The 144,179-nt window shown below is 38.7% G+C and overlaps 3 protein-coding genes across 4 annotated transcripts; 2 read left to right on the forward strand and 1 right to left on the reverse strand.

Annotated features, from left to right (window-relative positions):
* Window positions 1-20,164: 20,164 nt before the first annotated feature.
* On the reverse strand, window positions 20,165-30,404 carry cyldl (cylindromatosis (turban tumor syndrome), like). Of its 2 annotated transcripts, none has more exons than XM_036561798.1 (15): window positions 30,160-30,404; window positions 29,431-29,875; window positions 29,068-29,343; window positions 28,885-28,966; window positions 28,479-28,660; window positions 28,167-28,311; window positions 27,940-28,081; window positions 26,327-26,437; window positions 26,060-26,151; window positions 24,973-25,036; window positions 24,681-24,816; window positions 23,861-23,969; window positions 23,643-23,761; window positions 22,528-22,750; window positions 20,165-21,715 (listed from the first exon to the last, which is right to left on the reverse strand). In XM_036561798.1, the coding sequence occupies exons 2-15, from the start codon at window positions 29,857-29,859 to the stop codon at window positions 21,531-21,533; spliced, it is 2,295 nt and encodes a 764-aa protein (XP_036417691.1). In that variant the 5' UTR covers window positions 29,860-29,875; window positions 30,160-30,404; the 3' UTR covers window positions 20,165-21,530. The 2 variants fall into 2 exon arrangements, with proteins under 2 accessions (XP_036417691.1, XP_036417692.1); XM_036561799.1 differs by having other exon boundaries at window positions 30,130-30,404.
* Window positions 30,405-30,538: 134 nt separating this feature from the next.
* zc3h3 (zinc finger CCCH-type containing 3) lies at window positions 30,539-119,551 on the forward strand. The gene is made up of 14 exons (XM_036561800.1): window positions 30,539-30,584; window positions 32,941-33,240; window positions 33,515-34,409; window positions 36,347-36,415; window positions 36,531-36,736; window positions 78,878-79,016; window positions 94,502-94,647; window positions 97,903-97,978; window positions 98,644-98,802; window positions 99,162-99,231; window positions 103,148-103,279; window positions 111,358-111,521; window positions 111,712-111,863; window positions 118,712-119,551. The coding sequence occupies exons 1-14, from the start codon at window positions 30,539-30,541 to the stop codon at window positions 118,741-118,743; spliced, it is 2,586 nt and encodes an 861-aa protein (XP_036417693.1). The 3' UTR covers window positions 118,744-119,551.
* A 13,165-nt stretch (window positions 119,552-132,716) lies between these two features.
* On the forward strand, window positions 132,717-134,650 carry mafaa (v-maf avian musculoaponeurotic fibrosarcoma oncogene homolog Aa). The gene has a single exon (XM_036561801.1). It carries the CDS (start codon window positions 133,661-133,663, stop codon window positions 134,648-134,650), a length of 990 nt encoding a protein of 329 aa, XP_036417694.1. The 5' UTR covers window positions 132,717-133,660.
* The last annotated feature ends 9,529 nt before the right edge of the window (window positions 134,651-144,179 follow it).

Consider the following 144,179-nt stretch of genomic DNA (forward strand, 5'->3'; position numbering starts at 1 on the left):
GACTTTGAATGTACCCTGAAAGTCTTCAAGTAAAAAAGTATTGCTATTGCATCAGAATGATGATGAGTTGGCGTATTCTACATTCTGTTGTATATTTTAGTGAAAAATTGGTGTATACATGTATTTTTTTATGTACAGTACTGTGTGAAAGTCAAAGGACACTCTTTCATTTATGTAATTTCTGGTCAAATGGCCATTAAGTACAAATTAATAATAGGCAATTACACACAAGCTTTTAACATTAAGTAGAATATTAAATCTACCTGTACTTTTTGTTCACTCTTTATTTTTCTGCTGCTTTACCTCTTCCATCCTTCCAATCTTAAAACCAGCCAGTTACAGCTGTGTCCTCACAACAAAAGCTGCTCCCAAAGGAGTCCCTGACATTATGTTCCCCTTCAGACAGACACTAATGTTCACACAAGCAGCTACCCAAACACACCTTGCGAATTTCTCTCGCCTGTACCTCTAAAATGGCTAATTTCTGATGATATGAGATAGCCCAACTGCTTAAGACATTTTATAAGATGCAGAGAAAGTGGGACTCCTAACAACCATGCAAAACCCAATAGACCACCAAATATGTGCCCATCAAATAAACAGTACTTAAAGCTTTCATATTTGAGAGAGAGGATAAAATCCACTCTTGTTTCAGATGGTGATTTTACTTACCGAACAATATTGGCTGCTAAAATACTGTATCAACCAAATGCTGTATTCTATCGATGTTCTGGCTGCTACCTCAGTAACTGCTATGCTCATATATGCTAGGCTATCTGCTAATCTGCTAATAGTATGTTACATCCTCCTTTGCTCCACATACTCCACATACGCTCAGTACTGTGTACTGCCTGTGTTCTGTATTTGCTGTAAGTTTTTTGTATTTATTGTACTATATTGTCTGCACTGTGTATATTGTATTGTTTTGCACTTGTGTTCCTGTGTTGCACCATGGTCCTGGAGGAATGTTCTTTCATTTTACTGTGTACTTGTATATAGCTGAAATGAAAATAAAGCCTCTTGAACATGAACTTTATTTGTTTTCGATTGAAGGCATCGTAAATGCTCGGAAATACAAACAAATTGTAATCATGCCTTACCCTCTGGAAAAGTGCGATCGGGAAGAAATTAATTCTATAGCAAGAAAATGACTTCAAGCACACCGCTGATTTTGACAGATTATTCAGACAAAGAAGCTGCTGAATAATGAACTCACCACCCCAGAGCCCATACCTCATCTTCACTGAAGGTGTTTGGGATTACTGTGAGAAGCAGAATGTGAAACTGTGAGAATGCAACCAACTTTTAAGACAGAACTTTGGAGGTGTGGAAAAACATCCCAGCAGATTTCCTTGAAAAACTGAAAGCAAGTCTTCCAAAAAGAACTGAAACTGTAATAAAGGCAAAGAGTGGACAGACTAAATACTGAAAACTTGATATTGCATTTAGTTGTTCTGCTTTTTTGCTAAAAAATGAATAACTTGTTGTTATAACTTGCTGTTAATGGCTATTTTGACTGTGCATTAATAAATGCAAAACTGATGTCTTGCAGAGTACTGTGACAGTGAATTCTGTAAATTTTATCCATTTCAAAAACCTCCTACAAATTGTGCCACTAAAATGATTTAATAAAATATTTTATATGAATTTATCCAACTATGTCTGAGTACAATAAACCATTACTGTCTAAATACAGTGTTAGCACATGCAGTTTACATATAATGTCAAAAAAGACATTGAAAACATAAAAAAACCTTCAGCATCACACACCAAATGTGATATGAAATCAGCGAGTTGGTTCCTATAGCAACGCCATTAGCTCACAATTAAATTAGTATGCTTGTTCAAAGGCCTAGGACAAAACCAGAGAGCAAGATTACTCAAAACACTTGAGCTGAAATCACAAAGCAAAAGCCAGGCCTTCTTCGTTATCCTTTAGAGAGCTGTCAAGGTCAGGGAGAATAAAATGAGCAGGTATGCAGTCTTAGTTGTGTCAAGGAGAATGTTTAGAAGGTTAAGGGGCAAAGATTACAAGCAAAGGGTTCAAGCTAATGAGCAAGGCTCTCTGTGGACATGCACAGCGGATTTGTGTAAATACACACGTGAGCAGTGCTGCTGCAGTGTTCAGTAAGAAAACAGGCTGGTATAATTGAGTGCCTCTCATGTTTGAAATAGGGTTTTGTTTTGTACTGTGTCAAAGTTAATTGAAGGCAATGTGCTGGAGTTAGTAGTACGTGTGACTAAAATAAGGAATACTGATCAAGAGGTCACTATTATGATTCACGGTGTGGATCCTGCCCTGTTTACTTTGTGCAATGTGTGAGTGTGTGTGTGTGAGAGTGGGAGGGTGAATTACGGGAAAAAGGTGTGAATTTCCATATGTGCTCGTGATTCTCCGTCATTATCTGTGTTTGTTTCTCTTTTCCTTGTTGGGAAGACAACTCAGTCGATCAGACACTCTAAATCAAAACACTGATGCTAGCTGGAATCACAAATGAAAATCTTTGAAGTACAAACAAGGTCAAACTACAATGCAATGTGATGTGTGTTTAGTGTGTGGAGAAGCTGAGCTCTTTACCAGAACAGTGTGACTTTTCAAAAGAAAACTAGCTGTTATATGAAGCTTGCAAACAATCGAGGTTATAATAATGAGAAATAATGGTAACACTTTCTATGGGTTATTATGCATTCATTCATATGCATTCAAGGTATAAACATGGCTCTAAATATTTTTAAAAATGCATTACACTGTGAAGCCATGCTTATTATGCATTTGAATTGTTAACATAATGCATTAAAAGTAGTGTTCATAACACGTTTTAAGAACTTGTAACTTGTATTTGTCAGCTTTAAATAGAGTGAGGCATACTGTATTAAAGGCTTCTCCAATATTATGATTGAGACTTCAAGTTGTTCAAGTTGTTGTTTCAAGTATTTACTGAAGGATTCACTAAAACACTGAGTGCGTTTACATGCACTTAATAATCCAATCATAATCGGATTTCTGCAGTTATCTGATTATTCAAATGGTCATGTAAACAGCATACTCCGATTTCTTCAATCAGAATAAGGTCTAGAAGTCTGATTAAGAAAGCCAATAAAGAGAGCTGGATTTTAGCTCAGTAATCAGATTTTTGAGTGCATGTATACTCTTGCTGTGATTTCTTTCTGGTTCCTCAGTCTGTGCATATGTGAACACAGTCTGCAGTAAACACTTTTGGAGCAACGCTAAAACTAACTACATGCTAGACGAAATGAAGGATTTAAATATTCTTCATATTCTAGATGATGTGTATTCATGTTTACAGGTAAAATGGTGTGATGATTAAAAAAAAACAGCATGAAGTTTGAGTTTTACATCAGGTTTATGTCACGTCTTGTTCTGTAAGTTTATTGCCCTTTCTTTCCACATTATCTGATTACTCAAGTGCTTGTACACGTGTTGATTGGAGTACTGACAAAATGTGATTTTCTGCAGTTATTGGATTATTAAGTGCATGTAAATGCACTCACTGTAACATAACAAGCTTCAAATGTCAGATTTTAAACCAGTGGATCATCAGTAGTATTTTACCCAATGGGAAAGTCAGTGTACACCACTGTTAATTTGTCACTAATTTAACACTAGCATAAATTAGCATTGCTGTATTGTAGTGATGTTACAAAGTGAAGGTGTCTAGTGATTAATGGTAGAATCAGTGAGGGAGCAAATTATGGCACTCTACTACTTGCCTCTCACTCTTCATGCCTTCGCTCCACAGTAAATTCATGCTCAGTGTGATGTCAGAGGGACTGGGGCCTGATATGCGATGTAATTTCATTTTTTAAAGTAAGAGTGATACTTGAGGAAAGCGCTTTGTAGTAATAAATCTGGGCTGAATGACTTGTTTGGAATATTTGAATATTTAGGACTTAAGGCCCACTTTGCACTCTGCAAGCTAGGACTGACTTCTTTGGCACTGCCAATATAACATGTTATTAACTCTACTTATAATGCATTATGTTAACAATTCATAATGCATAAGAAACATGGCTATAAAGTGTAAATTATTTGTACAAATATTTCTGGTCATGTTTACAATGCTTTATGAATGCATTATAACATGTTAAAATGTGTTTATAATGCCTAATAAACAGGGCTAAAAAGTGTAATAGATTTTTTATACAAAATTATGTTTATAATGCTTCATAAATGCATTATAACATGTTATAGATGCAGACAAACATGGTATTCATAGAAAGTGTTACCCAAATAGCTTAACAAATTTCTGCATACATAAAGTACATGACAGAGTGGTGACGCACAAAATAGTCTAGAATAATCATCACAGTACTGGCATTTGCATTACTGATATTGCTAATCTAAATGACCTTTTGTGGCCATTTTAATGAATCAAGATAGTCATGCAATCCAACAAATACAAACCTCACTTCCATAAAGAGTTGGGAAAGTATGTGAAATGCTAATAAAAACATACAGCAGTGATGATTAAGTTCTGTTTGACTTGTATTCTACTGAAAACAGTACGACTGCGAGACATTTAATGTTTTCCCTCATCAACTTAACATTCATTTGTGGACTAAAGACAACAACTGATCCAGTTTTGAAAGTGGTATTTTTTTGCTGTTCTTCCATTATGTAAGTCTTAAGCTGCACAACCATAGATGGTCTTTGTCTTCATCTGTCATATTTTGCACTGCATGATGTGGCACATCATGAAGTGCAAAATAGCAGCTAGTGCCTGCACTGTCAGCTGCAGGCACGCTGTGGTGTTGGCGCTGTCATTTTGAAATAAACATGGATGTCCCTGAAAAAGACATCATCTAGAAGGCACTATAGGTTGCTCCAAAATATGTATATGTTTTTCAGTGTTAACGGTGCTTTCACAGATACCATAACAGATCCTGGCTTTTGAACTTTATACTGGTAACAATCTGGATGTTCTTTTCTTCTTTGGCCCGGAGAACACAATGTCCATTATTTCCAAAAAAATGAACTGAAGAATGAATTTTCAATGAACTGTGTATTTTGTGTTTATCAGTTTGGTAAAGCACCAGACTAATGCGAAGGCATCATTTTGCATTTGCAATACAAAGTGCTATATAGAGTTACTACAGGTATCACACATTAGCCTGCTTTCTGGAAGAGGCTTCCAACCAGCTTAGGGCCTCAACATGGAAAATATATAGAAGGAGATGTCATTCACACTAAGTAATAAAGTAAAAGGTTTTACATGTTTTAACAGTTGCACTGCATGTATCTAGATTCTTTCACTGTTCTATCACAGGGTGCAGTGGAATCCAGAAGGGCTTCATATTCTGCAAAAATAGCAAGATAGGTTTTAGTTTTATGAACTGAAGAAACCCAACTGCATCTACCGGCAGTGTGGAGATACATTCTATTTCTGTCTGTTACTTTAATCTGTAGTAATCAGCAGTGCCATGCAAGGCATTAGCAAGTATTAATCTTTCCAGCAGTACACAGCTTTAGTGCAAGTGGTTTATATGCAAGGTGCTTACCTCTTAATCAGACAGGTCTAATCAAATGTAGCAGCTGCAATTACAGTCATAGTTAATGCAGCGTGTCTTGTATTTGCTTGATCTTTGATGATTATCAATAGACTAGATTAATATATTGTCTGTTGTAACAAAATCTTTCATTTCTCAAATGAAAACTTTAAAGGAGAACACTCTTAACTTTTTAATGCGTATTGATGTCATGTTGAATCATTTCTATTGCCCCATACATCATGAAGTGTTCACCGAAAGTATGCTTGTAAATGGTGTTAAAACAAACAAACAAATAAATAAAAACATCATATCAAAGATATACATATGCAGAAATTTTGGTGTCCTTGTCAAATTACACATTTGGTTGTTTTTATAAGTGAAAATGAGCACACAGCCTCTACAGAGAACACAGTTCTGAATGTTTTAATGCACAATTACTGTTTATTTTCTGAAATTATCATATTTAACATACCTTGAATAAAACATAAAATGTGGTTTGTACAAATGTTCTGGTCATTTAATATATTATGCTTTTTTCAGTATGTTTAACTCAGCAAATCAATAAAACATTGGGCACAAATTGCCATATGCCAAATTGCCAAATTGCCATATGTAAGTTTGCTCCCTGTAGAGGATGTTAATAAAACATGTAATTTAACCATGGGGTATTACTCATGTGTTATTTGCATTATTCATATCTTTCTAAGAAAACAATATTATTTACTTACAATACATTTTAAACTTCAATTTATTTAGCTTATCTATGGCTGTCCTTGTATGGAGCTGCTTGTGACAGGTGACTGTTCACTGATTGTGAACATGAGCAGCACAGAGCGAGCACGGTAAGCACCGTAAATTGACAAAGATGCATCTAATCATGCTAATATGAAATTGATGAATAAAGATCCCCGTACTGAAGAAAAGAGAATATCCAACCTCACCTGAATAGACCAGACTCGATCTTCATTTAAAACAGAGTGTCAAGATGAAGACAATGCCAAGACCAGAATAAGCTTTTTTTAGAATATAAAAATTTAAAGGAAGAAAGAGGTAAAAATGAAATTTTATTATACATTCATTTTCAACCATTATGCTTTATATATGAATAATATGATTTCTGTTTAATGTCAATTAGCACATTAAATAACAGACACATACTATCTAAGTCACTTGTCCTCCTCGGTTGTCATTGGTGCTGGAGCCAATCCCAGCGGTCACTGGGCGGAAGTCAGGAAACACCCTGACAGGCCACCAGTCCATCAAAGGGCAGACACGCAGGCATATACATTCACACATAGGGGCAATTTAGCACCTCAAGTTGGCCTGACTGCATGTCTTTGGACTGTGGGAGGAAACCCAGGCAGACATGGGGAGAACATGCACACAGACAGGACCCTGGTTGCCTGGCAGGGGAATCGAACCCGGGCCCTTCTTTCTGTGCTGTTTAGCACAAAATAGTAATAATTATTATTAAATTGGAGTATTATAGTACTGTAATCAACTGGAAGAAAATGATGGTGAGGTTATTCTCTGTTCTGAACCAATAAACATCAGCAAACAAGTAATACTCAGGTTAAGCATTGGGGAAAGGATCATTTAGAGCATGTGTCAGGCCAAAACATTGCAGACTTAAGCACACACTGCCTCATTGAACACATCTGATTCAGCTCTTTAGCTTATTGGCAAGGCCTTCATGAACTAAATTCAGAGCTTTAGATGAAGGTCATTGCTAATCTCTGCAGCGCTTTGACCCAGAACGTCCCCAGTTTGACATGCCTGATGTGGAGTGTTTGACAGTTTTGTTGATATTGAATAGTGATAGAAGAAGTTCAGTGTGAAGTTACATCACATCAGCTGGTCTCAAGAACCATTTCCACTTTACCCCAAGACTGAGACAAGACTCAGACTGTTAACTGGTCTCAAGATTGAGCTGGAATACTACAACACTATATCACAGTTAGGGAGAAGTAATTAGTAATAATGGATTACTTTTTTGAGTAAGTACCCCAACACTGATGAAGAAAAGTTTAGTTTCCTGATTTTTTTTGTTATTTGCCACTGTTTTGATTAAAAAAATTGCTTCCATCTGGCTGTGTTGTAAAGGATGTTTCAAACAGACTTAACATTCATTCAATCACTTACTTCACTTAATTTACAACAGCCTGTCACGTACAATTAGGGTCTAAACCATTTCCTATAAAGCACAGTAATAAAACTATGGTTTATGCATTAATGGACAAAGCAGGCAACTCTGGAGTCATAAATAACTGCTGGAACCCTATAGCGCTTAATGAGTTACTGATTATTAGTTTTAAATGCTGCATGTGAATATTGAAGGGCTGGTAATGGCCTTATCATGGGTGCATGAGGTTAAACACATACTGCTATCTAATATATAGTTCCAAATATAACTTCCTTCTTTTCCTCCTTACTTTAATTTAAGACATGTATATAATGTGCTGCTGGTAAAGTTTTTGTAGGTACACATATGATCAGACTCCATTTTAAAGCTTAAAAAAACAAAATCTGCCACACATTACTAGAAATATTTGAAAAACACCGGTGCGTTCACGTCATCTCTTTGGTCTGTGTATTGAGCTGACTTATGTAAACACTCACTCTGTCAACAAGCTGTCGTTAAGAATGAATTACGAAATGTTACTGTCACATGTTGTGCACTTGAGACCTAGAGACGTCACTGAGCTTCTCCTGGCCATTGCTCTGCAGGATCTAATCATTAGACACACAGCACGTTATTATATTGCACATTGTGAATGACTCTGCACACCGGTGGACACTGATGCCTTATCTGTGTGAAAAGACAGGACAGGGTTATAATAACGTCAGCTCACTCCACAGCCAGCGATTACAAAAAAAAAGCAGCTAAAAGCAGGTCAGTCCCATCTCATTACATCTCTGTATCATCACTAGCAGAAAATCACTGGGTTGTATTTAAAAAAGCTATGTCCTGCTTTTGTCTTATGTGTTATTATCCCCCTGAGGCCCACTTGTGGGTTTATTTACCAAACACATCCACAATTTGTGTTTACATGACCATTTTCCTACCTCTCTTTAATCCGTGAATTAAACAGACTGTTTTTGTTACTGTGTCTTTAAGACTGATATATGTAAATGACCTCTCTTGCGATTGGTTGCCCTGTATTGTGCCTCCATAGTGTTCCATATTCTTTCAACTGCTGTGGGCTGAATAGGCTGATATATATAAATGCATTGGTTAGATGACAACAAAAAAAACATTGAATTTCAAAAGTTGTAGTTTTTGCATCTTATTTCCATAAATGGACTGCATGGACTGGGAAGCGAATGCTATGTTTTGAAACTTGTTTCAATGTTTACATACTATCTCAAACATTTTTTACAAAAAAAAAGCCACTAAAGCCACTAGTTTTCCATGTTGTTGGCCTTTTAAAGGGCCCATATTCAACATTTCATTCTCTGAGGTCCACTTACAGTGTTTGTGTGGTTTTATTTACCAAACAAAGCCATAATTCATTTTTACATGATCATTTTTCAACCTCTTTTTATCCCTTCGAATTAAACAGGCTGTGCCTTTAAGACTGATATATGCAAATGAGCTCTGTTCTGATTGGCTGCCTATGTACTGTGCCTTATTCAAAAAGCAGTACAGGGAAGAATGGATGGAGCTAAACTGCTTTAGTCTAAATAGGCAATAGGTAATCATAAATGTACTGATGCTCATGACATCACAAAAACAGTGAGTGTCAAACAGGGCATTTTTGCATCTTAGTTTCCATATACAGTGCTGTGAAAAAGTATTTGCCCCTCACCAGATTTTTTGTATTTTTGCTAATTTGTCACATTTAAATGTTTTAGATCATCCAACTAACTGTAAGATAAAAACAACATGAGTAAACACAAAATGCAGCTTTAAAAGGATCATTCCATTTGCTGAAGATAAAGATTTATTCAAAACCTATATCACCCATGTGAAAAAGTAATCGCCCCCCAAAGCTAATAACTGGTTGTGCCACCCTTGGCAGTAACAACTAAATGTTTGCGATAACTTGAGATGAGTCTTTCATCGCTGTGGAGCGATTTAGATCTTGCTACAGCATCTCAATAAGATTCAAGCCAGGACTTTGACTCAGCCACTCCAGAACCTTAATTTTGTTTCTTTTAAACCATTTGGAGATGGACTTGCTTGTGTGCTTCAGATCATTGTCCTACTGCAAAACCCAACTGTGCTTGAGCTATAGCTCATGAACAGGCAGACATGAACAAAGCGGCCTAGATCATCACACTACCACAACCATGTTTGACTGTTTGTATGATATTCTTATGGTAGAATGTGGTGTTAGCTTTGTACCACATGTAACGGGACCCATGTCTTCCTCCTTTGATTCATCAGTCCAAGGAATGTTACCTCAAAAGTCTTGGGGGTCATCTAGATGTTTATTGACAAATGCAAGATAAATCTTTGTGTTCTTTTTGGTCAGCCGTGGTTTGCACCTTGCAACTCTCCTATGGATGAACTCTCTGATGTCTTTCTTATTGTGGAATCATGTTCACTGACCTTAACTGAGACAAGTAAGGCCTGAATTTCTTTAGTTTTTCATCTGGGTTCATTTGTGGCCTCCTGCATGAGTCGTTGATGTGTTTTTGGTGAAATTTTGGTAGGCTCGCCACTCCGATGAAGGTTCAGCACTGTTCCAAGTTTTCTCCATTTGTGGATAATGGCTCTCACTGTGGTTAGCTGGAGTCCCAGAGCCTTAGCAATGGCTTTGTAACCCTTTCCAGACTGGTAGATTTCAGTGATTGGTTTCACATCTGTATTTGAATCTCTTTAGAATGTGACATCATGTGCTGCTTTTTGAGACCTTCTATTCTGCGTCACATTGCCAGACAGGTTCTATTTAAGTGATGTTTAAATTTAACAGGTCTGGCAGTGATCATGCCCGAGTGTGGCTAGTGAAATTAAACCAAATAGTCAATTGAATTTGGTTAACTGGTTGATTTAGTGGCTAGATGATCAATGCATTTTTCACACAGGGCCAGATAAGGCTGAATAGTTTTCTTCCTTATAAATGAAATAATTACTTTTCGTTTATTTGTGTTATCTTTGTCTAATATTAAAAGTAGTTTGATTATCTGAAACATTCAAGTATGACAAATATGCAGAAATAGAAGAAATTGGGAAGGGGCAAATAGTTTTTTTCACACCACTGTATGGACTGTAATGTTTTAACACTTGGACAGTGTTTACATAGTACATATTGTTTTAGCCAAAAAAAAAAAAATCCAGGGAACTTGAGTTTTCTGTGTTATTGGTCCTTTAAAGCATGCTTATTTCCCAGATGGATTCTATGGCCATTGCTCTGTGTGCCTAATATCATAGTCTGGAAATTGAGATTGTGGAGTGCATTGTTATTGTTAAGTAAGTTAAGGCAGTTTAACATTTGAAAACAAGGTTTATTGTTGTCTGGTGTATTGGAAATTACATTTGAGATTGTAAACGGTTGTTCTTTAATCTGGTATGTAATATGAGAGGTGAGATGGGAGCAGAAGTGAGGCAAGCATAGTGGCACCACTGCTATTAGTGAGTTTTGCTTTGTGCCCCTGTGGAAAAGGTTTGGTCCTTTTCCAATGTAATTTTATCGTTTTTTCACTCTGTGTGAGGTTGTGTGTGTGTCGTACAGCAATCCAATTAGTGAAGGATAATAGGAGGCAGTGGCCCTTCTAATGTCAGAGTGCGAGGATCACCTCATAAGGGGAGAGGCCACAGATTCCATTATACGTCTGTTTCACATGGAGCTCACACACACACACACACACACAGCCATGGACGTACTACCATTGGAACATGTGTTTAGAAGCACTACAAGGGCATGCACTAAGCATATTTTAATCAGTTCAGAAATTAATATTACGACGTTAACCTGTGCAATCAGTAATTCCCACAGACTTGAAATATACTTTGCTAGTGAGACGGGGGAGACACTGCCTCTAAAGTGTAAATAAGTAAAATTTCATAGTAATAACTTTTTTGCAATTGACTTACAAATACAGACAGTTTTTTTTTAATTAACAAGGCCATATGTTTGTCAGTTACAAACAAATATTAATAACACTAAGACTTTACAGGCTTGATTTATGTCTTCTTTGAGCACTACATTTTGATGAATTTTGAAGTATTTTTCTCTGTGAAACTTTATACTCTCACATAAAAGCAGATGGTCTGAGCTGCTTCCTGCCTCAGTTCTTATCTGGCATTCCATCCTCACTACATTTTACAGGAGGACAGTAGAGAGTGTCCTGACCAGCTGTCTCACTGTGTTGTATGGGAACTGCATCATCTCAGACTGCAGGATCCTACAGCGGATTGTGAGGACAGTTGAGAAGATCATCAGGGTCTCTTTACCCACCATCAACAACTCCTACCACAACCACTGCATTCGCAAGGCCGCCAGCATGAACTCTTTGCCCTGCTCATGAACTCCATACAGCAGAAGGTACCAGAGTATCCCTTCCACCACTACCAGGCTCCACAACAGCTTTTTCCCCAAGGTGGTCAGGTTATTGAATGCACTGATGCCCATAATATACACTTGGACTATTGTAGACCCCTTCCAACATCCATCTTAGACTGGTCACACACACACCTTTACCATGACTGCAAGCCTGCACTTTAAATTCTTTGACTGTTTGAATTTGCTTTGAGACTTTGAGGTCTTTCTGTACAGTTTACAGCAACAATGTTTGCACTAGTTCCTTCATCGCTACCATGCTGTTTGATCCCAACGATATATATATATACACAGATATATATATATATATATATATATATATATATATATATATATATATATATATATATATATTAAATTGATACCCAGTCAAATATACTGTTTTGTTGTCATGTCTAGTATTGTCTTGTGTATTTTTTGCTATCTGGTGTCGACCAGAGTAGGATAGGTTCCCCTTTGGAGTCTTGCTTTTTCTTAAGGTTTCTTCCTCCTGCTCTTAGGGAGTGTTCCCTTGTCACTGTCGACATTGGCTTGCTCATGGGGGCTTGGACCCAGATTTTTCTGTAAAGCTGCTTTGTGACAATGTCTGTTATAAAAAGCACTGTGTAAATAAACTTTGAAACTTTGAACTTTGACCTGACTTATTGTTATTTTTTTGTTACGTGTATTTATTGTCATTTTGCTCTTGTTTCACACTGTAGTGTATTTGCACTCTATGTAGTTTTGTGTAATGTACTGCTGTGGTGTGTTGCACCATGTGGCCTAAAGAACGAATTTCATTCCAGTGTATACAAGTTATATTGAGGAATGACAATAAAGACTACATGGCATGACTTTAAATGACTAAAATCCACTCCTCTAAGATATAGCCATGTCTTATGACTGAAGGTTTAAGCTAGCTTACAGCTGCACTATATAGGATTTGAGACCTCTCTGGTATAAATGTGTAATTGCACACAGCGTATGGAAGAAAATTTTGTAATGTCAGTTGTGCTTCAGCCCCCTTCCCCGAGTGGATCAATCCGATGATTGCGAGCTCTAAACTTGATGAACGTCATGTCTTCCAAGGAAGTGAGTGAAAGATCTACTATTTACATCATATCTTCATCAGTATAATATTGATTTTGTGTTTGCAACCTAAACATCAAGCTGGACCTTGCATGTGACGTTTTTCATATTGCCATATTTTAGTGTTTTTTTCTCCTGACTCAGTAATACTACTTCTTTCAATTTTAACAAAAAAACTTACATAAAGCAGCTTTAAAGATCTAGCATTTTGACAGTACAATATTGAGAGTTTTTTTGTCATGCATATTGTCATATATGTGCACTGTGTGCACAGTGCATATATATGTGTGTGTGTATGTGTGTGTACGTGCATATATATATATATATATATATATATATATATATATATATTAGTGCAGAATTTCCATTTACGTTGCATGTTAAATTTAGCAAATAAACAGTGATTGTGCATTAAAATGTGCAGAATTGTGTTCTCTGTAGAGGATGTGGTAACTCATTTTCACTTACAGAATCAACAAACCATGTAATCTGACCAGGGGTGTTCAAACTTTTGCAAACGATTGTATACTATTTCAGGAACAAATACAGAAAACAGCCATTACTGTTAAAATACTGTCAAAATGCTATAAACACTATAAAATGGTGTAAACACTATAAACGCTGAAACACTATAAAAGAGAGGAAACAGTGAATGACTTGCCTAAGCATAGTCACCATAATCATTTCAGACCAAAAATGGTTTCTAAATAAAGACTGTCCTGGCCTGTCTCTAGCCAAAGCCTTATTTTACACAAATGGTCTCATAACAGCAAAGTGCGCTGCCTTTCTTCCCCATAATGGGCAGAGACACTCTTAAAAATCTTAAATGGATCTAGGTTTAGACACACGGTTCTCAGAAAAGAAAAAAAACAAAAAACAAAAAAAAAAAATTTAATTGGTATGGGACCTTAGGTATCTTTAAACTTTAAAAAAATGTTGACACACATCCCATTTACAAAAACTGTTGGGAACCATAAGTGGTTCTTCTGTGCCATTGCTCCAAAGAACCTTTATTGGCATCTTAATTTTTAAGGGTGAACAGGAACATCTATACTCCTCTCTCCAGTATGCTGTCCTCAGGCATATTCAATGAATTTGAAACTGCATTATGTCCAAGAGCAGCACACTGTGCATCACAATCGCTGCAAGCACGCCAGAGGTCACTCGTTCTGCTGATCACAGGCTCCCGCACATGATGGGCAGACAGATCAAACACGGCCCCATTAAAAGCACATGAAAAATAATTCCACTTCTCAAGGAAGATGAAAGAGAGAAAGCTCTGATAGAAGGAGGGCATGTATCGGTTTGTCTCTCACGTCCCAACAAATGCTGACACTTTGCTGGGAGAAGGCCGGATGTTATGCTAATCGCACACGCTGCCGTGTTTGAGTTGTTAACAAAGTGAGAGATAACATGAGGAGATAGGATTTTCTAGACTGCATGAGCTTCACTTTTTGAAAATAGAGAATAAAAAGAACGGGCCAAGGACACCAAAGTTTCAAACTTAAATAATTGGTATTACTTTGTCCAGTGGTCATGTTCACTCTTATGTTTGGGTAAGGTTGGGTGTTTGGCCTAATTTTGTTTACTAAACCAGGGACCTTGCATTTGAAAGATTAAACTGATGGCGTATGTTGTGGCTTAAATTCATCAATGAGTTTCAGACTCTGAATTACAGTATTGGTTAAAAATGTAGACATACCTGATTCAATGTATGGTTTTGGATGTTAAGCTCCTAACTAACTAACTAACAAACTAACTCACTAACTCACTCACTCATTCACATTTAGCAGGCCGAAACATCTCCACAAAGGGGTGCCATTAGCAGTCAAATGGCTTTTGATGCTTTGCATCAATGATACTGTACTGTTACAATATGTTAGCTTAAAGCCTAAAGAAATAGAAAAAGGTTAAGTTGATGCCTACACATTATTGCTGTCCAAAAAAAAACAAACTTGTATCTCTATTTTTGTTGATTTTGTTGGCAGCTGTCCTTTACATTATGTAAAAATTTCATGACGAACATACCAAAGGACTTAGAATAAAACCTCTTTAACTTACAGTGCTGTGAAATAGTCTTTGTGCAAACCACTGCTGACCAAAAAGAACTCAAAGGCTTGTTTTGCATTTGCCAAAAACACCTAGATGACCCCCAAAACCTTTGGAATAATATTCTGTGGACTGATAAGTCAAAGGTGGAACTTTCTGTTTCAGATGAGTCTCATTACATCTGATGTAAAGCTAACACTGCATTCCACCATAAGAACATCAAACCAACAGTCAAACATGGTGGTGGTAGTGTGATGGTCTGAGGCTCCTTTGCTTCTGCTGGACCTGGACGACTTGTCATAATTGATGGAACCATGAATTCTGTTCCCTATCAGAAAATCCTGAAGGAGAACGTCCTGAAGGAGAACGTCTGCTCAAAAACCCTCTAGTGTAGCTGAATTAAAACAATTCTGCAAAGACGAGTTGGCCAGAATTCCTCCACAGCGATGAAAGACTCATCTCAAGGTATCGCAAACGTTTGATTGCAGTTGTTACTGCCAGGGGTAGCACAATCAGTTATTAGGTTCAGGGGCAATTACTTTTTCTCATGGGTGATGTAGGTTTTGAGTAAATTTTTATCTCAATAAATGGAGTGATCATTTAAAAGCTGCATTTTGTGTTTACTCATGTTGTCTTTATCTTATATTAAAAATAGTTGGATGATCTGAAACATTTACATATAAAAAATTGGCAAAAATAGAAGGAAATGGGTGAGAGGCAAACACTTTTTCACAGCACTGTACATTAAACGTTCAAGACATTTTTGTTTTCTACTGTAAAGTAAATATTTTGGAGATGCTTGTCTGAATTTTCTAGAAAAAAATGTAAGCTTTGGAAAAAAATGTGTGGCTGACACCAAACTTTTCAATGAAACCTACAAAACTTAAAATTAAGCTATTTTCAAATGAAGCACTTAAGACAAGCATCTAAAAATAGACCATCATACTCAACTTCTCACTCTACCACCCCACAGGAAGAAATACACAACAACATCACATCACACAATGTGAGCGTGCTATTTGAGGATAGATTTGTTACAGGATTGGGTTGGATTTATTCCTAGTTTCCCTCCAATGTCTGATTCAGTACTTTCTGCCGAATAAGCTTTGTATTGATACCTGGTTTCAGATGGGTGCCATGTCTTGTTATTTTGTAGTTGTCTTCATCGTTCCTCCACAGTGTGAGAAAAAAGAATAAAAAAATGAGAAAAAACCTTGTGTCTAAACTTTTGACTGGCACCGAACATCATCATTCAGAAATATGAAAGCAGTTGCGTTGTGTTTAGTGCTCAGAATATTCATGGTAATTTTGAGTGTAATTTAAACACCCCCTTTTTGAAGCTAAAGGAAGTAGTTCATTAGGATGTTATTACATTACATATTATATTCTGTAGTCATACTTTACATGAATAATTCATCCGATCTAAGCACATTCTGTGAATCATGGCCAATACGCATTATGCAACAATAATTGAGAGGTAGGCCTTGTTTTTAAACTGTAGAATTAAATTTCCATTTTAACCATAAAATGTTATGTCTACTCTATAGCCATTGCTTAACAGGGCATCTCAGGTCTTGGGTTCAGTTTGAGCAGTTCAGGTAAGCTAAGTTCTGAGAGAAGCAGGTAGATGAACTTCCAGGAATTCTAAACAGTCAGCGGGTCTGTGTGGAATCTGAAATGCGTCAGAGTGCAGTTTTTGGAGGAAAACTGTAACCATAGCAATAGAGGGCAATGAATCATTTCAGGCAGTGGATTGATTGTGGGAATGCTTACACTTGATGTGTCATTTTTGAAGGAGCGTAACACATCAAAACATGTGATTCCTTACTTTGACCTCAGTTTGGAGAAATTTTGCCAGTTTTTTGGTTTCAGAAGGATGCAAATTCAAAAAAGTTTTCCTTTTCCAATGGACACACATATTGCTTACATCAGGGGTGTCCAATCTTATCTGCAAAGGGCCAGTGTGGCTGAAGGTTGTTTAGAATGAAAACCTGCAGCTACACCAGCCCTTTGTGGATAAGATTAGACACCCTTGGCTTGCATGATGTCAATTAAACGGCAATTCCACCCATTTTTTTTAAAAAAGTCTGCATAATTCAGTTGTTGATTTGTAACAAATTCATTTAGAGTGGTTTGATGCAACTTTTCTTTACAGGGGTAGCAATGTCAAAACACAAATATAGCCCTTTTATTTACTATCCAAAAACACAAGAGAACCTACATGTGTTCTGTTTTTACAAGGAATGTTGATAACAATAAAATAGTAGAAAATCTGGAAAAAAAGGTTTTCTATGAATACTATTTTGTCCTGCACGCTTTTAAGGATAAAACAGCATACATTTTAGGCCTAAAGTTTCTCTCTGAAATACTATAAAACAGTGTCACATTCCTAACCATTTAATACCTTTCTGCGAGGGAGCCTTTAAAGGCATTGAACTTTTCAGATGTCTGGTTCCTATCACCACCACTGTGAACAGTTCTGATGTTAAGTTTCTCTAGAATGGAGCATTTCACATCGAACCACTCCGAACGATTTTGTTTACTTCTTAAGCACAAAACATTGAAAAATTAGTGCGCAAAAATGTTAAACCATGAGCAGTTCCAATAGTTTTGAGAATGTTAAAACTACAAAGATTAGCTTTATGCAGGTTTAGGCAATGCCAGGAGTTACATCCAGCCCTTGGATGTTTGTTGTTATGAAGGATTGGCAGTGTTTGCTGGAATAATCAGCAGAAAATAATAGGAAACTGAACTAGTGCTCCATTGGGAGGCCATGAAGACTCATGTATATTTAAGATGATGGCTGTAAAATTGACACTTGACTTATCAGTCGTCTAGAAAGTCATGGTTATTGACAGCATGATTGTTTATGTGATTAATCAGCATAAGAGTATTTTAAAGAAGTGAACTGCTGTGATGCTTTCAAATGTATAATACATACACCGTGATTCCAGATCAAAGGGATCCAGAAAAGGACTTTCGCAACAAGAAATAGTAAAAAGAAAAAGAAAAAAAAAAATCTGTGCACTTCCACATTAGTGTTGGTCCCCACTAATGTGCCACATATTATCATCCCCTCCAGTTTCACCACAGCACGTTTGATGTCAGACTCGTATCCGTTGTTCTTTGATCATCCTGACAGGGTCCGTCCAGCTACAATTTCTTTGCATAGCATCTGTCTGTAATTACTGTTATGTGGGGTCAAAAAGGTCATAACAGTATCTCTTAATGGCTTAATGGAGTCTTGGCAGTTTCCTGGGTAACCTCTCCACACTCCATTGTAAGATAACCCACCGCTGTGGCAACATCCAATATCCCTTTTGCTTAGGGTCATGATAAGCATCTCCCTCATTTCACTGTCTTCTCCTTTCATATGTTCTCCTTTTCTAGCTTCACTATTCTTTCATGTCATCGACATCCACTACTACATATTTCTGAAATGCTTTCTGTGCCGTCTACATATTATATTAGAGGTAAACCTATAAAAACTGCACTAAATGCTGTAAGGCAACAAAATATGCATACTTTTTCATCACATTTTGGGATACAGTCTGAAATCCAGCAGAAAGCAGGTGCATCCATGGATCTTTAAGCACTATTCATGCAAGTTTTGTATGTTCTCAGCAAACCTTGGTAGAAATGCAATGTGTTTCCAAAAGTGGGTTGAGTTAGTGAATTTAGATCCCCATCGCTGTCGGGTGCTCAGTTGTGCACAAATAACTTGTAATCTCCACAGAAAAGTCCTGCTAATAGAATAGGAAGCTTTGGAGCAGCTGCACATGAGCTTAAAATCACCACACCCTATACCAACTGTTGGCTAAAGAGGTACAACTTTATAGCTTTGGGCTGTGGAGCAGCGGAACTGTGTTCTCTGGAGTGATGGTGCACCATCCAATACCTTTGGGATGAGTTATACTGTAGTTTGCGATCCAGAACTAATCAGTACATGACCTCAATAATGTTCTTGCAGTTAAATGCAATCAAACATCACAGCAATGTTCCAACATCTAGTGTGAAGCCTTCGCAGAAGACTAAGACTGTTACTGCAGCCAACACAGTATCTCCAAAATGTCTAAGTTTACAGCAAAGGGCAAAAATGTTCTTTACATTTAATGTACTTAATGTAAAATTGTTTTATTCCAAGCAATTTTGGGGCATTTCTGTTGGTCCAGTTATCACACAACGTAAAGGGTAGCTGGTGTGCTCAAATGATAATAATGAAAACTGACAGCAAAGATACACATACATATATACATACATACATACGAGCTGATTTTAACGCTGATTTCATTAATTGGAAGTCATTTTGTACTCGCTCCATTCAGCTAAACTGCTTTGAGAGCTGCTCAGCTGACAGTGGGGTTTATGGATGAGAGTCAAGCGGAGACAAATTTCCAGTCTATGTTGCAGCATAGGGTATCCCGTGGTCAGTTTTTAGTGGAAAAGGACACTTCTGCATGTGTCAGACGCGTATTCATGCATTCTCTTTGTTCTAGGCCGAGGCAAGAGAGGGGAAAGTATGGATATGAGCAAAGGGGAGGAGAGGCTTACCATGAGATAGAGAGAGTTGAGGTCCCTTTTGGAATAAGATATTCAACTAATCATTAGGTTCAGGAGTGTTTCCGTTTTGATTTACAACTTCTTGGAATGTTCCGGGACATTTTGCAAAAGGATTTTGTTTGATTTTAGCACTGTTTGATTTATATGAACCCCTTTTTATCTAACTGGCATTTCTGATTTATTCCCTGAGAGAAGAACCTTCTCCTTGTGCACATGCGCGAGACGTTTCGTTTATAAAAAATTGACAGAAATATCGAGGACAGTTAGGCAGGCAGAAGTCAGGAAGCAATCTGTCTCCATAACAGAAATGCATAAACATTAGAATCTGGTGTAAATGTTTAAGCTGGACTGTTGCATTTACCATACAACGAATACCTGAAGTGAAGTGTTTGACAGTTTTGTCCCTACTAATCCCTTCCTTATAAATGCCTGGTTACAATAGTCTCAGTTTAGAATTGCAGAAATGAAGATAATGAGTGTAAGACTGTTTAATGGAAAAAGGTAAGCATATAAGAAAGGGATGGGTAGAGAATAATATAAACATATGACAGTTCCTCCAGACCTAAGAAAAATGGTTTGAAGTGGTTCAGATCTGTCTGCCTCCCTCTCTCACACACACAAACACACACATATTCAAAGAGAGGAGGGGGAAAATATAACAATATTTGATTACAGCATTTTTTTTTATTACTTTTTAACATTATCCATGAAATCAATTTCCCTGAGATGTCATCTGATTGTACTGCAAGCACAAAGTAATCAGTAATCAAATCAAAGTAATCAAAGTCCATGTTCCCGCCCGACTCATTCTGTCAGAACACCCACTATTAAATATATCCTCGCTTCCACCAAGAACTTACCATACGAAAGACCCTATATCAGTACTATCCAGACAGAACTATATTTACTCCACAAGAACTTGCTAACCAAAGTATAGCAAAGTAAAGTATCTGCAATTTGTATCCCGATTGCACCACTTCATACCGCAGGTTGTCATCTTGGTTCAAAATAACTGTCTAGACTTAGTGAACCCCATAATCACAAGGGCATAATTAATGTCTAGATTCTGTATGGTTTGCTGTAGAGCAGTGAAACTGCGTTCTCTGGAGTGACGGAGCAACATCACCATGAATTGGAGTGGCACTTGTGATGCAAACAACATCAGCTTCTGATCTCCCTAATGCTTTTGCGGATGAATGTAATCAAATCCTCACACCAACGCTCCAACATCTAGAGTAAAGTCCTCACAATAGAGTAGAGGCTGTGGAGCTTCACTTGGCTTCACATATTGAAGAAATAAGGCAGCAAAGCATCTCTGGAATTATTTGATCTGATAATTAAAAAAAGATTAACTTTTTGTTTTTAAACAGTCTTTCCTCCTTTCCTTGGAGAATGCATCTCCATCTGATTCAGTAATTACATCTACCGGAAATAAGGATCGTGATGGTTAAAAAGCATGGTAAAAGTTCTAACTGAACAATAAAAGATTTGCCCTATTTTTGTAAGTTATTTACAAAGACAGATTCAAGGCAGTATCAGAGTATCAGGTGGTCATCAAGTATACAAAGTGCATTTCCAACTATACCCTGATGTACAATCTAGGACAGCAATGCTGTATGGGAGTGGTTCTCAGTCTGGGTTCTGGAATATCAATAGCCTGCATGTTGTAGTGTTCGCTCTGCTCTGGTAACCAGACATGCTTGTAAAGTAGTTCATTAGATGCATCAGGTGTGTTGAGACCAGGGGAAACTATAACATGCTAGGCAGAGGTATTCTATGTCCAGAATTGAGAACCACTCTTTTATATGACTTGAGTATAAATATTTCATGAATATATCAGCGATAGAGTGCCATGCTGGGGCTCTGGTACATGTACATGTAGCCATCGCAGAAAAGCCGCTTTGCCACACCTTCCATCTCTCGAGGCACCTGCGCGGCCAGCTCAGTAAGAGGCATAGTGAGGTAGCGCACCACTTCTGGGCACTCCTTAACCTGCGGGACATTGTAGCCATCTTGGTCACCTAAGAATGGAATAGAATAATGGAAAAGAACACAGTTACCACAGTCTAAAGACAGAAAAATGCATAAAACCTGGCCTGTGAAAATGTTATGGCACATTTTATGTTTTTTCAAAATTTTAAACTGTGTACTGTTTTGTGCAGAAAAAAAATCAGAACATGCAATATTCAAATCTGTTCCCTGTAGAGGATGTCTTCACTTTAAAAAAAATAAATAAATAAAAGAATAACAATAAATCAACAAACATGTAGTCTGCCAGGGGTGTTCAAACTTTTGCATACACTGTATCTTAGCAGTAAGTTTATTTTTGCCAGTAGAAAAGCACTATAACATTAGAAAAAGTACAAATGAACAAAATACAGTAAAAAGTAACATGAATTTCTTGTTTTAAAAAAAGCAGTTTATATGTTATGAGCTCATTAGCAGAACGAAAGTTTGGTTCCAGCCGTTACATAGATTAATTCAAATCCACCACCAGCACTTGACCTAATTAAGTTAAGCATTGATCAACCATACCGCGTATTGGGTGAGAACTGCAATTAATACTGGGGTGCCACAAGGAAAGTTTTGGAAAGGGTTAAGTAAACACACACATAAAATCACTAACGTATTAATGTTATTTATATTTATACTAATATAAGTGTTTGAACAAATAAACACAGGTAAATAGCTTTTTAATTGTAATTTTCTCAGGTGCCTAAAACTTTCTTTGTACTATAGATGCAGCTTGATGCAACTAGTCCTGACATCCTACCACAAACACCCTACCTGACTCTTGCTTCTGCCTGAAAGCCAAACAATGCACCCTACTCACCCATTCGATCAGCCATGCTATCAAAGAAGATCCAGTCAGCTGCTTTTGGTCCGTGTTTGATGAAGGAAACATAGTGGCTGGTCTCTATGCACAGCACAGCGAACAGCTCCAGTTTTTCTCGTGGGACGTGAGCTGGACCATCAGAACCCCTTCGGTGAAAAAATCCTTCAGGGAGGCCCAGGGCAGTGGGCTTATGGGACTGCCGGCAGGGGTGCAAATGGACCTGAGTGTGATATTCACATGCAACACAAATAAGTTCTTCCAAATTTCTTCCAAATTCAGGCTGTTCTATACTACTTTCCTTCTTCCAGAAAACCTCTGCCCCGTATGCTGCAGACTGGGGTTTAATCCACTGCCTAGGCAAGCACCCTATGCCCTATCAATTAGAGTCCTTGGGCCTAACACTACCTTCTCATGGCTGTGTAAAATGATCAAGCTGTAAGTCGTGCTGGAAAAGTATAAATGTAAATGCAAAAGTATTCCATCTCTCAGAAGTTAAGAGATTTAGGACTTTTATAAAATTACAGGTGACCAAACAATTCAAAGCACAGCGTGTGAAGAGAGATCATTTAAATCAACGAAAGACAGGCATTGATGTCACTTTTTGAAATTATGCAGGATATTTGTGTGGGCCAGCAGGATGGTTGTCGAAAAAGTACATAGCTTACAGTATTATATGTTCTATCAATATGACACCAGTCCTATTGCTTTGTCATTAAAAGCTGAAACAGAGGGCGACTGCCTGAGTGAAAATGCACCATGTGCACACTGAGCTGCGCAAAAAGAGTCTCTGTCAGTGTGCAGCAGCACTTGAAACAGGTAGCTTAACATCTAACTTTGCTACCTCTTATTTATTATGTCTACCTCCTTTTATTATGATGATTATTATAACAATGTTATATACAAATACAACATTGTGTTTTGTGTTTTAATGCTGACATTTAAAACATTATCATGAGAATACAGTAACTAAATACTTTTGTTACCTATTGTTACACATGAAATCTGCAACTTATGTGGTGCCAGCATTGTATGTAGGCTGTAGTGTCTCAATGTTGTGCCCCTCCACTTGTCAGATCAAATTTGCACCCCTGAAGAAAGGTGCGGTAACCAACCTGAGCTGAGCATGTGTCACAGAAAAGTTTGAATCCTGTATTGCTAAAAACTGGATCTCCAAAGCATTCAGTGCACTCCACATTTGCCAGCTGCCCACAGAGCACACACTGCTGAGGACCTGAAACATAAATGAACAAACATGCATACAGGACAGCCACATATTAGAAGGAGCATTGGCATGATTAGATTGCTATTAATGAAATCACAGCAGGTCTACCATTAGACAGAAGAGCAGTGATGTCCAGCTCTAGTGAGGGAATGATTTTTGAAAACATTTTAAACTTCTTCCCAGAGCGAGGCATGGTGAGGATCAGGCAAGAGGGCACCTGGAGTCACAGAAGGATAAAAATAGAAGGTGAAAGGTGGGCGAAGGTTCTTGCTGCAAAGCTCTGTTCGTGAAGTGTAAAGTAATGGTGAGAGGTTGGCAACACTGGGATTTTAGGTTGCCATATATATGTTCTTAAAGAAATGGTTCATGCAAAAGTCAAATTCACATTTTTTAAAATCTTTATTTCAATACAAGTAAATGCAGCATTTTTGTTTTCACTTTCTAATTTATGTAACAATTCACACTGAATTGCATTATTCTTGAAGAAATCAGTCTTTCATTCTTTAAAGCCAGTGTTCCCTTATCCTACATAAACCTTATCACTTAAGGTCATTCAATCTTACCATTGCTAATTTAGTGACAGCCAATTCTGGTGAAATTGAAAATAAAAAAATTTTTAAATTGAACTCTAAACAACATGGAATCACAAACTGTGGATCATGACTTATAAAGTCCCGAACTCCGTCAAGAAATGCTGAAAAAATGTATTCTGGTGTATCTAAGTGTAGTTACTGTAATACTTTAGACTAATATTTCGTACTACTTCAGACTAGTCCTTCTGGCAGCTGCAGTGATTACTTACTGACACTATATACAGATATACAGCGCCATCTACAGGACAAAGATTCACTGCTTTCCAATGACTTTACAACACCTACACAGACAAGCGACACAGTGCAAAATGTTCCACACTTTACATTGGGCTCACCTCTGCCAGTCTGAGGCCACTGTTGTAGAAAGAATGCTCCAGAAGCTGCTGAACCGTTGGTAAAACCAGAGAGGTGTTATAATCCACAAAGATTTGGTAAAAGTAACTACTTTCCACCTTCCCTCCAAATGTCTGCCTGTAAAGATCATGAAGGCAAATTAAGAGAAAGAGTTTTAATATGCAAGTAAACAGAGAGAATACAAAAACAGTTTTTGTTTCAAGTGCAAAAGAAAAGGAAAATACGACAAGAAGACAGACGGACAGACTGACAGTCATGTGATGTCCTACTTACAGTTTGAGGGGCGGCTCTAGTGACAGAATGTCTTGCATGATGAGAGTAAGAAACTCTTCTGGATCTGTGTGCAGGGGCAAGCACACAAGTTATTCTGCTGAGACTTCACCAATGAATGTATATATTTTTTTTCTGCTAAAACTGTTACTTTCTAAAAAGAATGGACCCTTATCTTTGATATTTTATGGTCTTCAATAGTTAATTAATGAAATAAGTAGTTCTTAATAATATGTTATTCTATTCTGAGTACACTGTCTATTTTTGTGGGAATTTTGTGTACTGCTTTTATGTGGGGATGGGGAGAAAATGGTCCACACTGATATATTAACCGAAGAAACAGAAAAAACATACTACAGTATAACAGAGATCATAATGTGTAATGACCAGTCATGGACAGTAACAAAGTACATTTTTTCAACTATCGGTTATTAAAGTAGCATTTCATTAAGTTTATTTACTTCTCACTCCACTACATTTCAATCCTGCTTCTCACTCCACTACTTTCTGCAGCTTGTACTGTTACTTTTTAGTGAGAAGTGGGGGAAAAAAAGCAGGATTTTCTAAAATATCCAGCAGAATATGATGTGCACTCAAAATGAAGTAAACCCATAGGGCATCTTTCACTAAACCACTGCCTTAAATACCAATCATCCAATCCTTGTTTGGTAACTGTAACTAGGCCTGGGCACCTCAAACTTTCAGGATTTTAAAGAAATGTAACTTTTTGTGGGGTATTTTTAAATGGAAAACCCTGTGATATTCTAAGAGTTTGGAGGGGGAAGTGAAAGTCATGAAACAGTAATAATGAAACCTGTTTCTGATTAATGAAACTAAATTTAGTTTTAAACAAACAGTAAAGTTTGCCTATAACTCTTTATATAACCTCTAATTTTAAAACAGTTAAAAGTATCGTTAAAGGCAAGTACTTTAAAGCAAGAATGTGTAGAATGTATAAAAAATGTGTAGAGAACTTTTAAGCTACTTATCAAGTTTTAAAAAGGGTATTTCTACTTTTATTCAAGTGCTGGATTTGTGTAAATCATGCATCATGATTTAAAATTAATGCATCATACGATGCAAATTTTACCTTTCTCATCTGTGGTGTAGCTAGGAGAGTGGCCTCGGTCCTGCAACTGCTGGCGAAGCTTCATCACGCTGTGGTTAGCTACAAAGCCCTCGCTGCAAACGCACACAGATGCAAACTTATCTCCCCAGAAGTAATGATTCTGAATGATTGAATGATTCTGATGTTTCTTTCTTAGTCTCTCTCCCTCATAATGGAATATGAGTAAGTAAATGTACAAGTGTTTAAACATGTATTATGGATTTAAAATGTGATCTGCACAAAATTTACCTGCGCAGAGGACACACAATGTCCCTCCGAAGAGTTCTCTGGATGGATTCTTCATTCTGCTTAGTGCCTTTAAATAGCAAAGAATCCAGTACTGATGAACAGGAAAACAGACTAGAAGAGAGAAAGAGGTTGCAAATAGTAAAGACCAGTACAGAGCTTCCTAAGTACAGATATTGGACATCTAATTGGGTTATTCACTCAGGGCTTTCAGCAAATAGTGTTTAACAGGCCCATATTATGGCAAACCAAATTCTTCTTGCTTTTCTTTAAATAACTGGTTTGATGTAGTACGTAAACATTGTCAAAGCTTCAAAACATATTGTTCAGTCCCCAGTCCTTTTTTCAAAAACTAAGTTGCAAAAACAACAATTCTTCCTTTTTTATGATGTCACAAAAACCAACCTATTTACATATATCCATCTATTTTGACCCCACCCATTAATCTAGTAGTTTCAGTCCAGACTGCTTTTTTGAATTAATACCTTTTAGAAGGGCCAATAACATGGAAAACTGAGGTACAGTGGCTTTTCTTAAAATCAAATTTAATGTATTATATAAGCACTGTCAAATCTTCAACACTCCGCACCGCCAAGTTCATACTTGCCAAGTTTAAGACGTAAAAACAGCGCATTTGACATATATTCATTATGATTATAAATTAATTAATAATCATTCACTAATTTTGTGATGTCGAGAAAATTGACAAATTTACATATTTCTGCCTACTCAGGCTAGAAGTTTAGCCTCGCCAATTCAGGCCAAAAGTAAACGCCTCCACCGCTTTTATGAGAGGCATGATACAGTGCAGCAAATACAGTGCAGTATATCAGTCTTTAAAGGCAAAGTAACAAAGACAAAGGGAGAAAGAGAGGTTGTAAAAAGTAAAAACATTTTGCTTTTTACAATTTTGGCACACAAATGTTAGAAGTTGATCTCAGTGAAAAAATAAAATACACTGAATATATAGGGTGTTGACTATTTTAAATTAATGCACTGGGTATTTGTGCAATAAAATGCAAGTCTATGATCTCATGCATCAAGACTAGTGTATTGAAAATTGGGCTGAATATTGGGGAAAATGCACACAGTAAAAATCAAATGAGTCAAAAATTCACCCATGTATACTATTCTCTCCAATTTTCTCTGTATGAATGGAAATTGTGTGTTTAAAGGGGAATTAAAGCATTCCCTGTAGATCAATATTATTTTTAACTAAATATCAGGTTCCATTAATAGGGCTGCATGACACATAAAACATATATTGGGATTATACTGCCACATATTGAAATTGCTGTATGTCTAGTAATATATTAAAACATTCTGCTGAACTGCTACGATTAAACACTGGCCTGCATTATTTTACATTACCAAGTGCAAATGTTTTGATTTATACACTCACAGAAACTCATCTGGAATATCTGGGGTTGGTCTCAATGCTTACAGTGCAAAAGAAAACGTTTGTTAATTTGTTAAAGGGCTAATTTGCAGCCTTCTGTGGTGTTGAGTAAACAAAGGCCAAGATCACAATAATGATTAAAAAATGATACAGAATGCAGCCCTAAAATAAGATAAAATATGAAAACTAGAAAATTTGTCTGAAGATGAGTTCGAACCTGAAAAGGGCAGAGTCCATGTAGCAGGAGTTACAGTGACCCTGGATACCCTTCATCCTTCCAGTCAGAACCTTTAGCACATCCTCAGATCTAACAGGTGGAACACTGTCCTGCATAGCTGATCCACCCAGCCCATCATGATCTGTAATATAAACACAGGTACACAAAACATCTCTATTACACATAGTATTGCTTATTTAATAAAACTGTATAAGAAAAAAACCTACCAAAATGTCCATTTGATGCCTTGTCACCCAGAAAACGGGCATCAGGCCGGCAAGAGGTGATCTTCACAAACAGGCCACGTTTTGGTGGACATGTGAAAAAGCGATGATTTTTGAATGTACCATCATTTACCCCACAATCCTCTTCCTTAAACAGAGAAAAGTGACAGCACTTTGTCAAGAAAGTATAAGAACTAAGGAGTAAGATCAGTGAAAAATAAACTGTTTGGTACTTTTTTTAAAAAATTAACCCAGGGGATTTCCCAAAATCAACATTTCCCAGAGTTAACAGAAGAGGTCAGTATTGTTCAGTACCAGTTCCAGCCCAGCCATGAGTTCAGGCTTTCCCGGGAGATGGCCTATCCAGCGGACAGTTCCATAGGCGGGTCCTTTGCCCAGATCCACCTCCACCATGGAATTCATGCTTATGTCGGCATTACCACCCAAAGACTTGACTATTTCTGGACTTTCTGAAGTGTCCATTTTTTCTGTTTCATCTTTAGATAAAATATAAACATTACAAACCAGGAGCTGGTAAAGCTGTTTAATTCATGTTTACACTGTATTCGTTTTAATTGTAATACAACAGACACAACGTATGGTGCATTAACTGCAGAGGTCTTTAAAATCATCAAAATAGATTTTTTGAATTTTAAGAAATTCCAGCCTAATCATAAATTAAATCATTTAAAAACAGCTTGTAGCTACAGGTGTCACTCACCTTTGTTTAAATCGTCCTCTTTAAAAACATACTTCAAGGAGACTATTGTCTCCCCTCCGTCCCTCCCATTTTCATCCCTTTCCTGTCGAGACACAGTAACCAAGCTTGAGATTTAACCCTAAAACTGCTCTCAATTTTCCTCCTGTTTTCTGAAGGATAAGAGAAGGAGGCTTAGTGACTTACTGTTGAGATGAGAACCATGCTTTTTTCCTCATCTAGCTCCACAACCATGCCATGGCGACGTTCACTACCAATAAAATAAACTACACGATCTCCAACAGAGAACTTCTCTGCGCTCTCAGGTAGGCCAGACTGAGTTGCATGAGAAAAGCCTGATGGTTTGGTATGTACTGGATTGATTCTGTTAAAGGGGGCAAAAATACCACAATTCTTCTGACATGTAAAATAGGTTTTGAACTGGTATGTTCCATCATTCCGACCTCGCCCCTTGTCTTCTCCCTAAGAAAGGCATTGCAATACTTCAGTAAATTACTCTCGTCATGAAATACTTCACTCATGCACACATAGAACAAACTAACACCCCACCTGTAGCTCAACTCCGAAAAATACACCTCCTATGGGATCTATTATAGGTTCTCTGAGCCTGCCAATGTATCTAACAACTCCTTTGAGCCACTCTCCGTTATACTCCACTCTGACTTCAGAACCTTTAACCAAGACCTCTGCCTGGCCTAAATTCTTTGACTGTGTAAATTCCTCCAGTCTCTCTTTGTGTGTATCAAGAGCCAGCAGAAACTCTGCCTGTTGTTGTGTCAGTGGCTCTAGCACTTCAAATGGCAGGTCACGATCCAATGTAGAACCTATAAGTATCACAGGTAAGGTGTCCCTCTTCAGCCTCTTTGGTTGTGAATATCGATCCTCATTTATGTAACAAATCTGGCCTGCTCTGATACTTCCATGCGAGGCAGGCGTTTCAGTAATCATGAAATAAAGGTTCTTGCTCTTGGGGGCCATTGGTAGAAGCTGATACCTGTAAGAATAAAAACAACTTCTTTAATATGGACGTATACATTGCAGCTGGGCCACATTCTTTTGTTTCCTCTTTCAGCTTACTGCCAGTGTTTGGGAACATGAGCACGGAAGAAAGTGAAAGTATAAAACGGACAAGAGACGTAACGACTATTTGGAACCTGTTAAAGTTATACGGTAAAAGGTACAGTTTGGTAAGCCATTAATAACACATTTAGAGGGAACAGTAAAAAAAAGAAAACACAAATGTCTCACTTTACAGCGCCATACAAGCTCCCAGCTTACTTTCGTTTCGTTGCTCAAATCGTAGGTGTCTTCAAAGAGCCGAGATCTGCGAGATTAAAACTGTCGTATATGACTACATTACAAGTCATTTTTTCAGAACAGCAGAGATTAGAAGAAAACCTACAGGACCCGCGAATATCATGAAAATCTTCTAAAGGAATTTCAGTCCTATTTTCAGCTGATTACTCCAACGAGTTGCGGTCGAATGCCGTGTATGAAGACGGCGGAGCTCTCTGAAATGCAACAATATGTGATATTTATACCATACCGCACACTGTCTGGTTGGGACGAGCTTATGTAGATCATCTTTCCAGCGAGGTGGCGTCATCAGCACGGGCCTTGGGCGCGTTTTGATTACGACTGTGTTTTGGATCTAAACATGGCAGAACGCGAAGCTTTGCAAAGAGAAATCGAGCAGCTTCAAAGTAAGTGGATTCATGTAAGGTAGCTGCTCACAACTTCGCTCTACCTCTGTTTTATGTGTTGTTTGGCTGTCATCAACCCTGTAGACTCACTTTTCCAAATCGACACCGTATATTTACCCTTTTCTTCAGTCTCATCTGTGGTTACGCTTTTATCGTATCGGTTACGTATCCTCTTATAAGCCACTTTTTAAGCTAGCTAGTTAGTTAACCTAGCTAACTAACTTATTTTTATGAGCATGTCTAGTAAAACCTTTACAGAGATTGTCATGAGGATCTTCAGACTTTTGTCGTGCTGGAGATTATATTTCACCATGTTTTCAGAAACACGACTAGGCATTTGACTCTAACGGTTACGCTATATGTGCAAGGAGAACACCCCGTTGTTAAATTCGGATTGAGTTTTGGTCAGTCAGTATCTTGATATGGAATTTATTTACTCTTCTTATTATTATGGGATGTTTAGTGTGGGGAATGTAACAATCCGTCGCGTCAGACATGTAGATGTGTTAACTACTGTGTGTCCAGGTTTCTCTCTCTTTGGGTTAATATAAGAACTAAAACCGTGTCCTCTAGTGAAAAGGAACTGAAACGAGGCGAGAAAGCAAATATGTAACGATATTTTAAGAGGTTTTCATACAGAGTGCCTAAGGCAGAGATGTCCAAACTTTTATCAGCGGGAACCAGAATGGACCCTATCAAAATACCTGAGGGCCAGTCATTCTTTGCCAAAATAGTACACATAAATTATTTGAAATATTATGTATTATTCATAATATGATAAAACAAACATACAGAACAAAATAGAACAAATAATATTTATTGTACAAACTACTGTATTTTTTCTGATAAAAAGCTGCTTTAGTTTTTTTTCTTCTTATCCCTTGAATATTTATTATAATATCCATGCTAGGTTTCATATATATTTTTTCAATATTAAATTTGTTACACTCTCTTGACATATGAGGCACACATTTGTTATGGCTCTTGATAAAAAAAAAAGTATTCAGTCGATCGAATCTGCAGGTTGTCACTGTCAGCTGCACTGTCTGTGTGTAGTCATGACTAAATGTCATTCAGTAATTAATTTGCAGGTTAATTGTAAATGAATTGTGGGTTTACAGTGCTGCTGCCACCTTCAGTTGAAAGAAACACTTGCAATTTATAGGCCAGAAGGCCGATTAAAATCAATCCACGGGCCACATTTGGCCCTGGGGATGGGCTTTGGACAACCCTGGCCTAAGGTAACATGGTGATTATTCTTAATAAGGCATGGCCATTAGTTATTATACTGAGGCCACAATTTACTACATTGAGGCCACAGATTAAGAGAAACTTAACCTGTAGCCTCAGTATACTAATTAGTGGCTTCGTATTTTCATGATATGCAACATATTTATTTTTTCTGGAGTCTGATAAGTTGGAACAGAAGAAAAAGGCCCCAGTATTGCCACTTTTAAAAAATACTGTCAGAAATTTCGAGGAGTTTGATACAGTATCTATCACAATATTTATTTTTTCTAAAAGTTGATAAGTTGGAACAGAACAAACTTTTATTCAAGATAAAGTTAAAGGATGCTAATTATGCCGTCTAGGTTGGTCATGTTGGTAAGCCAGCTTGGTAAAGCTGGTAGACCAGCTTAACCACCAAACTAAGGGGACAACATACTTTAAGATGTACCAGCTTGAGTTGGTTAAGCTGGTAGACCATCACCAAAAGAGCAAAAACATACTTTTATGATGGTCTACTAGCTGAATATCTTGAGTTGGCCAAGGTTTGTTCAGCAGGACAGTCTGTTACTCATTACCAGTAGAATCAATACATAATTCTTGTTTAGATTCAGTGGGGCTAATTTTCCTGGTGTTCAGTGTCCAACTGGAAATTTAGAAAATTAGTCGATAGTATATTGCCTGCCATTGTGTTCTGTGCTCGCTGCCATGAATGTGCACTTGTTCCCAGAAACCTAGTTAGGCCAGCTAGCTAGCAACCCAACAGTTGTGAGCATGTTATTTTTTATGCTTCATTGAATTTGTTCTTTGTTCTGTATATAAGTTTAAATATTTTTTTTCTGGTTGGTTTTTCTAATATCGATTTTGTCAAGTCACTTTGTATCTCTTAGTTGTCTCTCACAGTCAGGATAATTAGCCCTCACATGGATTTCCAATTCATATTGAAACGTAAAATAGTAGAAGCTGAGTATTTCATGGCAGAATTAATTGCATCTTAACTGAACTGTGGTTAAATTGAACCTACAGGCTTAGTCTCTTTTAAATAGAGCATAAACCTGATAGTGAGAGATGTTATTTTTATTTGTCATCTAAATATCCATCATATAACACTCATATTCTGTTCTTGCAGACCTTATTAAGGACCACAAGAGAGTTCATGGTGATGCCCCGTCAAGCTCAGCTCCGTGGTTTTCTTCAAAACATAGGCTGGCTAGAGGTCGAGGGCACAACCCACATTACATTCACTCGTACTCAGGTGAGCACCAGCCTTATGCACCTCATCCTACCAGTCATTGGAGGAAAACCTACTCTCTCAGCAACAAGACCACCAGAGCTCCTGGAAGAGGACCCTCTCAGTTTTCTGAGCCTTATCTGAACAAGACTCAGCATATCAGTTCTGAACCCTCTATTGCTGGCTCACTTGTTGGCAGTAAGGTTTTACTCAAGGGGGCGACACGGGCTGTTAAGGGCAGCGCAGCACCTTTACAGAATATAACTGGAAAGGAATCATTAGTGTCTGATGACAGTGTTCCAGCCACCAGTGCAAATAGGACAGTAGTAAGACCAACAAGGACTAAGACTGAAATTGGAATCAAGTCAAATGCAGACCTTGCAGGGTCTTCTTCATTAACTGATAGTCAACAGAGTAAACCTGAAATGAAGACAGGTTTAAATGCCACATCGAAAAATGCATCAGATATGAGTTGCAACACAGCTACCTCATTTGTTCCCTTCATCTGAGGAGACTCGTGCCTTTAATAAAAAGAATACTTTAGCCCAACTGCAAGCAAAATCACACCTCACCAGCAGCATTTCATCCAATAGGACTGTGATAATGGCAACAGCCTCTAAAGACTTTTCTTCAGGCCAGACAGTCCCTCCTAGGGCATGTTCTAGTCCTGCATTAAACCTTAAGCTTAAATCAGACTCAACAGCACGGGTGCATACGGTTTCCTCTCCCCATAAAAGATCACAGTTTACCTGGGTGAAGAGTCAAGGGACTAAGAACAGCCAGCCCTCTCCAACCTCAGCTTCAGTTTCCACTGCTACTGCTGTGGTGGCCAGCATCAAGCCAGTTCATGGTTCTAACAAGAAGATACAGCGCAAGCCTAGTCTTTCCTCAGGCCCTACTAAGACTTCAAAGTACTCTTGGGTATCATCCTCCTGCTCTACTACAGCAGCTGGCAAAGTAACCCCATCCAAACTGCCAAACAAGCAACTTTCTCCCAAAGCTCTTAAGGTGCCTGGAAAAGCAACAAAGGAGGTACTAGACGGGACCAAAAAACTCGCTTGTACCCCTTCTACACCATCAAAGCGGACTAAAGTTAGTGGAGGTACTTCCACACCTCAAGTCAGCCATGCTAATCGTTATTGTTGGAAGGCCACTGCACAGAGCTCTTCCACGGTTGCGAGTGGGTCCACCCCAAGGTCTTCCCGAAAGGGATCTTTATATCGATGGACTGCTCAGAAAGAGGGAAAAGATTCAGGCCTTGGACCGCATCCATCACGAGCCCAGCAAAACCCTTCCAGCACTCATCTTTCCAATAGTGCATTCAAGCTAAGGAGCAGAACCAAGATCATTAGGAGGTATAGCAACAGGTAGGAATTATAATGAATACTTTTGTCTCTTTACTTGTTTAATACTACTAAACTGATGTATATCACAGTCCTTTGTCCTGATCAAATGAATGTTGGTTATGAGGATGTAACAGCATAAAGCTGTGTGCTGTCACTTTCAGAACTGAAAGTTAGAAGGAGTCTTTGACTGCTCTCTAATGTTCTTTGTTTGCTGGAAACTGTTATAACATTGTTGACACTTTGCTTATGACATTTGCTTTTGTTGTATGTAGTGTAATTTGTAAAATATGACTTAAATTTTATGTGAGTTTATAAGTGTTCTGTTACATTTTAAGTCACATTGCTGAGAAAAAGAAACACACTACCTGTGCATCGCTTCCTGTAACTGCTGAAATAATCATAATTATAAGTCAGTTTTTGCAGGAGTTTTTTGAATCATGCCTTGCGTGTTTCTTTCTCTATGTATAAATGTTACACGCACAAGTTCAAAGAGAAGGTTCAGCTCGATGTTTAGGTCTCAAATGCAAAATCAACAGTATAATCAACAATAGTAGATAATTCACTTACGTCCTCTGAAGACACGTCTTCACCAAGTTTTGTCTGAATTCTCTTTTGAATGCCCTTTCTATGCATGGGCAATCATCACATTCACCCGCTCGGGGAAGGGGTCCGAAGCACAACCAGTGTTACAAAACGTTCTTCTCCACGTTTTTGCCAAAACTGAACTGGTGTGGTTTTAGGGTTTTTTTTTTTACAGGGCCTGTTACGTGTAGCATGCTTGTTTGCTTTTGATATATTGACCAATATTGATCACCCATTTTTTGGTGAGTAACCTTGGGCTTATAATTGACATTATCAAATATTAACATAATTTTAAAGAAGTGCAAGTAGTATGCATGTTATTATTCTTTTCTTCTCTTGATTTTTTATTTTTTTTTTATTCCATTGCTTTAGTATCATTCTAGTAGTAGTATCATAACTAATTCACTACACACATGGACACCTCTTGAAAAGATTATAATGTAGATTTTCTGGCAAAGAAAGCTGTGGAACATGCAGATGAAACAAATAAATTTCGGTACATGAGCTCTGCTCTCCAGTGGAGAGTGAAATAAATGAGCTTGTCTAGAAAAGGGTGTGGGTACGGCAGTTTGTCATTATTGTACTTTCCACCCAAACAAACAAGAAGAACCACTGGATGTTATAAAGTTGCTTGAAAACTAGCCAAAGAGAGATGGAGGTAACCTCCAAAGCATAAGGGGGGAGGAGTGTGTGATAAAAAAAAAACAGACAGTAACTTAAACAAGATGCAAGTAAATAAAAAAATTAAAGTACACAAATCATTTGGAAATCAGAGTGCGGAACCACAGGGCCAAAGTGCAGAAGGGGTAAGTTAGCCAGCTTATTTAGTCTACTTGTACGCGAAGGTTACAGATGGCTAGCTCAGTGTTAATGTTCTATCACACACTGACTAATATTTCCATGTTCAACTTCAGTAAGTGTTCATTTTAACTTAGCTACATATGCACAAAAGTCAGCTGGGTTATGGTAATAGTCACTGGCAGCAGACAAACAAAACAGAAAATTTACAATGGGCTACTACATCCTAGTTCTTTGCATCAATGACACTTTTGTTTTCTGGTCTAAGTTATCAAGCCTCCGAAAAACTAAATATTGAGACTAAAATATCATCATATTGCCCAGCTCCAGTTAAAATAGCAAAAACATGTAAAATGCATCCAGGCTTCAGCTTGAATGAATGAAAATAATGTCAATGTAGAGAATTGATAAAAGAAGTGTAATAGGAGGTTATTGACAGAAAAAAAAACTGTTTTCCTAAAAGAAAATATTTATCTCTGAGAATAGTGCAAATTGGATGAATATGACTGCATGGAAAAAATAACCTGTTATTACTTAGTTACCCTGGTTTACAGTGTTAACCATGTTTACATTCTAAGGCCACAAAATCTGAAGCTGGCTCAACTGCAAGCAGGGCCACAAGATGGCAGCAGACCAAAACCTATCAGGTATTAATCTGCATTTCAGTGAATTCAGCCTTGAGTAGACTGTCTCACTTAGGATCATAATATGCAATACTGTGCCCAAACTCAGTCTTACAAACAGACTTTTCTCTATTCTCAGTAGTCCTGCTCCAGAGAGGAGACCCAGTCTCTGTGTGGTGACTTTGAGGAGTCGGTACTCATTGAGGAGGAAGACACACACTTCTGTCAGGACTCCGACTTGTGCCAAACGAGGCCAGTCCAGAGCTCTCGTCTCCTTCGGCAGACACAAGCTGCGGCGCCTCTCCTCCTCCACCCCCACCACTTCTGCATGGACCTTGAGAACAGGTAGGTCTGTTATAACTCAGGGAAATAAGCACACCAATAGCTGAAGTGAGTAGAAGTAACAGGCCAATAGTAAAATTAATTCACTAAATGAGCAAGTTTTTTTGCTGCCTTCAGGGATTTCACTGAGAAACCAACAGACCTTAGTCAAACGCTCATTAATTCAAGAATATCAAACATTTGTTTAAATTGTTTACGTCAGTTAATTCACCATATTGTGTTGACCTGAAAAATGATTATGGCCCCCTGTGCTCAACCTAATATTGATACCACTGGAAATAAAGAGAAAAATCCAGATCAGTTGCACACAATTTACATTTTGCTAAGGTTTTTTTTCTTTTTCCAAATCTCTGTCCACATTTCAATAGTAATTTTATTCATCACCCTGCTCTGAACTGAACATAGGCCGCTCTGTATCACATACTCTACACAAGAGACTATGGGGTTTACAATCAAATAATCATTACTAGAATTAACAGGAGATAAAAAATATGTATTATAAATCTGTTTATTTCTGTTTAAAACAAAAACAGTTAAGTTAATGAGTTAATTAACAGCATGCTCTGCTGAGGTATGTCATTAGTTTTATTAATTTCCCACACAAAAGCTGTCCGGCTGGACAAAAAAGGCCTGATGGGCCACGATGGCCTGTTTGGATATGATGCTAATGCAAGCTAAAGGTCTTCTTATGCATGAATGTTTGAGCCTGCATAATCATTCTTCCCTTGGCATCTTTACCTAATTGAACAAATTCAGGCTCAAAAGAGGTGGTTCTAATGTATGTACCTTTTAAAGATTTTACATTTTAAGCTTTCAAAATATCGTAGGCATGTCAATAAATAATCGTAAGTGGGCATGTCATTAAATAATCCGCTCATAAATAACATGAAAGGACTGTGATTTTTTTGGGAAAGAAAATTGGAATATGTTTCTTCTTGCTTCTTTTTGTCGGACATGTAACATTACTATAGTATTGCTTTGGCAGTCCTCAGCATTTTGATGTTCTGCACATGCAGGTGGTTGTCCAACATACCCTGGCACAGGCCCAGATCCAGAATCTGTTTTGCTTCTTTCAGTCTCCTGGTAATTCGACGCTTCACCACGAATACAGTTTGACTGACTTGAATGATTTTAGAATGACCTTATTTATGTATTTTCTCGAAGGAGCACTTGCTACTCAAAGACATTTGTTTCTATAGTAAACGAAGCATTTCTGCTTTAGTTTTAATTCAGGCTTTTCCAGTCGTCATCACAGAGTAATTCTTCACTACATATTTCAGTGGTTTCCCAGCTGATGAGTTTAGTCAGGTGTTTTGAGAATAGAGAAGACTCTGAACTCTGCAGTGCATGAGAACTCCAGGTCCAGAACTGTTTGTACACAAGACACAAAAAGGTTGATGATGAAATGGCAGACAGAAACATTTTGTTCTCTGTGTCTGAACATATTAGAGAGATCTGTCCTGGAAAACCAATAGATATACACACTGTTCCGACGCCCTCTGTGACTAATTGGCGTAATGAGCAATTAGCGCAAAACAGTCTGGAAAAGTAATTAATTGTTTGTGTCCCATATGTTAACATGGGAACGTGAGGGTGTGGCCTGCCTTGGGTATATGCATTTGTTATTTGGTCTCTTAGGTCACGTCATGAATTATGACATTAATTTTGTGCTGATTTTAAAATAATCGCTGAAGAAAACTGATTTTCCTTAATGATCAATCTACACTGTGCTTGGAAATAGACAACTTTTATTGACTTGTACCAAGACTTGTCCAGTAGAGGTCAGCATTCCTCCATTACCTGTAGTTATATAGCTCTCGTGCTGGTCGGAGTGTGAGGGTGCTGGCCTGGGGGCAGTGGTGGAGGGGGATTAATTAATTGTCCACTCCGGCCGTGATGGTGTACATGTGCCGATAGTGGGTAATTTGCAGCAATGGTGCGCTGAATGTAGCTACGCTATCAAGCCCTGCCAGCTCTCGCACTCAGTAGATAAAAAGGAGCTAATGCATAATTATCCTTTTGCAAATTGGATTGTTTTAACGAACTGGAGAATATAGGCCTGACTTGATTTAAAGCAATCACTGTTTTTACAGCCCACTCCCTCCTCCCATAGATAGTGAGCAAGCAAGGCGGCCCATCTCGCGGTAATCGCCTGCAGTCTGTTTGACTGCACTTTACACACTCTGACTTGCCACTAAAGGGGCTTCATCTTCCTTTTTCAGACCAATCTGGCTCTTTCTCTTTCAGTCTCTCTTTTAAAACAGGGCTGCGTTATTTTATTCTTATTTGTCTGGTTTATGGTTCCTCAGAGGGGGGAAAAAAAGGAGGTGAATGAGAGGGTAGAGTGAAGGAGTGTGTGAATGACTAAAGGGAGATAGAGGAGGAGAGGGAGTTGGGGGGAGAGTCATATGGACTAGCCAGGGGGACTCTGTGCAGAAGATAAGAGCGGCTAATAAAGACCAAATTGAATTACTAATGACTAGAAAGAGGGCAGCCGTGTTAAAAATGGCGACTAACCGCTTCTCGTCACCGCCACGATCACCGCTGCGTGACATCTCTTAATTTTCTCTCTGATGACTCCCCTCTTCGTCCCCCCACCCCCTCACTCATCTCTCGGCCTTCCTCCCTCTCTGTCCCTGTTTACTGTGGCTAGTTGGTTATCTGGAGGGGGATTTAAAGGGGCATAAACCTAAGTGAGCAGTTAGTGGCGTAATGAATCGCGGGCGAGAGAGAAGTGCCTCGATAATCCCATAAAGTGAATAAACGACAGAAGAGTGCAATAGAGTGGAGATGAGGAGAGGAGAAGGGAGGGACGAGAGCAGAAATGAAGGGGCCTCAAGCCTAGCGACAGACGTTTGGCCCCACAATAGATGCTGCACACACAAAGGAGACCATCTGGGTACTGAGATGAAGCTTATACACTATACACCTTTATTTCCTCATGCAGTGATTTTTACACCCAGCAATTCTGTTTTTGGCTTTGGTCATTTTAGCACTCCATTGTGTTTGTTGTGTTTCCAGTGTTTGCCTAATAACATGTTTACTAAGGCTGGCAAAACTATAACATCACAATACTTGAAGATGTTGTCACAATACATAGTACACTCAGAGAATTGCTAAAAATATGGTAGTGACATAATAGGCAGACATCCAGTCACCTACTTGTTACAGTGCAGTGTTTCCTACAGTTACAGAGACTCTGCCCTGCTGCCCAGTACTCTGTGTGCACTGCCCTTTGGTATATAGTGCAGTTATGTTACAGTTTTTATCTGCTGTCTTCGTTGGACGATTGTTGTTGTTTTTGACAGTTTAGATTTCTGAGTCTTATTGGCTCTGGTAAGTTGTGCTTCAGCTTTGCTTTATTTGGAATGATGAAAAATGCATCTGTTTGCACTCTGGCAGGGGAACAGTGAATCGAAGAGTTTTATGACTGACAGGAGAAAATTAGTTTGGTTGGTTCTGTGTTTGACAGTCTGTCAGCAGCTAACCCAGTGTATAAAACCATAATGACTGGCAAAAGGGGTTAAACACATGTCAAAAACGAAGACCCAAACTAGACACGAACACTGTATTTTAGTTTAATAACCTGGTGACATGACCAAAATACAATTCACTAATATACATAGCCATTTCTTCTGACTGAATTTCATGTTTTCATGAAGATCCTGACTCTTACCTAAGAACAGAATCTATGCACCCTTGAGCACAAAGTTGTGAACAGTTCTGTGTTTTAACAACACATCATGAATCTGACATAGGCTTTTCCTTAGGACCTTTCCTAAGAACAAGTTTAAGAGAAACCTAGAAAGATATTGTGAATGAGGCCCATTGCTGTTTGATAATGTTTTTTAAAATGTGTTGAAAAATGCTTGAGCAGGTGTCCATATACCTGTGTGCACCGTCACAGTATAACGTGTGGGAAACATTTCTATATAGTTTGTGCAGTTGCTATGCACTGTCAGCTGCTGCAGTTATTCATTGTTGTAGACAACACCTATAATAAGTTCAGAAAAGCTTATTGTCATGTTATTTATCATGTTGTCTTCCCATATTATCTACATGTATATTCTCTTGCCTCTTTAGTATTTTGGTAATGTGTACCAGTGATATGAAGCTCGAAACACTTCAAGCACTCTTATTTTTGCCAGACCACTTTGCATTAGGATTGCTGTGTGTGTATGTGGATATATACATGAATGTATGTATGTATGTATGTATGTATGTATCTATGTATGTTTGCAGGTTATCATGTGTGCAGGAGCTTAGCCTCAGGGAGTGATACCATGGCTTTATTTGGTAAGATGTGTGTAGAGTGCCCCCCCCAACCTCTACTGTCCCATCTTATACACACGCACACACACACACACACACACACACAGAGGTCAAGTCAGGTCAGAGTTTTATTACCCTTTCTGCTGTCAGTAGGTGTGTGTGTGTGTGTGTGTGTGTGTGTAAATCACGGCTGTGTGTGTCTGTGAGCTCACAAATATATACACACAGGACATAAATGTTGACCAGCTTGGGTAGCTCTTGAGGGTGAGCAATGTGATTGTGTAAATTACATCACAATATGCTTTTCTGAGAGTACTGTGGATATCATCAGTGCCTAGAGAACACTGTTCAGCTGTATATTTTCACTACAAAGAGAGCATAATTGGATTTAGTGTGGTCCAATGTATAAAACATTGTATTATTGTATGTATTCTTAGTTTTTATAGTAATTTTTTAAAACACAACATTACTGGTTGCTTTGTGTCTATTCCTTCAAACTTCTAACTCAGATGGTGTTTCGTGAAAATATCTTCAAGTATTGTGATCTATTTTTGCTGTATCGCCCACCCCTAGTAGCTCTCCTCTAAAGCACACTTATTACCTCATGGAATCGTGTTACCCCTTGCACCTCCACCCGTGCCTCTCTACAGGGGTCCTATTGCAGCACTGTCATTGATATAATCATTTATTTACCCATAAATCAGTCCCCTGCCATCTCAACGCTCCAATTTCTACTTTTAGGGGATGTTATTACACGTATGCACGTACAGAGTTGACACCCACAAGGCCCTTGGACTGGAAAGGTTTTCTGTCTGTGAGGCTCTAGATCTTTACCCTGTACAGAAGTAGAATGCAGGGAAGTCACTTTGAATCTCTGCTAAACTATAAGCACTCAGGTTTTTAGTATTTTTGTGCTCACACTGCAACAAGTCTAAAACTCTTTGTTTAATATACAGGATGTGCAGAAATCAGCAGCTCTAAGTAGTGGTACAAGTTATTCATTTCATTTTTCAGGAGATATTTCTGAGGAGATTAGATATAAGATAATCCCCTTGCAAAAGATCAATAAGTGAAAATGTTTCAAAACTGGAGTTCAAAAAGAAAATGGAACTCCTAAAAACTGGTAGAGACCTGGTAGACCACCAAAACTGTCACCATCAGATAAACAGCACTTAAAACTTTCATCTGAAAAAAATCAGCAGATGCTTCTGTCCTGTCTTCCAGTGTGAGAAGACAGCTCAATGCTATAGGTCTGGTAGAATGTGTAGCTGCCAAGAAGCCGTTACTGAGGAGAGGAAATAGATAAAAAAGAAGAAAATTTGCAAATCAAACAAAAAAGCTCCTGGTGCAGTGTCTCTGCTTATTGCTGCCACTGCTTCAGAATTTTATGAAGTTGCAATTACAAACCTCTTCAGAGGGCTTTCCATTTGAAATGACAGTTACAGGAAGTGGACGAACGTTGCATGAACAGTCACAGCCGAGTTGAGCCGAAGTGCCGAATGAAATGGTTGGCAGTGGAGCGAACTGTTCGTCTTGGCACGCTATAGTGAACTGGCTAACTTGGCACACTGTGGGGAGGTTGAGTTGACCTTATTTTACAATGTTATTAAGTTCCGTTTTACCTTATGTTGCGCTAGACCACAATAGACTGACCACCCCAGAGTCAAGACTTAAGCATCACTGAATGTGTTTGGGATTACTTGAATCATAAGGCAAAAATGTGACCAATATCTAAGACTGAAAAATATCCCTGTAGATTTCTTTGAAAAACTGAAACCAAGTCTCCTGAAAAGAATGAAGGCTGTAATAAAGGCAAAGTTTGAACACACTAAATACTGAAAAATAATGATATTATATTTAGCTGTTGAGGCGTAGTTTCCTGTTCAGTATATTTTTTCTGTTTGCTTTCCTGATGCTGAAAACTGAATAACTTGTAGTTAATGACTGTTAACTGTCAATTAAACAGATGAGGGTGATCTCTGATTTCCATAAACAATGAAGTGTGAAGAATCTTTACTGTCTTGGTAAAGCCAACGCAACTCAGATATCCAGCTAGAATGGAGTGTGCCGAAGTGTGTGCTTTGGTGTGCTGGCTCTGAAGTCCTTGAAAGCATGTGTTGAGGTTTGAAGTGATCCAGGAGAGCTTCTTAGGTCACGGTTGCTGTAATGCTGAACCTTTGCATCTTGTGCTTTTTAAAAATGACCACCAAAGGCAGAAGGAGGAAGTTTTCTGGCCATTGTATAAACAAATACTTGGTGGTCAGGACACTTTGCATTTGTTTAGTCAACAGTGCCTTTTCTCTTCTGATGAACAAAACATTTTAGTTAACTTTGTGTCTTTGGAGTTCATTCCAGTTGCAGTGATTTCCCTACTATGCTAGTATTTAGAGAATTGTTTTAATGTATCTTTACGTAATCATTCTATTGCAATAGACTGACGACCACCACTGCTGTGAGTCGGCCTACATCGCGAGTACATCCATGCTCTCACATTAGAGGTGGGCAGTATGGCAAAATGTCATCACGATATGTCAAGAAGTTTTTTACGATACGCATTATGTCATAATATTTACGTTTTCTGACAGAAGAAAGTAAGCCCACATTTAAAAAATGCTGTCAAAAACTATGAAATCAGTTATTTGTATTGAACATTTTACATACTGTGCTACACTAAATCCAATTTAACAGGACTAATTATGATCTGTTTGTAATATGTAACATATATAGTTGGTAAGTGGTTTTAAAGTACTGCCGATATCCGCAGTATACTCAGAAAAGCATATTATGACATTGTCATGTACTTTACCATGATCTCTCTCTCTCTCTCTTACTCTCTCTCTCTCTCTTTCTCTCTCTCTCTCTCCCTCTCTCTCTCCCTCTTTCTCTCTCTCTCCTTATGTGGTTGGTTTGTTTGTTTATTTTAGTTTGTTTTTTGGCATCACTGGCTAATTCACACCTCCTTCAATTTCTGCCACTTTTTTTCACACTGTTGTTACTCCCTCTCTTCTGCTGTCTCTTCCCTCATCTGTCTAATTCAGTCCTCCATCCGTACATACGCTGCTGCCTTATCAAGTAAGTAACCCTAGCCAGGCTGTGTAATATATATGTGCCTTTTACGACAAATGCGCGTCCCCAGGCCCAGATTGACATGATCACATAGAGAGAATTTGTTTGCGAGTGTAGGCTGGACAACCCATCAGTGTACGGTTTCTCTCAGCTGCCGCCCCACATCTCTCCATTCTAAATACCATAATACCACACTGCTTTTCCCAACTGCACAAGTCATGCTTATACACACACACCCACACACCACGTGGCCTTCACTTATTATGACTTTAAACATTCTGCTCATTCCACCCCACTTTCTCAGGCCCTCTGTGTCAGACAGGTGGGCTAGCTCTGCTGTCTTCAGGTCTGTGCTCTGTCCACACTTATTTGTTGAAAATATTTTTACTAGTTTTACTTTTGAGGACCACTCCTTCCCTTGTGTACATCCATATTAGTTTTCTTTTTATTAATTGTGCCCCCATGTCAAAGCAGAGTGTTATAATAAAGGATGGCGTCAGACACATAATAATAATAATAATAATAATAATAATAACAATAAAGATATATGTTAAATGCAATAATATTGCAATATAACAACAGGTGAAGGTGTTCTAGTTTGCTACTGTTGGACCAAAAGTATTGATTTATGAGATGAAATGATGTGCTTTTGAATATGATAAAGCACAATTTCCTTGAACAAATTCTATAATTCTAAAATTGCAAATGATGATTGAGGTGGCTCAGGAGTACTTTTATTTACTTGTATTATTGCAATAAATATTTTAAATACTACTACTACTGCTGCTACTACTGCTACTACTACTACTACTAATAGTGTTTATCTACTTGTTTATTTACTTATGCCTACACAAAGCTTTTGGAACCATACATATATGTGTAAGAAGAAGAAGATGATGATGATGATGATGATGATCATGATTCTTCTTCTTCTTCTTCTCTTATTATTATTATTATTATTATTGCAATAAGGGTGAGTTTCCTGGGCAGAGATTACACCTAGCCCTGGACTACACTGCATTCTGAATGGAAATTCTCCGTTGCAAGAAAATGTAGTCCAGGACCACCCTTATTCTGTGACCAGACAACTGACCCTAAATGTTTTGTGATTGTTATTGTTGTTGTTGTTGTTGTTATTATTGTTATTATTATTATTATTATTATTATTATTATTAGTAGTAGTAGTAGTAGTAGTATTAGTATTATCTCTTAATTTTTGGTGACACAACACTAACATTCGACTTGATATAAACATAATGATTTTATATATCATTTTATATTATATGATATACAGTGTAATGATAATATAAAACACTTATATTTAAATAGATATATTACATTACATTAATATATTATTAATGTATTCTGCAAACTCTAGATGACCATGTCAAGCTGTACCAACAGCCTGATTGATTTTATGGTTTGTGTATGGCCAGCATTAAGAGAGAAGCCCCGCTGCTTCTCCAAACTAAACATGTCCTCCTCTATTTAACACATAATTTTACAGGGTCAGTGAAAGATACTGATTGTGTCTTTGAGCTCCTGCAGAGACTCTAAGCCTCCTGCTGGTCCCTCATCAAACTGTCAACTCGCCACAATTAAAAGCTCTCTGTGCCCCTCCTCGCATGACACACACCCAGCCAGTGGGCACATGTGTGTGTCAGCCTCCGTCTTTACGTGTCCACACACACACACACACACACACACACACACACACAAATGCACATATGATAAGTTGTATATTATTGCTGTTGTTTAAGAACCTCTTAACTTCTGATTTTTTTCAGTTTCTTTTTGAAAGCACTAGCTTTCTTTATGTTGTGTTGTGTTTCACAATAAATGGACCAGTAGATTTGAGATTTTATGACTAATATTAGGACTATATTTAGGACTAATATAGTAAGACCATTGCATTAGTTTCAATAAATAGAGTGGGTTTGAAGCGTGTTGTTTGGCTATGTTGTTTGGCTATGTTGTGCATTTTTTGTGAATTGATTCTTATTATGAATGCTGCAGAACATGTAGTTGAAGCATGTATGTGGATGAGGTGTGTGTGCATGCACATGCGTGTGTCCATTTGTTGGCTGTTTGTGCCAGCAGTTGAAGGCTGAGTGTTGAAAAGTGTAACCCATACGCCAGTGCACTGAAATTCTAGCCTGCAGTTACACTCTTTCCTTCCCTGTTTTGGGGGTAAATGTTTTCTCGGTATCACGAAGAGTCTCTGGTGACGCAGAAGTCCGAATAAATCAGCAACCTTAAACAGGAACGGGTTTGTTAATTATTTAAAATACTCATGTCATTTCTCACCTTGAACATATGCTGTATGTGAGGGTGTAACTAGGGCCTATGAAAACCAAAACCATGCCCACACACAGATGTGCTAATTTATCAGTAAGAGTTGGTTATGTTTCAGGTGAAGTAATGGCCTAATTCACAGTACACTGTCTTTATCATTAATTTCTAGATACTCTGATATCAGGAATGGGCATTTTCATTGTTTATTAGTGATCAAATAGTATCAAGTAATTTGATTACTATTTGGCAGTACTGAACCATGACTATTAAAGCTGGGCCTTCAGTTCAGACTACAAATGTTAAAAGTGAGGAACAATGACTCTGTGATAAACCATAATTTCTGGTAGAGCTCTTATGGTATTCTATGTGATCATTTTCTTAACCGTTAGATTAAACAAAAACTTTTGATGAAGACATTCTATGTTTTATATAAAGTTTGTAACAGGCATGTTTTTACCTTATTTGTAGCAGTTTTACATTGACTCTTTCAGTAATGAGCCATGTTATAGACCTGCCTCTGTTGTCCATTTTTAACATCTGACTGAAATGTGTTCGTGAGGCTACCACTCGTCCTACAGTCAGTGACTTCCAGAAGGCCTAGTGACCTTTTTTTCCTCCCAAATTGATCCAAAACATTGGAGTTTGTTTTGTAGGGCGCGTGCGACATGCGTGAAGCATCATGAACACGTTGAGTTCTGCCAGTCACACTGTGCGATGTTCACTCATATTTTCACTTTGCAGGAATTTAAATTTTAACTCTTTTGTTGCACTCTGTTGGACCACAGCCACACCTCTGTGTTGGACAAAATAGATTTTTCCCCGTCGCTGTGGTTCCCCCAACAAATCCGGCCAGTTCTAAAGTGCAGTGCAGGTAAAAATTATACGGTGGCATGGAACGACTTTGTTTGGACTACTCTTTTAATATATCGCTGCTGTCGGAAAACAAAACCTTGTAAATCCAGTTTTTGTCATAATTTGAAAATGCCAGTTGCCCTTTACATTGTGTGTAAATTTCATGATGAATGGACCAACAGAAATGGCCCAGAATTACTTTGTAAAAAAAAAGTCCGGTTCCATTGACTTACATTAAAGGTAAAGTATGTTTTTTCCTTCTCCTGTATGTTCTCATTTTGGAGATATGAGGTTTTGTTACAACAGCAGCGATTTACTACTGGAGAAAGTTGCCAGGTTTGTGGTTTCCACAACAAACCCGGCTGGTTCTAAGATGCAGTGCAGGTAAAAATTCTACAATGGCGTGGAACGTCTTTGTCTGGACTACTTTTTAAATATACTACTGAAGAAAGTTCTATACATATACTTTTACCAAATGAATAACCAGTCGAATCTTTCACTCTGTCATAATTCTTAAAAGAGCACTGTACGTTTGTTTACCCTGGACAGCATTCTGACTTGTGATTGGGCCATTGGAACCAGGAAACTGTTAAGCACAAGCCTAGAATAGTGAAGTGTCTTCGCCAGGATCAGTAAGAATAAACATGATGAGAGGCTGCAGGAGAGAAGTATTAAAACCTGGTTCTGATTGCAGAAGCTACTGGAGTGTTTAGTAGTACTTACACAGTGAAGAATGCTTTTTAGTTGATGCTATTGCAGCTGTAATAATAATAATAATAATAATAATTGCAACAGTAGCAGCAATAATAGGACTAGCAATAACAGTAATACATTTTTTTGTGGTGTTGTGTTATTATTATTATTATTATTATTATTATTATTATTTTCACTTATAACAAGTGATAACATGCTGTTGTCGTCTGAATAGTAGAAAATACCAGGATGTTCATTTGTTTATTTGTTTCATAGTAATGGTCAACATCTGTTTTGACTGAATTGATTGAATTGAATGGACAGAATTGTATAAATGGGGCAGTTTTTTAAATATACTCCTGAGTTTTATGTAAAGTCTGTGGTTCATTTGGTTATTCTGTGACTGTAGTCTGGTTCCTGCATTTGGCACTTAGGGACCGAGTCCCACCATCCCTTCCCCAGCCCCCGCTCATCTCCTTTTTCCCTTCTCCAGTAACCCAAGCCAGGCTTGTCTGTCCTCACAGAGTGAAGTGTTACCATAATAATCACAGCGCTTTGGCATTTGTGTGGGAAGAGTGCTACAGAGCCTCAGGCTTGCCAAGCATGTTAATTATGGCTAGTGTCTATTTGATACAACCACAAAGAATGGTTCCTATTACATATAACCTGCCTCTACCCTAAACTCCTAAATTTAACCAATCATATGCTGTGTTTAGCCTGCTTGTGCTACAGCCAGCCGTGCTGTGCAGAACATGCCACACACAGTGCGCTTTGTTGTCCTGACAGCCATTTACAATTGAATCTTCCTATGTACTTTCTGTGTTTTCAGTAGAAAGGATGGAATGATGGTGAAAGGACTCTTGGAATAGCCTCAGCTCTGGGCAGTTAGGATATTTTAAAGCATTCTGAAAAAGGAACTGTGAATGTAGGAGAGAGAGAGGGGCACATTTTGATTTTTATACTAGATATTTAAAATGTATGAGCTAGATGAAGAATCCTTTACAAGCAACCTAAAGATCTTTACTACTAATGATAATGTAAACTTTGTTTGTGCATCTATTTGTTGATAACTCAGCCGAAAGTAGCTAATCCCATAGGCGAGATCAGTTGTAACATTTGCTAGGAAAATCTCAAAAGTTGACTGAAACACAGTTAATTCAGTTTAATTCTGTTATTTGAAGCAAATGAGCTTTCAACATAAATACATAAAAAATACAGAAAGGTGACAAATAAAGTGAAAAAATGGTCAGACAGGTGTGCTGCATGATCTAATTAAGAAATTAGTATCCTGTCATGTTTTGTGGCATGTATAATAATGTTGAGGAGGCCTAGTTGACCTCAGTTTTGGATAAAGATAGCAAGAGGTGTGTCTTTAAAAGAGAATCCATTACTGGGGCACAGATGGCAGGAGCTTCAGTCACAAAAACTGCTCAGCTAGATAGTATTTCAGCAGAAACAGTGAAGTCTGCATGTAGGTCTGTAGGTAAAAACATGAGTAAATGTGCACATCGTCAAAAGCTACATGTGGTCATTCTTTGCTGTTTGTCTTGCCGCTCCCTCAGCTACAGGTGTAAAACCGTTACTAGTTCTTTACAGTCACTGCCGTCCAAATGGAGATAACTCTTCTATTTCATAAGATCTTTTTGTCTCTCACTTTAACTTAGTTGATCATTTATTCTCTTTTAAACTTTTATGTTCATTTGTGACAATTTTATTATGACCTGTTGAGTGATATGTGTAGCATGACATATGATGACTCTTATCAGTTTGAATAGTTATTGATAGTCTGACTGTAAGACTGTTTATTATGTTCATTGCTTCAGGCACCACTTGAGGGAAAGATGTAAACTCAGCACACTTGACTAGTAGAGAAGTGTGGAATGAAAATGGCAAAATAAGACAGTTTGATTAATCTGATATTCGTTTATAATTTTGGCTTTGGTGGCTGCTGCATCTTGTTGTATTGAGTGGCTATATCACTCAGTGGTTTCAACAAATTACTGTCACTGGTGGTTTGTGGTGTATGCTATTTTTGTTTTCTCTGGCCTCTAGTTAACTCATTAATTATGACCAGCATTGCTAATTGTGACCTCTGAGACAAATTAAGTTGTCCAATTCCCAGGCATGATATTTGTCTTGTTTGTGACTGAGGAGGCTTTGTCAAACCACATTAGAGGGGATGTTGCTAAAGTCTTAAAGTGGTGGCAGGTCTGGTGCAGAGTCAAGTGGGGCTTGAGAGAATAAGACAATACTGGAGATATACTGTGAGATTGTGTTAATGTTTCTGAATTTTACTGAAGATCTACTAGCAGAGAAAATGTCTCAGATAAATATATTAGATTTTTGGCAGTTAGAGATATATATTTTCAATTCTTGGCAATTACACAAACATACTTTAGACCCTCTACAGAATTTCCATTATTTGGCATTGAATGACCCTGTTAAAAGTGACTCAGACCCATCCTTACAAAACACTGCTTTGCTTCCCTAACTCATGATACTTCACTGGGGTTATTTCTTGCAGGACTTGAACTTGAAGCCTTAGTATAGTGATGGGTGAAAGGGGAAAAGCAAAATGAGAAGTGGCAGTGCCAAATACAGTCACAGTGGTTAGGGTCAGTCCTCTCTGTTATGAAACTTCAGTTATTTATGCCCCTCGTGCTAGTGTTTCAGTGGTTAGGAGGTCAACTTGTTTAGAGTAAACAATGCAACCTCTTGACCAAGTGTGTCCTAGAGTTTCTTTGAATTCCTGCTCGCATGTTCAACAGCAGGTAGCCTATTTCTGGTAATTGTGACTGACCAAAGACACATGTTTAGATTGATTGTTTTGAAATCAGCAGAATATTCATAGACATACATAAAAATGATGGAGTAATTTGATACACCTTGGATTTTGGTAGTAATTTGAAATAAATCAGCTTGACATGTAAAGCAAGCTGTTGGTGCTATAGCTTAACCTCAGTCCTACCCATATGGACCTGGACCAGCTACAGTGACCAGAGAGTGGGGTCATAGATATTTTTGTCTCTATTTCCCCCTTCCTCCCTCCCTCTTTTCTGTGAGTGATGAAATTCTCCTAATTAACTGGCTGGGTGTTGCTGTCCGCAGGCCAGAGAGGCCATCCCGGGGCCAGAGTGCCCAGCTTCCACCCCCACTCCCCACCCCCCCCGCCCCATACATCCATCTTACAGCCCACCGGCCGTTCCACCTGGCCCTTGGCCCACAACATGGGGGTGGACAGGGGAAACCCGACCCCCCATCACTCGCAGCTTTCCATTTCACTTGAACTGGCCCAGACACTCGAGCTGGTGCTCTATTCTGGGACTGGGGAGTGAGCCAGCATTGCTTGATTTCCTTCATGTTATATCTCCATCCAGCCCCATTTCGTTCACCGTATATTTCTAGCCATTCCCCCTTTATATTTTCTCTCCATCTGTATCTACTCTTGTGCTTTTAAGCTTTTTCTCTCCTGTCCAATGACGTTCATGATTTTCCTCCTCCCTTGCTGTTGTGCTGCCTTCCCCTTGGGAGCAGTTAAGTTTGCTTGGGCCCCTTGTGGGCTACACACTATCCACCTCTGAGCCTCTAGCCATGATCGGCATGCCAGCCCCCCAGCTGAGTGCCCCAATGTCCGTGTAAGTCCCATAAAACACACACTTAGACACACACACACACACATACACAGACTGCTTGGCCAACTATCCCATCCATCACCACAGGTGCCTGTCCAAATTTAAAACCACAAGAACGGTATGTGTGTGTGGCTCTGGGAAATGTGTCCCAGATTGTTTAACACACAAGCCGGTTAGACTGATGGACAGATGATAGCTGTACACCATGACTGCCCCGTCATGGCAGTGAAAGTCTTCCAACTTTCTCTGCTTCACTTTTTCACTGTCAGGACTGAACAAATATTTATTTTTAGTGGTTGAGCAATGCACAAAACCTTTGATATTTAATTGACATTATAGAAATTGTTTCTGCTTATACGGCAGTCAAGATATCAACACTGAACCAACTTAAACCAACTTTAGAGTTTTCGGACTGACAGTGAGAGGTGTCCTTGTTTATAGCTTTTTGATTGGATGTAAAGTTTCCATCTAGCAACCTTTTAAATTCTGATTTTATCATGTAGGAATATATGGCAGAATGCTCAAAAAATGGCTGTGGAAAAAAGATACTAGTACTGTAATACAAGTACACTTTAGCAACTACCTGGAAAACCCCCATGAGAGATACCATAATATCCTCTTAGAAATACCCTGACAGTCATCTCCAATACCATAGCAATCCACTAGCAAACCTCATCAACACCCTGAGATACCAAAGCAACAGCATATTGCCTTAGCACCCACCTTTAATATCACAGAAGCCACATAGCAACACGTTAGCAACCATCTGCAATAATGTACGAACCGCTTAGCAACATCCTACCAACTACTAAAGATACTGTAGCATGTTTGAGAAATGTTTGTCACGTTAGTTTTGGGTTCTGTGTTCCCTGGCAGTTATTCACTCAGTTTGTTTTGCAGTGGACTCTTATTGCGGAGAGCAGGGCTAAGTACCACCCAGGTGCTGTGTGTGTGTGTGGTTGTGCGTGAGTTGAGAGAGACAAGAGACGTAAGCCAAGTCATAGAGCAAACTCTTATGTATGGAGTGCTTATGGCACACAACAGCTGGAGAATAAAGCACCACCATGTGCAAAAGCTGTGTCTCTTTTAATAGTGGTTCACACTACAGTACCATAGCAACTAGTAACTCGCAACACCTTAGCAATCACCTGGGACAACGTAGGAAGTGCCTAGCCACACCCTAGCAATCATCTGAAACACAGCAGCAAATACCTAGTGACTACCAAAAACCTTGCAACCACCTAATGACTGCCTAAAATACTAGCAACCTTAATTACATGTAGCAACACCCTAACAATACAAAGGAATTGCTTAAGTTGTGCAGTCAATTTTCATTTTCTTCAGGAAATGCTCTTTTCTAGTTTTAAATAATACTATACAACATAACAGTATATTACTCATTTGATCGCTTTCCTTGTCCAGTACTTCTCTTCCACTAAAACTGATTCCTTCATGTGTGTTTCTGTGCGTTTGTATTTGGCGCATGTGTTTCAGCTTGCGTTTAATTACGGATTACTGTTTATGTTGGTCTTCCAGCCTGCTCTGTTTGCAGAGGACTTTAAGATAACTGTTAATTCCACTCTTGGCATATTGATTAGCTGTGCTGGGTGAGTATGGTTTTATAGGCCCCACTCAGCCTGAATAATTAATGCTTAACGTATTTAATTAGTGAGATTTCCTCTGAACAGGCAAAGAGTAATTGAGTCCCAACCAGAGGAAGGGGCAAATCAACTTCAGTGTTTGTCAGATGGTGGTGTAACGCTGTGTGTGTGTGTGTGTGTGTGTGTGTGTGTGTGTGTGTGTGTGTGTGTGTGTGCACGCTTCAGTTGACTCATGTAGATTACCTCTACCCTGGAGCAGTTGGTACTTAGAAGTGGGTACCTATCTTGGCAGTGTGGCATGAGTTGATACATACTGTTTGCATTACAAGTTCTGAAGCTGCCTCCAGCTTATCGGGTCACACTGCTAGGCAAGGGTCCTAATTCTATTTCTGTACCTATATCAGTACACCTAGACCTACATACACTCTCTCTCTCTATCTCTCTCTCTCTCTCTCTGTCAGGCTCTCTCTCATTCTCTTTCTCATATTGACACAGAGACTAGGTCAGGGAATCCGGTCAAAACAGTAGCCTATTAAAGTGCTTGCTAGCGTTTTGTTGAAAATTCTCTTTTGAAAAGAAGAGCACAATAATTTTGGAACTGCAGCACTACATTACCCACCAAAATGTCTAACTCCCTGTCACCAGCTGAAGTCCCACAAGCAAGTCCTTTTTTCTTCCATCCTGAAGTGAAGCTGAAAACTGCTATGATTTCAGGAACAAGCTGGATTAATTTTATTTCTCTTACAGGTGTCAGCCTGTATTTTCTTAGTTCTCTGCTCTTGGTCTGTTGCTGCTCAGTCCCTGCAGAGGGAGCCCTTTACATGGGGTCAGTCAGTGGGGGAACTTTTCAGTGTTCTTACACCTAAAGTACATACGCTGTGCTGTTTAGTACATATGCTGTGCTGTGATGTTCATTATCTCCATTAGCCTCTTGCACTCAACATTGGCTTCATTAGGAATGCGCAACTGTCACATTTGTCTTACCTGTAGAGTTCATTTGTAACCTAGATTAACCTGACAAAATTCTGTTTGAACTCAACTTCAGGCTGATGAAATTCTGTCTGAACCCAACTTATATTTTGGCATGTGAAAGCATAAGTCTAGTGGATATCTGATATTTCTTGCTATGAGGTTGTTGTAATAATAAAATAAGATTATTTAACTTCTTTGTAGACATTTTTTAGCTGTTTGTCATTTTATTTACTGGAATTGTCATATTGTATTAGCAGACTCTTGTCCTTGTTTTAAGTATTATTTAAACAAGCAAAATTTCTTTAAACAAGCATAAATATCTGCATGTCTTGAAAAGACATCAAATTAATCAATTGAAATTGCCAATAAAATAAAAACATCTAGAAAAATCTATATTTTACTGGATAATCTAGAATAATCTATAGAAATTTTTAAAAATCTCATAATGAGAAATATTACAACCCCAAATCAGAAAAAGCTGGGACGGTGTGTTAAAATAAAACAGTGAATTATTTTTGACATGTATTACATTGAAAATAATACAGCAGCACGTTCTTGTTTACATTTTTGTCTCATGAATTTTATTGTCTCAAAGTAAACAGTTATTTCAATCTTGATTCTTGCAACATATTTCAAAACAGTTGGGACAGTAAAGGATTTACCACTTTATAATGTTGCCATTCCTTTTAAGAACACTTAAAAGATGTTTAGGGACTGAAAACACCATGTGGTAATGCGTTTCAGGTGTACTTTTTTCCATTCTTCCTGCAAACAAGTTTTAAGGTGTGCAAAAGTATGGGGTCTTTTGTTGTCTCATTTTGCATTTTAAAGTGCCCCTCACATTCTCTACTGGGGAGAGGTCGGGACTGCAGACAGTGCAGTCCAGCACCTGCACCCTCTTCTTCTGCAGCAATGCCTTTGTAATCTATGCAAAATGTGTTTTTTAAATTGTACATGCATGGGCATTCCTGATGAAGATGTTAAGTCGTAGACAGCATATTGTCGCTGTGCAATGAAAAACATTTTTTACGCAGTGTGAAAATTTTGTGATAAATAGACCAATAAAAATAGAGCAAAATTGATTAGAAAAAAAATCTCTTCCCGTTGACTTACATTAAAACTAAAGAGCGTTTTTGCCCTCTCCTGTAAAGTTACTATTTTGGAGATGTTTTTCTTTGGACAGCGACGATATGTTGCTCCAAAATCTCTATGTACTTTGTGGCATGAATTGTGCCACCACAGAAGTGAAAGTTACCATGCCATAATAGTCCCTGGTATTTGGAAGTGTTGCTTTTAACAGTCTGGATGGTCCTTTTTCTCTTTGGTCTGCACATGGTGTCTGTTTCTTCCAAAAAAGACCTGAAATACTGATTCATCTTTCCACAATGCACGTTTCCACTGTGTGATGGTCCATCCCAGATGCCTCCGAGCCCAGAGAAAGTCAACAGTGCTTCTGGACACGGGTAACATAAGGCTTCTTTTGGGCACAGTGAAGTTTTAACTGGCATTTGTGGATGTAACCACATATTGTAGTGTAGTGTAGTGACAAAGGTTTGCCAAAGTAATCCTGAGTTTATTGCTTATAGATGAATGACAGTTCTTGATGCAGTGCTGTCTGAGAGAGAGCACAATTAATCAGCGATCCTTGGCCCATCTTCACTCCTAAACAACTAGGCCTTTCTTGGATGCTGCTTTTTGTACCAGATCATGATTACAGTCACCTGTTGGCATTACCTGTTCCAAATCACATGATTATTTATTTATTTTACTTCATTACTATAGCCCTAAATTGTCCCCGTCCCATCCTTTTTTGAGATGTTACAGGCCTGAATAATAGAAATAGATGTATATTTACATATAAAATGAACTTTAGCAGACAAAACGTGAAATCTTGTGTTCATACTGTGCAATGACATACAAGCTAAAGTAACTTTTAGAAATCATTACTTTTTTATTTGTATTTTCCATACTGTACCAACAGTATTTGTTTGATGTGAGGTTGTAGACATATTGAGTATAATTAAGATGTTTTCACTTGCCAAGATATACATTTTGACTTCAGCTCCACACAATTCTGTCTGAACTTTCGGTTTTCTGACAGAATTCTATGTAGTTATGTCAGAATTCTGTCTGAATCCGATGGTAGTCCCGACAAAATTCTGTCTGAACTCAGTTGCAGCTTGAGAACATTCTCTCTGAACATGACCTCAGGCCCACAAGAGAAAATGATCTGATCTCAAGTGTAGCCTGACAGAATTCTGTATGCACTCTACCTCAGCCACACAAAGTTCTGTCTGAACTTGCTGGCTATCTGACAGAATTTTGTCTTAACTCTTCTGTAGCCTCACAAAATTCTATCTGAATTCTACTGGAGCCAAACAGAACTTTTGGGGGCTCCAGTAGAATTCAGATAGGACTCATTGGTTTTCTGACAGAATTCTCTCTGAACTTGAAGCAGCTCCAAAAATTTATGCCTGTATCCGACAGTAGCCTGACAAAATTCTATCTGATCCCGACTGTAATCTGACAGAATTCTGTCTGAATTCGACTGCAGTCTGATAAAATTCTTTGCCTCTGTCCTCATGGACCACATGTGACTCTAGTATGTCAGATTAAAAAATGTTTAAGGTAGAAGAAGTATGAAGGAAAACTGGGGTACGTGCACGCCAGAGTTCATTATAAGTTGGGCTGTGAGGAACTCAAAGTGAAATGAATCTGACTTTAATTGTGAACAGTCAGATTTGGACATTTCAAGCTCTAGCTGATTAGTTGGATCAAGTGTAGTGGATTAGGCTAGTAATTTCATTCTGCAAGGTGGTACAACACCAGGAGGAGGAATGTTGACCACTGCATTAGAGCTACTAGCTGTCTAAAGTTTTGTATTTTTAACTCCGTTTAATAGAAATGCAACCAGCATAGTATCTTGATGTAAGAAGTGATTGCTAAGTTTATTATTTATTTATTTAATCACAAGTGTAGATTAGTGCTGTACAGTGCCGGTTGCTGGTGCCCTCTCTGCTGCTTACGTGCTTGGCCAAAAGATGTCCCAGGAAATGAGGACGCTCTCTTGTAGCTTGAGGCGGAGAGCAGCATCTCTGCTTTCATATCAGTTTCATACCCAGGGCTGTTTTCAACTCTCTATGATGGAGTAAGAAGCTACTTTGCGTGTTGAACTGTAATCACAGGCCAGTGTAACAGTGCTGGAATGTCTGAGGGTATATTTAAATGTCAGCAGTAGTCTCTCTCTCCCTCCTTCTCCGGCACCCTTCCCCGTCCCTGTGGGGGAGTCTGGAGAAAGCTACCTTATGTGCCAGGGTTGTCACCTGCCAGTTGCCCTCTTTCCTCTGCTACTCTGATACTGGAGTGCCAAGAAGCACTCTCACACCATCTAGAAAAATGAGTGTCAGTAATGTGGGAAAGCCTTTACTGAGACCTGTTGTCAGATGCAGACATACAGCTTAAGGTGAGGAACTGGTATGCCATTTTGGAGCACATTGTCGATTCTATTTCTTTTCTTGTTGGGCTTGAACTTGAAGCCTTAATAAAATGATAGGGGAAAGGTTTAACACTGTTTTTTTTTTTTCTCTTCTGACTTTGTGGTCTGTAATTGGTGTCTTACATTTTGGTGTGTAAGAAGGTGAGACAAACAGAAACACAGCAGAAATAAACTAGGGATGGGATGGTTTTAATAACACAACTGTGTATAAATCACAATGATGATAAAACTGTTTAAATGTGATGAATTCTTATAACTGTTTACAATTCACTGCCTTAATTATAATTGCCATGCCTCTTACCAAGGCCAATAATTTATAATTATAATTGCCTTACCAATCTTATCAAAACATTCCTTCCTCTGTCAAGTGAAAGACAAACTTCCAGAGGGCTCCTCAAAACAAACCTGCAGTGAGAACAGCACTACAAGTAATTTAATCAGGATTATTAGGCTAAGAAATTGTGGTAAATTATGAGAAATGCATAGCACATGTTAGTCTGTTTCTATTAACAGACAGAATCATACTGGCTCTAAGAGTCTGCTAAAGTATGCTAAAAGTCATTTTAATATGACATCTAACAATAAAGTTACAGAAAGATGTTAAGTTAGCTAACTAGCTTTTCATAACTTAGCTGCTGACAGTGAGCTTGATGAATCAGGACTGCTTGCATTTACTGTTAAAACATTCTGTTTAGAGATAAATGTAAAAATGAATGCCATTCCTTGTATTGTTTCATTAAATTTTGCTGAAAGACTGTGACTGAAAGACAGTGAGTCCTCCTTAGCTTCTCAGCATCTAACATTGCTTTGAATAGCTCTGGTGTGGCTCATGGTATGGCATATCTGATGGGGTAGTTCCTCTCCTCCTTATTAGACATGAAAACTCACTGCTGTAATGTCCAGTGACTAACTGATTTCCCTGGTTTGATTAATATAAACATCCACAATCTATTTTTTGTTCATTTTAAATTGGCCTACATTTATTGTTTGTCTCCATTTTGTATGTCTGTACTGCACATCTTTCAAGCCAGTTTATTTTTGAATGAAAAATATTTTAAACATTCTTATCTGTGTGATTTTGAATTGTAGTTTGTGTTATTGAGCTTTTTAGTCTGTCAGCACAAGTGCTGCGGATGCTACTATGTAACCTGTGTTGAAAGTTTGACCATCATAGCCCCTCTTTCTATGGTTTTTGTTGCTATTGTAAACAGTCAGTTACCACCTTACTACTAAAGATCACGGTAGAAGCAAATAGCCTAATGCTACAGTCTCTCTGCAAAGTATGTCCCAGGACAACGGCAACCATATGCATTGCTAGAGAACTTCTCAAACCATGGTTTTGCCTGTCTGAGTAGATGAAGCCCAAAATGTGATTGTATTTTGTTTTATAAAAAACGAGGACATGTTTGTTGAGAGAGTGCCCAGTCTGAGCTTGAAGAAAGGAAGTTGAAGCAAAGAGAGGAATCACTTCAAATTTATTCAGCCATCTATGTAAACACCACCTTTCACTATTAATATAATACATGCAATACAAAATATAATACAAAATTTCAATCTGTATTGTTTTTAAACATTTTCAGCACATTTTAACATACTTGTGATACGTCTTTCCCCAACCCCACTGTGGCCCACCCAAATGCAATAGGTGCAGGCGAGGAATAGAGAGTGGAGAGGGAGAGAGAGAGGACAGTATTGATCAGGGCCAGTTCATTTTCTGCTGTCCCTGGTGAGCTGGTCTGTAGGAAATAGCTAGTTTGTCTCCTGTCACAGTGACTTCAGAGTTCTGGTGAGGAGAAAAGCCTCTGGAGCTGTTGAGAACAGAGGCTACACTTAAATATCCACCCCAGTAGGCCACAGCTGAGACATGACGATGCATCAGGAAGCGTTTTTTTTTTTTTGTAGTCCTGAGCCCTAATATATAAGAGTTAACTTCTTACTTTAATATTAAAATTGGAGATTACTACAGACAAGGGAAAATAAGTGTGTTAAAGGGACCATCATAGAAAACTCATTTGTTATTTAGAAATATACTTTGATTTGCTATATAGCATTTTGTTAAAGTTTCAAAATGTACTGATCACTTTGTGGTCCTATAGTCCATATGTAGAAACTAAGCTGCAAAAACAGTTTTGAAGTCACAACCATGGACACGTTTACATATGACATATTATTAATTGGCTAATTATCTGTCCATTATGAGTCAAATCAGGTATACTGAAACAGGCCTGGACCTGAGGAACACTGAAATTCATCTACAGTTTTTATTGTTAGAGCCTTGCTTGTTTTCATCTCCTTTCATTGTTGTTCTTTTATGTAAGGAATCGGTGTGTGAGTGCTCTTGCAGGATGTTGTCTGTGATATTGATTTGTGTTGTGTGTTAACTTAGCTTGTGGTGGCTCGTGAATGGGTAAATAGTCTTAGGTAGTGTGGCCAATAGTTAGTTGACTTTGTCTCTCTGCATGCAACAGTCAACAGTGCTGCTGTTGTGTCCCGTAAGCTACTGGTACTTTTTGAAGGAAGAGCTTTGTATAGCAAAGTTTATGTTTAGCAACATTTAGCATTTTAATGCTCTGAGGTTTTACATCTTTAGCTGTGAGTAAATAATTTCATACCAATAATTTGGTATGTGCAGATTTTACATTATTACCTTCTAATAAAAATAACTTTACTACATAAAAAACGTGAACATGAAAAACATACATGAAAAATCAGCCCGAATTGGCATGAAACCCATTTGTTTTTTTCAGGCACTTTTGGGGCCTCAGGTCAGGTAGCAGAACTACCCAAAAGTAAGCATTACCGTCCTCTCTAGATATTGTTAAAAGTTTCACATTTTTATGTGGAACAATGAGAGTCAAGTCCATGTTTTATGAGAGATGTTTGAAAGTACAGAAGTTACTGTTGAAGATCCCATAATTATATTGAATAGTTTGAATTGAAACTCTTTGTTTGAAGAAGTAAAATGTAAGTTAACTTTGTTTTGTGTTTTATAGATTTTTGTTATGATAATGAACTATTTAGATTGGGGTGCCCAATCGTGTTCCTAGAGGTCTACCACCCTGGAGAGTTCAAATCCAACACACCTGACTCTAAATTCAGATGCCCTTGAAAGCCGTCATTTGAAATTTTGAAATGCAAACCTTTCAGACTTTTGAAGATACAAGATTTTCTTAGGACAGCAACGTTGTATAGGTTGCTTTCTGCAGTAGGACATATGACTACTTTATGGTAGGGGTTAGTAAACGCCCCTTAGACTATTTTGGGGCTGGATATTCTCCCCCCACAAGGGCGCTTGTCCTGTCCCATATCCTCTTTCATGGCATTCTCCACTTAACGAGTTTGTGGATATTAATGACCAACCTGAGGTGACACCTCTCAGGTTACCCCTGTGACAGCCTCTGTCACTAACGTTGTATGATCTGCACCACTTTCACTCTCAATTTATTCTCGTTTTTCCATAAGGAATTAAATAAAGAATTCGTACTGATTAGATTCCTTAGATTAAGTTCTTAATCAAAATCTTAAGAAATGCTTACTTCGTTATTGGATTTGGCTTCTGTCCTTTCCTTTGTAACTTACAGATCTCTCCCTTATTGCAATTACCACAACACATTTCTTTAATTACTTCATGGACCCTATGCATTTAGGAACCTGCAGTTGTTTAGTTTACCTAAATTTTAGATTAGATTATTGAAAGTCACACTTTTAATGCATTTCCACTGTTTGCATAGTACCTCAGTGAAGATGTTTTGCTGCAGTTCAGTATGTTTTGAGATTCTTTGGCTAGCTAGCAAAGGATTACCAGCAGCAGCATTCCATTGTTGCTACACTGGTGCGTAATTCAAGTGATGCCACATGCTGTCTGTGGCCAGGAGTTCACGAGAGTACAGTGTAAACAGAATGGTGGGGTTTCACTCACCCATTTGATGTTCACAATATATTCAACCCAGGTCTTGTAATAAGGACTTGACACTTTATGGAACAATATTTGTCCCATTGCCCTCACAGGTTAGTGGCTCTAATGAAAGAACAATGACACCTGGTATATAAAACTGTGGTAATTCTGATTCATTACACCTTGATTCATAAAAGCTATACAAGTGACTCATAAAATCTGTATTTGAACAAGAGTGCTCCAACAGTGTTCTAAAGCACCATGTGGCGTGCAGGCTGGTTGGCTTCAGCTTGACTATACATTGTCACTTACTGAATGTATTTTGAACTGCAATAACAAACATACTTATTTAAGCATAAATAACTTAATACTTAAAATTTAAAACTTAATATATGTTGTTTTTAAGGGTGATTTTGAGAACCGGTATTCGAGTGCTTATTTGAAAATACACTATATGACCAAAAGTCTGTGGACACCACTTCTAATTATTGAGTTCAGGTGGTTTCAGCCATAACCATTTCTAACAGGTGGATAAAATCAAGCACATAGCCATGCAATCTCCCTAGACGAACAATAAAATGAGTCATGCTAAAGAGCTCAGTTACTTTGAAATGTGGCACCGTCATAGGATGCCACCTTTGCCAATTCAGTTTTGTGACATTTGTCTTGCCAGATCTGCCCTGGTAACTGTGAGTGCTTTTATTGTGAAATGGAAGTGTGTAAGAGCAACAACAGCTGAGCCACAAAGTGGTAGACAGAGTGGGGGCGCAGTGCTGAAGAGTATAGTGCCTCTGTTGTGTTACTCTCTACAGAGTTCCAAACTGCCTCTGGAGGCAACCTCAGCAAAAGAACTGTGAGTCAAAAGCCTTCCGTGGCTGAGCAGCTGCATGTCAACACTAAGATCTAAATGCCCAATGCCAAACATTGGCTGGAGTGGTGTAAAATCACACTTCATTGTCTGGCAGTTTGATGAACGAATCTGGGTTTGGCGGAGGCAAGGACAAAGCTACCTACTGGAATGCATAGTGCAGCCAGAAGAGTGAAGGCTGTCATAGCTGCAAATAAGGGAGCAGTTCCATTTTAATCCTTATGATTTTGGAATGAGATGTCCAACAAGCTCATATGGGTGCAGTGCAGGTGTCCAATTACTTTTGGCCATACAGTACCAATCAGTACTCAAATTGCTGTTTGGGCCAACCCTAGTGTTATTGGTTGGCTGTTGCTTTAAAAAAAAAAGCTTTGTCTCATAAAAACAGACCAGAAATCTTAGGCTGTTTTCTTTTTTTGCTTAACTACTTGGAACCTAAGTTTATTTACTAGTTCAGTATCTGTTAGATTTTCTGAACGTCCATAACTTACAGCTGCACATTGCAAGTTTTGAAGGAAATCCTTTGATGCCAGTAATATGAGCATCTTTTCTATAGATTATTGCAATAATGCCATTCTCAGCACTGATGTTTGACAATAAGGAGGTCATTTATTTTATTGATGGCATCTAGAAGAATGCAGTTATCCAAAAAATATTTAGGGAACCCTGTGCAAGCATGAGATTAGGTCTATTTGTTGTTGTTGAAGGTCACGAGCCCATTAGATCTTATTGCCCTTGCAGTTAGCACAGTGACATTGAGGGCAGCTGTTCCAGTGGTGAGGTTCCTGCTCCTGTGCCCACTCCGAACAGATGCCTTTTCTCCTTGGTGCCAGCCCTGCCCAGAGGGACCAATTAGAGTTTACAACAGCTGCTGGCACCAACTCCAGTCTGAATGGGGAAGGAGGAGAAGTTGGTAAGGAATGGGAGTAGAGAGGGACAAATCTGTGTCTTCAGAACACCTGCCTGGCTTCAAAGCCTCAAGTGCATAGATTGGTCTTAACACTTGCTGCCAGCTAAATTAGCACACAGTCCAAGAACATACGGCCTCTACCAAACATGACCTCTTCCCTCTGAACTCTGGGTTAGATGAAGCTCTAGCCTACAGGCCTCCTCCAGTTTCCTGCACTCCAGGCCTGAGATTTGCACGGAGGAGGTAAAGGGCAAGGCTGTTGCTTTGTTTGACTTTCAGCACAAACTTAGTTTACACTCCCCACCTCATGACGGTGATGGAAAAGAGAAGGTCTGTGTCGTGATGATTAGGCTCCAGCTGTAAAATAGTAGCGAGTACAGCTCTGCTACTGCAGTTTTGCCACCTGCATGTGGTGGGCAGTATAAGTGATATATCACCATTATTGTGTAATTACATCACATTGCACTTCGTATATAATGGGTATCATCAGTATTTTAGAACAGCTGCATGTATCAGAAATACAGATTTAGACCAGTTATCACTGGCCTGTAAACAACATCCCATATAACTACATAGTAACAAAGCTGATTGGACTTGGACTTTTTTATTTCCATTCCTTCTTACATTATTTGGATTAAAATTATTGTATTGCACCTGAAACCTTTGGCTCTGCTGTTTTCCTGGTACAGTTTGTCTGTTCTAACCTTTTTGTGGACCTCAGGAAAACTAATGTAAATACTGAAAACATAGTGGAGTCTTTAAATAGTCTTAAAGTATTGTGCAGACTTATCTGAAGTGCAGCAGTGTTTTGTTAAGAATGGTTTTAGCCTGGACATCTGTCAGTATCCCTAATAACCAGTAATTATCTTTTAGATCTACATAAAGTAGCCCGATTTAATCAAATACATACTTTTTAATGCATATTTAAATGCTCTTATATGTTGGATGTGAAGGTTTGTGTTATATGACACCAGAAGATAGGTGCTTACAGATGAAGCCTTTCCACTGTGTAATACTACATTTCCAGACAACTATGTAGAGGCGGGAGAAATGACACTATATATTTTTGTGATAAATTAGGTCATGTTGTGTGTCTATGTGCTTTTCTTAGGATATCATGAATGTTGTCAGTACTTAAAGAACACTGAACAACTGCTGGTTTCATTTTACAAAGAGGACAAAATTAGTCTGGTTTAATTGGATTTAGTGCAGTGAAATGTTGAATAAAAATTAATATTTCATTGTTTTTGACAGTCACTGCTATTTTGGTTTGTTTTAAATGATGGTACCTCAGAAAAACTAAATATCATAATGTATATTATGTATCATGAAAATGCATTAGTGCTAGCATGATATTATATTGCCCACCCCTGCAACTAGGCCAGATTAGTTTCATCTGTTTAATGTAATATTGCAGATTTTTTTCTCAAGCTTTTGCTGTCCTGGTTCGGAGAATATTTCTGCTGTGTTTTTCTGAAGCTCGTAACTTGGAATTTCCTACATCCGACTTGGAAAGATACAGAAAAAAAAAGTCCCCTCAAGTGGGAATTTCTGCTCGGAAAGTTGAGATGATGATCTCAACTCCGAGCTCAGTGTGTGATGTCAAGTCAATACGTCTGCTCACACAGTCAGTTGTAATAAGGAACCACTTCTCTACTATTAAAAGAGATGATACTTATATTTGTTTTAGATCAGTCAACATACAGACGCAGTAGTTGGTTAAACTTTAAAGCCATAAAATTCATTGTTATGCGAATGTTAAATTTATCACTTGTATCACTAATGTTAGCTGGCTAGCTTGTTAACAAAACTTGCTTTGATGGAGGTGTTTATATTTTTTCTCACTTTGTAGCTGGAATGTGTGGAGGAAGAAAATGATGTAATTCCAGGCACGACTTTTTCAACGTCTGAGCTAAGTCAAATGCAGTTTTAGTACGCTGATGCTTTTAGGACCAGTGAGTAATCTTTAGGCTCTCAGACTACTCCTGTTTAAGTCTAAGAACAAAACCCAACACTAAAAACTAAGGCTGTTTGGACACACACACACACACACACACACACACACACACACACACACACACACACACAGTGTGATTAATGACCCTGCACAGCTAGAAGCTAGTCCAGGTTTTTTTCTGACCTGTGGACTCTTAGGTGCCCTTTATGGCAGACAGGTGGTTGACAGATGAAGAGTGTGTAAGGGCATGTGAAAGTGTGTTCAACTCTTAGTGGACACAAACACATGTGGCTCAGAGTGTTTGTGTTGACTTACAGGGACATTCTGGCCAGAAAAAAAAAGTTTAATGGCTTACAGTGAGGACTGGTTGGTGGTGGTAGGAATTAACAGTGGTTCCACAAACCTAATTCCAAAAAAGTAGGGCAGTGGGTAAAATGCAGATAAAAAAACAGAAGGCAGTGATTTGTAAACTGTTTTTACAGGTATTTTATTTTTAAAAAGTATGAAGATAATTTAATGTTTTAAAGTTAATGTTTATTAACTTTATTAATTTTTGCAAATATATGCTAATTCCAAAATTGATGCCTTCCAGAAAAGCTGTAGCAGGGGCAGTGTAAGCTTGAGAAATTTGCGGAATTATCAAAACACCTGTTTTAGAACTTTCTACAGGCAAATGGCTGAATAGCTGACAGGTGATGCTCTCGTGATTTGGTATAAAAAGAGCATTTACTTTATTAGGCTCAGTTGTTTATGTGCAAATAGTGTGACTATTCAAGAATGTTTCTTAATGCTCGATTGCAAGGAATTTTAAGATTTTATCATCTACAGTCCATAACATTACTAACAGGTTCAGAGAATCTGGAGAAATCTCTGTGCATAAAGGGCAAGGCCAAAAACCAACATTGAGTGCCCAAGACCTTCAATCCCTCGCACCTCGCACCTACCACGTGAAACTGACGTGCTTCTGTGTTGAATATAACCATGTGGGCTCAGAAATACTTTAAAAAAAATGCTTATCACTGAACACAGTTTGTTGCTGCATCTACAATGGCAAGTTAAGACTCACCTGTGCAGAGCAGAAGCCATAGATCGACAATACCCAAAAACGCTGCTAACTTCTCTGGGCTAGAGCTCATCTGAGAACAGAATTTTGTTCTGATGGGACTGAGAGGCACATTCAATCCTACAGATTATTACATAATTTTACAAATGATGTATTAAAGGTTTGTATCAGAATCCTCATTTAATTTCTCACAGAGATACCACAAGTCGAGTCTTGAGTCGCTCAGGTATGAGTAGAGAATTTTAATTTAGTCTTGTTATTAGCTGCAAGGATTGTATTGTACAGAAGTAAACCCCTTCTAAAAACCTGTCAGATTTCAGACAACTTCAAATAACTATCCTCAGTCAAAGGGACAGAACTGAAGCCCTGCACACAGTAAGTAACAATGTAAAACAGCTTGAAATGGTTGGTTAGTCTGGGGTTTTGTACAGCAACTATGCTAGCTCGATAGCGTAATGGCTAATCCAGCTGCAGTTTTAGAAAGTTGTATTCAGCAAATAAGCAGTATCTGTGTAGAAGTTTGTTCTCTGGACAAGATGTGTATTTTTTCCATCTAGAAAATAAACAGAACATGATTTGCCCAGGGGTTCCCAAACTGTTGCATACATGCATGCACACATGTGTACCTCCTGCTTTTACCACACATGTTCACTCTCCTAATTCCAGCACATGACATTGGCATGTCTGCAGACTCTCTTGATCTGTCAGGGGATCTTTTATGTGTAGTAGCTCACAGCTCTCAGGTGTGAGAGGAAGGATAGAGGTTCAGATCCTGTGGGTGGAATATTCTGGATTACAGGGCTCAAAGCACTTAACCTTCATGTGTCCCTCTTTTCAATATGCACATGCCACACAGACCTAACAATGTACATGCATGACACAGAATGACACCTTGGTAAAAATGTGACCCGTGCAGCAACACTGTACCATTCCTCTGTGGTAGCTTCCAGCTTTCAGGATGATATCAGTTTTGATGGGTGATCTTTGCTAGACAAGCGTCATCAGTCAGTCTTCCCTATCTTCCTAGGTGCTGTTATCTTTATTTATTCAGCTGGTACTAAAGTGCACTGTACACAAACTACAATCTGTAACCATTATTCACTGTAATCTATTTAGTTTTAATAAAACTTTTTATTAAACGGCTGTATCGTTTACTACTGGCATCCCACAATTTGCATTGTGTTTGTATGCCAAGTATTTACTGCACTGACTCAATTTATTTATTTTACACTCAGTCCTACAATACACAGAGTTTTAAAGTGTAAATTGATGTCATGTTCAGAGTAGACTAGTCTAGTCTTAGACAAGATTAGATTACAGTACTGTGGAAAAAATCTGAGACTATTCATTTTATTGAACACGAAGTCAAAACAGCTGTTAATTTTTTTTTTTTTACATCATGTGGAAAATAACAGAAAGCATGTATTTAATAGAAAAGAGCCTCAACAACTAAATAAAATATCAATTTCCATTAGTATTTAGTGTGTCCACACTTTGCCTTTATTATGTTTTCCATTCCAGTTTGATGTTTTTCAAAGAAAGGGATATTTTCCACACCTCCAAAGTTCAGTCTTAAAAGTTGGTTGCATTTTCTGATTCTCATGATGCAAGAAATCCCAAACACACTCAGTGATATTGAGGCCTGGCTCTGGGGTGGTCAGTCTATTATTCTGAGAACTCCAGCAGCTTCTGTGTTTGATTTTTGCATTTTCTTCTCGTGGGTCTAGTTCCTTTTCTCAGTAATGGCTTCTTGACAGCTACACATCCTTTCAGACACACAGCGTTGTCTTCTGACAGTGCAAGGATGAGCGTCTGTGGATTTTTTCAGATCTGAAGCAAGAGCGGGGCTTGGTTTTCTTCTCTTTCGCAAAGATAAAAGGTTTGAGTACTGTTTGTCTGATGGTGACTGGTCTGGTGGTCCACCAGCTCTTGAACAGTTCTCTCAGAAACAGGAATCTCATTTTAGTCTATATCTATATGTAATGATTTTTTGAACTCCAGTTTTTTACATTTTCCTTTGACTTTTCCCTTCCTTTTCCAAGTAGATTTTCTTATTAAATCAACTTAGAAATATCTCCTGAAAAGGAAGAATGTGTACTTAATTGCCAATTTGACTGAAAATTAAATAAATGAAGCGTAGTTTCTGACCTTTGGCACAGTACTGTATATTTGTAGAATGCTCTCATGAGATCTTCTCCATACTCTCCCAACCCTTGTCCAATCCATTGTGTTGCATATCATAAATTATTCTCTGCAGTATGCATGCTTACAGTCAAAGTGTGCATGTCTGCAGTTCATGTATTGCCTTTTGAGGACAAGGTAAGACTGAAGGTTAAAGGAACTGCTTTACTTCTCATCTCTTATTCATGTTCAGAAAGCCATCACTTGAAGGTAAACACAGCAGTGAATAAAGGAGGCAGTGTCATTTCTGATTCTGCTTCCTGCACTTCAGCTGCTGTCTCTAACTGCCTCTGACAGACACCAAGTCTGCCTATAGAGGGAAACCCATTCCTATGGACTATGTGTTACCATGTCCAAGAGGTGTTTCAAATGATTTGACCTATATGGTGAGCATCTCATGAAAAATATCATGAGGTAACCTCAGGATCAGAATGTACCATGAAAAGAATGCATTACTTGAGGAGTGAATTATGAGTCGTAGTTAGGTTGCACTGATTTCACCTTTTAGCTTTTAACATTTCCCTTGTGATCACAAGCTGAGCCCTGAAGCAGTGTCACCTTGGTCACTTCAGATACAGTTTTTGAAAACAGATGACCTTTCTGATGTCCAAGGCTTAAAGGGGAATTCCACTGATTATTCAAAAAATTCTGCATTACTCAGTCATTAAAATGTAAACAAAGTCATTCAGAGTGATTTGATGTGAAATGGTTCATTGTAGTGAAACATACCAACTTGTCAGATTGATAGGAACCGGGGTTCATGATGCCTACAACACAAATATAGCTGTTTTTTTTTACTATCCAGTGACCATAAATAAATACACATGTCTTATGAGTGTTTAAATATAATATTGATAACAGTAAAATACTGGTAAATCTGAACAATTTATTTTTCTTTGGGGCCTATTTTAAAATTTTAAATATGTTTTAAACCAAAATCTTCCTAAACCTGTTGTAAAACAACATTTGAGGCATCAGGCAGTGTATTCATAATCATTTTATGATGTAGCTTTCAGTGGGAGAACTCTTGGTGGCATTAAACCCTTCAGATGTCTTGTTCCTGTCACTACTGATGTGAACAATTCAGACTCAGAAAGTTTCTCCAGAATGGCGCATTTCAAATCAAACCGCTCTGAATGACTTTGTTTAATGCTTTAATTATGCAAAAATATTTTAAAAGTTGTTGGTCTAATGTCACACACACACACACACACACACACACACACACACACATTTTCTAAGCTGCTTACCTTTCTGGGTCGCGGGGGAAGCTTGAGCCTATCCCAGCAGACAATGGGCGGAAGGCTAATATCATACACTCTGGGTTAATATATATATGATAAATGTCATTCTTGAGGAAATTAATAGTCCTATTAAATTAGAAGACCGTAATATAATATCCTTGATTACTTTTCAGGGCCACTGGGATATATTGTTTAGGAAATTTGGATAATGCTGTGGATAGGCTCCCAGGGACATTGCTGAGATCGCTCCTAGGGGGCCCAACCATGACAAATGTAGCAAGCTGTTATGTGTTGATTTGGTGTTCGTTTCCATGGCTATTACACCACTGTGATGACTGACAAGGCCAAGCTTGAGTTGTTTGACATCACAGTTCTTGCCGTAGGTCTAGCAGTGGACAAGTGGCTCGCTTCTGGGACCCTTGTAGTACTCTTCCATCTCTCATCCCTCCTTCATTAGCCCTCTCCTCAGTCCGTCAGCGCTCTCGCTGTCTGTCCGTCAGCATCAGCAGGCCCTTGGAGCGCAGGGCACGTCTCCTGTGGCAGCTTTGAGGAGCCTCTCAAGGTCACATTGCTTTAAGTCTTGGAGCAGGCCAGGATAGCTTTCCAGTTCTTCAGTATCTCCTGACATTTTGCTGATCACAGAAAATGCCTTTTACAGACATACAGTACTATGCAAAAGTCGTAGGCAGCTAAGCATGTAGTTTAAAACAATCATATGAAAAAGTTTGGGCGCCTTTGGTTAAGTTAGATTTTGTGCAAACAAAATGACTGTTTCTTTGCTGTGTTTAACATATACAAGTCCAGTTTGTACTCCCCTGTAGAGGATATGTTACCTTATTTTCACATAAAATTAACAAACCTGTAATTTGACAGGAATGTTTTGCATAACCTTTGCATAAGACTAAGATCACTACTTATTGTATTTATGCTATTTGTATTTATTCTTATATTATAAATAAATAATTGCTGCCCAATTATGAGGCTTTTTAATTATTTTATATTTTTATAAGATAGTTAATTATATTTTCTCAGTTGCCTAAGACTTTTGCAAAAAACTGTGTATTGTTTGACATTTTCATTTCTATAACTTGCTATAGAACAGTATATCGCTGTGGTCGTAACAAAACCTTATATCTCCATTTTTGCTTTTTTTCAGTTTTTGACATAATTTCAAAATGTGTGTTCTCCTTGACTTTGTGCTCAAATTTCATGATGAATGGACAAGAAGAAACTGCCCAGAATTACTTGGAAAAAACTTTGGTTCCATTGACTTACGCTGAAATTAAAGTATGTTTTTTTCCTTTTCCTGTAAAGTTACCATTTTGGAGATAAAGGGTTTTGTTCTGACAGCAGTGGTATAAAATATAAGACAGATATATAATATAGACCAATAACCCCATACCGCTAGGAATGTCACAAAATTCCGCATGAGCCACGGACTCGTTAAATATTGCGAAATGTACATGATCAATGATGCAACTTCGAATGGTTGCCTCAACCAAACAGATTCTAAAATAGGTCATTTTAGTTTATTCTGTACATATGTTTTTTTAGCAAAGTGAGTGAACCAGACTATCATTCTGAAAATGATGTGCTGATTATGTTTATCAGGTTGCCATGCAATAAAATCAGTGCCCTGCATTCTATTTGCTACATAACCTTAATTTGCTTTTTAGCGTAGTTTATATTAAACTATGTGGTGCTTTCAGCTCAGTTTGGCTGAGATCTCTGTTGTGGTTACGGTACACCTAGGTATGCTGATGCGATATCTGTGCAGCAGAATTGGGTGTTGAGAATGCTGGTCAAACAGCTGCCCTACAACACGGGCCTTAGGGGCCATTTTTAGAATATGAATCAAATTGTGCAACACTGTTGGCATTCAGTTTGTAGCAGAGGGGGGGAAACAAAACTGCCAGTGATGGAGCCAACACAAACTGTCTAAGTACTTGCTTGTTTTTGTGCGAGCCATTAAGAAAGTCTATAACTGGAGCTTTTTCCATACTCTAAAGCACATTTGCATTGTTGTTTTGCTTGTAAGGTTCTGCCCTGCATTGGTAATGTTATTTTGACCAGTGCCAGGCATTGCTGGTTTAGCAGAGGGAATGCTTAATCGCAATGCTGCTGCCCCAGTGGGAATCAGAAGATGAGTCCCATGGGGATTGTAGCGGGAGTAGGGGGTCTCTCGCTGTCAATAATAAGATTAATGATGTGACAGAGATGCCAGAGTAAAGAATGGGAGTGCAGTTAGCTGGAATTAGTTGTCAAATTTGGAGAGGGGATCAGAGTAGGGGAGATAACATGGCTTGATAATCCCTAAGCGGATACCTCTTCTGCAGGGTGTCAGTGCTGCCCTGTCATAGTAGAGATGGAAGCGAGCGAACATTCCGGAAGGAGTGAAATGGCAGTACGTGTTTAAATGGCTTTATCCCTGTTGATTGGGCAAAGACAGGAGAAAGTGGTTCAGTATCATTTAAGGGGTTGCAGTGGGACTAAGAGTTGCATTGGCATGGAATCTGTACAGTGGCAGTGAACTTTAATAGTGTCACCTTTTTAACCTCAGGAGTGAGCGATATGGAAAAAATGTGATATATTGATACACACTGGCCTTTATTCATCAAAGTTGCATAAAAAATAGTGCAGATTTGGCCACCTTTAATGACTGCTCTGCATCTGCTTTATAAAACTTTCGTACGGTGTGGAAACAAGTGGAAACAAATGACGAATCCGCTTCAGTGTATGAAGGCAAGCGGCAGCCTACCAGTGCAAAATTTACGTGTCATTTACATGGAGCACACCCTGATTCATGGTGGGGAATCATAAAATTACAGCATTTGTGAACTAATAGCTGTACTCATAGATAGAGTTTTAAGGGCCAAGCAGTGACTACGCTGTATTATGCTATATTATTGCAGTATATAAGATGCATTTGAGCTGGCTGTGTTTTATGTTTTGGGCGGAGTCAGTTGTGCAAAACAAAAGCAATGTATTGCATGTCTTTAAATGGAAAATGAAATATTTGCAGCATTATTTATACCAGTGTACATGTAAATTTCCCTTTTATACTGGATTGCCATGTTCATAAATTGATAGTGCTATTGTTACTTTGAGTTTGTATTCCTATTATTGGTATAGTAGATGATATTGATAATAGTTTTGGTTAGTTAATCACAAATCAAGCATTTTTTTCCGGTTCTTAAACTTTTGTACTTAATTTTACACACACTCCTACCATACATGAGTCTACATGTATACATTTGACTGCACAGATATGCCAAAGATGAAACTGATGAATAGCAAAACTTACAAAATAAGTGACATTTGCATGCCCTTAGTTTATGATCAGATTTGGCTATACGCAGCTCTGAAGAATAAGGGACTTTATATCACAATAACTAGTTTTTCTGAGATTTGCAGTTGAAATGCCAAATAATACAAGAAAAATAAGTACAGTGACTTGATTTGCTTTGTTACTGTATTCAAAATATTAGGGGACAGGATATATCAAACTGGTAAAAAATGAGGTAATGATAAAATGGGCTAACATTCAGTCAGCCCCTTGCTACTATGCTGTTATAATTTGACAGTCTTACCCCAATGATTGTTGTTCACAGGCACTCACAATTTGAGTCTAAATCTCCCTCTTCTTTGTTTTCCTTTGTTTTTGTTTCCAAGATTTCCAAGAACATTAATGATCACTGTGGCTTTTCTCAATGTTATTGCAATAAGAAAATCACAAACACAATAATGAAATTTTAGCTGATGATTAATTGCTATATAAATAATTGCAGTTAACAGTTTAACTGTCTTTTTTGAAAGATGGTTAAATTGTATTAAAGCCAAAGTGTCCATATTGGCTCACTAGCTTCCTTAGCTGTTGGTACTTAATAGCTCCCAACTGACAACGGACAGAACTCAAGCTCAAATGCACAAACATGTCTTAGCGGTGCCCCCTAAAGGAGTTATGGCACCTAGTTAGAAGATTTTAGTTAGGAGCTTTTGTTGTAAGACCCGTGGTGTTTCTCAATAAATACATTCACATATCATATTGCCCACTTCTGTTTAGCCCTCAGAAGAAAATGACCAGAATATTTTCATTGGCACTAAATGAAGAAACTCTTAAAATTACTGTGCATTGTTCATGAGGAAAAACAAGCATGTTTAATGTAGTGGAGGCCTTTGATTAATCACCACTTAACAGCTGCTGTGCCTTTTACAAAAATATATATAGTTTGACTTTTTTCACTTCCAGAATAAACAGCTATACAGCTATAACTTCCTCTGTAGCAGAACTGCAGGGACTTTTGTACCGCCAGCAGAGAGCTGGCAGAAAAATAACATGGGAACCTGTCAGAAAAATGAGCGTGCGTGTGTGAAAGAGAGGGATAGATAAAGGTGGGAGCACGCGGCGCTGGCTGGAGCCGGAGTGAGTTGAGTAAATAATCGGCGGTGTGTTTCGGCGCGGGCGCGGGGCTGGGGTGTCAGCGGGCGATGGATGAGTCCCCAGGCCTGATTGTAAAGCCCAGCAGGTTGTGTTGGTTGAGTGAGTCTGCACCGAGTGGGGTCTCAATCTTCCCCTTAATAGGCCACTGACAGATCCCTGCCACACACACACTCGCACACACTTGCAAGCACACACATAAATAAAGAGGGTCCTGACAGGGACCACTGCCTTAGTTTTGGCACATAGAGCTCGACACGGGGCTACACGCACACACATATACAGTTGCCATTGAAGCCGTATGAGTTCTGCAGCCATGTCGTTAAACAGTACGTAAGGTGGAACAGTGTAGTGAAGAACTCAGTGAGGGGTTGGGTGTGTAAGGCACGAGCTCTTTGACAAGCCAAATTTGTCATCCACTGGGACGCCCAAATAGCTCAGACTGCAATACAGATGAGTGCCGGGTGAAAAAGTGACTTCAAGCCAGCCAAGTAATCCTACAAGCTCACACGTAAACATGTACAGTACATACCAGCTTCAGGACACACACACACACACACACATTCACTCGTGTGTATTTGCCTTTGGCTCCCTTAAAGTCCAGTCATACACTGCCCAGCTCAAACAATAAATCACACACTCTGTAGCTCCCATAAAGACCCATAAGCCCTCACACAATGCACACACACGCTGCTGAGGTTTGATCACTGGTAAATGTTTGTGGAAGATGAATTCTCTTACTGATACCAAAGTGTGTTCGGGTGACAAATTGAGAGGGGCATGCAGTGTGGAAAGTGAGAAAAAGGAAGTGTGGGTGAGTTAGTTATGAGGCCATGAGTCGAGGTTGTAACACAGTGTTATGGCATTGTAAGAAATAAAAGTTATGTTGCATTACTAAGTTTTAAATACAGTACAAGGTCATGTCATAGAACCTGCCTGCATAGAGAAGCTTGCATGCAGGTAGGAAGTGCAAATAAACTCTTCATCTTTATTTTTACTGATGCCAGTTTAGAACTGAAGAAAATTTCAATAGTAACTTTACAGGAGAAGGCAATAACACTCTTACCTTATACTGTAATATGATGTAAAGATATTTTATTCCATGTGATTTTACAGCATTTCTATTGGTCCATTCATTATGAAATTTCCACATGACGTAAAGGACACCTTGTGTGTTGAAATGATGTAGACAAATAAAAATCAACAAAAATGGAGATGGTTTTCTTTGGACAGTGACGATATATTAGTGTATTGGTCACTAGGGATGAGTCAGAACTTTATATATTTAAATAGTCAGGAAAGTTGAATAGGAAATAATTTTTTGATAAAAAATGTAGCTTCTGTTATACATACTCATATTTAAGAATCCTGAGATGTTTTTACTCTATACTCCACCAGAGGACTGTGTTGGAGCCTGCACTTACCTTTGATCAGAGGTTGTAGTGCAGTGAAAGAAACTCATTTCCATTGTCATAATATAAAATTAGAGGCCCATAAAATGCTTACCTGTGTGGAGCTTGATCCGTGCTCTCCTGCTCATGGAGCAAGTAGCTTACCGAAACAGACAATTAATAAAAAACACACAGTACCTCCATCCTGAGCTACTATGCAGTAAAAAGACTTCAAATGTGATGATCATTCTCACTTCCATTGTTGTGTGTAAAATGTGTGAAGCAGTAATGGCTACTGTCACAACAAGCCTGCATCATCATAAGGAGCCTTTTAAGGAATTAAACATTATTTATTTCAGTAGATCTATACAGAGTATTGTAGTAGGCCTATATAGAAAAGTTTGTTCAAGGAATGCTCACTAAACAGCCTTACAGTGTATAAAAATGTTCTTGCAGTTCTTGTGTAAGTAGCTATTAGTGTGCTTTTGTAATTAGAAATTTTGTATTTTAGCTATTTATTTAATTAAGAGGTTGGTTAGATTTTTGTTTACACAGCAGAAAGAGGATCTCTACTTATGGCACATCTAGTAAGCAATTTAGTTTAAATTTATCGTTTCTCTTATCATTGTGATATTCAACACCTTTATTGATCATATTTTATCTCCATATCATCCAGCCCTAGTTACAATGCAACAAACATAGGACCATTAGCTAAAGTAACAGATGATTAGCATTTGTTTATCTTAAAAATTTTACATTGGGTGCTCTTCTCTGTGTAAATTTCAAGCCACATGTTCCCTACTATGGATTACGGGGGTCTGGCTTTAACATAGTACAGTAATAGTAAATTGCTGAGTGTTGTCTGCATAACACATCCCATATGCCTGACCTGAAGCCTTTACTATTGTATCTGGTGCTTTCATTTATTTTATTTATTTAGATATGTTTAGGGAGTTGTTAGAAGAGTATTTTTAAGCAATAATAAAAATAATAATAATAATAATAATAATAAAGAATAATAATACTAGCAAATTTCACTGAAATGCCCATACCTGGTGGGTAAACACTTGGAAACAATTTTTTGGTGATTACTATATCAGATATCTATATCCGTTCGAGCCATTTGGAGAAAAATCACAATCAAATCATCTCTTTTTCCCTTTAAAGCATGCCAATCCGAAGACTGGCAAGGACTGTTGTTGTATCGAGTTGGAAAAAAATTGGTATTCCAACAGTGCAAGCTCAGAATTTTGCTGCTAATGTTAATGCATTATAAATGGCCCATATCATGGATATGAATATCTCTTGTTAAAAGTAGAACAGTTCTTAGATGTAGTACGTAAATATTGTTAACATTTCAAAACTTAGAATTCACTTCACAGTCCTTGTTATTTATCTGTGGAAGCCTATTTTGAATTGATGATTTTTGTTGATGTCACAAAACCAACACATTTACATTTATCTTCCTGTCCAGCTTACAGTGCTTTAACTCACCTATTCATGTTGAAGTTATAAGCTGTAAATATGTAAAGCTGGAAAGTAATCACATAAAAATCAATTCTGACATAAATGTGGACCTAAAGTAAAAGATGCATTATTAAGCTCAGTCTCAAACTTTTCTACTTGTTTCTCTGGATGATGACCTGGACAACCAATGCTATACATGGCACAATAAGCAAAAGCAAACTGAATTAAAGGACTAAGGAAACTGTATGTTTTTATGTAGATCAGTTTCTTAATTGCAGTGAGGAATGTACTAACAGTAGCTCATTATCTTGACATCGACCAAGTTATTTCAGCTGCTGTTGACTGTAGCCAGTGGTCGGCAGTTGACCAGCTTTAATGGTCATTGAGTGCCTATACAGAAACATTAGTTGATATATCGACACAGGCTCCGTTTATCGATTGTCTGATATATTAGTAAATCGATATTGATAATCAATCAGTCTCCAGTTCCCTGTCGTTTTTTTCTTTATTCCTCCCTTCTAGTGTTTCTACTCTTCTTTCCTTCTTTTCAGCCTCTTCCTTTTCTGTCTGCACTCATTAGAAAGATAAAGTGTTGTCAGGGACTCTGAGAGGAGTGAGGAGCAGAGACGTATGTGTGAGCGTGTGCGTGCGATGGAGGGAAAAGTAGAAAAGTAGTTATGTTTCTTCAAAACATTTTACTCCGTGCTGTAATGGAGCAGTACGATGATTACATGGCTGTCCTAAAACCAATCTGCTCCACTCTGTGATGACGAGCATTGCTTATGAACTGGATATTAGATAATTATGGCATTGTAAGACTTTTGGGGGGAAAAATTGAAGTATAGCTAAAGGCTTCTTTCCTGTGTTGTTGAATAACCTTTTCAGGATTTCTTAAGTTCTGTAAGTAATTCCATTCTCCCGCTGACTTGTCTAACATGCTAAATGGTATTTGGTGGGAATAAATCTTTGGGGTTTTTAGCGTTGGCGTGAAAAGGCAGCGAGCGAAAAGCCGCCATGCAGAGTCCATCTTTTACTCAGCCTGCATGCACGCATGTCACCTCCGCCCAGCCACTCATAAAGCAGCATGATGGATAAATGAAGAAATAAAGAAATAAATAAAAGCCACACTTATTCTCTCCCTCTGCTCTCTCCCTCCGTCTCTCCTCTGATGGATTTGTGAAATGATATAACGAATGAGACCTAAAGAGAAAGGAGAGGAAGAGAAGGGGGTGGGGGGTGCAAGAGAGACAGAGGATATGATTTATTAGGCTGATAAAAATTCAGCCTTTGTTATTCCTTCATTTTTACATGTGCAGCTTATTAAGGAGCGCACCTGCCAGTGAAAGGGAGTTTGTCAGTGGATGAGCGAGTCTGCGGTCCGTGTGTGTGAGTGCGCAGAGCTACTGAATTTCACGGCATTAGAAGCACTGACTGACTCATACTGGTGCCCATTACCGTGAAACCTTGGAAGAATTTGGTACTGATGTTCCGTTGTTCCATGAACATCAGGGGGCGTAAAGATAATGTATAAAGAAACACTCTGATACCACATGGTGTCCCAGAACCACATGTGGTTCTTATTGCCAACTGTGAGCGACAAATACCTTTTGATGAAACTAACTTTTCCATAAAACCGAAAGAAAAGCACCAGTGCTGAATAAGTATGCCCCTGTAACAAATCCAGGTCAAACTCCCTATAGTTAAATGCTCAGAGATTGAGGTTTTAGCAATCCACATGACAAGGAAGAGTTATAGAAGCCAAAATTTGCATGAGGTGGTTGGTCACCATTGATTGGTGATGTGACGTGGCAGTCATTAATATCCTTCTGTCATTTGTCTGTTCTTCCGTAGGCTCTTCATGTTCTTCAGTACGGAGTCCAGCATCTCTGAAGGTCATCAAAACCCGCTACAAGATTGACACGCGGAGAGCACAATTCCAGCAGCACAACTCTGCCCTGTCCTACAGAGTCAAGAGAATCCAATCAGCCAGGTACATATACATACACATACTCAAGTTAGGGCCAGTTGATATGAACATGTTTGTCATAATATTCATTTTTATGAGCTAAAAATTCAAATAAGCAGTAATACTGGTTGATATAATTTTATATGGACAAATATGAATATGAATGAATCAAACTACTGTGCTTTCAAAAGCAGTGCTTTACTGACTGATTCACTTGTCAGATATTATTTAAGTTTCAGTTGACTGCCTCCCTTAGTTGCTGTTGTCTTGTTCTCCAATCTCTCAGTTCATGCTACCTTGTGGTATCTGTAGCACTTGTGCTAACAGATTAAAAAGTTTATTAGCACAAAGAAAAATTCTGAAAATGTGTGCAGAGCAGTACCTCTGACAGCATTTTATTATTCAAATGTAAACTGGCTTAACAGGATGTTCAGTGGAGACGTGTTTGAGAGCTGACGATATGAATGTGAGCCAATTTAAATAAAAAAATACTTTCTAGATGTTTATTCAAACCAGGAAATCTTTTAGCAACTGGATGTTAAGGCAACAAATGTTCATGTCCAAAAAGTAGGAGGTTTGAGCTAAGAAAGCTGCTCCTTCAGATAGGCCAGTGCTAATCAGAGCAACATCAGATGCAGAGGAGGATGCATCATCTTTATACATGAGGTCTTTTAGCAAACTTTAATGGCAGAGTAAAAATGATGGCATGAATACGAGGGCAGTAAAATTGATCTTTACACAGAATGCTTTTAATCGCAAATGTGAGCACTGTACAGTCCTGTTTAATCATACTAAAATGATTTTTAGCAAATACAGTAACCCAAATAAAGTTTAGCTTACTTTAGAGCCAGTATAATTCTGCCCGTTCATAATTTTGACATTGAGCTGTGACTGTGGTCTTCGACAGAGTTTAATCCGAAACCTTTTCAACTTCAGGAGTGAAAAGAAAACATCACCATCTCCAGCTGATGAGGATAGCATGTGTCTGAATTAAACACTCCTTATTAACACCTTTCCATCATTTTTTAGCCTTATAATTGAGTAATCTCGCAAACTCACAAAGTGGGTGGAGCTTTTAGCAATAATGTTATCCTCATGGTTAGGCTCAGGTGCATTTAAAGTTTACCTATTTCAGCTTACTAGTTACCTGTGTTGCGAACAGCTATGAACAATTGGTTACTGCCAGCTAGGCAGCCTGTGTGAAGATTGTTATAGATGGTTAAGGGCATAAAACCATTTGAATTTCCAAAAAAGTTTGAATGATGTTAGAGTCTTGACTTCATTACAACATATAAAAAGCTGTGTAACCAGTGTAACCTTTATATCAGGCAATCTTATCAGCCTGTCATCATATTGGTTTGTTACTTGTATTTTAAATCGGTTGTGGACTGTCTGCAGACTTACCACATCTCATATTTGTTCAGAGGTTTTCAACAGCATTATATTCAGTGAGTCTGGTTCCATCATAAAAGAAGTTTGTATTTGTGTGTGTGTATGTGTGTATGTGTGATTGGGTGCCCTCCAGCCCACACACAATCTTAGCCCACCACAACCAATTACAGGCCTGATTAAAGCCTCTCTGTTGACACATTGCGTTTTTAACAGTCCCTCAGAAGCACCATAATAAAACACTAACTAACTGGCTGGCCCTAATAACACTACGAGATATAAGCACCTCATCACCAATAATATTATGACAGGAGGAAGGTGCTGTTCATCATGGTAATCTATTACTCAGACCATAAACATGTTGCTATAATATAGTCCATGCCCACATGGGAACACATGAGTAGGCACCGAAATGTGGCTTTTAAATGATAGCTTTTAATGGCCACTGTCTGCTAGAGATGAGTTTATAAAACCATTAATGCAGTCCGTAAAAAAGGCTTTAGATAATTGAGAGTGGACATGCGAGAAAAGAGAGTTTGGAGTAAACAGAAATGGGGCAGTGCTGTTGTGTTTTTTCTCTGTTTTTTATAAATTAGCATTTGTTCACTTTAACTAATTGACACTCTGCCCTTCTTCTGTGGTCATTTAAAGCCCCACTATACATTTTTATGGTATGAAACTGGTGCACAAGGCTAAGTTTATAGGCCAGGGTCATACAAAATGTGTGAGGACTGGAGAAAAAAATGATATATGAGTTATTGGAAGGGCAGCTGATTAGATGTGGATTACATGTGAGTATTTACTGAAGTAAATACTGAAAACTTTTGCATGGATTTTCAAAACCAGGCAAACATGTGTGTTAGTGTCTTAAGTGTGTTGTTATGAGGCTTACTTTATCATTATCAGCAGTCAGAAATATGTGGTAATGTGACCACAATATGCATGAGCAGTCTGTGTTACAGTTTCACAAATTAGAGATTTTTTTAGTCTGGAGTAGAATTTCAACCTAAACTATTTAGCTTGCGATCCTCTGTGAAACCGTAGTAAATCAAATGGTAGTCTGATGTTGCATTTACAAATATTTATGTAAATCAATGGTAAAACACATTTTAATGATGGCATGCAGTGTAAAAAATGAATTGTAAATTGTATTCACTTTAAAAGAGTTTAGTAGGCTTGAACATTTTATTTGAAAAATTGTTCTTTTAACTGTACACTGAAAGGTTATTTTAGGACCAAAAGTGGTTGTACACATGTATTCTGTTCCTACTGGAGGCCCAGCTGAACAGCTCCCACTAAACCTGGCAATTAACGCATGAGTTGAACTGAGTGAGCTGAGTTGAATACCCTGTTCTACACTGTAAGAACTGAACGACAGATCATCTTAAAATTCTAAGGCAACTTACTTGACAGCTATTTTTTCCCCTCCTAACTCAGCTTGTGAGCAGTGGTGAATGAGATATGCGAAAGTGAAGAGCCCTTTTTAGAAGAACCCTCCATATAATGTAAAGGCTCTATATCATCAGCCTTTATTTTTGAGGATGCAGTATATTTATGAACTGGACGGAGGTTTGGTGGCACAAAAAAGTGAGAATGAATTATTGAGATTTGTTAAGACATAATTAAAGATAGGAAGCCTTTCTGTTGAAAGAGAGTAAGAGGTTGGAGGGGTGAATCCTGGGTGATTGCAGTTTATAAGCTCTAGTCTGCTTGGTGTCTATGGAAAATCACATTTGCTTAATGGTGTAAATGAATCACTCATCCATATGGGTGTAAATATTTTACCCCGAGTGTTATCTACAGAGAAAAGATTATCTTCCATAGTAAATTCCCACACACCACCTCTCAGACTCGCTCATGTAGAAAAGAGAGGCTGTGTCATGCATTACATGTTAAGAGCACTGCCACACTAAATGAAACGCTCAGCTCTACCCTTTTCTCTTTTACACACTCCTGCTCTCATCTCTCTTCTTTCTTTCACTAGCCTCTCTTCTTTCTTTGCGAGAGTGCTGTAAGATGGCTTTGTGGATCTGCCATTACCCTGCTAACTTTACTGAAATCATGTGTTAGAGCTCTGTTGGAAACTGTTCTTTAAGGCAGTGTGTGTTGTTAGATGTTAAAGAACAGACTTTATCAGTAAAACTGGAGTTGATGGTAGTGATTAAACTTCATTATGACAACAACAGCTTTTTCATAGCACTCAGAGCTGTTTTAAAGAGTGGGCTGCATTTTTTACAGTAGTAGTGATACATGCACAGCCTTGAACGTCTGTCGAAAGTCTATTTAAAGTCTGTCACAGTCCAAAAACATGGTCAGTGTTTTTGGTACATACACCATTTTACAGACTAAAAAATAGGAAGTTTATCTTGTCTGAGCTTTAGTATCTTTAGCTTACACTGTGTGGGATAATGAATCCAACTCACTTATTGGAGTTGCATTGTTTGTCATGAACTTGCAACACAGATCAGACAAAATAATAATAAAGAAAATGTCTGATTTTTTTGGAGGACAAAAAAACAGTTTCCTTCACTTTCTTCTGTTTTTCTTCAAGCAATTGAACATGTGAAAATGTGTTTGCTGCCAAAGACACTGAATGTACAAATTTTGATTTTCTGTAATTCATTGACTATTAGAATTCTCTGTAGTACAACATTATTAGAGCACATATATTAATGGATATAATTATTGGAAAGGGAGGCGTTTTGGCCTTACTCTTTAGCATAGAAGTTTTAATCTGTGCTTGACGCAAACAAATGAGCCACCACAAAAAAACTTTTGTTGTGCTTGTAGTACTTGCTGCAAGTCCAAAAATATACATCTTTTCTTTCACAGTTGGGAGGGTTACTTGAAAAATGTATTCCAGTACAGAATACATGTTAAATAACATGTAACCTAATCCAAAGGATTACTATATTAAAGTAATATAATCTTACTTTTCATTACTTTTGGATTTACTGTCTTTTTATGTCTTTTTTAAGTCATAGTAAAATTTTTAAATCTATAAATTAGCCGAAACAGGAAAACTGGTTTGTTTCATGAAACAAAATTATATAGGTGACATAATTGCCGAAACTATGCCAATGGCATAGCCAGAATTTCAGTTTAGAGGGGGGCTAGCTCAGAAGCAGTATGTTCCAGAGAAATTGTTGTAATAATAAAGAAACAACTAGCCAACAGCCTACTTCACTGAAACTTACGCAAACAAAGGAAAAATGTAATTTTTAATACAACATGCAGCTGCTGACCTTGCATTTAACTACCTGGTTAATTTACTGCACACTACAGTGGTTAAAGCTCTACCTAGTCCTGCCTTTACAGCGCTAACCATTGACGTCTAGGCCAAATGATTGTATACTGCAATTGTCTCATTTTCATTACCGTGATCAACTTCACTTGGAGATGCATCACCATACATGAAATTTGTTAAAAGTAGAATTTGCTGGGACCCAACCTGAAATCTGAAAAAGTGTTGTGTGTACCGAGTGGTTTTAACGTAATCCTGCTAGTGATCTAGTTAGCTTTTCTACAGTCTAATAGTTCTTAACGTGTTTTTTTGGTAAAGAAAATGGTTCTATAAAACCATAAAGTTTCAAATAACCCTTTGCATGATTAAAAGGTTCTTTGCATCATAAAAAAGTTCTGCAGATGGATGTAGAACATGCTTAAGATGGTTCTGTATAGAACTTTTTTGAAAAGGTTCTATATAGCACCAAAAAGGTTCTGCTATTGTTGCAGTGTCAAGCTTGTTCTACATTCTACCTCCATCTGAAGAACCTTTTCATGATGCAAAGAACCTTTTATTCATGCAAAAGGTTCTTTGAGAGTTCATGGTTCCATATAAAACCATTTTTTACTAAAGAACCCTTGAAGAACCATCTTTTCTAAAAGTGTAATGTGCCTATAATCTGAATGACCTTTTTTGTATTCTGATTATGTGATGCCTATACAGGTATTCTGTCACTGCCCATCCTTGTTTTCATTATATGCAGATTGTCTGTGTTTTGGCTGCAGATGATTAACACCGGTTTCACCCAAATTCTAGATCTGGGTAGATTAAGATGCTGATCACTTTTCATTTTAGTTGATATTATCAACATAACAATTTCAGTTAAAAAGTAGAACCTTTGAAATATTTACATGAATCTCAGAATTTCTTAATATTTGGTGAGTCTCCCTTTTGCTTTAATGGCATCGTGCACTCGAGAGCTGTCTGAACGTGATCTTCCCCTAAACTGAAGAAATTAGACAAAATAAAATCTGACCCACAAATGTCACAGATTTGCTTTTGCAGCATCTTGAATTTCTTCTTGATTTTACTTGTGAGAACTTCTGTTTGTTTTAAATTTTTTACAATTCTGAAACTTTCTGTTGTTTTATTTTCAGGTTTAAGTGGGAAAAAAATCACAGATTTTCAATGTGGTTTCAGACTTTTGGACCCCCCTGTATGAGTGTGTTTCAGTTAATCATGGCTATTTAGCAAATCCATGAAGATTCTGCTTGCATTTCAGTTCAGTTCAAATCAAATACATTTGTCTATAGATGAAAAGGAGTGTGTGCATGTCGACACCGGCATGCACAGTGCTTCATTTGTTTAATTCAGATTTTGTGAGACAGTGTGCTTGTCTCCGGACTGAGCATTGAGCTCTGGTGACTTATCACTATTCATTTAGCTCCCTGCAATAAATATTGATTCATCAAGGGATTTTCAATTTGAACCACTGTGACGCTGCGTGAAATATTACAAGAGTAAGAGAAATGAGAAGGAGAACAGCTGAGGGAGTGTCCCTGCTTAGTACATGAATGTTCTTTATCTGGTGTGAAGATTTCTGGCATTTCGGTGTCCATGCATGCAGCAGTCAAGCTGCACATCTTATAAAACGCAGATATCTAATTAGTCATTTTTGGATCTCATATTTCTGTATATTGTAGAAAGTAATTGACTCAGACAGGTAGTTTACCAGCCGGTACTCGAGTCATTCCCAGCCCATTCCCCTATTACCACAGACACGTTCACACATGGGGACTGAGACCTCAGTGCAGTGACCCGGTGTGTGTTGGGTAGAGTGGGAGTGTGCAGTCAGCAGTGCGCGCTGGCCTGCACTGGGTGATTGAGTGTTTAGGGCGACTGGGTGGGGGAGGAATGGCCCTCGTAAATCGCCAGCCACCACCAGAAAATAGATATAATCTCAACATTAACTACATTAATAGTAGCAGGAGTTGAATTAAGAAAGCCATAAAGCATGGACGCTCAGGCATAAATTACGCAAGCACACGCGTGCACATACATTCAGAGCCCCTCCCCTCATTCTTTTTCCCCCCTCACACACACATACACTCTGTCTCTCTCTTATTCTCTCACTCTTTCACTCTGTCTCTCTCTCTCTCTCTCTCTCTCTCTCTCCCTCTCTCTTTCTTTCATCTTTCTTTCTGTGGTGCTCATGTCTATCCAATTACTATTCCATCTTTCCATCTCTGACTTTTTCATGGCTGCACAATATAGACAAAATATCATTATTGTGATTATATTGAGATTATATTGCGTTTGCGTTATGTTTTGGAAACATATCCAAAACAAACCTTGTGAAACAAAACTTTCTCTCTCCATTTTTGTCCGTTTTGTGTGTGTTTTTTTTTCATAATTTGAAAATGCTAGTTGTTGTTTATGCTGTATCGAAAGTTCATATGACAAATAGACCAATAGAAAAGGTCCAAAATGATTTAGAATAAAAACTTGTTACGTTAAGTTACATTTAAAGTTAAACATGTTTTTGCTTCTACTGTTAAGTTACCATTTTAGAGTTGTTTTTAACGGACAGAGGTAGTTTCTGAAATGAATGGGTGAATCTGTAACACTGTGCTTGAACCCTGTTACATAACATTGGCAAACACATTGCCACCTCTGGTTCCTGTCACCATCACTGTAATGAAATCATCTCTCTGATAGGTTTCTCCACAGTGCATCATTACACATCAAACCGCTCTGAATAACTTTGCTTACATCTCATTGATGGAATTATTCAAAAATCTTGAAAAAAATCATAATGTACACAGCAAAAATTGGCATGTAACTTCAATTTTTTTTTTCTTTTTGGTGGTTGAGAGGGTTGAAGAATAGATTTTGTTATTTTGACCAAGATAATTTACTTTTCTTGGATTACATGGTTACTTTGATTAATCTAAACACTCACAGAAATGCTAATCTGTGACTGTAATTAGATGTCTTGTGTACAAGGTGTGATACTTGTTAGCTCCTTTAGCTCATTAGCTTACTGAAGAGGTTGCCTCTATTACTCATCCAATCTGAAATCATACCAGGGTGCCTCAGCTGTTTTTGAATGATAAAACATGTGCAACACCAGTGCTGTCACCTAAAAAAGGAAGTCTACAGTACTGAATTGTTTTTTTTTGCCTCTTTTTGTGTGTTTTTGCTTCCCTTTGATTGGTCAGATATCTGTTCATGAACTCTTATGAGTACTTGAATATCAAAATTAGTCAGAATGCACATCTCTAGCTAATAGTGCAAAGCAACAAACAATTTTGATTGGTTAGAAGGCTCATTTGCTAATCACAGCCTTCTGAGGCATCAGCACTGCAGTCATTAAATGTGCAGCCCTAGTTTGTAACTCATTGCCCTTCCTGGCAGGATTTCATAGCTCAATTCTTAGACAAGAAACAATATTTTCAGATTAATTTGTGACAGAAAGAATTGATTCTTTCTTTAATTCTGGACACTCTGGTTTTTAGTGTTGTTGTATCCAAAATGCACATATATACACTAGGTCCAATGTTCACTTGGACTCCGGGACTGGAGAAAGCTACACACATATGCTTACTTACTCCAACACATTCTTAACACGCACAGTCATGTGCAGAGTGTGGGTCAGGCGGCTGGCGTGGCCTTCATCAGGTTTAGTGCTCTAGTATTGATCAGTACAGGATGTGGGAGAGAGTCGGTAATAAACCCAGCGTTGCTCACTTTTCTCCTTCTCTCCATCCCAGTCATCACATCTTCAGAAGGAAGTGGAGAGTAAGGACATGGCTCCTGAAAAGTGCTTTTTGGAAGTTAGATTACACGCTAACACAGAAATGTAGAATTGCCTGAACAACATTGTAGTATGAGCAGAATATGCAGTCGTGTGCAAAAGTTAGAGACCACCCTTCATTTATTTAATTTCCAGTCAAATCAGCCAGTAAGTACATGTAATTATTTTTTCAGAATATTTCTGCACTGTAAAAAATGGCTTGTCAGATCTACCTAAAAAAATTACTTCATGCGGTAACAAGCAATTGAACTAGTTTTATTCAACTTAAAAAACTACATTGATTGAAAGAATCATTCATTCAAAGTATTCATTTAGATTGAATAAAACTAGTTAATTTACTTGTTACCGCATAAGTAATTTTTTAGGTAGATCTGACAAGCCACTTTTTCCAGTGTGAGGAGGTTGAGTAGAATCTTGTAACTAAATAGTAACTCACTTAAATAAGGAAGAGGAAAGTCAAAGAAAAACAAGTGAGGGAAAAAACAGGAATTTCCAAATTGTTGTTCAAAAGCTTTCATCTTCAAAAGAGAGGAGAAAATCTAGCTCTACTCTTGGGTCAGATCTGAAAAAAATGCACAGGTGTTTCTGTCCATTCTTCCACTGTGAGACGACAACTCAACACTATGAGTCTGAAATAATGTGTAGCTGTCAAAAAGCTGTTACTGGGAAAAGGAAGTAGCCCAACAAGAGGAAAATGATGCTTCTGGGTGCTCAAAAAAATGGACTGACCACCTCAGAGGCCAGACCTCAAGATCGTTGAAAGTGTGTGGGATTGCTTGCATCATTAGAAGCAGAAAATGCAACCAACTTCGGAGGTGTGGAAAAATAGCCCTGCAGATTACTTTGAAAAGCTGAAAGCAAGTCCTGAAAAAGAACGATAGCTATAATAGCAAAAGACACAGTAAATACTGAAAAAAATGATATTCTGAGTTATTGTGGCTCTTATGCAATTTTCTATTAAATATGTTTTGTTTTTTTTTGTTTTTTTTTTTTCATTTTTTCCTGATGCTGAAAAATTAATAGCTTCTACTTAATGCTTAAACTTACATAATGCGTATTTAAATAAACGAAAGGTGGTCTCTGACTTTTTTACAGTACTGTATGTTTGTGTAACAATTTTATATGACACCAAGGAATTGTGCAACACTTTGCTACTATCATAACAAAAACTTGTATCTACGAAACTGGAACTTTACAGCAGAAGGAAAAAAAGTTCTAAACTTTAAGGTGTTTTAATAGTTTTTAGTTAATTTCAGCTTCATCTGTTTGTCATGAGGTGTTCATGCAATGTAAAGGGTCACTAGCAATTTGAAATAGTGTAGGAAAAATAATGTAGTTTTGAGGTTTTATGACAGGGATGATATAAGAGCTATACATGTTTTAAAGAACTGATGACACAGAGAATGAAATAGAATGATATAGTTGATATATTTAAACCTTATCACCTCTTCTTAAACATCCTCTTTCTCTTCTTCGTTGTCTCCTCATTCCACTTTGCATCAATTTGCTCTCTGTGCTTCCCTCCAGTATGTTTCCTCATTGAAGCTAATTTCAAATGAGTCCCACCTGCCTCTTTACAAAATAATACTGCTCCTTTAATAGTCTTTAGCACATTGATAGCTCTTGATTCCTCCATTACCTAGTTTGCTTAAAGCAAAGAGCCATTGAAACAACAGAAATTAGCTAAATGAAGCTAGCTAGCTCATTTCAAGGGTAACTCTTTTTTTCCTTTCCTCAGGATGAGCTTACTAATGCTTTCTCTGCAAACAGATAGGTCAGACAAGCATTATTGTGAATGCCCGTGTGGCTTGCGAATTCTTCGCCGTCACCAAAACAAAAGTCACATCGTTAATCACTCTGCCGGAGTGCTGATTCGCTCTCTCCTTCATCTGTGCTCATCCCACGGTCGAAACGCACCGCGGCACACGCCCTCACATACACGCTCAAGCAACAAAGCACCGCTTGTTCAACTCGAGCATACATGCTGATTGGTAGTGTGAGCTGTGTGAAACACATATAGCATCTAGCTTTCCTTTAACTTCCTTTATGAACCAGTAAGTTCACAGCAGCGCAAAACTGTTTTGTAGACGCCTCAAGCTGTGCAAGTGGTGAAGTATGAACGCTTGTTTCTACTCTGGGCAGCTCGCACATTCATTGCCTGCCCACAGCAGTTTTGGAAGGGAGTAAAGTAGCTCAGATTTAAATGAATAATTTTTAAAACATGGAACAAGATGGATGTCTTTTTTGGGGGACGCAGGTGTAAACCATTCAGTCTTGCTGATTATTTGCTTATTGTGCCCCCTGAATGTGCCAGGTAGCAGCTGAATGAGAGATTTGTGTCTACTGGGAGTGATAGTTTGCTATAATAGCTTTTATTTTGGCAGTATGATTTACACGAACAAATGCGCTAATGTATTTTTACTCTTAAAGATAGTTTGCAAAAATATCTAATACACTTACATAGCATCATCTTAGCATTTTGTATCTGTGGGAGTTGTGCTTTTTAAAAAGATGGGCACCGAAGCTAATACTAGAGCCTGACGAAGGGAAGTGGAAATCCTGTGCGAATGCAAAAGAAATCAGTTACACACGTGCAATAGACCAATAGATCTTTATTCAAATACTTTGTTGAGTCCAAGTACACATGGAGGTTGTAATCAGTCATTCAGTCAGTTATTTGTGAGATGTTGTAACTGTATGATGTGCAATAATGAACAACATTTCCCTGCTACCCAAGCCCTCTCCTCAACACAGTTGTTTGAGCCACGATGAAGGTTAAATTCTAAAATTTGTGGTAGTTGTAGTCCATCAGGTAACACTAGAGAACAAATCCAGATTTTTGTAAACAAAAGAGTGCAAGAGGGCAACAATCCATTTATATAGCTATAACAAATGGGGCTGGTTTTTAAATAGAAAAGTTTTTCCAATGTCAGTGCCACAATGAAAGTCACTGAGCTCTTCAGTACGACCTATTCAACTGCCAGTACTTGCCTTTGGAGATTAAATGGGTGTAGCTGAACCCACTTTATTGCATAACTGGTTTTGGTGTCCTCAGATGCAGCCAAGTTCTAGAATTGTCCATTTGTGATCCCTGGAGAAAGTTTTGGCTCTCAAACCTTCCTTCTCCCCATGTCAGTCACACAAATGTGATAGACTGATATTTCTTTATTTTTAAGTATTTAGTTGAGTCCAAGTACACATGAAGGTTGTAATCAGACATTCTGAGGCAATTATTTGTGAGCAGTTCTAACTGTGTGATGTGCGCAATATAGAACATTTCCCTGCTACCCAAGCCCTCTCCTCAACGCAGTCATTTGAGCCGCGAAGCAGGTTAAATTCTGGAGTTTGTGGTAGTTGTAGTCCATCAGGTAACTAATCCAGATTTTTGTAAACAAAAGAGAGTGAGAGGGCTACAGTCCACTCATATAGCTGTAACAAAATGGGCTGTTTTTTAAATAGAAAATTAGTTCTTTAGGGTCAGATTTGAGCAAATAATATGAATGTGATTGATTGTGATGGACTGTACGGTATATATGTAATCATTTGACAACCCTTATTTTCATCTAAAATTGTCAGTCTATATTATCCGTTATCTGAATTTTTAGCTCCTTATAATTAGTAGCAGTATAGACGATGCAGTTTTCATATCAGTCAAACTCTAATTAATACTCCATACCTGTAGTACTTTTTCCCTTCTTTGTGCACTTTGCCTCTTTCTGACTCTCCTGAGTGGTTGAGAGCAGGCCGTAAAACCTCTTTAGATCGCAGCCTCACAAGACCGGGGTCACACCCCTTCCACTCTAAATCACCTCCAGCTCCAGCACTGCCATTACATTAGCGTGTGTCCCATTAAAATGATTCCCCTACCCCATTCAGATGATGCATGTGATAGTGTGATGTGTCCTGCCCACACCCACATCCACACCCCCAAATGTCACAATATTTCTGGTGCAGGGGTCAAGATATGTGTGCTGTTGTGTGAACCAATGTGGAAAAATACATTTAAGTGACAAAAACAATACAGAGCCACAACACTGTATTTGTGGTGAGGCCATATTCCTATCTGTCTCTTTCCTCCATATATATTTTACACACACACACACAGTGACTTCCTCACACACAGTGACTCCTTTCTGTGAAAGGTTAACTGCTGTCCATGTTCCATGCCTATGTCATGGCTACATTAGTCTCCATTATGGCTCTTTGGCTCGAGGGTGTCCTGCTAAAGCCTCTGTGGGGGCAGCAACTGTTCTCCCATTATCCCTCATTATGGCTCCCGTGGCTGTAGTCACTTAGCTAGTGTGAGCCAGTCTAAGTTATGAGCCATGTCAGGTGTGCAATCGTACAGCTGAAAGGAAGCAAAAACACTACCCACAAAGATTACCGTGGCCTTTTGTACCTCTGCCTATATGTTTTAAGGCACAAATGGAGTGTCTCCCAGAATTATTGGCAGCCTTTGTAAAAATGAGCAAAAAATGGCTTTGCTGGTTATGAGCATGATGATATAGTGAAAATATATGAGAAGAATAACCATACAATGAGGTAATACTTTTAAAGCTAGAACAATTAATTATTATTATTTTTTAGGTCCTAAAACATATCACAATTATTGCCACATTATTGCCAATCTTTTATACAGTATCTTGTGCACATTACTTTTGCTAAGATAACTGCAATTTTCTTGGCTTGTCATGGTCTCGAAATTTTTGCAGATGATTAATTGCCATATAAATAATTATGATTAACAATTTGATTGTGTTTGTTGTTTATGGCATGCAGTACTTAAAGTACAAGCCTAAAATGACCACATTGTCTGTCTAGCTATCTTGCTTCCTAGCTGTCGATACGTAATAGCTCCTAATTGACAACAGACACAGCTCGAGCTCAAATAAACAAACATTACACACTGCTGCCCTCTAAAGCTGTTATAGCACCAGTTAGAATTTCTTTTGTTTTCATAAACCTCATTGTATGTCTCAATAAATAAATACTGGCATTCAGCTCAAAAAATTGCAGTCAGGTGATTATGTGAAATTGTAACTGTCCTAGTATTTTCTTTTAGTACAGGATAACTAGGGAGAAAATATCTAAAGAGATCTGAGACTTTTCCTCCATAGAAAATCTCTCCAGATCTTTGAGTCCTTTGTCCTTACTTTTGGACACTACTCTTTTCCTCTGCCCAAATTTTCACTGAGCTTCAGCTCGGGGAACTTGGATGACTACTGCAAAATCTTGATTCAGTGAACCATTTTGTGTTGATTCAGGTACTTTGGATCATTATTCATTAGTCCCTCTAAACTGGTGCCACTGTAGTAGGGCAGAAATTTGATGACTTGTTGGAACCGTGACGTTGTATGTGCCACAAAGAAAGTCACTGAGCTCTTCAGTATGACCCATTCAGCCGCCAGTGTTTGCCTTTGGAGATTGCATGCGTGTTGCTGAACCCACAGACTTTGTTGCCATAACTGGTTTTGGTGACCTCAGATGCATCCTAGTTGTAGAATTGTCCATTTGTGATTCCTGGAGAAAGTTTGGTTCTCAAACCATTCCTTCTCTCTATGTCTGGGGTCCTGATACATGTTTATCCAGTTTCAGACAGGTTTACTACAGCTCAAGTTGTTTGAAACTCCTTAATTGTTTTGCTTTTTCTGAGATTTTCACATGCAAAGCTACTTTTCAATGGCCATTCGCTGATTTATGAAGCCCAACAACCTTTTTTGTCTGATAATTGATTATTTTTAGGGTGCCAATAATTTTTTTATAGGTTTTTTTTTCCCTTTTGATACATTTTAGATTATCATTTAAGCAGAAAAGTGAAATGTTTTTTCCATAGACATTTTGCTAATTTTGACCTAGAGTGCCAATAATTTTTGAGAACAGTGTATGTGCATTTATTTAAACTTTATTACATTTTTGTTGAGTTTCTATGTGAGGTCCATGTTGCTAGTGTGTCTGTGAGTGTGTGTGTTGGGGGCGTTGGGCTTGGCCATGGCAATAGATTGTGTAGTAAAGGCTCCTGTATTGGGTTCAGATTGATGTTGGGTGTAATTTGCTGTTGGGGGTTTAGATGGATTCGAAACGCTTGGAGCAGAGTTCATGTCTCCTAATATAGAGTGGATACCAGCTCTCTTTAGCTTTTTTACTTGCTCCCTCTCTGTTTCTCCTTCTCTTTTTTCCTCTCACACATGCTCTCACAACCTCTCCTCTAACCCACCAACACATAAACGTTCTCTCTAACACAGTGACACTCTGATTGAAGAGCTGTTGAGGGAAGGACATAGTCAGAAGCATGGAGTAATAGGTGATTTTTTGGAGCATATACATCAGTCCTGCCATTAAAAACAGTCTTAATTGTCAGTTTCTGAACAGGTATCAATAATTGCAAGCTTGTCTGTTAAAAAACAGCTGGTTGTTGGCAGGTATGTTTTGATATCTACCGCCAACGATCACAACAAAAGGCACCTCACAGTTACTTTAATGTACTTAAGTTTGAAGAAAATAAAAAAATATATATTTACACTGTACTGTGAAGATGTTGATTGTGTTATCTGTATATTGATATTGAACATGGCCTTGCACCGGATCATTAGTGAGAGAGACTAGAGATTAGAGTGTCTGTGTATGAGCAGCGTGTGAGAGAAATGGCGAGAGTGAAGGAGGAAGCAGGAGAGGTGGAGTAAAAGTGTGCATGTGTGTGAGGGGTTTGGAGGGCAATCTCCCTGCTCTGGCCTCCTGCCCTGGCAATTATCTCAATGATTTCCTCCTCTTTTCAATTCTCTCCATTTCCACCCTGCCGTCCCTTCCATTAGAGGAGCAATTTACCAGAGTGCTGTGACACAGGAGCCAGAGAGAGAGAGAGAGGGAGAAAAAGAAAGGGGGGCGGTGGGGAAGGAGGCAGAGAACGAAGGGCCTGGGAGATGTAAGAATGGAGGAGCGCAACACTGTGTGGGCAGAGAGAAGAACGTTTTATTTATTTGTTTATTAACTGGTGGGGGTGGTGTAGTATTCTCCTACCATTGATCCCATCGGCAAATGTCACCTGTTTATTCACTTATTTCATTATAATGTCTTTTGCAGGATTCTCTTACAGAGTCGTCTCCGGACGCCCCCAGATAGACAGTGGAGGGGGCGGAGCATGCGATGGATAGGTGGGGCCCTCTACAGAGTCTCTGCCAATAAGCTTTCTCGCACACATACTACCAACACATCATCTGTCAGATCAGGTAAAATGCTGTGTGAGTTTTGTATGTTTGTGTTTGCATTAGAGATGCACCGATATGGAATTCTTTAGGCCTTTTTTAGTCGAACACCTTGCCGGAGGCCATAAACAAATAATTTTTGCATTTTACATATAATACATATACAATTTACACAAAACCAAAACAATACAACTAATATACCTAAAACAACATATAGCTTTAGGGATGCTCTGATCTAGTTTTTTTGCACCCCCATCTGATCCAAATACTTTAATGCTGAGTAACAGACAATTCCATTCCAATATTTGTATTTTCATAACTAATATAGCCACACAATTTTGGAAAGATATGCCACTGCTGCAGTAAAATCACTAAATTTATAATCTGTGCATAATGTGACATTCTGAACTGATTATTTTCTTTTTAGTGTGTTTAATAGGCTTATAGTTCCTATTTGATTCACCACCCTAATTATATATCTACCAGTTAGTTCAAGATTCTACAGTTAAATCCTTAAATCAGTTCAGTTTTTATAGTGCTATGATTAAGTTGTGAATTTCAATTCCTAGCACATGCACAGTAACCTCTCAGTTTAAAATGCATTGTTACTGTCAGTCAGTGGACCCTTTTTACACTTCCATAATTCGACACAGTGAAAGTTGTCAAGTAGGGAAAACATTGCAGCAGTGGCAGAGAAGTAGACCACTCACTTATTTTTATGTCCTCATTAAGGTATTTATCTCATTTTTCCATTAAAGATATAATTCATCTGGTAGAGCATTTTTTCATTTTCAGAAAGGAGCAAGCATGACAATGTCTATATTAAATGTAGGCTGCTGATGCCTGTTCCTTCGGCACTGGATGGCAAGCAATACAGATTCAAAGAAGATAAAACTTTTTCTGTGAATGGGGGGGGGGATTTTGTGACATTATCTATAAATAAAATAACATTGATGGTGTTAACTTAGCTAATGGTGACTAACTTTATGTATATGAAATGAATGGTTTGGACTGGTTGCAGGGTTAGATGTGGCAGTTGATTGGTATGTTTTGATGCTGCTGTATAGTAAATGTTAGTCATCTTGCTGTATAAAGACTGACTCAAAGTCTAAACAATGTCATAGTTATTGGCTTACATAGGAACACTGACTAAAATCAGGTCATTTACAGCACTGGACACTGTACGACACTGTAATGAGATAACTGACCGTGTTAACTTTACTCCAAGCTTACACAACTTTGACTGTATTCTAGTAAATGTTAGACAGCTTATGTTTAGCTGATCTCATCCGGTCACTTGTTATGAGATTCTTACCTTTGTAGTCATGCAGGTAATTCTCAAAGAAAAGCTTGTAGCTTTTGTCAGCCTTGTTCTTCTTTGTAAATAAAAACTGCTTCACCAAAGAACGACATCTCGACAAAAAAGTAGGTAAAATACCTGAGGACATAAAAATGAGTAAATCCTTTATGTTCTCATTTGTAAACGCCGTCTGTGATATTTTCCCTGCTGTGACAAATTCAGCTGTGTCAAATCCAGAAGTGAAAACAGACTTGAAGTGTAACGGCTGTGTGCTCACATTTTATGTGCCCATGTTCAGAGGTGGGAAGAGTAGCCAAAAATTGTTCTCAGGTACAAGTATTGTTACTGTGAAATAAGAAGTACTAAGTTGAACTAAAAACAGTCGTCCAAATAATTACTAAGAGGAATAAGAGTTAGTGAGTTACTTCACTGGATAAACATGCATATGCAGATCCCCACACTTATACATGTGTGCGTTAGTTTCAAAATGAAATTCGCAGGCAGAAACCGAATCTTAACAATACTACTGACCATTGAGCAAGAATAAGCATATAATGTACCAACCAACTAACACACTCATATAAACATTAGTGCGAGAAGAGTTAAATTGTTCCTGCCTTTATAAAATTGACTCACATGGGAGCACTTAAATTCACAAGTGTCTTTACTTCAGATTGAGTTTATTTTAAAAATGACTAAAAAAGAAGAATTAATAATTAATGTAGAGCATCAGGACCCACCTCTGCCATGTGTACATGAAAGAATGTTAGTTCAAACAGTCAAAACAATGGGATTGCACATATTAGAAGTTTTCCCACTTTAAAATAATTCTACACTGCAGACATTTAGATCATTTTGTTAACTAATGAAACATGCCTCATTGCAACACATTGTGGATAATGTCCAATAGCACCTCCAAGATATTAGTATAAATAGAACACAAAAAGAGTCTAAACCTGATCCATTAAAATATGCCTGGATCAGCTCTGATCAGCTTGGGAAATCCCTCTAAATCAGTGTCATGGTATTATTCATAAAACTATCCATTTCAGTGAAGTTTTTAAAGAATGAGAGCAGTGCCAAATTGTGAATTGTAGTTATTGGCTATAAAACTAGTATTTGATTGATAATGATAATAATAAGTACATTTCCCCATTATGTTTGAAAGAAACAGTGTGATATGCAAGTTTGAGAATCATAAGAGTTTTTTTTGTTTGTGTTGTTTTTCCTCTTGCGAACGCTGCACTGTTGCTTGTGGCCAGTAAGAGAGAGAGCAGAAAGGCTGCACAGGTCGCCATCTGAAATAATAAAGCTGTCATCTGTCACTGCCCCCAGTATGTGTGTGTGACACAGGCAGAGAGGGAGGGAGATTTACTGGGCGCTTGAGATTAAACCATGTAGCCCAAGTCAGAACTGCTAGCTGTATTAAAGAGCAGCACTTGTCCTGTGATGAGTTCCTAAGAACACACACACGCACATGCCCAGACAGTATGAAACGTCATACCGAGACTGACCACACAGTCCTTGCACCACACACAATCTCTCTCACTCTCACACTTCACTGACACACCCAGTCCTTACATACCCCTCTTCTCTTTCCCCATATCGCTGCCTCTCACCCATCAGCACCATACATAGCGTACATCGTGTTTATTCATCCCTCTCTTTCTGTAACGCTCATGTTTGGCTGCGTACTGATTTGCCCTGGCATATAAATAAACAGTGTGATACCTTGTCATAGTTCCACTTTCACGAGTTCAGGCGGCGGCCAATACCATGGACTGCAATCACAGGAGATTTATTTTACAAGGCTTATAAATAAATCTATGTAGTTGTGTACAGATTAGACAGGTGTAAGAGGAAGGGGGTGGAACTTATTTGTGCTTGACTTCATTTGACATTTTTAGATTTTATGCATGTGTAATAGCACTCCATTTTAAATGACAAATAAATTAACACTAATTTTTTCCAAAATTCAGGAAAGTGGTTCAGTTCACACGAAGTGTCTTCTCCCAGCAATATAGTGAGGACGTCCAACATGCGGCATGTGGCCAGGTGAGTTTGTAAAGTGAAAATACGCTACCTAACTAAAATCCCAGATATTCCCTAAAGTACCTAAAGGTTTTAACTGTACCAAATGGGCATACGGTAAGTTCTAAGGTGGGTAGGTCAGTGCTGAGGACGTCCGACTAACAATCAGAGACTCGTTAGTTCAGTTATAGGAGAAATGAGGGGTTTATCTCAAGGACCAGTTTTCTGTCTATTGTCAGTCTGGTACACACTTGAAAAAGATGGTTCTTTAGTAAAGGCCATCATTCTATTAAGACACATTAGTTCTGGGCAGAACTATTTCATGCTTAAATGGTTCTTCGCATGGAGAAATAGTTCTTTAGATTAATGAAAAATGTGCTGTATGAGGTTTTACATAGAACCTTTATGTTAAATGGTTTTATATAGCACCAAAAAGGTTTCTGCTATTGTGACAATGTCAAGCTTGTAACAATAGACTATATATATATCCATTCAACAATATACACATTAAAATAGCAGTTCTTACTCACCCTTAGGTTTTCATGGGACCCTGGTTCATGTCTCTAGTCAATACAGCCTTGAACATGTGTTAAGATAAAAAAATATGTATTTTATATGATTTGTGAATGTAATAAACTAGATTAAGGTCATATGTTACTCCTTCAACCTGTCAATATTCCTTTCTTCAGTCGGGCGGTGCAGAGAAGTCTGGCCATCATCCGGCAAGCTCGGCAGAAGAAGCAACACGCCAAACAGTACTGCATGTACTACAACCGCTTTGGCAAGTGTAACCGTGGCAACGCCTGCCCCTACATCCATGATCCTGATAAGGTGGCTGTTTGCACCAGGTACTTATTATATATGAACACATGTACATACACAGATATTGCATACAGATTTTAAAACTAGTGTTGCTTTTTAATTTTATTTTTTTTCCTTATCTATTTGTCTTCTTTGTTTTTGTTTTGGTTTTTTTTTATGGTCTATTTTTATTATCCTTTCCTTTTAGTGCCTGTTTGACTATTTGTGTTTTTGTGATATTTAATGTAAAGAATAATATTTTTTATTTTTGCATTAATTGACTAGTGTTCTTATATTTATTTGATATCTTACTGTAGTATAATCTTAAATATCTCTTTGTGTATGCTGTTATGAAGTGCTTTGGAATTAGCTGAACAGTGTGTCAAATCTAATGATTGACCTACAGGTTTCTCAGAGGCACATGTAAGCAGACAGATGGGACATGTCCTTTCTCACACAAGGTGTCCAAAGAAAAGGTGGGTCATCATTCACTACCTTAGGGATGGCTTGATATCAAAAACATTGAGGCACCTCCTCTGTTTCTTCCATGCCTAGAAAAAAAGAAAGAAATCTGGATGTTGGAGGTAAATAAAATAGCGTGTCCAAGGCCAAGATGTTCGTAGTAAAGCATCTTGCTTGTAGTAAAGACTGCTGCAATTCCAGTTCACGTAGGGACGAGGGTCCATGTATCACTGAAATTATAATGGAACATAATTATGCACTTAAACATGCACATATCATGTGCAGACTGTAGCTGCTAACCTGTGCTCTGCAAGTTTACAAGAAAAAGCAGTGAGTGGCCTGTGGCACTGGAGTCAGGTTAAGGTCAGTACATGCTCGCCTGCCGGGTGATAATTTAAGATCTTCTGGCAGATTATGAACTTCTGATCTCAGCTTATGATGGTGTATTATGATCTATCTATAAGATTGGCCCATCAGGTTCCCATGTCGCATACTTGGCAGCCGTCACCTTGGTGGTGGGAGCCGTGGAGACAAGGGGGGAGGATCAGTATTGAGGGCAAAGTGTGACTTGGGAGTGTCATGTTAGTCTAGGCCCAGAAACAAGATGTTCCTTTCCTGACACAAACACACATCTGGGCATGTGCACAGACACTGTCTTCATCTTTTATGGACATGGGTTTTAATTCCATAGCTTGTTATGGAGGTCTGTCCTCATTGTTACATGCCCTGGAGAAAATTCTTGACACATTCCACCTCAGAAATTAAAATTCTGCAAGCCTGTATGTCGTCTGTATGTCTATGTCAGTTTTGGTGTCGCATTATGGCATTAATAATGGCACTAATAATAAGCACTAGTTAGAAGCCAGGCCTCCCACTTTATGAATGTTAAACCCACAGACCCCACTGTAGCTATGTCCCTGGTGTATACATAAAGACCAAGCTCATCAAGCTCATGACATCACATATAGCTTTAACTCCGGGAGGAAGTCCAAGGGAGAGAGTGGCTGCTTTTCAAATACAAGAATAAAGTTTGCATTCTGGCTTAGGCCACAATCCGAAGATTTCCCCTAAGACTTCCTTCACTTGCTGAGGGGTGGACACCTGTCTTCCTTGTTGTTTGTCTGGTAGAAAATAGCTCTCCCACTGAGACTCTTCACTTTCCTTAAGAATCCACACACACACACAAGCACTTGTTTAGACTTTTGCTCATGTTGCGTCCAGTGGCGCACCCCCCCCTTCTCTCGCTACACTAATGCTCACTCTCGCTCTCGCACCCGCTGCACCTGTGACAGTCGTCATGGTCTCCCCCGCCAAGCGCTGAGAGGCCAGCTGCCTGCTTGTCTTAAAGGAGCAATGCCACCTCCTTGTGGGCCCCACCTGTCCACCATCGTAACCCCCTTCCTCCCTCCCCTCGCTCTCCAACTGAATTTAACCCTACTCCTTATTTCACGTGTATATTCCATGAAGCATGGCTTGAGTTTGTGCCTGAAACTGAAACCAGTCCTGTACATCTCCCAACACCCCATGTAATGCCTGAAACAAGACCCCCTCCCCAAGTCTGCAGACTGCCCAGGCCCCTCCCCTGCACATAAACACATCATGGGCACCGTACAAGCCCCTGCTTGGGTAAATATTTCTGTAGCAGTTAATTAGACAGAAATGATATGACCCCCATCGAGATGAGATTCCACTTAAGGAGGCTCCAGTTTCCCCTCCCTCTTCTCTCAACCCCGCCCCCCCCACTATACAGCATCTAAACCCCCTATGTTCTATTTCAAGCCTAAAGAACACTCAATCACGCACATGCACGCATAGTCACATTACGATTATTCATGCATGCAGATAATATTCACAAAGTTAGGGTCTGCAAACTGCATGCATAACTATGTCATTGACACATGTACATAAGATTATACATACAGATTATAAATGTGAATGCATGTACCCAATATTCGATAATACATATTTTGAGAAGCGCTTGAAGTGGGCTCTATAGCAGGCATGTATTATATGTTACAGACATGCTTGCAAATGCCCCAACTGCAATCTTCCTGCAGCAGTCACATCCTGCACCCTCTGGTATCCCAAAGAAGTGGTGACAGAGTAACAAAGGCTGGTTGTAGACTTGCGTATTAGCTGAACATCTTTGTAGCCTCTTACTGGCGCGTTGTGACTTAAACTTTCAGATTTGCTATACTGACAGGGCAATAAATCAGAATATTAAAGGAATAGTTTGGTGAAAAATCAAAGTTATCAGATTTCCCTCCACCCCAATTGTAGCTGATCTGCCAACACGTGTTTGGAGTCTGAAGTTTCCTTCTTTGCTTTTGGACTAGAGCTGTGAGCCTGATGTAGCTAACAAGGAGTAGGAACCTTTACCCTGCTAATTAGCATTGTGCAAACTACATACCTAAATCATCATAAGCTTGCTTTAAGCTGTACCGTTAAGTAATCTGAGATAAACTTTGTGGTTATGTGGTTTCTGAGAATGATTGATGTATGGCGCTGAGCAAAAATCAGAGACAGTCCTTTTTCATTTAATCTCTAGTTAAAACGGTCATTAAGTACAAGTTATAAGTTTTTCAGCATCAGAAAAAAACGGAAAACGTCTATTTCATGATTCAGAATCCTCAACAACTAAATATAATACGACCTTTTTAAGTATTTAGTGTGTCCATCCCTGGGTTATTATATTTTTGAAACCTCTATTAGTTTTTAGTTTTATTTAGTTTTATATTTTGTTTTTTGATTTCAGTTTAGTTTCAGTTTGTTTTAAGGGGGTGTTAATAGTTTTAGTTTTGCTTTTATTTTCTGCAAAGTAATAGTTTTAGTTTAGTTTTTATTTAGTTTCAGTTTTAGTTTTAGTATTATGATGAATGCTGTGATGGTAGGTATTCATGTGAAAGTATAGAATAAAATAAAAATGAACTGAGCTCTGCTCCAGCTTTCATGAAAGATAGCCGAACTCTGAGAGGATCCAATTCTAAACTCCCATGCACTGAAAAAAACGAACACTGAAGGTTTTGTCTCAGTATTTTTTTTTATGTTGATTTAGTTTTCATGTTTTGAAAACTGTCATTTTTATTACAGTTAACAAGCACCGTATTTCACTTCTAGTTTTTGTTTAATAATGGTTTTATTTAACTATAATGACCCTGGTCCACCCTTTGCATTTATTACAGCTTTCTTTAAGGGGACTTTTTTCAAAGAAATGTGCAGGGATGTTTTTCCACGCTCCCTTAGAAGCTGGCTGCTTCTCATGTCCAAGGAATCCAAGTAATCCCAAACACATTTAGTGATGTTAGGGCTTGGGGTCTTGACTCTGGGGTGGCTAGTCCATTGTTCTGACACCCATTTTTTTTGTTTCTTTTCTCAGTAACAGCTTCTTGATAGTCTCACATCCTTTCAGACTCATAGTGTTGTCTCCTCACATTGGAAGGATGGACAGAAATAGCTGATTTTTTTCAGATCTGACGATTGAGTGGAGCAAGATTTTCTCCTCTCTCTCAAAGATAAAAGCTGTTTAGATGAAAACTACTCATGGTTACACTTTTGGTGGTCTACCAGGTTTTGCACTGTTGTTAGAAGGAATCCAATTCATTCCTGTAACAAATTGTGTGATGTGATGTTGACTGTTTTTCCTGTGGGGTGGTAGAGTGTTTGAGTAGCTTGAGTATGATAGTCTACTTTTAGATGCTCATCTTAAGTGAAGTGCTTCAATTATAAATGTGCCTTGTAGGAAATTTGAAGATGCAAACTTGGCTTGGTTGGTAGACTACATTTTTGAGATAATGTGAGAATTGTGAAAATTTTATGTTGCACCAAACTGTTCCTTTAAATACACATATTTAATAACCACAACATATCATTTAATTCTATTTTTGGAGCAGCCACAAAGTAATCTCTTAATATTCTTGTCTCTCTCTTCAGATGCCTGTATGTTCATACTTCTTGAAGGGAATTTGTAACAACAGTAGCTGCCCCTATAGCCATGTCTATGTATCTCGCAAAGCAGCAGTGTGTCAAGACTTCATCAGAGGCTACTGTCCTCAGGGAGAGAAGGTAACCCACTCACTCAACACTGCAGCATGTCCAACTCTCAACACGCTCGCATTCGCACAAGTGCTCGTTTTACACAAACACACATACACACTGGCTTAAACGGTGCCTATTATGGAATGGGTTAAACCCCATTAGAGTTTAGTGCGTTGTACACTGAAAAAGGGTGGTGTTTAGCTTGCTTCTATGCTTTTGTACAGTTTGTTGCTTGTATATTGCAGCATTTGATTATATAATTGCTGTATTGATAACATTTTGCTACATTTTACACTGTATTATGATATATAACCACTGGAGTTGTTAGCTGTTTTCTGTTAATGCTTTATTACAGTCTTATTTGTCTGTATTAAGAACTATATTAGTTTTATACTGTAGTCCTAAAGCAAAGGTTTATGTAAGGTTAAGGATGCTGACCTTAAGCCCTCATCAGGGTCGCATGGGTTAGGGTTAGGTCTCCATGGAGTCTTTGAATGACGGACAAATTGAGGGTGTAAACTCGAGATGACCACATGACCCTTCCATCTGCCAGCCCAGCAGCTCCTGTCATACGCCTTCAGTCCAGCTCCCCCTTATAGCAAAAATCAACAGTATAAACAGTCGCTTAGGGCCCCTGAGCTACAAGGGGCCCAAGGGTGGTGGTATTATTATTATTCTTATTATTATTATTATTATTATCATTGTTATTATATCAGCACCAATAAAACAACAACAATAATAATATTTAGCAAAATTATTATTTAGTGTCTGTTATGATATTGGCAGAAAATATCTTGTATTTAAATATTTCATTTTAATTATTTATATTTTCACAGACAGTTTAGGATGAAATATTGTGTCCCTGTTTTTGTATTTACTTGTTTTATTGTGTTTACATCACCATTTATTAATCTTTGTGCCTAATTTGAAATGAATGAAAAATGATTAAATTTTAATTTAATACAAACTAATATGATTCCAGCAGGTTATGGGGGTTATATTGCTCACATAAAGCATAAATAGTTTGAAAATTTTGAATGTTATGGCTCCTCAGCTTTACATTTCTGTTTTGTTCTGCATTTATGGGAATCATGTGGTTTTCTTCGCTGAGGTATTTAGACCTTTGAGTCCATATTGTCCAATAGGAGCCTATCGGATACAGTTGTGTGCTAGTGTTCTCAGGATGGCTCTTTTTCTGTGCTGTATGGGAAGCTTTTCATACTAACTCGATTTTAAATGTTTTACAACATTCAAAGAAGTATACAGACCTATCAATGGAAGAAAATCCGTAATGTAATTGTTACCGTTTTTTTTGTATCCTGATTACGTTTTCCATTATTACCTCACTCTGACTATATAGAACTCTCTTTGCTGGTATGCACTGGTACTTTCATCTCTTATTTTCACCGATTGCTTAACATTGTGTCTGACTGTAGCTCTTCATAGTACAGTGACCTCTGCACACCCATTCTAAGAGTGAACTCCACTAGCATGGGTGTTTAGAGGCTAATTATCACACACGATTACACAATGTTACTTGAAGTGTTTGTTGAAATGAAATGGCTTTGTGATGTTCTGCCTCAAGACGTTTTTTCCTTTCACGTTTTCTTCTTCTCACTCTGTTTTGTTTCCACCATCACCCCTTTTTATCTCTGTCCCTTTTTTCCTCACCCCTTCTCCATTTGTTCATCTTTTGCTTTTTCTTCCATCGTAACAAATGCATTCTCTAGCTGTCAGCGCTCATTTAAATATTTGGGGTGAGAATGCGAATATATAAAGAGAGATATTAATATTTATTCTATTAGCTGAAGTGCTTAGGTCTGTAATTTTGCGCCGTCCCAAAAGCACTGTCTCAGATATGATGGATAGCATGCCATAATTATGGACGTGAAAAAGTGCTGATGACTGCAGTACAGGCGAGAGGCCAGCGATGGATATGCCAGCGGAGCAAGGGTTAAAGCGCACTCTCATCCTCTCCATTTCTCTCCCCCTCTTTTTTTTCACTCCATCTCTCTTCTCCTGCCTTGCTCTCACCATCTGTCTCTCTGTCTGAAGCTCACACTGTCTACCACTCGGCCTTTCTAGCTTCTCTTACGCTTTTCCTCTCCATCTCCATCATTCTTTCCCTCTTCTTTTTCTCTTACCATGGATCTCTTTCTCTCCATACTCTCATTCTGTCTTTCCTGTCCTGTTTTCATTGCTTGTGTTGCATACTCTCTCTCTCCCTCTCTCTCTCTTTCTCTCTCGCCTGCTCTCTCTCTCGCTCTGTAATGTAACATTGTAAAATGTGCTGACTCGTTCTGCTTTGTGGCCAGTAGAAAGCTCTTCTAATAGGCCCCAGAGACTTTCCAGCCTTCTTTAAATCAAGTGGAAAATTGTTAACTTGTGCTGGTATAAAGATGTTCCATCCACTTCTCCTTTTTTTCATGCATCTCCTTTTCCCCTCTCTTTCACCGCTTTTATGTAAATGAAAATGTATGGGCGAGCTGGGTTGGCTCAGGCGCGGCCTTTCATGTGTTTTCTTTGCTGAAAGAGGCAGCTATTCACATCACAGTTAATGAACCTTCTCTTAGTGTCCACCTAACAACAACCTTATTCTTTCCCATTACTTCACCGCCTGCTTCAGGAGATGCTCTCCATGGGACAGAAATGCTACTTTGTTGAACAAGGGATAGGCAATGTGACAGTTTATCATGTCATAATATATAATGATAAATTGTCACAGTAATTAGCATATTGTGGATCAGTTTTAAAGAGCATTGACCAACTCCATGTTTCATTAACAAAAGAGCATAATTGGCCCTGTTTAACTGGATTTAGTGCAGTGCTCCTTGTGAAACAGGGTGCAATGGTAGTGGACAATATTTAAATTTGCGGCAAGCCGCAAATAAACACAGATAAGGCTACGTACATAGATGCAAAACATGCTAATTCCATTACCTTTCGTGTAGTGAGTTGCAGTCTGAGTTAAGTTAGTCTGGTTTGTTTTCGAAAGAGCAGACATCAGAATGTAATGAGTTAATGAGTAGTAGGGAAAAGAGAGTGGAAGGAAAAGCTGGTGTCTTGGCCAGTTGGAGACTAGCCAGCTTTCCATGCGCACCACCTACGACACCCCTCACTCAGCCAGCTGCTTCAGGTGATGCAGCAGTCTCGGCCTAGAAGCTGAGTGGCTCCGCAGCTTCTCAGCTTATACTGATAGAGTGATTGGTTTGGAATATTCACCAGATTCCAGTGGTGTCTTGATGACTACAGATGAAAGCTTGAGTGTAAGTTCCATTTTCGCCACTGTATGTTTTACATGCACTCACCTTTATCTCATTAGAGTTAGCCAGCAATAATGACATCTGCCTGTATAATGTTTGTTTCTCTTTTTACTCTTCTCCTAATAAAAATATTTCTGATTTACTTCAGGTGCTAAAAATGGTTCTCAATAAAAGCGAAGGGACATCCCAGAATAATGTGCCATTTTATCTACAAAATAGTTTTACTTAAGCATCCAAAATGGTTTTATTTGGGAAAAAAACATATACACATTACACAAATTCATGATATATACTGATATTATCAGTAATCATATTTATACTGTGATATAAATTTTTGGCCACGACGACCCACTACTACACTGAATAAAAAGTATTGTAGTGGTTTTTGGTAGCATTTTTAAATGTTGCACTACTAGTGCATTCTTTCTGTTCCAACTTATTAAACCTCAGAAAAACGAAATATCATGATACATATTGGCCTTTATTCATCAAAAATGCATAGGCTCAAACCGATTGCAAAACGAGTGCTGGATTTCACACACTGTAGCTGATAGCTCTAAAGCTTATGTCACTGTATGTTTCCACATCTTTTTATGCAACTTTGATGAATATGGGCCATTGTAAAAATGTCTTCAAGTATTATGATGTTTTATTTGTCCACCCCTCAGTGACCTGAGAGGCCAATGATAGAACAGAGTTCCAAAGTCTGATCCCTGATGGATGCCATTAACATAGCTCCTGTTGTGTGCTTTACTGTGTGTACTGCCCCAAAACCAGAAATGTTAAAAAGCATTTTAAGTGATAGTTTGAAACAAAAAAAAAAGAATTCTTGCAATTTTCACCTTCCCACAAATGATGTGAGACAGCCAGGACATGTTTGGTGTTCAAGGTTTGCTTCCAGAGCTCCTGTATTCTGCATTAACCAATTTTTTTTTCTCCATAGCATCTAAATACCTGAATTAAGAGAGCCTACACCATGCTGTGAAAGTGGAATTAAAGGAAAATACCAAATGTACAAAGTTTTCTCCTGACCCCAATTACAGTCTATTATTCAAAACACGTTTGATGTCTGAAAATTGCTTCTTACGTTTTTCTTTGAATCTACACACGGTAATTTGTCTAGCATGTAAAGGACAATTATACCCCACCAGTTAACATCATGCAAACTGTTTGCCTAAACCATCACACACTTGCTTCCATCTGCATAACCTCAAATAGAATGTTTATCTTGTTTTTAACACTGTATGACATGTTGTTATCCATATAAATGGATGAAAGTACTTTGCATAGATAAGAACAGCAGTAGCAGCTGCCTGAAAGCCTGTTTTTTCAATGTACTTTGTCCTATAAATAACTCATAAGTCTATTTGAGATTACTCAGCTCTGCTTAGTTTGAGGCAAATGTGTAATGATTTAGGTTTTGCAGTTTGCACAAAGCTAATTGTTGGTAAAAGGTTCCATTACGTGTTAGCTATGTTAGCCCCTTAGCTTCAGTGCAAAAGCAAGAAGAGAATTTAAGATACCAAACGTTTTGATAATTGACTGCATTTGGGGAAAGAAAACCTTGTAAATTTGAATTTCCTTTTAAATCCACCTTCACAACAGGGTATAGGCTTTATCATTTCAGTTATTTAGCTGCTAGGGAGATTGGATTGTGGTCAGTGCTGAATACAGAAGGGGGTTTGCCGTCATGCCCTGCTTCAGAGCTCTGGATGAGTGACGCTCTAGATCAACATTATCAGTCAAACTAGAAACAAATGGGTGTTGAAAAAAACAAAAAGGACCCAAATGCTCCTCAGAGATGAGGTGAAATTGGAATCGACTGAGCTCAAGTGGAGAAGGATTTAGCAAATTGGAGCAATTAGCCACGAGGGTGGTGAGTGATGATGTTGTCTATAGGATGATGTAGGGGGTATTAGGAAGCAGGACTCAGAGGCTGCGATAATCTTGTCCCATGAGACCCTCTGTGCGTGTATGTATGTGTGCGTGTGCGTATGGGGATGCATGTTGCCGTGTGTATGCTTTGCTTAAGAAATTACTTTTTTGGTTTCAGAACTTTATGTTCTTTAAAGGTATAATGATATGCAGGGCCATTATCTGTCTTTTATTCATTTAGCAGTAAAGAAGACTATATTGCATGCATGGCATAGTCCTGATCTGCCATTATTGATCATATGGATTTCTATGCCATTGAATGTTTCTCTTCTTGAGGAATCATTTAAAAGAAGAGCAAGAAACAAAAGCATCCTGCAGAATCATTCTCAAATTGAAGAGAATTCTTTTAATTGTCCCAGAATAATTGTACAAAAAATCCAGATTCTTAGTACTCAGAATCAAGACTGTCACGATTACTCACATGATTCTACTGAAATCAATTACTTGATTACAAAAATTAATGTGTTAAAATGTGTTGATGAATCTGCTTAGTTTTTGTTTGATGAGTATCCTTCAAATTGCAAACTAAAGAACTATTGCAAACTGTTCACTGGTCATTGTAAAGCCATATTTAGCAGTCTGAGGATTCTCCACAAGGGAAATTATTAGCACTCAGTTCACATTTGCGAGCATCACTGGAAAAGAGGAACCCACACCAACAGAATCTCGCTAATTCACAAATGTTTGTAGTTACAAATTGTGTGTATATGAAGTAAAATGTTTTGTTTAGTTAGGTCTAGGGTGAACAGCTAACAGGCTATCAGCCACATGAATGTGTGTTACAAACATCAAATGCTTCAAGTGGAATGTTTAAGCAGAGATGGCCTAAGTAGTACTAAAGGGGAATTCCACAGGCTTTTCAAAATTTGATGTGAAATAATTCATTTGTAGAGACTCTTTACAGGGTGGAGCCAGAGGCCCCAATGTCTACAATGCAAATACAGCCATTTTATGTACTATCTAAAACTATCAGTGAATCTACACGTCTTTTGAGTTTTTACATGTTGATGATGGTAAAATAGTGGTAAATCTGAAAGAAAAAGTTTTCTTTTGGGGCTATTTTGCCTTACAACACCCTGCATTTACCCCTCCACCTTGAATCGATAAAATACATTGATTTAAATATGTTTTCGTTGTCTTTGCCACATAACTACCGTAAAACAGGATCTCAGACATTAGGCTGAGTATTTATAACCATTTAATGTAATAACTTTATATGTGGGAGCTTGCAGAGGTGAATTTCTGGTTCCCATCACTACCGCTGTATCATTGCGGACAGTTCAGATTCTAAGATTCTCTAGAATGGAGCATTTCACATGAAAGCACTCTGAATGACTGTGTTAAGTTAACGGGAGTTCTTTAATTCTGTACTGGAAGTGAATGTACATGTATCTTGGCACTAAAAGTGCTGGCTTATAAAGTGGAAGTTCTGCATTAAACTCTGATGCATTATGATCCATGAAGTAGAGGAAAGCTAAAATGTTATTAAAGGTTGCATAGGAGGAGCTAGTTCAGAGACAGACGCATGTAAGAGAAATGACTGGCCAACGCATTGCAAATGCAGGGTCCTGTTGTATAAACTCACCATGCGTTCTTACGTAAGTATAGCAGTTAAAGAAACACGCAGTGCTCAGTACAGAGGACAAGTCAAAGCTTCTGTAAATTAAATCTACTCTTATTCCAGCATTTGTTTTAAATGAAAAAGAAACAAAAGTGAACAGGCTACCTTCCTCATCAAAAAGGACTTATAAAGTGCTGAAGCCAGGTTTGTATTTGTACTGTCCAAACTTTTTTTTGTACTTTAAATGAAAAAGATAATGTATGAAATAACAGCATAAATATAAATTATAGAATATGAAAGGAGGGACCCAATACACTAGACATATGCTAGCCTGACCAAATGTGTTTTTAATTTGGATTTAAAAACAACTTCCGAACTTGCATTTCTAATGTTCTCAAGCATACTGTTTCAGAGTTTAGGTGCTACATAAAAAAATAGTCTTTGCTGCTTTGCTATGTGTTTAATGGAGTGCCTGTCTTATGGCTAAATAACTATCAGCGCAGTTACTAGGCGGGACACTAGACTGGACTCTGGGCTTGTATAGGTGTATAAAGCAGTGTGTGTTGGGGTTTGGGGGGCGGGGTTTGGGGTTATGGCTGCAGGAGCTGGAGATTTCGGTCTGTGTGGAGAGCATTACCAGACTGCTTGCTCTACAGGGTGACGGAGAGTCCACACTGTTCCCGGAAACACGATCTTATAGCTGCTCCCCCCCAACACACACACATTTACTTGCTCTATTTCAAGAGCAACCTGCTCCACATGCACTCTCTATCTTCTCACACACACACATACGTCTTGCGGCCCTCACCCCATAGTGGGTATAATTAGCTTTTCTGACAGGTGGAAAGGATCCGATCTCCTGAAGAATGAAGCTACCAATTTACGCCCATATTACACAGGCACACGCACTCTCTCACCTACTCTCACTCGCTCACTCAGTCGCTTTCCTTTTCTCACAGGCGCGCACACACACACATAAACATATACCCCATTTGCTTTAACTTCTGTAACACATGTACACCATCCAAAACACAAACTCTCATATTGCCCGTAAATATAAATATAAAAATAAAAATAAAATTCTCCTAAATAGTAACTTTAATGTATGGTCTTGTAATAAGAATTTATTCCAATGACTTTTTGGGCCGTTTCTATTGGTCCATTCATCATGTGTAGTTCACAGAATGTAAAGGACTTATGAGGTTATGAGTTATGGTGTTGGAGTTATGGAGTTATGAGATTTTGATATGACAGTGACAATGTGTACTATCAGTGGAGACCATTAATGAAAAATTGCTTACCACAATGATGATGGCATAGTAGTGACAAATGCGTTTTCCCCATAGTGTAAGAAGAAACACACTCTTGTGTGTCCGGAGTTCTCCAGCACTGGTGTGTGTCCCAAAGGGTCGAAGTGTAAACTACAGCACAGGCAGAGAGCTAAGCGCACTGGATCCAGCCTCAGCTCGGCCACAGCCAAAAAAGCCCGCACCAGGGACTCCATGAAGAGGTTGGGACAGCACCAATATCCACCATCCACCACAACTCAGCGCTTTTAACACTGCTGCCATTTCCTTTTTTGATAATTAAAACCTCAAATATGTGGAATATAATGTTATTTTAGCATCACACCCTCACAACAGACAATGATATATATATTGCATGTTTTGTGTAATGCCATATTTCACCTCTGTGTTCAGTCCAGAGCCAAGCTCCACTCAGGCAGATGAGAGCACCCCTAGTTCAGGCCTTGCGAAGCTGCCCTCCTTCATCTCTCTGTCCAGTTCCCCAGACACCCCAGAGGCCGCTGATAGCCCCGAATGCACTACTGTAGCAGGAGTAGAGGCCACAGGTGAGATTCAGCTATATGCAATTATTATTATGATGAAAAATATCTCGTAGTATTCAGAGTTTATCAGCTCTTCCCCTCTCTTTTCAACTGAATAGTACATTTGTTAATCATGCAGTTTCATGATTAACAAATGAGTATTTTCGCATGTAGCCTATGTGCTCTGTGCTGACATAAGTAACATAGTGCACTCAGGGGGTATCATGGTATAGCCCTTGTAAAAAGAGGCATTAACATACAATAATTCAAGTAGTGGCGGGTAATGTAAAACACAAAAATGTGTTGCAGTTGAAAAGAAAGGATGCTGATTTTAGGGAAAGGTGTAAATTATGTTATGTATGGACAAATGCTGATTCTGAAATTGAATTGACCTGCCTATTTAATATCTACTTAATGCCTGGTGCGTACATATTCATTTAAAAGTATGATATGAAATTGTGAACCCCTTTAAAGTAATCTGAAATCGGTTCAGCAAGTGTTGAATTTGTGAACTACCAGCCTGACTGTGGATTTTAGAATTTTTTTTGTACCCGTTTGCAATCTTCTGTGCTTCAAAACTGTGTATTTGAGCAGTTTTTTTTTTTCATTAATTTTTTACACTAGAATTGAGTAGAAAACATTTTCCAAGTCATTATCCTATTAAATATGGATATGACACTTTTGTTTTGTTTGTTTATTTATTATTATGGCCAAAATTGTTTTAGGTGCACTTCCCAGAGCAAATTGAGATCATTCCTAAGGTTCCTAAAGGTTCATAATTGTCATAATTGTCACAACGTTCACAGCTTCTCACAACTGTATTTAAGATTTAGGTTGGAGATGAGGTATAACTCATAGGGAACTGCATTTAAAAGAGAATAATATTCAGAGAAGGAGGTAATAAAATTTAGGAATAAGGTAGAAAGGGAATAGGTGGGTATAGGGCTGGTTTACCAGACCCAGTTTAAGCTTAATTCTAGACTCAAAGTATTTTTTAATGGTAAATTAAAATTACCACTGATGTTATGATTTAGTCCTAGTCTATGCTTAATCCATGTCCATGAAACACGGCTTAATGCTTAGGGTGGGAGCTAATGATATTTCAGAATAGATAGGGAGGGTCAGTATAATGCTTAAGGAAAGGGGGTAATAATATTTAGGTTTGTTATGGAGCATAGGCACAGCTGAAGGTGATGCTGACAGTCTGACTGATAGAGGATTAGTGCAGAGGGGCCCCATGTGTCCCACACACACACACACACACACACACATGCACAGTCATACACCAGGCACAGCTTATGGTATAGAACATTTCTAACATCAGCGCTTGCTGTATGCTGAGCATGTGTTCATCACCTTCCAATGTGTCTTTTGTGAGGACGATCTAAAATTTGTTAGAAACTTCTACTTGCAACTCTTTGCTCACTTTAGTCTTGCCTTTTTTCTCCCTCACTCTCTCTTTCTCCAGTTGTTTTTGCCACTTTCCTCTTTTAGCTCCTGTTGCTCCGAATCTATTCTCATTAACCTTTGACCTCACACTTACACACTCTCCTAACTGTCATTCACACTGTCTCCTAACCGTCATTGGTACCGTCTGGAGTCTGAGACCCCCCAACAAACACCCATTCATTTGAATCTGTTTTGTGAATATTCTAATCTCAGCATACTCAGGAACATTAAAACAGAAAATTCTAGATTTCTTGGCTTATATTTAGTGCTAGGGATGCATCTGAGCACTCAAGTACTTCAGTTAACCTTTCCAGGTGTCATTATATACCAATACTAAAAGAAAATATTTAGGGCATTGAAGTGTTATTCATTTTTATCAGTGCTATAACAGTTTTGCTAGTCTTTAAGATTAAAGTAAGTACATAATGTTGTACTTTGCTACCATAAAACACGAGTGCCTTGTAGGAGAAAGACAGAAAATTTTGCTGAAAGTCAACTATGAAGAGTATTAAACAAAAACACCTAATATAGTTTTTTTTTTGTTTTGGTTCTAGCTTATACTAGCTAGTGTAGATAGCCTAGTAGCCATACTGTCTCTGCCTTCTCAGGTCCCGTTCTCCAAGAATTATACCTCACCTTCAGGGTTCTCAATATTACCTTAACAAACTGGCATGTTAAAACATTGTCCACTGTAGAGAAGAATCTCATGTAGAAGACAAGTCATCGCTATCTACCCCTGCACTGGGTGGCGTTATGCTCTAGTGTTAGCATTGGCTCATTCGTTTATTTAAGGCAGCCTCTGTTATTCAAGCGCAGTCACCAAAATATTTGCCTGGGCTATTTTTGAATAATAAACCTAATTTCAAATGCACACCTCTGTGAGATGGTAAATTTTAATTTGGGCTACTGGCCCTGCTTGCACCAGTGCACCAGTTAACCAAGTTTGTGTATTATAATATGTTAATGTGTAGCGAACGGTCCATTATCTTCTATCCCATGCTTAACAAGAAATCTGTTCAAGTCTTCTCAGTACAGGACAGTTAAACTTGCAAACAGCTGAACAGTTTTATGTTTTTAATTACTGAGATTTTTTTAGACTGTCACTGTCCGAAGTATTTATTTTTTGTTTTTATTTTTCTACGTTATTTGAACATAGCATCCTTTATATCTTGTGAAAATTTCATGATTATTTGGGCCAATTAAAATACTCCCAAATTACTTGGAGTAAAATCTTTGCTACTGTTACTGTTTTTGAATATACATATACCACACATCTTTTTTTGTCTCACTTTACTGGTCTCGCTGTCTTTAATGGATCTTGTTACTGTCTATTATTGTTTGTGTGGAACTCATCAAGGCACATTTCAAGCAGCTCTGTTGGCATGACAGTAAATAAATATACTGAACTGTATACTATATTACATGTTCAGTTATCTCCATGCTTCACTTTCTCTTATAACCTTACTGAGAAGAGATGAGGGGCACCCAGGTTTATTTTAGTCTATATGTCTAAGCTCTTTATGTAGGGTATTGCCTGTGACACACACACGTACATTCACTTCCTCTAACACTCATCCCCGCCGTTCTCGCTGCCAAGTTGTAGTGATTTGTGTGTCCATATTAAACCGGAGAAAAGCAACATGTTACGTGAAGCCAGGCCAGTCTCTTGGAATTGCACAAGTGGCTTCCATACCTTTTCAGATACCATCAGCTGCCATTTTTACATTTAGCCGTTCTTTGAAATGTTGTGGTTCAAATACAGTATCAACCAGGTGACTGTGCTGAAGTAGCCAGTGGCTACTTATCAGTATCCTCTCCCTGAAGGAACAACACACTCTAGAGAGAACAGTCAAGTGTTAGTAATGAGTGGCCAGTCCACCTCTGTGCTTCATTAAAGTGACCTAGACAAACTGCACTCCACTTTGGATAAATTAGCTCAGACCCCATGTGTCACAGCCTGACCGTCGCTCACCCACTCTCTTCCTTCTCTCTCCCTCTCCCTCCCTTCCTCTGTGCCATGTAATTTTATTAATACTCCATTGGAATAGAATAGTTCAGTAGAATTTCGTCTCAGCCTGTCAGAATCATGAAATTTTAACTGAAAGTTACCATGTAAATAACTGCAATTAACAATTTCATAGCGTTTGGTTCATTGTATGTAGCTTCTACAGTACAAGCCTAAAGTGGCCAAATGACCTGATTAGCCATCTTGCTTCCTGGCTGATGTTTAGTAGCTTCCAGCTGACAGCAGACACAACTCGAGCTCAAATAAACTAACATCACTGACCTTTGCCCTCTAAAAGTGTTAAAGTGCAAAGTCAGAAACTACGCACTGTGACATAATTGTGTGACATAAACATTGACCAAATAATTGCAGTTGGTGATCAGATTATATAATCATTCTGACAGGGCTAATTTTATAAAAAACATACCATTGCTCCTGTAAAAAAAAACAAGTTGAAGTTAAAAAAACTTTATTGTAAATCATTTTAGATAATTAGTGTTGGTGCTTTTGCCATAAAATCAAACAAGCATTGATGTAATTGAAACATTATGGACTGTAATGTTTAAGAGATGTGTCTAATTACATTATACAGAGGACATGTTTTTGTACATAAAGTATTGTTGATGATTGAATGTTCATTACAGTTTAAATTACAGAAAACCTTCTCAGCATTCTTAGTATTTCTTGCTTACCCAGGTTTCTGTAAGCTTAGCTGGATCTAACCCTGGTGGCAGTGATGACAGAATTGCTTTTTTACCACATAAGTGGGGTGCACACACATCAGTTTTTGTTTTTTTTTCACCGATCAACACTGTGCAGCAGCAGATGAGCTATCGTTTCTGACATTACATCTACAAGGTGGACTGACAAGGTAGGAATGTCTAATAGAGTGGACAGTGAGTGTTTAAAAACTCCAGCAGCACTGCTGTTTCTGATCCACTCGTACCGGCACAACACCAATTAACACACCACCACCACCATGTCAGTGTTACTGCAGTGCTGAGAATGATCCACCATCCAAATAGTACCTGCTCTGTGAGGGTCAATAGGGGTCCTGACCACTGAAGACCAGGGTAAAAGGGGGCTAACAAAGTATGCAGAGAAACAGATGGACTACAGTCTGTAATTGTAGAACTACAAAGTGCACCTATATAGTAAGTGGAGCTGATAAAATGGGCAATGAGCGTAGAAACAAGGACATGTTATGCCTGATCGGTGTGTATGTGTGCATATATATATATATATATATATATATATATAAAAGTTGTTAACTGTTGTTGCACAGTGAGTTCACTGCATCTTTTTCAGATTTTGAGAAGCTGAAACTTATTCAGAAAGCCTGCTTCGTTAGACAGACCCGAGATCAAATACAAAAATTTTAGCATAACGTTAACACTGCAGAAAGACAGAACATATTTATATCTTTAAGCTTTTTATCCTCGACATCGCTACCTCTTTTCTATTTTTTATCCATTTTAGGTGTGTGCATTCTTTTTTGAGATACGATTAACCAGTTTCTTTTTTGCCTCACTTGAGCATCTTAGAAAAAATTATGGTATAGAAATAATTTGTTAGGGGACCCTTGGCAGCCAGGGGGCCCTAAGTAGCTGCTTATGCCACTTATTAGGTAGAGCCAGCTCTGGTCCTCCTAACAAAAGCTGTTACCAAAGGTGTCGCTGACACTGTTACTCTTCAAACAGACACTAATATTCACACGAGTACCTACCCAAAAACACCGTAGCTGCCTTCCAGATTGGAGGTGTGGAAAAGTATGCAGATTTTTTTGAAAAGCTGAAAGCAAGTCCCGAAAAAGAATGAAAGCTGGGATAAAGGCAAAGAGTGGACACACTAAATACTCAAAAATGTGTTATTATATTTAGTTGTTGAGGCTTTTATGTAATTTTCTGTTTGATATGTTTTTTCTGTTACTAAAAAAATTAACAACTAGTACCTTACAACTGTTTTGACTGTAAATCAAATAAATGAAAGGTCGGTCTCTGACTTTTGCAAAGTACTGTATATGTACTCTTTATTGCTTTATTGTTCTCTCTTTACTGCTTTTCTCCTCCTTTACTCTTTTTTTTGCTTATTTGTACGTTCTTTTCTCTCTCTCTCTCTCTCTCTCTCTCTCTCTCTCTCTCTCTCTCTCTCTCTCTCCTCTCTCTTCTCTCCTCTCTCCTCTCTCAATTTCACTTTCCACAAACTGTCTCACTTTCCACTCCCTGCTTTCCTCACTCACTCTGCTTTCATCTCACCCCTTTCTCTGGGGTCCTTGCACTCACTCAGTCTCAAGTCTGAAGTCACACGTTGGTGTTGTCACTCATGAGTCACTGCGATCAGGGATTTCATTACACTGATTCCTTTCATTGCTCTGGTTTGTGTCACATTTCTTACATTTGTTGTATTAATATTTTATTTCTTGTTCAGTTTCACATGGCAGCCGCACATTTGGCACAGGCCTCATATGAATCAGAACTACTACTGAACATAAAGAAATGATGCATAGCTGCCAGGGGTGTGAATCTCTAACCTCATATGATCAATTCAGTTACAGCCTTTGGGGGAATGCATCAGAAAATCTCAGATTTCGCTATGATTTGATTTGGTTCTGTTATTTTGGTATGACTCAATTATTTTTTTTTTCTTTAAATCAACTGAATACACAGATGCAGCTGTAGAATATACTATATTGTTGGAATAAAACCTCGTATCCCCAATAAAGGTAACTTTTAAAAAATATATACATTCTTAACTTTCAGTGTAAGTCAAGGTAAAGAAAAAAATAATAATAAAATAAATAATAATGATAAATAATATAAAAAAGAATTCCAAGTAATTTGGCAGCTGGTCTTCTGTCAAAAAATAAAAAATGGAGGTAAAATATCACAATATAAGGAAGGTGGCACATACCGTATTGAATATTGCTATAATTGATTCTAACATTCCAAAATTAATTCAGAAAATCAATCACTTTTACATCCCTGCATAGCTACACACTTATAGTTGTATGCCAAAATTTAAACATCGCCCCCCCATATCAAATTACATGTTTTGTTGATTTTCTTAGTGAAAATAACACAGAGAACACACTTAAATATGATATGTATCTGCACAGTTTATATTTCTTGCTGAGTTTAGCATATTGGAAAAAATAAAACATAAACAGGCCACATTTTATGTTTTGTTTTTTTTTCAATATGCTAAATTCAGCAAATAAACAGTAATTGTGCATTAAATTGTGCAGTGTGATCTCTGTAGAGGATGTGTTAACTAATCAACAGAATATGCCATTTAACTGTGGTGCCCAAGCTTTTGCCTGTTGGCTGTACATGCTTGGGAGGGACACATTTCTTCTTCCATGGCGCACGCTTTCTCTCTGTCTTTGACTTATTCTTTTTTTTTGCTCTCTGTGTTCTAGGGAAGAAACTGCATATCAAGCCTCGCTTCTAGGAAGCTCCAGGAACCATTTGGCCTTTTCAACACACAGCTGATGGCTAGAACAGCAGGAGTCCTTTGGCTCAACTGCAGCGTGTTTAGGATTGCCACTCATAGACATATTAATTATATTTTTGAGATATTGCTGCCAAGTCATTCTTTATTGTAAAAGATATAATAATGAATGAATGACTGACTTAATATACAGAAAACTACATAGAGAAGAACACAGAAAAAATCTTGGAATAAGCATATACATAGCATCTACACCCATCAGCCATAATATTAAAACCACTTCCTTGTATCTGCACTCTTCATTCATTTCATCAGCTTCACTTAGGAGCACTTTGTAGTTCTACAATTACAGACCGTAGTCCGTCTGTTTCTCTGCATACTTTGTTAGCCCTCCAGTCTGTAAATGTAGAACTACAAAGTGCACCTGTATGGTAAGTGGAGCTGATGAAATGGACAAAGAGTGTAGAAACAAGGAGATGATTTTACTGTTATGGCTGATCGGTGTCTTTCCATTTGCGTATGTGACAGCAGGTCTTCATCTGCATCCAGACACCTGAATCACCTGCTCTCTGACATTGTCTGTCAAATCACTTTCAAAATGTATCTTATTTTCCAATTGTATTTAATTTTTGTTTTGATACACACAGTCACCCTTTAGAGCTCATAGATCTCAGGGACTATTTTCTCTGCATGTGACACTTTTAAAGAAATGTAATTTTAGTTTGAATGAAACAATCTGTCATTTTATTGTGGAATATTTAAGTCGAGGATTTTTGTATTGGAAAGTTGAATTAAAGCTGTTTTCAGATTTTGTGGAGTAATGATTGTGTGAGTTTGCTGTGTTACCAACAATGCAAAGTGCTGTGAAATATGAGAAAAGAACTGTTGCACATGCCTTAAAGAGAGAGACGAAAAGATTTAAGGGGACAAATCATGAGGAACTGAATTTTCTTGCTTTTTTTTGAAGTAGGTTGTACTGATTCACTACACTATAAACACTGTTAACATTCAAGAACGTACTGTTCACTTCTGCTCCATACAGTCCATTATAGAGACCAAGCTGCAAAAAAAAGACCTGGTTTGAATTAATCGTTGTTGTGATGTCACAACCATGAACATATTTCCATATGATCACCATTCAAACTGAAGTGTTAAGGAGTGTTGTTACTTCAGAGTCATTGGAGTTAAATATATATGTGAAAACAACAATTAAATGTTGTTTAAATTATCATTACAGCCTGTCAAAAGATCCAAACATCCGAAAAGAGTGCTTGTGGATTTCAGTCCAAACTTGGTGGTTTTGTTTTGTGCATTTCAGAGTGAACTGATTTTTGAATAAAAATTATGATAATCAGAACAGTAGTTTGTAGTGCATATTCACTTGTATGCAAAAGTTTGGGCAGTGGACAAATGACATGTTTTATTGATTTTCTATGTAAAATATGAACACTTCATTTACAGAGAACACTTCTCTCGCTCCTACACATTTTAATGCACAATTACTTTTTATTTGTGGAGTTAAACATATTGGGGGAAAAAATGAAACAAGGTGTGGACTGTGCCAAAGATATGTCACATTTTTTTATTTGAGGTTTTATTTTTTCCCCTAATATGCATTATTTTTCCCCATTTCATTTGACGGGGGTATTCAGACCTTTGCATATGACTGCATCAGTCTTAATGGCACAGCAGCAAAATCAGCCTGTTTAATTCTAAGAGAGAAAAAGAGGTTGGGTCTTGTAAACATGAATTATGACTGTTTTCTGTACATGATGCAAACACAGGGAAAATATAATAGAAGAAAAATGTGGATTATCAGCCTTTTAAGGCTGGAGTGGAGAGGAGATATAAATACGAAGAGAATGCTTAATCCATATTGATGTTCAATAAGCTGATGTTCAGAATAAAGGACTACTATTTTTTATAGTTGTCTGTTGTCTAATTATCACTATTGATACATACAGTGACTTGCAAAAGTATTCAACTCTTACAATTCATCAGATTTGTCTGGATTACAAATGACACTTTTACAGAGTGTTCCAGACAGTATTTTTATTGCAAACCAATATGCTTTTAAAGTCAAAATTCGATATTTGTCAGCAGATGTTTCAATACTGCCCACATTTAAGTAAGTATTCGACCCCTTCAGACTAGGACTTGGTAGAACAACCTTTTGCTGCAATAAAAAAGTTTTGGGTAAGTTTCTACCACCTCTGCACATTGTTTGGGAGAGATTTTCACCCAGTCTTCTTGGCAGATTTGCTCCATGTTGTTTAGGTTGGTGAGATCATGCTGGTGGCCCACAATTTTTAAAAAGTGTCTCTGATTCTCTATTGGACTTAGACCTGGACTTTGACTTTGCTGTCGTAGGACATTAACCTTTTTGCTGTTCAACCACTCCTGTGTTGCTTTGGCCTTGTGCTTGGGATCACTGCCCTGCTTAAAAGTGAAGTTTCTCCCAAGCTTTAGTTCTGTATTAGACTGAAGCGAACTGTCTTGTAGTATCTCCCTGTATATTGCACCATCCATCTGGTCTTTAATTTTAACAAGATACCCAGTCCTTGCTGAGGAAAAGCATCCCCACAACAAGATGCTGTCACACCCATACTTCACTGCTTAGACGGTGTTAAGGAATGCATAATGTTAGGTTTGTGCCACACATAGATTTAGAATTTTGGCCAAAAAGCTCCATTTTTGTCTCATCTAACCATAAAAACATATCCCACATTTTAGCAGGGTCCAGATGTGCTTTAATGTGTTTTATCTTTCATGATGTCTTCTTTCTAGCCACCCTTCCACACAGGCAGTTATATGCAGAACTCTCGATACCGTTGACTGGTGCACCTTCACTCCAGTCTCGGCCACCGCACTCTGTAGCTCCTTTAGAGTGATTTCTTGCATCTCTGTGGCTTCACTCAGAAAGTCCCTTTCTTGCTTTGTTGCTTTTGAGTTTTGAGGGACAGTCTTGTCTAGGCAGTGGCTGGGTGGTATGATGCAGCTTCCATTTCCACACAATTGATCCAGCAGTGCTCATCAAAATATTCAAACACTTGGCTGTTATTTTATAGCCTTTTCCTATCTTGTGCATGTCTATAACTTTTTTATAATTTTTTTTAAGAATCCTCCTTGGTCTTCATTTAGATTCACAGTCTGATCATTGGCTTGAATTAAGGGGGTCTTTTCTCAAACGTATTTGACGATTCACAAGTAGAGGCCAACTGTAAACCAAGTCCTTGTTAGGGCAATTTCTGTCATCTCTGTGAACTTTCCACAGCACAGGGTTTGAATGAGTAATTTTTGTCACAGAATATTTTCTTTGAAAAGAAACCAGTATGACTTTAAATTCATTTTGAGGGTCTGTCTTTTGAGATAAAATGTGACACCGTGTCATTTGAAATCCAGACAAATCTGAGAGCTTTTATGGAGAGAGGTTGAATACTTTTGCAAGGCACTGTAAATTGAAGTGATAAAGTATAGACATATATACAATGGGGTCTCTTTAAGGACACAAATGAAAAAGGTAACAAATATGAAGTGAACTGTTGAGCCCAATCCCATTTCACCCCTTAGCCCTCTATTTTGCACTTTCACACCTAGGGGTAGGGTGAAATGTTAGGGCTACATGGCCCTCCAAACATAGGTTTTTCCGAGGGACACCCTAAATGGAGCGTTGTAAAGAAAACTGGCAAGAGGGCTGCACGAGCAACCAAAGAAACCCACAAATGTAAGTATTTTCTCCGTAAAAAATGTCATTTCAATGTATTATCGTCCTTTTTTTGTTCATGATAAGCATAAACAATTGCTAGCAGTACGCTGATGTCTCAGTAACTAGCTAGCTAAATTTCTCGTTCCATTTAAGGTGGAATGGGAAAAATGAATAAGAAGCTGGCAAATAGGTTCAGGACTTGACAGGACTTCAATCACCGAAGAATAAGGGGTGGGTGATAAATAAGCGTTGCATCCTCCCCCTTGAAAGCATAAGATTCCCTAAAATGTAACTAAAGACCAGTCGCTGAACTTTACCCTCCTCTGTTATCACTGCAGGCTGGCAGGGTTGCCTACAGAGCAGAGTAGCCAGTTAATAAAATAATGTTCTTTTTTATTTGAAAGGTCCCATTTCATAGGGGAAATTTCAACCACTACTACTGCAAGGTGACACTCGAAAACAAGGGGTAGGGGTGAAAATAAGAAATGGGATTGGGCCTTAGTCCTCTAAGCACATCTATAATTGTCTTAAGTAAGAATCAGAGGATGAGTGAAAGCTGTCTGTTTGCTTCTCTCTGCTGCTGTAGTGCAGCCTCTCCAAATTCACCACTCCTAGTTTCTGACAGTGTCTCTTTTCTTCTGCTTTCTCCACTGAGGTTTAGTTGCAAAAGAAAGCAGCTGGAGATACTGCTGTATTCTCCCTCTCCCTCTCTCCCTCTCCCTGTTAATATAATTAGTATGTTGAGTGATAGAGAGGTGGATGCTGGATGATGTCTGGTGTGTAATCCTTTGCTTCCCCCTCACTGTGCACAAGCTGCTGATATTTCCACTATTAATACTCTGTTTAACCAAGGCCTCGCACTCCATGACAAACGACCACTGGTCGCTACGGGAAACCTGGTTAACCGTCGCCGCCAGCAACGACAGGGGGCATTAATACAGCATAGTGAGGGCTTCGCTTCGGAGCACCCCACACTCACACAGCCTGACAGGCCTGCCGCCGTGTTAACGAGATAAAGGCTGTCTGCCTGATGTACTGTACACATTCACCAAGACAAGCTGACACAGAGGGATGGAGTGAAAGAGAATGCTGCACTCCTCTCTGTTTCACTCTTCTCACTCTATCCATCTCTCCTCTTCAGTCGTGTGTTATGTAGAGGAACGCTCCATGTGGAGGCTGATGGTGTGTCTGTGACAGGTGTGTTTCAGCAATGGAGTAAAAACACATGACCACAGGTTTTACATTTTGAATGGATGGTTTTTGTGATGTCACAAAAACAATGCATTTACATAGATCTGCCTCATCAGCCTACAGCACGCCCATTCATCCTGAAGTTATGCGGAGTGTTTCAGCCTGGACTGCTTTATGAAATCCACATAATTGATACTTGGAAATCAAGACACATGTACACTTCATTTTGAATTTGTTGTTTTTTGTGATGTCACACTTATCTACTAATATCTGCCTGTTCAGCTTACAGCAGTTCAGGCCCACTCATTTTTTCTGAAGTTATAGGGAGTGTTTCAGCCTGGACTGCTTTTTGAATGAGGCACATACAGGGGAGCCAATCAGAACAGAAGTAATTGTCATATATTAAATCTTAAAGTCACAATAAAAAATGACCTTAAGTTTTTGATAAAAATAAAATGATGAAAAGAAGATGAAAAATGGTCATATGAAATTGTACATACATAAACCCACACAACTGTCATCAGTAGAAAAAATGCAAAGTAAAAATGCCCTTATTTTCTCCTTTATAAAAATTGATAATATATTGGTGATATTGGTTCCTTAATAAAGACTTACACTCAAAGAACCATTTGCATGCTTAAAGGGTTCTGTGCATGAAATTGTTTTTCGGATTAATGAAGAATGTGTTGTATTTGGCCGTATATAGAAGCTTTTTGAAAAGGGTTCTGTACAGCATCAAAAAGCTTGACATCATAATAGAACGCTTTTCAAATAGAACCATATACAACACAATCTCCATCAATCTAAAGAACGATTGCATGATGCACATAACCCAATAAGCATGCAAATGGTTCTTTGAGTGTTCAAGGTTGTGAATAGAACCACTGTATGTTTATGTATGTGTATACACTGTGTATGTGTGTGTGTATGTGTATATATACACACACAAATATACATACACACATACATGAATATACATATCGATATATTGTTGCGGACGGAACAAAACCTTATATCTCTGAAAAGGCAACTTTACAGGAGAAGGAAAAATGGTCTTAACTTTTAATGGAAGTAAAGGGGGAAATAATTTGTTTCAAGTAAATTTGGATCATTTCTGTTATTCCGTTCATAAAATTTTGACATCTCATAAAGGGCAACTGGCCTTTTCAGATGAAAAACAGAGATTCAAGGTTTCGTCCTGACAGCATAATTTGTATATATATATATATATATACACACACACACACAAAATTTTGTAACAAAAGGACCAACAGTCCACAGAATTTATTTAAATTTAAATCGTTACATTAAATTACAAGAATGTTTTTTCCTTCTCCTGTAAATTTACGACAGTTATGATATGCTATACTTTTATCAATTTAGGGATAAAATGTTATAACATTAATAGTACGACACTAATATGCATAAAAAAACAGCAGTGCAAAAAAAGGCACAATGCACTGAGTGATTTCTAAACTGTAGCAATATATTTTCATAGTAGCTGTTTAACAGTTCTTGCCTGGTATATTAAAGAGGTAAAGAAGCAGAGCAGAGGAAAGTGTTTGTACTGAGCAGTCACCACTTTGTTGCCAACAGAGGAATAAAGCACATTCTCTAAACAGGACAGAGATACAGAGCAATCATTCTTTCTTTTCTCTCCCTCCCCTTCTCTCCCTTGTTCTCTGGCTCTGACGGTGGGGATGGAAGTGCCTGAGACAGATGTCTACTGCCGCTTGTCTCCAAGCTCAACAAGCTGCTGAGCTCGGCAAACTCTAATTAAGATCAATATTTCAATTTTTAGTAAAAGCGCATGCGAAAGAGAGGGAGAGCAAAGAGGAGTGTTGGGGGAGAGAGAGAGAGAGAAAACATCTATTCCTCTTTTCTTCTTTGAACAATCTGACTTGAATGGAAAAAAAGGGAAAGAATGAAAGGTCAAATGTAATTTTTCTCCACCTCGATAGATTGCAGAGACATAAAAAAGACAAACTTATTACAACTCAGCAAAGAGTCTGCCCCATCAATAAAGATCATACTTTCTCTGCAAGTAGTTATTCATTAGTCTCACACTGTTTTTTTCTTTTTTCTTCTCTCCTCACTCCCTCCCTTTCTCCTTCTTCCCTCATTTGTTTCAGTTCCATTTCTATGATAGTAAACGTTTCTTTACAGTTTTCACTTGTTTTTTTGTCTATACTTGCTATGTACATGGTAAGCCCGAAACTCTCCAGATGCCTTTTCTGATTAAAGTATCCAGCTACTTTAAGGTGCACCCACTGCTGACATAGGTGTTCACATGTGCATACATAGCTTATATAATATCCATAGAAAAGCATTGACAATGGATTTGGACTGCACATGAGCCTAAGATCATCATGACCAATGCCAAGTGTCAGTTTAAGAGGTATAAAGCCCCCCAGCATTGGACCATGGCGGAGTGAAACTGTGTTCTCTGGAGTTCTGAAGCTCCATCCAAACTTTGGGATGACTGTCAGAACTAATCATCTAACATCAGTACTTGACCTCACTAATGCTCTTGTAGCTGAATGCAATCAAATCCTCAAAGTAATGTTCCAACATCTAGAGTAAAGCATTTCCAGAAGGGTAGAGGCTGTTACTGCTGCAAAGTGAGACAAACTCCCTATTAATACCCTTGGATAAGCAGGTGTCTACAGTCTTTTGGACATACAGTGCATGTACAGCACTGTGCAAAAGTCAGAGACCCTTCATTTGATTTAATTTCCAGTTAAAATAACCATTAAGTACAAGTCATCCCAGGATATATTTATGCAGAGATTAGTTAGAAAACAGTCCACTTGCATATGGAAGGAGAAAGTCAAAGAAAAGCCAGGAGGTTTTCATCAGAGGAGAAAATCAAACTCTGCTCCTGTTTCAGATCAAAAGAATAAAATTTGCTAAATCAGTGAAAGAAGCCGCTGGTGTTTTTAGAACAATGGCCTGACCACCCCAGAGTTGAGACCTTAACATCACTGAATGTTTGTGTGATTACTTGGACTGTAAGAAGCAGAAAATACAAACAACTTTTAAAAATAAAATATCTCTGAAGATTTCTTTAAAACCGAAAACCAATCTCACAAAAAGAATGGCAGCTGTAATAAAAGAGTGGACACACTAAACTGAAAATTTTGATATTATATTTTGACATATAACTGTTGAGGCTTCTGTGTAATTTAAACTGTGTAATGTAATGTAAACTGTGAGTGGTATTATTGAAAAGTAGAAGCGTTTAAGAACCATGTCAACCCGAGTGCTGAGGCGCATAGTGCATAAAAGTCGTCAACTCTCTGCTGGACCAGTAACTGCAGAGTTCCAAACCTCCTCTGGCCTGAACATCAGCACAAAAACTGTGCACCGGTAGCTTCATGGCATGGGTTTTCATGGCTGAGCAGCTGCACGCAAGCCTTACATCACCAAGCTCAAGGCCAAGTATCGGAAGGAGCGTTCTAAATCACGCTGCCACTGGACTCTGGAGCAGTGGAGTGATGAATCAGGCTTCTCTATCTGGCAGCCTCATGAATGAGTCTGGGTTTGGCGAATGCCAGGAGAACATTACCTGTCTGACTGCATTGTGCCAACTGTGAAGTTTGGTGGAGGAGGGATAATGCTATGGGGTTGTTTTTCAGGGTTGGCCTAGGCCCCTTAGTTCCAGTGAAGGGAAATCTTAAGACTTCAGCAGACCAAGACATTTTGAACAATTGTATGCTTCCCACTTTGTGGGACCCTTTTCTGTTCCGGCATGACTGAACCCCAGTGCACAAAGCAAGGTCCATAAAGGCATGGCTGGGTGAGTTTGGTGTGGAAGAACTTGAATGGCCATCAAACACCTTTGGGATGAACTCACGACACACTCCAAAATCTTGTAGAAAGCTTGGAAGCTGTTATAGCTGCAACTCCACATTAATGTCTGTGTATTTAGAATGGGATGTCATAAAAGCTCCTTTAGATGTAATGTGTAGGTGTCCCAATCCTTTTGACTATGTAGTATATCTGTCAGTCTATGTATCTGTCTTTGCCTGTTTGTTTGCTAGTTTTACAGGTCACTATTTCCTTTAATCTTTGTTTTCAGTAAGTCAGTATGACGTTCCGTTTGATGCACAAAGCTGTCCAACTTACGTACAGCTCTCTGGCTCTTTCTATGTTACAGTGAAAATATTTGATTCATTTTTGTATTTACTTTTTTGCTGTGAACTTCAAATAAGTTGTTAATGTGTGAGTATACATACACAATTACTGCTGAATCTCTGAGCTGGCTTTTAAGCTTTGGAGGCCTACTAATGCTTGCTTTTCCAAACCTGCCTTTGATAACCCCCAGCACCTCACCACACGACTCTCCCTTTGGTTAAAAGGGGGTTAACCGGACTAAATCCGCCACAGTGATTTCCCCCCTAACGGCCGGCCCAGGCACACCCCCCCCCCACCGCCCTTCTCTCTTTCACTGTATCACTCTCTTTTTCTCCACCTTGGACATGCTGATGTCCATTTTGCTTAAATCGCGAGAACTGCACCAGCAGCTAACTCCCAATATGCAAAGGCACAATGAAAGCCCTGACTTCAAAATTTATGTCTCAAGCCCTCGGCCTCATCCACACCCACCCAGCCTCACTGAATGGACCACGGCAGATCTTCTTAAATGTGGCATTTTTAAAGCGGACTGCTTAGCTTGGACTTTGGGGTCCACTCTTGCTTATTTGATAAAACCCCCTATAATGACTTAGCGCACCTCAAATACCTTGATATGATTTGTCCCTTCATTGCCCATATTTTTTACCTCCCTTTTTCCTCCTCCGTAGGCAGATTTGAGTCTTGAGAGCGTCTGTCTTTCACTGTTGCAAGCTTGGGTAGAATATCTTACTCTGCCGCGTCAGGTTAGAGGCCTCAGGTCTTTTAGGCCCCCTGCTCAACACTGAGGCCCCAGTTTACTTTTGGCTTGCATCAGTTACATTATGCAACCATTCATGGTCAGCTGGTATTTAGGCTTTGATAATATCTTGTAATGGCTTACTGAGAAAGCGTCTGATAGCAATAGCAAAATTAGGACTGTGCTGTTTGTTTTTATTAAGTATTTCCACCAAGTGTTTCCCAGCTCTAGTCTTGTGTTCCACCTGTACAACATAGTTTTGTCTTTTCCCAGCACTTAAATCACATTATAATCTAGTCCAGCATGAATTGAATCAGATGTGCTAAAACAGAAACACACTAAACTATGCAGTGCGGCAAGATTTCTCAGGATTAAACAGTTAACTTAAGCCAAAACTTAATCATTCCCTGTAGGAGAAAAGGTAAAAGGACATGTCTCACTTTTGACTTAATTGTTACTGAGAAATCCTGCTTGGATAGACTATAAGACTAGAACCTCTGGTCTACTCTGGCTGTGTCTCAATTCAACCCCTTTTTCTGTATAGCACAAAGGTGAACGACCTGATCATGACCTGAGCCAGATTTACTGGAACATTCGGCCCTGCTGGAAAACATGTGACACTGGCTGAATCCAAATATTTGAATGAAACTTTTTTCCTTTTTTTTTTTCCTGCTTTGCTTTCCTTGATTTTGCCTGATCTGTAACGCATGGACCACTACAGGCATAAGGGGGACAAACGGGCAATCGCACTGTGGCCCACAGCACAAAGAAGACCACAGTAAAATCTTTCTTGGACCCGTCATATTGGCACAATTGTGCACATATGACTCCTGTAAGTAAAGGGGAGGGCATTAGGTATTTTTTTGCACTCGGGCCCATAAGGTCCTAGTTACACCACTGGCCTCACCAAATATATTGGCAGAGCTGACTAGCGTGTAGATTCGCATAGTAATCATCAAAGGCAAAACCAAAGAAAGCAGATGGGGGAAAGAACTTAATTCAATTATTCTGTCACAGCTTCTGTTTCACATTCAGGTGCAGTAGTAGGCTAACTGACTGGCGAACATTTGGCAAACAACCTAACAACTAACAAAAGATTGGCAGCATATTAGGCTGCACATTTCGTCATTTAAAAAAACACTATTTAGGCTCTTCTAATATAGCCTTTGATATAGCCTACGGTGGAGGGGCTGTACTGTGGGTCAGCTGTGGCCTGCCCAGCATGCTTTGCAATAGCGATAATCCATCAGTTAAAGTGCTGTGACTTGCTTAGCTCTTGGCCCTTAATTCTTTGTGACGTTGCTTTGTTGTTTTCATGATATTTTACATTTACTGTTTTGTTTCTTAAAGCTCTGTATCTGTTCTTTTACTCTTCTGTTTCTTTGGTAGACAGTTCATGTTGCTATGTTGCTGTTATATACACTTGTAGAAAAGAATGGCTGGCTATGTCTCGAACAAGTCCAAAAGCTTAGATGGGCATATCCACTCTTACAATGACAAAATGCACCCCAACAGATAGCATACAATCAATGTGTCCTGGTGGACAGAGAATACTTATACTACACTGTGTTTTATGCGACTGAATTTGATTACTATCAAATTATACAATAAATTACTATACAATGAGCAAAGCTGTTTAAACTTAGCATACAAAATCATTTAATTGAATCACATACTCTGCTGTCTGTAATAGTGCTCTGCATGGATTTTCCCATGCAGGGAATAGGGATCCATCTTAAAACTTTATCCTTCTTAAAACTTCTTGCTCTTCTGGTTCTTGGTTTGAATGAACACTTCTAGCTCTTTGATTGTTTTCGAACATTTACATTTTGTAGAACATTTTTTAAACTTTTAAATGGTTCTTCACACTCACACATTTACAAAAATGGTTATTTAAAGAACCATTCAGTGAAAGTTTCTTCAGAGACCCAAAAGTAGTTATTTTGTGATATCACTTGAAAGAACCCTTTTAATAAGAGTGTACATTTTTGGCAAATGACCGTCTGTGGAATTAAAGAGAGTGGCCTGGTTAGGCCATGTAGGGGGATCAGGTCTATAGGAACATTGAGACTTTCAATTTTGAAAATGTAGCTATTTTAAAACAGTTTAACTTGTAAATGAAGCAGTGATTGACAATTCAGCTACCAACTTGAACAAAATCTTTTGTTGTTGGTTGGTTTGATATGCAATTGCTTATAGGATGCACTAGCTGCGCCAGTCACAGCCTGTCCCAAAGTCCACACAAACCCTTGTTAAGTCCACTAGTGTGCAGGTATGCATCGTATCTTTGTGGGATGTTCTTGCTATGTTATATGTGTTCTTTCCTAATATTTCTGAAACAGCATGTTAGAACACCAGTGCTGTGGGATCTATACTTAGCCCAGCACAGCTTAGATGCTGTATGCAGGGAGGGATGCATTTAGTGTGTAGTCTTAGACACTGTCTTTTTGCACATTTGAGAAATGGGGCACACTTAGACACTTGCCAGAAAGCACATGAAAGTGTGAACTTTGGAACAGGCCAATTGGTCACAGGTTAGTTCCCTACATTTTGAGGTGCACTGTGGAATGTCATTACGGGAAGAGCTTTCCAGTGAGCTTTCCAAAAGCTCTGATTTAGACATATCATAACCCACTTTCTCCCATAATGCTAATCGGTGACCCAGGCGTGCTGGCCCCAGGTCTTCAACACTGTTCACCCAGGGGTGCTGAGGGGGGCTTTAATTATTTGTCGATCCGCGCAGATGAGTCGTGAGGCGATTAGGGGTTAATTGCGAATGAAATCCGGCTCTTCCCGTCCTAATGAAGCCATCCGCTCCCACTGCTCTTTTATTATTATTTTATTTTCTCTCTTCTTCCGGTGGAAATGAGGATTGATTTTATCGCCAGATGTAACGGCGTAACGGGTGAGAAGTGAAAAGGGCACTGCAGGAATCAGCACGCCATCAATAGTGGGGTCGTTCTTAACCTTCCTGCACTCACGGAAGGATCTGTCATTAAACACATAAGTCTTGTTTATAATAAATTACATCGGGGAAAAAAGTCCTTTATCCGCCTTTTCTATCAATTTACTATAACAGTTCCTTGTTACGTGGGTAGCCTGAAGACCCTGTGTTTAACCTGCACCTTTTAAGTGCCCTTAAAAACGCATGCCTTAAGACTATTGATATGGTTTTAACGTCCAGTACAGACCATGTCCTGATTCCGCCGTTTTTTTTTCTCATTCGTCAATCATGTGTTGGACATGAAGGTACAAAGGTGATCTTTTACCTATTTATTCTAATCCTTATTTTATTTGTACCCTTCAAATTATGAAAAGCGAGCCTTTAAACGTCTTCAGTTCACTTCGCTATAATGCAGCAGTGCACATTATTTTTGCATTATTTAATCTTTTTAAAGATCCTCTTCTTCAGTTTAGAATACCTCACATCCATTTTGCTGTTACTGTGTATTATAATGTCATACAGCATCAGATAATTGTGGACATTAAGAAACTCTTTTTAAGTCCAGTTTCGGCTGTGCAGCTTACTACTGCGTTGTTTTAACTAAGCAAATGCGTGAAAATTATGTTTTGGCTGATGGCATCAAACCACAAAAGCCATTTCAGTGGGGGAATGGTTATTCAGTATCTATGACGTGAGTTTGCTGTATTATTAAACGCACTGGAGCTTTTTATCACCAAGCACTTTGAAGTCAACCTGTCAAGATGTGAAAGAACAGTTTTAGGTAAACATTAAAGACGTTAACGTAGAAGTTCCAGGTTAAAAAAAAAAAAAAACTATCCTCTCCCCGTTTGCGAAACTTCTTCTCTTATCAATTTGTGGAATTGCCACTAGGGGGCGAGACGGAGCCGCTCTGCGCGCCCGCTGTCATTTTTTTGTCCACCTACATTCCGACAAAGCCCCGCCTCCTGCGCTGGGATTGGCTACTCGTTAATGCTCGCAAGAAGCGCCCTGCTGTATGCGAGTTTGAACTATTAGCCAGTTGCAGTGCAGGAGGCAGAGCTTTGCCCGAATACGGGCGGAAAAGAAGAAGAAGGAAAACCGCGCCAAAACAGCTGCCGCGCTTACCCCGGTTCGCCCTATAGCGGGAGGTTACTGCGGGAATATGCAAATTTTCATCTATCGCCTCCTCCTATTGGTCCACCTTGAACTCCGCGTGTATAAATGGAACAGAGAGCTGGCATTTCTCGCCAGTACTTCAGTGGACAGAGTAGAGGTGGGGTACAGAGCACAAGCCCTGAAAGAGAGCGAAAAAAGAAAGACAGAAAAAGAGAGAAAAGAAAGAAAAAAGGAAGGTGTTTACAAGGAAGTATAGTTTTACACCCACCGAAAACGTGAAACAAACGAGAAGCGAAGAGAAGAGAAGGCCCGCAGGTACCCCGGGATATGCGCTGACAAACTGTGTGACTGGGGTGTCCTATCGCCGGAACTTACTGTGATTATCTGTTGTTGTTTTGATGTGTATTCCTGCTATGTTTCTCGGTGACTTTCTGAAGCGTCTAGTCATTCCACCGGACTCGAGTGGTGAAGTTTGACTAAAGACTGATTTCCAGTCAAGTTGAGAGAAGAAAACTTTCTGGGCCTCCTGTCCCAATGAAGCTACACACTTCTTGCTTCCAGGTTTTGTGAAGGACTAAAACGTCTTGACGACGAATCAGGATAACAAGAGCCCAGAATCGTACTTTTTTGGCGTATTACTTTTTGTTTTTCACGCCGAGGACCGTCTGTCCAGAAGGCCTGTAACAGGACTGAGGGTGAAGCGAGGACAAGACAGGTCGGTGCTTCTGAAGTTTCAGGTTTCCGGTGTTATTAAAGGAGATCGTTGAGCAGGAGGAGCTGCCAGGTGGACAAGTTCACGCACACGGGTGCTTTACCCTACACCCCCCCACCACACCCTTCACATACACACCACCAGCAGCACCCTCACTCGAGACATAAGCTGTTTTAAGGACTACTCAGACTCGGGCGTCCGTCTGTGTTCGTGCACATGTGCTAAACTGCTCACCCACCAAAACCCACCATTGCCACCCTGATCAGAGAAGGACTGCAGTCTCGGTGCCACACCACCAGCACCAGCAGCAGCAGCACCACCCTCCCTCCCCCTTCGTTTCCACGCGCCATCGCATGGACTGCCGCTGACGTTGACATGGCCGCGGACCTCGCCATGAGCGCCGGCGAGCTGCCCAACAGCCCCCTGGCCATCGAGTACGTGAACGACTTCGACCTCATGAAGTTCGAGGTGAAGAAGGAGCCGCCCGAATCCGAGCGCTACTGCCACCGCCTGCCGCCAGGCTCGCTCTCCTCCACGCCCATCAGCACGCCGTGCTCCTCCGTGCCTTCGTCGCCTAGCTTCTGCGCCCCCAGCCCGGGCGCCCAGCCAGGCCACAACCTCGCCAACGGCGTCGCCAACAACAGCAACGGCGCCAACGGCACCGCTAACGGCGTCAACGGCAGCGGCAACAACCAGGGCGCATCTGGCAAGGCGGCGCAGCTGGAGGACCTCTACTGGATCCCCAACTACCAGCACCACGTGAGCCCAGAGGCCCTGAACCTGACCCCGGAGGACGCCGTGGAGGCGCTCATCGGTAACGCGCACCACCATCACCACCACCACCACCACGCGCACCAGGCGTACGAGGGCGCGGGCTTCCGCGCGCAGCAGTACGTGGGCGAGGACCTCAGCACGGCCACGAGCCACCACCACGGCCACCACCACCACCATCACCACCACGGGCACCACCACCACGCGCACGCGCGTCTTGAGGACCGCTTCTCGGACGAGCAGCTCGTCAGCATGACGGTGCGCGAGCTGAACCGGCAGCTGCGCGGCTTCAGCAAGGAGGAGGTGATCCGGCTCAAGCAGAAGCGGCGCACGCTGAAGAACCGCGGCTACGCGCAGTCGTGCCGCTTCAAGCGCGTGCAGCAGCGGCACATGCTCGAGACGGAGAAGTGCACGCTGCAGAACCAGGTGGAGCAGCTCAAGCAGGACGTGGCGCGACTCACAAAGGAGCGAGACCTCTACAAGGAGAAGTACGAGAAGCTCGCGAGCCGGAGCTTCGGCGGCGGCGGTGGCGGCAACCGGGACCCGTCCAGCGGCAACCACGGCAAAGCTTCGTCTGCGGAGTTCTTCATGTGAGAATGCTCTGTGTCTTAGACTCTTTTTTTAGTTCTTGTTCTTGCTCCACAACAACGGGTTCATCATCATCATCATCATCATTAGTATTCATTTTTTTAAACTTTTGTTTCTGTCTCTCTCAGAGTGAACTTTTATTCACAGTCCGTGCTGTTGTGTTCAGACAGACTCAGACCTTTTAGCAGTGAACTGCGCGCACGTGGTGGCGCGTGTAGACTCTTAGACTCTTAGACTCATAGACCGCTTCAGAAGTCTTAACATAGTTAACGCAGTGCGCTCCTAGAGAAGCTGTGAACTTCAACAAGGGATCACTATCATCACCACCGGTCAGACATTTCCAATCAAACCATCTGCAATCAGACATCTCCAATCAAACCGCCTGAAGTCAGACATCTCCAATTGAATCATCTCCAATCAAAACGCAGTATGTTGTTTATCTCATTAGTCTATAATACAACCAACATCAGCGTAAGTCTTTTTCTTTTTCCTTCAGTATTAGCGTTGGTTTTCAGTTTTATTTTTATTAGTTTTTGTTCACACATTACCGTACGGCTTTTCTTCTTCTTCTTTTTTTTTAATAATAATAACAAAAGTCTTATAAAGTCACCCAAACCCACCTCATATTAAGACTGAACTGTCAACTTAACTCATTTCAGTTTTACTGCTCTTGTAACGGACCGGCACGAGTCTTAAAGTCGTGGGGAAACTTAATGGAACTCCAATTTTATTTTAGTTATTATTATTATCATCATTATAATTATTGTTATGTATTTTCATTTTGATCGGACTTAATGAGAAAACACAAAACAACGAACGAACGAACGAAGAAGGGAAAAAGCAATACGTGGTCTTCTTTCTCCACCTCCTCGTCTTTGGACAGTGTGTGTGTGTGTGTGTGTGTGTGTGTGTGTGTGTGAGAGAGAGAGAGAGAGAGCGTGTGTGACACTCCAGAGCGCCTCGTGAACTTCAGCATTGCGCCCTCGACCCTGCATGCGGGACATGTACGGTGCTTCAGCCCCCCCATTACACACCTGGATGAAAAGCATGGCCCATAAATACCTCCTCAGACCTTCATCCTCTTCTCCTCCTCCTCTCCCTCCTGCTGTGGTGAAAAATAAAACGTGTGTAACCTCTTCAACTGCGACAGAACAAGTTCAGGACAGAACTGAGTCGAATATTTCCATGAAGGTTTTTTCATAAAGGTTTGTTTGTTTTTCTAACTATCAAACCAACAAAATAAGGACACACGAAACGAACTGAGCCAGATTTGATTTATTTATTCTCACATGTAAATATGTAGAGATGAGTTTAGTGTGTTAATTTACATGACTCTTTTTTTCAAAGTCCTCTCTCTCTTTCTTTTTCGTTTGTTTGCTTGTTTATTTAAAACGTCTTAATGCAATGTTTGTATGTAAAAGCATGCAAATGGTCAACGATATTCTCTTCCTATCCATAAATGTACAATATAAAAGAGAAGCCTACTGCACTATGGCGAGAAGAATTGGGGCGGGGGGGGGCGGGGGGTAAGCCCAAATCGATTTGTATTGGATGAATGGTACATAAGCTACTTCATCTAGGACAAGGACTTCAGTCGCTGCTATATTCTATGCATCTAATTACTCAAAAGCAATTAACGAGCTCAGAATATGTGAATTTTTGTGCTTAAAACGAATACCAAACGAGTAGAAGATCTCCACTTGGGGAGAGATAAATGTTAGATGTTAAAAAGCTCCAGCATCTCTAACATTCTAGTGATTTTCCAGCACAGCCAGGCTCGACATCACCTGAGACGTTCCGAGCTGATAGAGAGCGATGTGTCACAGCTGATGGGAAAAAAGAACAGCTGACTGAACAGGACTAAACTGTGCTCCGTGTTGGTGGATTATTGAGACCCGCAGTCTTGTCGAACTGAGTGTAAACTGAATATACCAGCTCACTGCGGTCATTAACTGTTGCTAAATATATGAATCACGTTCATTAATTGCATTACAGTGAGGTGAGGGCTGTGAGCGTGGCTGGAGCTTCAATCATAGTTCTGATCATTTGACTGGCGTTCAGCTCGTTTTAAGGAGAATGTGCAATAGAAATGACCCCAGTATACTGACCTAAACAACACACATAAAGTCTCAGTAGCTTATGGAGAATACGATGCTCCACCCCAGACCTCCAGCTGACATTTAATGGCCCGTTTTGCCAAAATAAGGGCCGTCCTGGCTTTTCTTCAGTGGTCTCTCCACACGTAGAGTTCTGCTTTATTTGGGTTTTAGCGGGAATGGTCATTGGAGGCCAGCTGAACAGTTTCTCACTGAGCGCTCATGCGGTGGCTCTGACTGTGATTCGGTCACATGTAAAGGAAGCTCCTGAGAGAGACATGTGCTGGATGTGTAAAAATACTGTACATACGATTTCTATATATTTATTCTAGAAACATTTAATGTGCATAACGTGTCGATACGTCTAAACTGAAATGTTTCTGACTGGAATGTTGTTCAGACTCTTGTTTTCATAATGTTTAATAAAAAGTTCTGGCAAACGAGGCTTCGCTCTCTTTCTCTGTCCCTGCACGCGGGATGTAGGACTTTTAAAGTGTTAAATAAAGCCGGATTATCTGCGCTATTGGACCCGCTAATACTGTAAAAATGAACGTTCAGTTAACATAAAAAATTAGCTAATTAAATAAATAGCAGTAAATAATAAACAGTATTAATGTTAGGCTGTATTTGGGCTCATGACCTCTAAGACCAACAGGATGATCACTTCCAGGCTGCTTCAGTTCAGCTTATTTCATCAAGTGTAACGTTTCATTAGTATAACATTTTAAATAATAATAATAATAATAATAATAATAATAATAATAATAACCTAATAAATCCCTGCAATACCGCTCGCATTTGTCAGATTTCACTGTTATAGGAATTAATCGTCATTTCATAAACTTCAGTTAAAAATATGCTTTTTAAATTTTGAAACACAAAAAGCAATTAAACGACTATAACAATAACATTATATTTGAGAGTGTAATAATGTGGCATATATCTGTATCAGAAAATAGTAATAATAATAATAATAATAATAATAACGATAAGGCCTTCGCCGGTCTACCTACCTACGCTAAAATTGCCTTCGCCGATCTGCTTATACACATTATTATTATTATTATTATTATTATTATTGGGCTATGAATACTATTCATTAATTACTGATCACCAGAGGAAACGCCACTGATTGATTGTGATTGTTTTATTTCGTTCTTCTAATAATTTTACGCGAGATCCGTAAATAAATTAAAAGCAGTGAGGCGCGTGTGAGAGTGTCCTGTGCGCGCGCTCTCACTGTTCATCACAGCTGTTAAAGCGGACAGTGTCATGATGATCTGAACTCGGGATCAAGGACTTCAGTCTCATTTAGCAGCAGATGAGAGTGTGTATACCTCACTGTTACTGAGTTTACACACACACACACACACACACACACACACACACACACACCTGTCCCTCACAGCTCTGTTCTCTTCTATTTAATTACTCGTTCACGCGTAAATTCAGCTCATCTCACTCCTTTTAACGAACTCGTGTTAAACAATTCATCTACCTGCGTTACTCAGCAAGACTGGAGTATTTTCTAGTGAACCTCAGTAGAGAATTTAAACGGAAGGACACGTTTGTCACATCTTTTTGAGAATATCCCAAAGTGCACTAACTGAAGCAGAAGAACATGGCAAACGCTGCTTAGTCCAATGCAGGATAATAAACAATCAGTAATGTACTGGTTATAATAGAGAGAGAGAGAGAGAGAGAGAGAGAGAGAGAGAGAGAGAGACCTGCATGTGCTCCCCAATCTGAGGATCCAATTGGAGACTTTTTAATTTAGATCTATTACACCTAATTGTACACATGCCCTTTTCCTGTTCAGTAACCTTCTCCTATTTCAATATTACATTCTCTTCGGTCTGTTCACTTCCATTTTTCTTCTGTTCAGTTAAACAGTATGCATGGTCTAATTGAATGGGAAGACATTGGAGTAAATCAAATAGATAAACACAGATAAATACAGATAAATATAGATGAATATAGATACAGTCTCTTACAGATGTGTGTGTAAACCACACGGTGCTGTTAGTGGTGATGTTCACAACTGTGTGTGTGTGTATGAGTGTGTGAGAGACAGAGCGAGAGAGGGTGAAAGTGAATGAGAGTGGGCAGTGAGAGAGGACTGCTGGAGAGGCTCCTTGGCTTTCGGAGCCTTAAGTGTCCACACTGGTTTTCCTCAGGCTGCGGCGTCTCTATGTGTAACAGTGATCTTCACTGCTTCAGACCATGTTATAACTCCCTGTGCACACCTCTCAGTGGTGATTACACTATTACAAAATGCACAGTTGCACTATGGGCATTTGGATGAGCTGACTATAATCTAAATGTATTTTTGGCTATAGAGAAGCATTAGTCTAAATTACGGTGCTCAGCGCAGTGTTGGGGCTGAGAAAAAAAAAGAAATAGGGATTAATGAACGGACAGTATTTAAAAAAAAGTTGCAATTTTCTGAAACAATGCTATTCATTTATTTGCACAGTACTGAGCAAAAGTCAGAGATGACAATTCATTTGTTTAATTTCCAGTCAGAACAGATATGAAGTACAAGTTATTATTCAGTCAGGATAAGAGCAGGAAACATATATTTAACAGAAAATACACTGTCAACTCTGCTTTTATCACAGCTTCCTTTCTTTTTAGAAGACTTTCTTTCAGTTTTTCAAAGGAAAAGCAGTCTTAGAGGTTAATTGTATTTTCTGCTTCTCACAATCCAAGCAATCCCAAACACATTCAGTGATGGTCTGGACTCTGGGGAGGTCAGTCGATTGTTCTAAGAACACCAGCAGCTTTTCTCCTCTCTCTCAAAGATGAAAGCTTTAAGTACTGTTTATCTGATTTTGACAGTTTTGGTGGTCTGTTGTGTCTTTCATAGTTATTTGGAGTCCAATTTTCTCTGTATGTAAAAGAAAAAAAAAAGAATTTTCCTTTGACTTCCCAGTGGAATATGTTCTATTTAATCTCTGAAATATCTCCTGAGAAATGAATGACTTGTACTTTAAGGCCATTTTGACTTGAAATTACATAAAAGGAAGGTGGTCTCTGACTTTTGCACAGCAGTGTATTCAATTATTTGCTTGTTTATTTAAGTGCTGGATTTACAGGCATAGTTGAGGTTTCTTTCAGTTTAAACTAACACAACCATCAGAATGTGAAGACTCCTGATTCTTCTTAAAATTGGCAGATTTAAAATTGCATCGGTGCCTGTCTGTTGGAGCATGTTTTCTTTGTGGGAGGAAAAAAGCTGGAGCTCTGCGGTTGTGGAAATTATCACTGACATTGCAAGCACAACTCAGAGGGTCTTTTGTTTGTCATTGGCCTTTGGTGCATGCATTGAAAAACTAAATGATTATAGTGTCTGAGTCTGTGTCTCTTACTGAAAGAGTATGAGCATGATGTTTGTCAGTGTTACTCTCGCAGGCTGCGTTTTGTCAGAGCCAGGGGTGGCAATGTAGATTTGTCTCTTACTGTCCAGTCAAAGCGGTTTCCCAGCTTGATGCTCAACCTCAGCATAGAGACCCCCACCCCACCCACACACACACACACTCTTCTGCTGAGTCAGAAGGGCCTGTGTGTGTTGCAGGCATCGCTTCAGCCCTTCACCTGATTCAAAGACAATACAGTGTGTGTTTATTTTAATAGTATTCAACACCTGTATTACTCACACTTCACTGTACGTTTTGCTTGTGCTTGTTGTGTGTTTTGAATTATGTTCATATGGATGGATGGATGGATGGATGGATGGATGGATAGATAGATAGATAGATAGATAGATAGATAGATAGATAGATAGATAGATAGATGGACAGAAATACCTGTGGATTTTTTCAGATCTGAAGCAAGAGTGGAGCTTGATTTTCTCCTCTTTTGCAAAAATGAACGCTTTAAATGCTGTTTTTCTGGTAGTGACAGTTTTGGTGGTGTACCAGGTTTTGCACGGTTGTAGGAGGCTTGTTTTACTCTATATCTTTTAATAATTTTTGAACTTGAGTTTTGGAAACTGCTATTTTTTTCATTTATTTTCCTTTCCACTTCCTTGTGCAAGTAGATTATCTTATATCTCCTTATATCTTATATCTCCTCAGAAACATCACCTGAAAAAAGAATATCTTGTATTTAATTGCCATGTACTATAGACAGACAGTCAGACGGACAGGCAGGCAGACAGACAAACAAACAGATAGATGGATGGATTGATGGATGGATGGATGGATAGATAGATAGATAGATAGATAGATAGATAGATAGATAGATAGATAGATAGATAGATAGATAGATAGATGATATTGCAGCAGTTAAGTAAGTTAAAATAAGTAAAAATCATAAGCAAACAGAATAAAGTGTTGTGCAATAAATTGAGTAGCTAAACTGGAAGTTAAAGTTTAAAACTAAATAAATACAAACACAGTCTAATGGTAACTGCAAAGTTTCCAAATTTGCATGCGCAAACACTCATTATCTTCTATAGCCTGGTCTGTATGTGGGCTCCCACTTCAATTCCTCACTCTCATAACTACATAAATGACATATTAGGTTTATATTAGTTTCTGTGTAATTCAGTGCTGAGTAATAAGCCTTTAGACTAATAACTGAATAATAAGCTTGTATGGTTAAGGGGTTAAGTGTACTGATGGGTTTGCATTTTCCCCAAACATAGTACATAACTATGTGATCTTTAGCTGCAGTGGCAGTCCAAGGCGCACTTGGAGAGAAGGCTGAGAGAAAAGAGAGGAAGAGAGAAGGATGGAAAACGAGAGAGGGAGAGGAAGAGCCTGTGTGCTCTTTGGCGTCTGAGCTGCGCTGCTGATGAGATTCCCCTGTAGTCAGCGTCTCTACGGCTCGGTTTACTGGAGAGGCAGACACACACACACACACACACACACACACACACACACACACACACACGTACACACAATGCACAATATATACACACACAGGGCACGTTCCAAGTGTGTACTGTGTGCGCATGCTTACATAAACCATTACACAGAGGCTCCACTCCAACCCAGTAGGCCTGTAGGATCACTCCTAAAACCCAAATACATTTAAAACACAGTCATTTCATTATGTCTTATTGCTAAATGTGTTTTTCCTCCTTGCATCATTTAAAAGATTCATGTAGTTGAAATAGCATTATTCTGTAGGCAAGTATACATGGGAATTCCACCATCTGTTCAAAATTTCTGTATAAATAAAGGGTAATGATACAAACAAAGTCATTCAGAGTGGTTTGATGTGAAATGCTCTGTTCTAGAGGAACTTAGAGACTCAGAATTGTTCAGTGGTGGTGATGGGAACCACATATCTGAAGCTTTTAATGCCTCTAAAAGCTGTCTCATAGAAAGTTATTGCTTTAAATGCTTTTGAATTAGTTTTTTTTTGATGAATGAGATTGTTTGATCATTTTATGACAGTTTTTAGATCAAATTGAGGCCTAAAATGTATTCATTCATGGTGTATACATATGTGCAGTGTGTTATAAGACAAAATAATACCTCAAAAATGATTTCTTTCAGATTTAACTCCTTTTTACCATTATCAACATTACATATACAACTCAGAAGACACGTGTAGGTTCACTGGTCTTTTTATATAGTAAATAAAATGGCTATTTCTGTGTTGTAAACCCTGCACCACCACTGTAAAAGAAGTTTCTCTAAAATGCACCGTTTCACTCTGAATTACTTTGTTTACATCTCAGTGATTGAACTATGTAGAAATCGTTTAAAAAAGGTGGAATTTTGCTTTAAGAGCTCAAAGACACTAGAGTTCTGCTTTGCAATGTTGCACTAGTAAAGGTCAATGACCTTTTGTGTCCTTTCAGTTATGTTTTCTGATCTTTGAGGGTTTTTTTCATGTGTGAAACAGAACACAACTTCCTTAAAATGTGCTAAAAATGGCAAAAGATGAATGAAAACATATGTCAGGTAGAATTTGTTGACCATTTCTACACTGAAAAAATACACTGACTTTACTACTTTCAACTTTCATTGGTTCCACATAAATAAAATATGCTACATCAACAGTTTTTCTGTCAGTGTACTCACACACTGATAACTGAGTTAAAGGGGAACTCCATCCATTTTTCAAAAACCCCCACATAGTTCAATGGTCGAGATGTTAAAGTCCTTCAGAGTGGTCTCATTATAGAGAAACTTCTTTACAGTGGTGGTGATAGGAACCAGTGGTCGCCATGTCTACAACATAAATACATCCATTTTATTTACTATCTAAAACCACCACATGTCATCATGTTCATGATGGTAAAATAGTGCAAAGTTTTACTGGGGACTACTTTGCCTCACAACATGTTATGTATCCCTGAATCATGAATAGATTTCAAGGCTGAAACTGTTGTAAAACAATGTCTCATACATCAGGCAGCGTATTCATAATCAATTAACCTCTGGAATGGAGCTTTTAAGAGGTGGACATCTGGTTCCCATCACCACCACTGTGAGCAATTATGACTCAGCAAATTTCTCTAGAACAGAGCATTTCACACAAACCGCTCTGAATGACTGTTCACATCACAACCATTGACCTTTGCAGGAATTTTGAAAATCGGTGGAGCTCCCCTTTAATGCAATTTATTGTATTAATGTGTGACCAATGGATACATTTGAATCAAGTCAGCATTCTTTGTTTTCAGTGTAGGGGTGCTAATAATTGTGACATGTTTTTGCAACAAAAAAACTTTTTGTTAATATAATTTGAGTTGAAAGGTTATACTTCTCAGTGTATGATCAAGGTCATAATAACATCATCATTATCTATAAACACCAGTAATTGTGGAGGGCAGTTGAATGTTTAATCAATTAAGCTGTTCATTGGTTAGTATTAGTATTACATTAGACTGTTATTATTATTAGCATTGCTTGTGATCATTTGTCCACTAAAGGGTCAGCGTTTATGCTTTCTCACTGCTTTCACACACCTGGGCAACAGACGCGCGCGCTCCGGTGGCCAAACGCCCCCTAAACAAACGGACACTTTGATGAATCGCCTATGAAGCTCTATTAACGTTCAGGAGCGGCTCATAATGATGCAGGCTGCTTTCAGGATTGAAGAAGTGACCCAGACCACCCCCCCCACCCCCCACACACACAAACACCAGCAACACTCGGCGCTGTTAAAAAAAAAAAAGGCAATTTCCCGCTGGTGCGCGCAGCCGCCTGTCACCGATGCACGCGCGAGCTGTGCTGAATAGACAAAGCGCAAACATGCAATCGCAAGGGGGACGCTTGGGGGGGTATGAAATCTGCAACACCAGCGATTTTTTTGTTGTTGTTGTTTTCGTTTATTGTTCAAGCAAGACTTAAAATAAACAAATAAATAAAGAAACAGACGAACAAACGGGCCACTAATGCAGAATGGGAGCTGATTATAATCTCAGAGAGACGCTTTAGCTGCACCAATTAGAGTTTGCGAAAGGGCTCCTGTCA

The sequence above is a fragment of the Colossoma macropomum genome, unplaced genomic scaffold (genome assembly GCF_904425465.1).
Source record: "Colossoma macropomum unplaced genomic scaffold, Colossoma_macropomum, whole genome shotgun sequence".
Classification (NCBI taxonomy): Eukaryota; Metazoa; Chordata; class Actinopteri; order Characiformes; family Serrasalmidae; genus Colossoma; species Colossoma macropomum.

Bases quoted from the DNA above. Each gene is read 5' to 3' on its own strand.
- cyldl (XM_036561798.1), bottom strand. From the start codon at position 29,859: ATGGCCCCCAAGAGCAAGAACCTTTATTTCATGATTACTGAAACGCCT. The intron at 28,082-28,166 runs GTAGGTTTTTTT...TTTATATTACAG, and splicing joins GGCATCAAATGGACATTTTG to ATCATGATGGGCTGGGTGGA. The intron at 26,152-26,326 runs GTAAATTTTGTG...GTGCGTTTGCAG, and splicing joins ATTGTGTGTCCTCTGCGCAG to CGAGGGCTTTGTAGCTAACC.
- mafaa (XM_036561801.1), top strand. From the start codon at position 133,661: ATGGCCGCGGACCTCGCCATGAGCGCCGGCGAGCTGCCCAACAGCCCC.
- zc3h3 (XM_036561800.1), top strand. From the start codon at position 30,539: ATGGCAGAACGCGAAGCTTTGCAAAGAGAAATCGAGCAGCTTCAAA. The intron at 79,017-94,501 runs GTACATATACAT...TGTCTTTTGCAG, and splicing joins AAGAGAATCCAATCAGCCAG to GATTCTCTTACAGAGTCGTC. The intron at 99,232-103,147 runs GTGGGTCATCAT...CTCTCTCTTCAG, and splicing joins ACAAGGTGTCCAAAGAAAAG to ATGCCTGTATGTTCATACTT.